This window comes from Convolutriloba macropyga, chromosome 8 (assembly GCF_964194025.1).
Source record: "Convolutriloba macropyga chromosome 8, txConMacr16.3, whole genome shotgun sequence".
Lineage (NCBI taxonomy): Eukaryota > Metazoa > Xenacoelomorpha > Acoela > Convolutidae > Convolutriloba > Convolutriloba macropyga.
The window spans coordinates 20,985,775-21,120,324 of record NC_134475.1 but is presented as its reverse complement, the minus strand read 5'-3'; the positions used below and the strand labels follow the sequence as shown (position 1 = coordinate 21,120,324).

Here is a 134,550-nt window from a genome sequence, read left to right as displayed (position 1 = left end):
AGACCAACAAATTAAGCGCACCCCACACTAAAGCTTACTGCTCACTCTAGTTAGATTATTTCGTTGTTTATCTTTGTGCAATTGCCAGTGGTCTTGTCTTAAAGTTCCGCAAAACCCAAGTTTTTAGTAAAGAAAATTTTTTCAAACGAGCAAATTTTAACTTAGGCAGCACTATACCACAATGCGTTATTCTTTCTGTCGACACGATCAGCAAATGATGCACCGCCATTTATAATAGAAGGCTTCAAAATCAAAAAGAAGAAGCAACTTGCTTTGGGCTACACTTTTCAGCGTTAAAATTATCGGGCAACATTTATCTCGTTTCCGGAAACGATGAAAATACGACGATGAAATAAATTTACTAGGATCAATTGTTACCAAGAAAGTTCCTTATAATTGTTTTCCTCCTAACGCAGAAGTACTATTTGCTTTGAAAACGGATACGAAGTTTTTATTTTCTTGGAAACGAATTGAAAATGAAAGCGTTTTTGCTGTAACAAATTTTCTGTTGTTGCTCATCTTTTTTTAATCGAAGATTATGAGTACAATGTTGCTTGTACTTCGTAAATGAGATATCTGTTCGTCCCATTATAAGAAAAAGCTGGAGTCAATACCAAACATTCCTCGACAATAATTCGATACCAGACAGTACGAGTCAACAAATACATTTATGAATGTAAGAGCACAATCGTAGAAAACTATCAATCGACCAGTATGAATGAGAACAAAAGCACCTGAAAGTATTCACGCAACTTCATTTAGCGGACCACAGACAAAAATAATACCCAGTCACAAGAAAAGGATAAAACGAATTTTACAGAAGAACTAAGAAATAGCACAAAAAATTTCGATTGCGCACACTATTCATAGTCTGTCTCATTTTTTGATAAAAGAAAGCATAAAAATGACAGTCGAAACCCGAATCAAAATCGAATGGTTATCTTGCAAGATTCTGTCTGATTCTTGCAAGAATATGCCAGACGACTCTTGCAAGATAACCATTTTTCTGCCCGAATTTTGCAAGATAACAATTGTTCTGCCAGAATCCTGCAAGGTAACCATTTTTCTGACAGAATCTTGCATTATAACCATTTTTCTGCACAAGACCCTGCAATACGAATTCAGAAGCTGAATAGAATGGCATGAAACTGTATAAGGTGAAAATAAAAATATTACATATATCTTTTAATCAGAAAGCGATCTAAACGTGTAGCTGTGTTAGATAAAGTCTAAGAAACAGAATTTTTAACAGTTATTTACTTTGTGGAGCTCAATTGACGATTTTACGTTGTGTTCTTCGGATAATTTATATTTCCAGATATATCTATTTTTTTCATTATATTTCTTAAGAAAACACGCAACTGAGTCTTAGGAATTTTCCGCTCAAAACTAAATGTGTTGCATGAGTGAGAACCAATCAGAGGAGAGCTCGACTGGAACGAACTAGTAACAATCTTGCAAGATAACCATCTTCCTGCGAGATTTTCCAAGATAACCGTCTGTTCTCGACTGGGGCAGTCTGTTGTATTTTGGCTTTAGGTGCTAATTTCCTAGTTTTCAGCAACTGAATTTTTATTCATACGCTATTATATTGAATGCGTGCTTGCGTACCCAGAAACTCGTGACAGGAAACTAAGATTTGCAAAACAGAATAATACAGTGCCAAATTCAAAATTTTGTTATTGAAAAGCAAACCTTTTCGAAGTAAAATATTAAGTTAGAGGACTGTAAGAAATAAACACAATCGCCTAGTTTGTTGATTAGCCCTGCATTATTTTAAGTATTAAATACGAGAAATCTTAGTTCTATTCTATATCAAGCTGACGAAATCATTTTAAGGTTACTTTCAGACAGTTAAATGTTTTAAATGTTAAATGTTTTAAATGTCATAAATGTTAAATACAATTATTAAAAAAGCGTGCTAAATTTTAATTTTCGAGAATTTGTTTTTACCTTAAATCATCCCGCAGTTTTTCTTTATTATATCCAAAAATTCATATTAAACCAGTGAATGCGTTATTTCGCCAAAATTTTAGACCAAGGAGGGATACGCAAAATGTTGAAAGAAAAGTAATTTTCAAGTCAGTTTTTTTGGCGATGGTTGATCACGTAAGGATTTCATTAATTATTATTTAGATCAACAGTGCCTCTACGGGTGAGGAGGTGGGTCAGCTGAAGAAGCAGTTCACGGGGATGGTGAAAGAGGTGTTCACAGATGCAGACAACTACAGTGTCTCCTTCCCTAAGGACTTGGATGTCAGGGCCAAGGCACTTCTCATGTGTGCCACCTTCCTCATTGTTAGTACCAAAACTACCACTACACTAATCAAATTGAATATTTTTTGGTAACCTTGAACTATTCAAGCTTATTTTGATGCTTTGGCCTGCATATTACAGTTTTTTTCAGTATTGTACACTAATATTAGCTGGTATAAAGCAACAAAAAATCCCATCTCGTCGACACGTACATATAATTACTTGCATGAATTTTTGCTTCTAGTTCGAAAAAAATATTACCGCACAAAACTGAAAAAAATACTGTTCTCATGGGCAACGCAATTGGGTGTTATCAAGTAGTTATTTAGGCATCATTGGGTGAGACAACGTAATAGAAATCTAACCATGGATATGCAGGGCAAAGCATAAAAATAAGTTGGAATAGTTCAAGGTTACAAAAAACTAATCATGCGTAAGATCATTATTAGCTCCTTATCAAAAAAGTAGAAGCAAAGGATTGACTATTTTCTGTCAGGTCCACCCCCCCCCCCCATTTTGGATTAAAAATCTTTGTTCGGGTATTATTTAACTCAATATTTGCGCTTCAGGACTTTTTGTTCTACGAGGACAACCAAGAGAAGGACAAGGCCGAATTGTAAACAAACCAACAAACAAACAATGAACCAATTCTCTGCTCCCAAAATGACCAAAAGACTCCCATAACATACCATTAGCTCTGTAAATGAGAATTTTTACCCCAGCAAGAATTGCCAGCTTTTATCTCTGGATCGATTGGCAATGAAATTGGCTTTCGGCTTGAAAAATAATTGCGGGCGATGCTACTTTTAGATTGAGTCTATTAATGTTTATTTTGAAGTTTGCCTGACAATTTTGGATTAATTTTAAATAACTGCTTGGCGAGTAATTTAATTTTTCTATCTTTTAAATTTTAAAATTAATAGTTGTGCCGACGTCAACTTGTATTGTCAATGCTTATCAGTTTTCATAATGGGGTCCGAGACTAGTTGCTTTTCTGACCCCTCAAAGGTGCGGTTTCTGAATCTTCTTCTATCAGACATCATTTCCAGTTTCGTTTCAAGCAATTACACTCAACTGTAGGTTTGAGCGTACACAATTCTATTTGCTCAGCTTTCTTAATTCTGTTTCAGTTTCCTTAAAAAATAAAACAGCCATATGAGTGACCTTCGTTTTCTAGTCCGAAATCTCACTTTTGAGGACATCCCGGTCTTCTTCAACCAGTACTAACAAGTGGAAGTAATAGTAAGCAGCGAAGATTCGATTCATGCGGCAAAATTCGGTCTCGACATTCATTGAGAACTCTCATTTTACTTCTAAAATTTTTCGAGTACGGTTTAAACGAAGGAAATTCATATATGAGGTCTTTCACATTATACCCCCCTGAAGTTATAGTCCCCATTGTGGTATGTTACAATGATTGGGGCAATACGTAATATGACCACTAAGCTGTTGGGGGTGGGGGCTATAATGGAAAAGGCCCCTTTTTTCCATTCATTCTCGCGCAATGAGAGGGTTGCATTCATGACACAAGTTGGTGGCGTTTTCCGTTATAGGGGAGCAAGCAACAATAATTCCTTACACTAGCCGAAAATTAAAGACTATCCCAAGTTGTTTTTCTGATTCCCACAATGAAATTGACCAGTATGCTCAGATTGTTTCTTACATTACCTCAACGAAGTTAAGTTTTACCCTGCCCAGAAACCGATTATGAGTTTAATTTCCTTGTAAATTAAAAAATTAGCTTGAACTCAAAACAAGAACTAAACGGCAGCAAAAGAATCTTATTTCAATTCGGCGATCTGCTTTGCATTAAAATTTTGTATTTTTTTTCAGAAGTCAAATTTTTGAAGAAAGGATTTCAGAATTTGCTATTATTGCTAAGCTACCGCTACGTATCTAAAAGTAAAATATTGGACAAATTTTGGGTAGAGCTTATTTTTGGCGAACGTAACCAACTCTAAAATACTCTTTTCTGATTTGATCTCCGTTATGTGGCAATCGATTGAGAATTGAAAATTTTGTAAATGAAAGACGCAAAGTTTTTAAATGTGACAAAAGCTGTCATCGGGAGTTCTGATCTGTTTTGCCACTCATTCTACGAAAGGGGAGGATCTATAATGTGCGCTCTCATTCACAAACTCGTTAAACGAGAAATCGTTGCATTAAAAGTTTGACTGAGTGTTAAGTAGGTACAAAAATGCTGTGTCATCGGGAGTTCTGATCTCAGTTTTGCCACTATTTCTACGAAAGGGGAGGATCGATAATGTGCGCTCTCATTCACAAACTCGTTAAACGAGAAATCGTTGCATTAAAAGTTTGACTGAGTGTTAAGTAGGTACAAAAATGCTGCCGATTTTTAAGATGCCAAAGTTGGTGCAGATAGCAAAAAATCCGTATTAGTTTTTGCAAATTAGTCACAAAACGAAGACAAAAAAAGGCCAAAACAAAATTTAGCATTTTACGTTAGCGATCAAAATCTGTACTAGTTGAAACTGTATATAACTTAAATTCTATGTTGGAAAACACGAATGATTTATCATTATTGCGACCTAGGCATGCGGTAATGAGAAGGACACAAAGTTTGCGAATTCAACCAAATTTTGTGCCAAATGTCATTTTCCAGTTAAGAAATGAAGCATATTGGCCTCTGCAGCATTGAAAAAACAAAACCCATCATTATAGCGCCTAAGGGACAAATTGATAGAAAAACACTGAGAAATCTATCAATGCTCAAAAAATCACCCTTAAACGTTTTGAGGAGTAGAGAGCTTTAAAACTAAGAAAGTTCGCTAGCGATTGTTAAAATCAATTTTATCGACATAAAAATCAAAAGCTGCCCGTACTATATTCAAAATAATAAAACTAACTAACATACGTGGGCTTTTAAAAACATCTTATATCTGTGATGAAGCAAATAGAAAGGCAAAAAATGAATTCTAATTTTCATCCAACAAAAACTTGACCCAAAGGTTTTGAAATATTAAAAACTAAGTCTGGAACCTAATAAATTCTCCTATTTTTCAACATTATTATCCCTTTTGTTATATTTAAATAACCCTTCAATCCTTTTTTTCTCCCCAAATAATCAGAATATGAGAAGAGGCTTTGAGAATCAAGATAGAGCACCAATGCAGTTCAGAGTAAAATTAACCGTAGCAAAGTACTGAACGATACAGTCCAGTATTATATGATCAAAAACGGAGCCATTTTGTCAGTAGGAACCGAAAAAAGGTTAAATGATAAAAGCAATTGCAAAGAATTATTTTTGTAACAGATCGAGAAGCGTTTCCAAAGACATTCAAATATTTGTCGTTTATATTATGTTAGAATTTCGATCAAACTATAGTCTTAAACTTAGTGAGAATTAGAAAGAAAGTTTGACTTACCAGATTAGAAAGACAAGCAATTTGATTTTGATCAAAGAAATTATATAAATGAATCGTCAAGAAATGGTGCTGAGAATCAATATTCGGTTCAAATTGGTGAATCTAGATAACTATTATTAGAGTTAGATTAAGTGATGTAAAATCTTCCCAGCATGTTTTAAATGATGATGATATCTCCGGAAGTGTGAATGAATTCTCAGAAAAGTGCAAATGCATTCCATTTATGGTTCCCTTTGCGACTGATTTGCAGAAGCAAACCATATTGGGTAACCTTTGCGACCCCCACTATAAATCACGGTGCTAAGATTAGTTTTGTATCTTGACTTTTTCACACTGATAATGGGTATATATACAGCTGATTTTTGAGTCTTTTTTCATCCCCAAATTCAAATCACCATCTTGATCTAATAATCAGATCTCTCCTGTAAATCTCTAAATTCTACTGTAAAATATCATTTTGTTATTCTCTCATTTTTGAGAAATTAATTCTTTTACTTAGTTAAAAACGCTTTTTATTCCGCTTGCGAAAGTCCATAACCCAACAGGTTATGGGCCCAGCAATTTTTTAAGTCATAAAAATAATTTCCAAAACAAAACTAATTTGTTGTTGACAGTCATAATCCTTTTCTGCTTAGTACCTTTTCTTTTCACAACTGTTTTGCCTGCTCAAACTTCAATGGATCAACAGACAGTGAAGCTGCTGACCTACACAGGAAAGGCACAGGACTTTCCAATCTGGAGCACAAGATTTGTGGCGATGATGCAGACGAAGGGACTCTACAAATCACTACTGGGGACAGAGGAGCAACCCAATGAGCCTGCGCCACTGGCCAATGGGGCAACCAATGATGAAAAGAAGAACCACAAGGTGCTGAAGGATGCATATGAGAAGGAAGTTGCAGACATCAAGGAGAAACGGAACAATGTGTGAGGCCATCTGGTACTGATTCTAGATGCAACAACCCTCATGCTGATGAGACATGACTGTGTGGGAGATGATGGCATTGGAGATGGAGCAAAGGCTTGGAAGCTTTTGCAAGAGAGATTTCAGAGCGTGGAGACGCCGACAGTGGTGACTTTAGTGGCACAGCTTGCTCGACTGCAGCTCGAGGATTCTGAGGATTTGGACAGCTTCTTCATCAGAGGACAGGAGTTGCTCAAAAGGCTACAAGAAGCAGTGGAAGCAGTCTCAGAGACCCTCTTCAACGCCTTGGTCCTCAATGGTCTGCCAATGAGGTATGAAAATTTTGTTATACAGGAAAACTTGAAGCCGGCAACGAACTTCACAGAGTTGAGGAAAAGGCTGCAGAACTTTCATGGGTGCACGGTGCAGAGACACAAGGGACAAAGTGGTTCAGTGGCACTGGCAGTGAAGCGTGACTTCAAGAAGGGACCCAAGAAAGGAAACTGCTTTGTGTGTGGGATCCCTGGACACTTTGCCAAGGACTGCAGGAGGAAGGAGACAGCACAATGCAGCAAGTGTGGTGAGAAGGGTCACCTAGACAGGGAATGCAAGAGACAAAGAGATGGAGGCAAACATGAGTCAGTGGCAATGGGTCCAACATTGGCTACACCAGACGAGGAATGCTGGGCAGCTCTTACCCAGTGGAAGACAGCAGGCATGCTAGTGGACAGTGGTTGTACAGATCACATAGTGACGAACATCGATGCGTTTCTGGACTTTGTGCCCATTCAATCAGTGGTCAGAAATCCCAACGGAGAGGCTTCCAGAGTGGTGGGCAGAGGCTGTGTGAGGATCAGCATACCCTCAAACAAAGGGGAATTCCAATGCGAACTCAAAAATGTTCTGTGTGTGCCGGACTATTCTTCAAACCTCCTATCAGTCTCAAGATGCACGGAGTGGGGACATAGCTTCACTTTCGAGAGAGGAAACAGCTGCATGAAACTCCAGAAGGGAACTCGGGTAAAACTAACACAAGAAAATAATTTGTTTTACTTAACCCTGCAGCGTTCTAGAATTCAAGATGAGTTCCAACAGCGTGAAACTTGACAGTGCAAGGAAGTGGCACAGACGATTGGGTCATTTGAATCAAGCAGATGTGGTCAGGAATGCACCAGAGACAGTGGGAGAACTCGATGATGTATGCAATGTGTGTGCATTGGCCAAGATCACAAAGACTCCAGTACCAAGAGTGGCAGAGACCCAAGCAGAAGAGAAGCTGGAGAGGGTGTTCACAGACGTGATGGGACCTTTCAGAGTAGAGTCACTGTCAGGGTTCCGGTTCTGCATTGTGTTTGCAGACCAGTACACGAAGTTTGTGTTTGTGGACTTGCTTAAGGCAAAGAGTGAAGCACTGGCCAGCCTGAAGAAATTTGTTCTCAGTGTGGGGACGCCCAAGAAGCTGAGGCAAGACAATGCGAAGGAGTTTCTCTCAGAGCAGTTCGAGACGTACTGCTTAGATGCAGGCATTCTACAGGAAAAGACCATACCAGAAACGCCACAACAGAATGGGTTAGCTGAGAGGTGCAACAGGACACTGCTGGAGATGGCAAGATGTTTGCTCATTGACTCAGGACTTCCCAAGATGATGTGGGGAGCAGCAATTCTTCACGCAGCAAGGATCAGAAACTTGGTTGTGAGACGAGGAGAAGAAAAATGCGCAGCAGAGCTGATGAGAGGTATAAAACCTAAGCTTTCAATTAGTAAATTATCTATTTTTGGTTGCACAGTCTTCATGAGGAAGAGGGACAGAGAAGTCAGCAAACTTGAACCCAAGGCACTGGAAGGAAAGTTTGTGGGTTACACTGAAGGAGAAAACGGATACCTGGTGTACATACCCAACACACGCAAGGTGATGGCAGTTCGAGATGTGATCATCAAGGAGTCTGAAGTGGGCTCAATCCCTGACAACAAAGAAACGGCGGACATACTAGATGATGGGTCGGAACTGGGAATCTGGCACCCAGATGATGGTCATCAAGACGATGACAACAGAGAACGACAGGACACATCTACTGCAATGAAGGAGGAGTGGCATGACGCAGGGAGCGTGAACACACAAGAAACAACACTGAGACAAGAGGCCTCGGATGTTGGAGAAACAGCACTAGATGAAGGATCTAATGCAACAAGAGGGAGTCACAGAGACTCAGAGTCACTAGAAGACAGTGACACAGAAGACTTCTCACAGTTAGAGACAGTTGGCTTCAATGAAGATGCACTGGAACACGCGGACAGAGCAGAGCCCAGACGAGGGACACGAGCAAGGAATGTTCCGCAATTTTTTGGAGAAGTCAGGACCCATCTTGCTGTGACTGAGGGCGACTATGTGGAACCCAAAACAGTCTACGAAGCCAAGCAAGGTGACGATTGGGACCAGTGGCACCGGGCAATGAAAGACGAGGTCAAGGCACTCCAAAACAACGAGACTTGGAACCTAGTGAGACCACCCACAGACAGGGACGTCATACCGGGCAAATGGGTTTACAAAGTGAAATTGGGACCCAGTGGTCAAGTGGACAAATACAAAGCGCGCTATGTGGCGAAAGGCTTCAAGCAAGTGGAAGGACTGGACTACTTTGAGACTTTTGCGCCTACCTGTAAGCCAGAGACATTCAGGATTCTACTTCAACTATCAGCGAAGCAGGGCCATGTGATGCACCAATTTGATGTCAAGACTGCTTTCCTGCACTCACCAATCGAGGAAGAAGTGTATCTGGAACAGCCACAGGAGTTTGTAAAACGCGGATCAGATGTGGAGAAGTTAGTATGTCGACTAAATACATCAATTTATGGTTTGAAACAGGCTGCTAACAACTGGTACAAAGAGCTGGCAAACTTCTACTGAGACAGGGGTTCACCAGAAGCAGGAACGATCACTGCTTGTTCGCAAGATCAGAAGCAGAGGATCACACCTTCATCTTGGTCTGGGTTGACGACATCATAGTAGCATCAAGAAGTATGACAGTGGTATCTGATGTCAAGAAGGCACTAGAAGCAACCTTTCACATGGAAGACAGAGGGAGACTACACTGGTTTCTGGGTCTAAGAATCAGACGAGAAGAGGGCAAAGTCACTGTCGACCAAGAACGCTACATAGAAACAATGCTTGAGCGGTTTCAAATGGATCAATGCAAACCCTCAAGAACTCCAGCTGATTTGAGCTTGAAACTTCAGACAGCACAGAACGGAGACGAAGAAGTGGACCAGAGGATCTACAGAAGCTTGGTTGGATCACTTCTGTATCTGGCCAAACAGACGAGGCCAGACATCATGTTCACAGTCAACATTCTGTCCAGACACATGAATGCACCTACCAATCAACACTGGATGTGCGGAAAACGACTTCTGCGATATCTTCAAGGTTCAAAAGGTTTAAAACTTACTTACACAAAAGAGGCTAGTTATGATTTAGTGGGGGAAAGTGATGCAGACTGGTCTGGAGACGTGAACGACAGAAAATCAACAACGGGCTATTACTTCAAGCTCAGCGGACGTGGCGCAGCGCTCAGCTGGGGTGTCAAGAAGCAGGCCACAGTTGCTCTTTCTTCATCAGAAGCAGAATATCAGGGCATGGCAGCAGCAGTTCAGGAAGCACTCTGCCTGAAACAACTTCTAGAGGATTTTGGCATCCAACAGAAACGTCCAACAGCAATTGGAGAAGACAACCAAAGTTGTATCAGGCTCTGCCAAAACCCTGTCATGAACAAAAGGAGCAAGCACATCAAAACAAAGATTCGCTTCATCCGCGACAAGACGGAGGATGGGACTATTTAATTTCATTACGTCCCTACAGACAAAATGGCAGCGGACATCTTCACAAAGTCCTTACCCGTTTCGAAAGTTGAAACATTCAGAGCAGTTTTGATGGGAACAGACTCTACGCAATCAGCTCAAGTCTGAGTGGGAGTGTTAGAATATCGATCAAACTATAGTCTTAAACTTAGTGAGAATTAGAAAGAAAGTTTGACTTACCAGATTAGAAAAACAAGCAATTTGATTTTGATCAAAGAAATTATATAAATGAATCGTCAAGAAATGGTGCTGAGAATCAATATTCGGTTCAAATTGGTGAATCTAGATAACTATTATTAGAGTTAGATTAAGTGATGTAAAATCTTCCCAGCATGTATTAAATGATGATGATATCTCCGGAAGTGTGAATGAATTCTCAGAAAAGTGCAAATGCATTCCATTTATGGTTCCCTTTGCGACTGATTTGCAGAAGCAAACCATATTGGGTAACCTTTGCGACCCCCACTATAAATCACGGTGCTAAGATTAGTTTTGTATCTTGACTTTTTCACACTGATAATGGGTATATATACAGCTGATTTTTGAGTCTTTTTTCATCCCCAAATTCAAATCACCATCTTGATCTAATAATCAGATCTCTCCTGTAAATCTCTAAATTCTACTGTAAAATATCATTTTGTTATTCTCTCATTTTTGAGAAATTAATTCTTTTACTTAGTTAAAAACGCTTTTTATTCCGCTTGCGAAAGTCCATAACCCAACATATTATTTAAGCTATACCATAGGTATAAGAGCTAAATTGAGCGCACTGGGTCTTGAGATCTTATTGGTCATCTTATTGGTCTTGAGATCATAAGGAAATGGTCCAATTAACGAAAACGTTAGGAAATCAAAATTGAAAACCTCTCGTAAGGATTTCAATTTTTTTCAGCATTTAAAATGAAATAAGACCGCAAAATTGTTTCAACTGACAGAGTGTGAGTTTCCATAAATATGGATCAAATTTAATTATCTAGAATTAATATCTAAAAGAGTGATATAAAACTAATTCAAAACTTTTCAAAAATGATCAGGTTAAACCTCACAAATTTTGGTACAAGTATATGTCAGACATTCTCAATAGCGCAACGCAAGTACGAAAGACATTGAAACACTAGTTTTGAAATTTTTAGTGTTTTACAGAGGCAGAATAATATAGACTACCTAATGACAAAATAAAGAACTTTTTGGTAAAATAGCTCCTAATTTTTCAATGAAAAAATTGAATTATGAGATTTTTCATTTAAGTGGTAAAGTTTAGCTTCATTTGACCTGTAATAGCTACACATATCATCGAATGAAGACAACTTTCCAAAGCCTGATGAGTTGGCTGAAAAACTGAGAAATTAGACTGAAAACAGATTCGCGTTCTCAAACAGGCAAAGTTTTATTCTATATCAATTCTTTTAGATAGTTTCAGCTCTAAGAACCTTTAAAATAGTTTCCTTCAATTGTATCACGATGTTATTGACCCCTTCAGTTTCACAAATAAACAAGATTCAGTCAAAACTGCGCATTTGGAATTGGTTCATGATATAAAAGTAAACTATCAAAAAATTGAGTGCTAAAAGATTTATCTAAAAGATTTCAAAATGAGTTATTTTTAAGCAAATTTATGGGTTGTGATACAATGTGATACAAAGAAAGAGCACCTATATGTACATTTAATAAATAGGTTCATATACGGAGGAATAAAGGTTTCAATTTTTTTGTCTTTTAAATCACGACACAACGGTATGTTGATATTAATTTTGTTCTTTTGGTGATATCCTTGCTAATAAAAATTTTCCGTCTATCTCCGTTTTAATTGAGATATTGTAACAAGAGTAACGATTGAGATGAAACAATACAGTTTGTCACATAACTACGAAAAAGGCGGAACGTATTGGTGTTTTGCTATTTTCAATCCTAATTCTTTTTATATAGGAAGATGCGCCAGACGATAAATCAGTCAAGCAGAAAATCACATAAAAAAGGACAACAGGACTAATAAATTGCTACAACCATCGTTTGAGAGCAATTATTAACTAGGGAAAGTATTGGTTTGAACAACAGCGACGATGAGCGTATACAACCGACAATATCTTGTCACTGTTATCCACACCTGCTTGAAAAGGGGCATTGTGGACAAGTGCGACGGCTATATCCACTTTTGAATCAAATCTTTCTTGTTTTGCTTACTGTCACCGTTGTCTACACACGTTTACAACTTTACCTATAAAATTTGGCAGCGCATAACACAGATTTTCGAGTACTAAAATGTAATATTTGCAACTAAACGCAAAGAAAATCTTAATAATGAAGCTCGACTGCTTTTAATTACTCATACTATCAATTTCAAATCTTGGAAAAAACAAAAGGTCAAACGTAAATTCCAAATTGATAAACTAGATTTGCGGTGAGCACGCTGACAGGTGATAAATTGGCAATTTCTCAGTAGCAGGAGGACGGAGGGAGAACGGGGAGGGCTGAAAAGACTCGCCATGCGCAGAACCTCTAATGAAATTTAGTACCGATTCACTGAACTTCATACAAAAATATGAAAATTGTCTTTTCAGTATTGAACGGAAAAGACTTTGTAAATTGTAATTTTTTGAACTAACACGAACTGGTTAGAGGTTAAACGACAGACTAGCTTTAATACAATGCAGGGCGTTCGATTTCTTTTCCATTCTCTGGCTGCTTATTTTAAGAATTTAACTTACACTTTATAAATAAGGGAACATTAAATTGTTTTGTTTTTAGGGAGCATGTCCATGTTAACAATTACATTCAGTTTTCAACTTCATGCGCGATGAAAATCAAGGTCAGACAATTAAAAATCTGTTCACACCTGAACTTTGTCAGCAAGTTTTTGTTATCGCATGCATGTAATTTTGCTCAATGTTTTGTTTAAAATTAGAAACTTGTCACGCGTAGGACTTGAAAAATTTGAGTGTTCAATACGCTAAAATTTAATTGCATTCAAATTACCGCATGATTATTTGAAAATTAGCGCGAAATATTTGCCCGCTAATGGAAAAGATACCACCAATTCCTGTCTAATGGATCTTTCACTTTTAACATTTTAATCTGATAATTCTACTATTCATAAAACTGCGCCCAAAATTTAAGGGGGTTCGAAGAATAAAAGGATATGATATTACCAACAAAAACAGTTCATGGGAAATCTACCAGGTATCTAATAAAGGGCTGGGCATACAAAAATTTTATCGGGAACAAATTCACTAAGAGGCACTGGGATTTTATACAAATTTCAACAAAATTACATATATTACACGACTGATTATGCCTCTTATTACACAAAATACAATGATATAATTCATAAACACAAGTTTGAACACTTAATGAGTATTATTGAATCAATTCTACGTAAAACATAGAGTTAAGCTCCTCAATAACCATTCAACTAAATCACATGGATAACCTTGAGAATTCCTTTTCCACAAAGCTCAATAACGGCAGCAAAAGCTGCAAATCAAGAGAATTTTGTAGATGGATTTTATTTAATAAGTGGAGTCAGGGAAAGCATTTCAAGACACTTTTAGCAAAAAATAAAAATCTTTAAAAGACGGCTACAGGAATTCATTATTGTTTAGAGTAGCCATTGTAAATGTTATTTAGTTGCTGAGTAATGACTGCTGGTGGACGTTGTATTAGAAGCAGCAGGGTTTGTTTTGGTGGTGGTTGTGAGAAGTTTAGCCATAGTTTGCTCATTCTGAATTACAGCTGCCTTCTTAGCCCGGATGAGGTCAGTAGTCTCGCCCACCTTCTGGTCCAGAAACTCCAGCCCTTCCACCAGGGGAGCTAGTTCACGCTCTGTTCTCCTGAAGCAAGCCCGATTGTTCCAATGCATTGCAAAAGAGCGTTTTACGCAAAAATACAAAACAGATTTATCAGACAGCAGGTAGATAACTAAAAAGTAACCGCCATTGAGCCTCTACTAATATTGGGATGAAAACAAATAGTCAAGAAGTCTCAATTGGGTGAGAGTTTTACATTACACAATTATCCTGAGAACCATTTCCAAAAGGAAGGCAATTGAACTTAATAAACATAACCGACTAACGTCGGGCGAATTGCCCTCAAACGACCAGCTAGCGGTTGGCGTTGGTAGAAGCCAGCTGGGGTTAGGGATGCCAGCACTAGAGGGGGGGGGGGTGGGGGTGACCGGCCGGAGTGTGTGTGTGTGTGTGGGGGGGGGGGGTGGTCGAGCGATGACGCGGTAGGGTTGCGAAGGCTAGATGAGGGGGGGGGGGGTTCAAATCGACAGGTGGTGGAGGGTGTTGAGGGATAGGGTAATGGGGGGGGGGGCTGAGGGCGGGGGTGACTGAGAGGGTCATACTCCTAGGATTAAGAACCGCCCTTCATACCACGAAATTGTCTCCTCAAAACAGTTTTGGTGAATCGCGTCCGTAGAGTAGAGTAAAGCTTAGGGCTCTAAGAGAACTTCATGCCCTCCGAGCGCTAGCTGTTTTATCCCGTTTTTTGAGGACGAAAAGTCAAATGGGTCACACGAAAAATCGGTCAAATGAAAAATCTCATAAAAAGACCACAGGACTAATATAATTGCTACAAACTTCGTTTGAGAGCATTTAAAAATACCATTGACCAGATCCTCTACTCAACTCTGATAACCTGAAGCTCTATGACTTGATGACTGGGCTTTATTAGATTATCTGCCTTCCTATCATCTTGCCTGAGAAAGCATTCACTCAATTTCTCGAACCAATTCTAAACCCCACTCAGTTGAAACAGTCAGGTACGTCAGAAATCAAGCGTCATGACAATGACTTGTGTATAACGAAAATCGAGATGTAAAGTATGATTACATAAGCATAGTAGGAAGAATTCCGGAACTACATCGACACCAGGAAAGCGAGACAAACAAAAACGATCTCAAACCATTACTGCAGCTAAAAATTTTGAAACTATATAACAACTGAGAAAATTTTACTAAATTATTTATTTAAAATACGTATAACCGCAAAGGTTTCTGTAATGAAATATAGTAACAAATAATGCGGAGACAACAAATCAAACAAAACAGAACCACACAACCTCAAAATACGCAAAACGAAAAATCTACAAAACACCATTCAAACAACCTTAACAATATTACTGCAATCAATTAAAACATTTTAGGCAAAAAATTTAGTTAACACAAAAAACTGCTAAAAAACCTCGTGTGAAGAGAAATTTCAACCACTTAATGAAACTTATTCACACCTAAATTTTTATCAATCAGCGCTATGAGCGCAATAACCACTCTTCTTCGCTGTTTGGCATTCAAATGGCGACAAATGGGGGTATCTGCGGAATTTTCTTTTTTAACATACAACGAAATTATCGATTAGTTAAGACACTCCAAAATTGTAGACATGGAAAAAATTGTAGTTCAGTTTTGGACTATTTAAATTTGATTTTAGTTGGCAAAAAATTAAAATAGGTGTGTCCAATTAAATTTAAAAAATTGGAGCTTGCTTCAAACAAATAAAAATTTTGACATCTAAAAAGGAAAATAACAATTTGACATCAGTCAGTTCAAGTAATAGCTATATAAACAAAACGACTAACGTTAGTAGAATTGCTCTCAAATGACTGTCCAAGAATTCCATTCACGCCATGAACTTAAGCTTCCTCGGCAGTTTTGGAGAATCCCACACTTAGAGAGCAATGAGGCTCTTAGAGAACTGCTCTCTAGTTTTACCAGTTTATCCCGTTTCTCAAGACGAAAAGTCACGAAAATTCAGACGAAAAAAACGGCAAGACGAAAAATCAGCAGCATAAAAAATACCAGGAATAATATAATTGATACAAAGTCCGTTTAAGAGCACCAAAAATCTTAGAGAAAACTAGACTCCAATATTTGCACAGCAAGCTAGATTTTCTTTTTAAAGATCGGTTGAACTGAAACTGGTAATAATTTGGCACCAATGAACACAATATTCATCTCTAAAACGAGACCTCTCTATCATGACGTCAGCTTTGCATTCTACTACTAACTGTTTCTCCCTGAGAAGCATCTGGTTGTTCTTCCCAATCTCGGCTGTCCAGAAGTGTAACTCCTTGTGCATAGTGTCCACATCCTCCTGCACATAGTTCATGATCTGTTTCAGAGGGGCCGCACTCTTCACAAGGGTCTGCAACTTCTCCTGCAGGGCTTTCGTCCGCTTCGCTATAGCCTCCTGCTCACGTGAGATCACCGTCTTGTCCTTAAATGTACATCTCAACAGCTGAACATTTGAACTAATATGGTTGGCCATAACTATAATAGTAGAAGTGACGTATAATGTATACAAAACTCCAAGAAGGAGTATCCAAAATCCTATTTGTTTTCATCATAAATTGAGCAAAAGTGTCTTTCTTTTTGACGATCACACACGTCATACTATTAATTGGATTTTTTGAAAATTAAACAGTTTTTTTAATCAAGTTCACTGTGACAAATACAAGTTAAAATTTTGTTAGAGTAATAACTCTAAAGAACTTTCTTAGAGAACAGCTAAATAGTTGGAGCACAGTTAGAGCCATTCATGAATTTCAGAGTGTTTTGATTTCCGTGACAAAATAACTTCAATGTTTGTGAAAATTTAAAACTAATTCAAATTACAAAGTACAACTAGGTCAACTGGAAAGAGCACTAACAACTGTGACTTGAGTCTTGGCAGATGTGGCTGCAGAGTCGTCTTTGTTCTTGGTCTCTAGAATCTTTTGGACCAGACCTCCGTGCTCCTCCCCTCCCCCACTGCCAACATCCCCCATTGCACCAGGAACATCTCCACTGTACCCATTCCCCATAGCACCCTTCAACACCATTCATCAATTAAACAGGAAAAAAACAGATTACAGGGCTTAGCTTAATAAAATTTTTGAATATTCACTTTTCGTATGAAACGAAACTTCTGCAAGCTCGTGAAAACGAACAAAGCAATAATTTTTTGCCACTGACAAGAGCATCCCTAGGCATTGCGTCTATATGTGCCACTATTACAATAAAATATCAAAAATAATGACGTTCTTGTTAGATGTTCATGGGAGACTCAAAGTCAAAGTCAAAGAGCTTTTAATTGGCAATAGCCTGTTTTTAATCTGAAATCAGACTCAGGCTGCTAGATTTCCCAACTTGTGACTGAGTGATACAGAAAACCAGAAATTTACATTATATTAGATTTAACAACGACAGACGGATTTTATCATTCTAAATGTTCTACTTCAGTTTCCTAATCAGCTAGCTAACTTGAACCCATCCTAAATCACGGAATACTGCAAAAGATTATCTATCTCCTGTGCAAAAGTAATAAGCTGATAAATGGGGCGGAGGCAGATGGATTCACGTAAGGGTTCTATGACTAAGAGATTAAAGAATTTAGATGTCTTACATGCATAGTGTCTTGAGTGACAATGACAACATCATCATCGTCATCTTCATCATCTGAGCTTTCCACTCCCGCAGCAGCTTTCTTTGTGGGCTTGTCGTATATTATCTGTGTCGCCGAGTCCCCACCTTGGCTGCTGCAAACGATCAAATTAACATCAATCCCATACTTCCGACGGAACTTGAGAATAAATTCGATAGAATTTTAGCATCAAGTTTTATATCAAATGCCAGCATTTGAAACTCACAAAACGTTGCACAGTGAGCAATTCATCTTCACATAACATTTTTTATAGATTAAAAAGTTCAAAAAAACTTCAACATTTATAGTGAACTGCGATTCCCGAATATTTAGTGCAGTTTAAAACAAAGCAGAAAACTCAAAAACAAAGCAAACAGTATGAAAACTTGAAAAACTTCAAAAAAAGTCTACAAAAAAAGTGTACTTCAAAGGGCCTCTATCAGAACGATTGTTTATTTGAAAAGAATTGAAACCATTGCATTAAAAATATATGAATTATCATATCGCTTTTACCTTATGAATGCTTTTTCAGTAGTAGAATTCGCTGGGTTCCTCTTGCGAGGTGCGGCAGGTCTTGAGCTCATAGGTCTCGGCATGCCACCCTGTACCAATTGGGAGGAGGAGCCCTGACCAGAGGCTGTGGCTGCACCCCCTCCTCCGCCAGAGGAAGCTTTCTCTTCTTTGGGAGCTGGAGGAGGGACGCGTGAGGCTTCGTTAGTAGGGGACTCCTGTTGTTCATTTTCTTCTTGTAATGGGGAGCCAGTGCTCGGTTGCATCTGCAATAAAATTAAGACTGCAAAAGCTGTCGACATCAAAAGTTTGATCAATCGCTTTCCAATGTTACTCTCTGTTAAGATCTTGGTCCTTTCCCATCATAGGTTCCTTCCACAAAATCATACTCCCCACATTATAGTACATTACGTGCATTATTTTTACATAGTAACATGCTATATAACAACACATAATTTGTAACTGGGGGTCATAAAAAACACTGGGGGCTGAAACAGAATAGATCCGAACAACTTTAACAGTAAAACTGCCATATTATCAAACCACAAGTGTTCACAGCCTCACCTGTTGTTCAGAGCTGTTATCTTCTGCACCATCTGAGTCCCCATGCACTTGTCTCCTCCTGTGTCCTTTGGCAGAAGAGGGTCGCTTGAACGTCTGTGAGGGAGCTTGTTGCTGCTGGTCCAATATATCCTGCAACAGAATATGAATATAGTTATTTAATGCACAGCACGGGCAATGTGTGTTCAACGTAGTCCAACCCATTCCGTACACTCAAAAACGTGCAAGTATCATTACCTAAAAGTTCAGGTAAGTTTTCCTGAGCTGTGCAGGTAATTTGGCATTTCTGCACGCTACCTGCATTTTACCTGCACATACCTGAAATTTCGAGCAATTTTACCTGAGAATTGCAAGTATTCTGTCTGCACAATTTAAATATAAACTCTAACTCCAAAATCATCGGGCTATGCAAAATGATTTTTGGAAAAAAAACAATATTTTCGTGAAAGTACCTACTGAAAAGACTAAATTGTAGCAGAATTAAAGGCTCAAAAAAGTTTAATTTCTCTGCAAAACAGGTTCTTTACAAAATGGCAAAAAAAACATTCAAGGAAAAAACAAAAAAACTATCACGATTGTTCCCTAAATAGCCGGAGGAATTCCGGAAGCGACTCGAAGCGTCAAAACTTTGCTAACAAAACCGTAATTGCAGCGGAAGCCACTACCTTTTGTATTAACCCATTAACTCACTATCTCTCCAGGTCTGCTCTAAAAATTGGTGAAACTTAAACCACTGTCAACAAGAGAAACAAAATGCAGCAAAATTTTATATTATTGAAAACGTTTCGTAACGTTAAAAAATCCAGAATAATTAAGGTGGTCAAAAACGTGATAGTCTGAAAAAGCTGGCAAGGTTATCAACAGACCTCAAATAATTCATGATTCTAATCTGAAAAAGATCGCGAAAGCAAACGGCAGATAATAATCTTAGAAACTAAGTTAAATCTTTTCAAAAAAGACAGCTCAAATTTAAGTATCAGAAAACACCTATAATTACATTTCTAATCACTGCGATCAAAAACAACACACACATACTGTACCTTTTTGTAAATAAGCTAGACAACATGATTTCATACTAAATCAAAAATAAAATTGATCATAGAAAAGACATCAGCAGCAGAAGAATATTCAAAGGCAAAAATTGTTTAAATTAATACCAAGGCCGAAAAGCTGCAATAAATAGTCAGAAGTGGAAATTTTGGAAGAAGCTTGTTATCAAACTCTCAGTACTGAATTTGTTGAATGAAATCAATTGCACACCAAAGAAAGGACGAAAATCTAAGAAAAAGCTGAAATCGTTCATTTTTTACAACTGAAAAAATCAATATACCGAAAATAAATTTAGGTGCCAGAACAAAGCTAGAATGATACTAACTAGAATATGGGCACAATGTAAGGAACACCGTAACAAAAAGACTTTCTTGATTTTTGAATGTTAAAAATCAATTTAAAAAATTCAAGAAAAACGAAAACATTTCATTGTTCAGCATTCAAGACAGAGAAAAGATAACTAGTCATCCGATACAGAGATCTATCCTCCAGAAGAGACCAAAAAATATGAAAAAGCAGAATTTATAAATAAGAAACATTGAAACATTTTGCAAAAAAATGGTCAAAGAACTTTTAAGTAAAGACTGCATTTATGAAAAAGTTTTCACTGTTTTCTCAAAACTTAACGCCAAAAAATGATTGAATTTTTATTGAAACGAAATTAAAGTCCCTCATGTTGCACAAAAAAACTTTAGCAATAACAACCAAAATACAAACGAAAAACTGACGAAAATCGGAAAAAACTACCAAAATCGGATTATCATATGTACAATTTTAAGGAACAGAATTACATCGAGGAAGAAAGAGGCGCTGAGTGTAGGAATTATCAAAGAGAAATTGCCATATTAACTGATTTTTGACAAAAAGACGGTTAAAAGATCCAAAAAAGAAGAAATTAAAAAAAGCCAAAATTTAACTAAAAAATCAAGAATTATATGCCAATTTTCAACTTGAAACGCATTTTCAGGCTCTGCAAAACACTGTGGCATCAATTTCCGAGGTTGACACTTCAATATAGTATCAAATAAAATTTATTTCTACAAGGAACCAAATTAAAAGCAAAAAATTGGGCCATTTGACAAAAAAACGGCTAAAAACGGTCATCTATATGTGCAATTCAGTCAAGAACTACTTTTCAAAGTCAAAAAGTCATTCACTAAACGCAGCGCATGATCAAAAAATTTCTCTCGCTTAGCGAAAATCTGTTCACCAAGACAGCTTTTCTCACTTTCGCTTTTAGGTCAAAATGCCGCGTGATCAAATCTACTTCCTGTAAAAAAAAAATCCGAGAAAACCAATACTCCTCTTCGAGTCGTAAAAAAACCGAGAGAAAACCAATACTCCTCTTCGAGTCGTAAAAAAAACCGAGAGAAAACCAATACTCCTCTTCGAGTCGTAAAAAAACCGAGAGAAAACCGATACTCCTCTTCGAGTTGTAAAAAAACCGAGAGAAAACCAATACTCCTCTTCGAGTCGTAAAAAGACACACACGTTTACAATAATTGCTATGAACTGCGTTCAAGAGCGATTAAAAACTGAAAGACTAAAATTGACGTGTAATTCGAAAGTCTTTCTGGATAGAGCCCATTCTACGCATTAAAAATTATTTAAGGAAAAGATTAATAGAATGATAATTTAGAGGTTGCAAAATTTTCTCTCAATTAAAAAAATCGTTCCAAAAGATAGTAATTATTTACAAATGATTTGAATACAATACATGTATCAGCCATACGTTGGAAATTTGTTTTTCAAGTTCTGGAAATTTTTGTTTCCTTTTCTGAAAAGGAAAGCGTTTTACAAGCAGACAAAGTGACCCACTGATGTATTTCCTGAAAATTCTCAGCACTTCAATTTAATTCCAAAAATTAATGCTGAAAATCCGTCTTGTTTGCTTTAAATTGTTAACAAGTGTATTTTTTGCATCGTGTTCTCAGAAACCAGTTCAACTGTTTTTCTAGACTTTCAAGTAAATTTTCGCTTATTTATGACAAACGTATAGCTAAAGAGTTTGAATGATACATTAAAGACATTATAAAAGCACAAGACCTGATCGTAGTTGTATTCTACTGGAAATTGCTCTGATAGATTTTACGCTTACTGCCATTATTTTAAGGATATTCTTTTTTCTTTGTGAAACTAGTTTTACGCCTACACAATTCATAACTGTAGACACCTTAAGATTGAAACCACTAATATAAAAAAACACTCCCTTAGAAATAAATTCACTCAGCTGATAGTACTTACAGCAAGCGAGGTAATTGGTAACTTAAATATTCAACGATTCTGTTTTCATCAAAATAATATTTTAATCTCAATGCCACTTATGATAACTCTCTTCTTAGTTTGCTTATTTTTTTTTCTATCTTTATATAGGCGGCTATGTAGGTGCTAGTGCCAAGTGCTTTAATGTATGAAGACAGAGTTATCGTTGCAATTTCCTTTCTAACAAAGGCTTTTAATTGCAAGTTTCGCTAAGTGTTATTCGGAGCGCGGGTTCGGTAAAAACGCTCATTTTCTGCTACAAGTTTTTTATTCCAGTATTCTGGTAAGCAACTGAACTGTAATGAGCAGATTCGTCTGTGTGATTTTCAAGATAAAAAATGCGTGCTGTATAAACGTACAAAAGTATTTTTCAACCAATCAAAATTCAGCATCGTCATATTACGGCTCTTTAGAAAAAGCGGAGGCGATGGGTTTCGATCCTTTAATCTTATGATTATAAACAGGGTTGCCTAGTGTGCTGCGCCAAGTGGATCTTAATTAGTGGTGTTGTCAAATTCAGGGGATTTACTAGCCTAATTAAGTATAAATGGAAAGCAACATCAATAGTGGTTTGTCCTAAGTTTTTATTGAGTATTCTAGATCAAAATGCTGAAAGTTTACTTTCTGTTTGCTCTTATTTGGCCTCTTGTTTTCTCATCTGATGTATGCGAAGAAATTGAGCTGGGGAACGCGACTGCTGTATGTTGTGAAAAGAATACATTCCGCGTTTGCCAAGTTGACGTGAGTTTCATCCCATCTCTGTCGCCATATGATAACTTTCTTCTTAGTTTACTTATAATTTTTCTAGCTTTTTAGAGGCGGCTACGTAGGTGCTAGTGCCAAGTGCTATATTGTATGAAGACAGAGTTATCGTTGCAATTTCCTTTCTAATAAAGGCTTTTAATTGCAAGTTTCGCTAAGTGCTATTCGGAGCGCGGGTTCGGTAAAAACGCTCATTTTCTGCTACAAGTTTTTTATTCAAGTATTCTGGTAAGCAACTGAACGGTAGTGAGCAGAATCGTCTGCGTGAATTTCAAGATATTAAATACGTCTGTATAAATTTACAAAATTCTTTTTCAACCAATCAAAATTCAGCATCGTCATACCACTTTGTTGTATTTTTGCATGATCAATTCTGCCACTGTCTGTGTAATTTATTTTGATATGGGCTAAATGGACGATGCTGCAGCAGAATTTGTTCAGATCGGAGCTGACATTATTGACATTAAAACGAAATGAAACTGGGCGGCCGAGTATTGTGCTTTGAAGCACACCCTGTTTAACTGTTATCCAATCAGAAAAAGTAAGGTTAACTTTAAAGGGCCACCGTAGACGTTCTTAAATTGTTCTAGAAAATGAAATAAAATATTTCTGAAGCAGATAATATGCGGTCCTACGGTTAATTGAGCAAATAATTCTGCTGCTAGGACGGAACAAAGTGTGATTAAATGCGGAAAACACACCAACCATTCTTCCTTAGTTACAACACCAGCAAAATAGCAGCAGAATGGTTGAATTATTGTTCCACTATCATCTTCAAAAAATAACCGAGCAAAAATAACCTTCTGACCAAGAACACAATTTGATCACGAAAAGTGACAAAAGACACCATAAGTATCAGCTACAAATCATTTTTAATGTTTCTTCCTTGCAAAATTATTTTTAACTTAAAGCAAAAAGTGCGTCAGAACGCTCATACTTTTGAAACCATAGACAGTAAAAATTGAATTAATCTTCTTAATAAAAGACAATTAAAAAATTAAGCACATTAGGCAAAATTTCGGTAACAAAAGTCACACAACGATCAAATTTTGAAAAAAAAACAGGTAATCTTTGTCTTATAAACATTTCACTGATTCAGACTGCAACTCACCGGCAATGGCGCTTCTCAGTTCCAAACTTTTAACAACAGACAAATAGTACAAGTTTCCGTTACTGCAAGAATGAATGAATAACAATTATATCTGAGCCAACCCAGTGAAACGAAACTTGAAACAGCTTGCCATGTCATGCAAGATCTTGTTAACTCGTGCAAAAACTTGAAACATCTTGCCAAGATCTTGATAGACAAACATTTCTTGGAACACCTTGATAAGATCTTGACAAGATCTTATCAAGACATGTCAAGAACTTTTTTTGGCGTAACTTGATAAGATCTTGATAATTCTTGACATACAGAAAATTTTGTTTCCGAGCAACCCGGAATGAGGTGGCGGAAAAATGAACAGGGAATACAGAGAAAAATCAGTTTTTCTGCATAAACTTGTTTTTGGGGTAATTTGGATCATTCAGAAAAAAGTTTGTTCCGTTGTGCGTTGAATAAGGATCCCACGTCATGTGAAGAGCACTTATAAAACATTCATTACCCTCATTTGCTTGTTTTGAAGTTTGGCAAGCAAAAAATTCACGAAAATTGTTGAAATCTGCAGTCAGTTTGATTCTAATTTCTGTCAAAATTTCATCATAATCTAGAAATAGTGTGAATGTTGCCGCTGGTGATAAGTTTTAGTGTTATCCCCTTAAATATAACATTGAAATTGCTTGGCTTAAAACTAGTTTTAGCAGAAAGAATGCTTGGAGCGTAATATAGGAAACTGTGACCACAGAACAATGATTCCCTCTGTTTTTTCACATTACGAAAGATTTTTCTTATTTAAGCTAGACTTTTTCTCCTCGGATTCTCGAATCCGCTTCTGTTGGTCATATATCAATAAAAGTACAAATCAAACCCCCGACCCCGAAAGATGTTTTTAAATCACTTCAAATCAGTTCTTTATGGATTGCGGCACAAAACATCATAAAATTATGAAAGGAGATAGTCTTTAAACAAGAGAGGGTAAAATGGATCAAAGACGCTTTTCGGTATAAAATCAACTAATACATGTTTTGGGATATACAATTAGCAAATAAACCACAGGACACAAACATTTCAAGGATAAAACACAAAATTAAATTATCAAGTAGAACTGTAGAATTGTTATTTAATATCAGGCGATTACTTTAATTATTCCTTAGAAAAACATTTTGAAGTCGTTTGTCTCCTGCTCTCCCTAATTGCAGTTGTCTGACCTATGGCCTTGCTAAATTTGATATTTGATTTGAATGAAAGGAGTAAATAGCGATCAGAATATAGTCATTGCTCTTTTCCTCAATATTATGTTTTTAAATTGCACTCTTCAAGATTTTTCTTATTTAAGCAAGCCTTTTTGTCCTTCGATTCTCGAATCCGTTTCTGTTGGCCATATATCAATAAAACCCACAAAGATTGTTTTTTAAATCACTTCAAAACATTTTTAATGGATTGCGGCACAAAGCACAAAAAATTATGAAGGGTGATACTCTTTAAACAAGTGAGGGTAAAATGGATCAAAGACGCTTTTCGGTGTAAAATCAACTAATACATGTTTTCGGATTTACAATTAGCAAAAAAACAACCACAGGGCACATCCATTTCAATGACAAAACGCGAAATTAAATTAGCAAGTAGAGCTGAAGAATTGTTACTTTAATATCAGGCAATTACTTTTTTTAATTCTTAGAAAAATATTTTGAAGTCGTTTGTCCTCTGCTCTCGCTTATTGCAGTTATATGGCATACAGTCCTGCTGAAGTTTGATTGCACGACAGTCGTAATTACCGATCAGAATGTAGTGATTGCTCTTTTCCTTAACATTATGTTCTTAAAATGCTCTCTTCAAGAATTTTCTTATTTAAGCTATCTTTTTGTCCTAGAATTCTTGAATCCTTTTCTGTTGGTCCAGTATCAAAAAATATCGTTGAAACAAAAGACCGAAGCTTTTAATTCACTTCAACCCATTTTTACTTTGATTACGGCACAAACATTGAAAAAATTGCTTAAAAATTCTATCGGAGTGTAAAAATTCCAAAAAAATTTGAATTTTCAAGAGAAAATAGTTTTTTTGAAAAATTTCAAGCTGGATTCTATTTTTGAGACATCTAGAGAAAAAAAAAGCTTATATCTGACTATTAATTGGTATAATCCGCGTTGAAAATGTATACCAGGACGGCTGTTTTGTTATAAAAGGATTGTATCTTTTTTGTGATATCGTAGTTTGGAGAGTTAGGTGTACTTTTTCTTCCAAATTCTAGCCTCTTTTTTGATTTTCTCTCTAAGTGGTCTTTTTGCGGCCCTCTGACGTTCGGGACCAGTTAATTATAACTATTAGACGTCTTTGTTTCCAAAAAGAACCAGATTTTTGGTATACTTGGGTCTTGTAGCAGATAACATTTCTTTGGGTCTCAAAAAAAATCTGTAAAAAGCCTTCAATTTTTCGAGGTGTTGTAGATGTACGATTTTTTCATTTTTTCCGTTATTTTTATACTTTCCTGCTTTGTACTATTGGTACCATTATCAAATTGTTTAAGAACTCTATCAGAATGTGGAAATTCAAAAAATTTGTTATTTTCAAGAGAAAATCATTTTTTGAAAAATTTCGTGCTCGATTCTAATTTTTTTAAAGACATATAGAGAATAATAAGCTGATATCTGACTGTTAAACGGTATTACCGGCGTTATTAATGTATACCAGGACGACCATTTTTGTTATAAAAAAGATGTTTTTATGTGACTTTAGTGGGGGCCTTCCCGATGGCGGTCCTGTATAAGGTGTGTACTATGTACATACCGAGCTAGCACCCACTTAAAAATTTAACTATACTGGAAAAAGTAGGCTCAATTGTTGGTTGATAAACTAACGGGAGCTGAATTTTCCGACAATTCTTGATAAATCGTGCTTAATCACATGAATTCGTGCTAATTCTTGTTTGAAGGTGCTTTTTAATTTTTACGACTTGGTATATCTTGCCATGTCATGGTTAGTCTTTCTTGGAAATCTTGCCAAGATCTTGTTTTTTGATAACCATGCAAATATCATACAAGTTCGTACATATCTTGATGTTTTCTTGCCTTGTAACATGGCAAGATCTTGGCAAGATTTTCCATGTTTTATCATGTTTCTCATCATGGCTATCAAGTTTCGTTTCACTGGGAAATAATTTAACATAAATTATTGACACGGCCATGCCTCGGCGGTTTGTGGGACTCTATATCAAACTATCAAAACCCACCAGGGCATTAAATTATCCCATTAAATTAGATAAAAATGCTTGTATTAAAAACTTATAATTTGCAATCGGACTAATGAACACAAAGATCAAATGGAATTGATTGGGTATTTTAGCAAATTGAACACTTAAGCAGCAGGAAGCGGCCATGGAAACAAGACCAGCCGGACTCAGATAAATTGCAAAAAAAACCTGTACTTGAGAACAAATCATAGGAAATGAGGTCAGGTAGGAATTAAACTCAGGCGCGCATAAGCCAAAGCAAGTGCAGTTTCACTTTGAGCTCCTTTTAATTGAGCTGGAAATAGAGAGTGCTTTTAGACTGATAATAATTTGCATGGCCTAATAATGGGAGGAACTACCCATTACAATTTAAATAAACCTTTATAATGGGGTATAACAATCACTGACGGAGGGCTATATTATTCTTATTATTCTACCCGAGGCGAGGGGAGGGGGAGACTTGGAACCGTTACTTTTAGTTATAAATTATTCGCTTGATATACTGTCAAAATACTGTTGATAAAAGTAGTAACGTAACAGACAACACAAAATAGGTCACTTACTTCTGAAGCGTGTTCATTAGTCATTTCTGCATCTGGTGGCTGAAAAGGAAAAGAACAAGCGTTAGTTAGTGAGAAAACATTTAAGAAGTGCAACTTGGAGTTAAAACAGAAACTACATCTAAATGGTACACAGGGATGGCTAGATATACAACAAAGTTGTGACAAAAAGTAACTCATTTGAAGCCGTGAAGTGAGACAATTGGTGGTAATGGGTGAAGGTATGCCAACAGTCGCCAAAAGCAGTTACGATTTCAAATTTTACGATTTCAAATTCAATTGATTACATTTAATTTCACTGAAGTTGAATTTTCGAAACTACATTACTTACAAGCAAGCATTTATTTAATGATGATAAATGTTTTGGTTGATTTTGAGAACTTTTGCGATGTGCATTTTGGCTGTGCACGTTGCAAAAATTCTCGAAATTAACTAGCTAATTTATAATTACGAAAAGTTTTTTTGTACTTCATTTGAATGAACAAATTGACAAGTGAAATGCTCAGAAACAGTGAATAAAAACAATAGCGCATCTTACAGCTCTGTCGCCACCAGTCTCCTTCTCGCTCTTATGGTCTTTGTTGGAAGATCGTGACTTGTGTCGGGATGATCTCTCCCTTTCCTTATCTGCCCTGTCACGTGACTCCTTTCTCCCCTCTCCTCCGTCCGCTGACTGGTCTCTGTTCTTAACTTCACTCTTCTGGTTGCCTCTGTCGTCTGCAGGTGAAATGTGGCCATTCGTAGCACTCTTCTCCTGAAAAAATTCAGTTGATAAAAATTGTCAACAGACGGCCAAAAAGTTAAGTGGAAAACTTTTTAAAACGCTAAAAAAATTAAAACAGCCCCCAGATAACATTAAAAATGGCAAATTTGATTAAGTAGCGTTTAAAAAATGGTATAAAACAATAATTCCAGGATCGGCTCTATGAGCAGGTCTAAAAAATGTAGAAAACTGCAACAGCTGTTGTATATATCTTTACGTTCAGTTAATAACTTCAACAAAAAAACTGCAGCAATACAAAATTTAAACTGTCCAGTAAACATAGACTAAAATTCTGAGCATACATTTCTGGCTGTCGAAATGAAACGACAAATTCAGCCCGCAAAAAAACGAACCAATTTTTTCATATTCGACTATTCACCTTTTTCTTCTGGAAAAATTTTGGTATAGCAAACATTGGCCAATCATAATTAACTACTGTGATTTCTTTAATATTACATTTTGAAAAATCATATGGCTAGAATTTTGACCTTTGAAATCTACTATGGAATAGCACTGCGCAAGCCTTTTTCCCAGGAAAAGTAAATATTCGAAAGTATAAAAAGTGTACACGACATCACGCTATAACAATTAACACTGCTAATAGCCAAATACAGTAGTTTAGTACAGGTCTATAACAGTTAACAATGTTAATGAATAGCCTAATACACTAGTTTTAATACACGTCTAAAACAGTTAACAATGTTAATGAATAGCCTAATACACCATTTTTAATACACGTCTAAAACAGTTAACAATATTAAAGAACAGCCTAATACACTAGTTTTAATACGCGTCTATAACAGTTAATAATGTTAATGAACAGCCTAATACACTAGTTTTAATACACGTCTAAAACAGTTAACAATGTTAATGAATAGCCTAATACACCAGTTTTAATACACGTCTAAAACAGTTAACAATGTTAATGAACAGCCTAATACACTAGTTTTAATACACGTCTATAACAGTTAACAATGTTAAAGAATAGCGTAACACACTAGTTTTAATACACGTCTAAAACAGATAACAATGTTAATGAATAGCCTAATACACTAGTTTTAAAAAACGTCTATAACAGTTAACACTGTTAATGAAGAGCCTAATACAATAGTTTTAATACACGTCTAAAACAGTTAACACTGTTAATGAATAGCCTAATACATTAGTTTTAATACACGTATAAAAAAGTTAACAATGTTAATGAATAGCGTAATACACTAGTTTTAATACACGTCTAAAACAGTTAACAATGTTAATGAATAGCCTAATACACCAGTTTTAATACACGTCTAAAACAAATAACAACGTTAATGAACAGCCTAATACACTAGTTTTAATACACGTCTATAACAGTTTACAATGTTAATGATCAGCCTAATACACTAGTTTTAATACACGTCTAAAACAGTTAACAATGTTAATGAATAGCCTAATACATTAGTTTTAATACACGTCTACAACAGTTAACAATGTTAATGCACAGCCTAAAACACTAGTTTTAATACACGTCTAAAACAGTTAACAATGTTAATGAATAGCCTAATACACCAGTTTTAATACACGTCTAAAACAGTTAACAATGTTAAAGAATAGCCTAATACACTAGTTTTAATACACGTCTAAAACAGTTAACAATGTTAATGAATAGCCTAAAACACCAGTTTTAACACACGTCTAAAACAGTTAACAATGTTAATGAACAGCCTAAAACACTAGTTTTAATACACGTCTACAACAGTTAACAATGTTAATGAATAGCCTAATACACCATTTTTAATACACGTCTAAAACAGTTAACAATATTAAAGAACAGCCTAATACACTAGTTTTAATACGCGTCTATAACAGTTAATAATGTTAATGAACAGCCTAATACACTAGTTTTAATACACGTCTAAAACAGTTATCAATGTTAATGAATAGCCTAATACACCAGTTTTAATACACGTCTAAAACAGTTAACAATGTTAATGAACAGCCTAATACACTAGTTTTAATACACGTCTATAACAGTTAACAATGTTAAAGAATAGCGTAACACACTAGTTTTAATACACGTCTAAAACAGATAACAATGTTAATGAATAGCCTAATACACTAGTTTTAAAAAACGTCTATAACAGTTAACACTGTTAATGAAGAGCCTAATACAATAGTTTTAATACACGTCTAAAACAGTTAACACTGTTAATGAATAGCCTAATACATTAGTTTTAATACACGTATAAAAAAGTTAACAATGTTAATGAATAGCGTAATACACTAGTTTTAATACACGTCTAAAACAGTTAACAATGTTAATGAATAGCCTAATACACCAGTTTTAATACACGTCTAAAACAAATAACAACGTTAATGAACAGCCTAATACACTAGTTTTAATACACGTCTATAACAGTTTACAATGTTAATGATCAGCCTAATACACTAGTTTTAATACACGTCTAAAACAGTTAACAATGTTAATGAATAGCCTAATACATTAGTTTTAATACACGTCTACAACAGTTAACAATGTTAATGCACAGCCTAAAACACTAGTTTTAATACACGTCTAAAACAGTTAACAATGTTAATGAATAGCCTAATACACCAGTTTTAATACACGTCTAAAACAGTTAACAATGTTAAAGAATAGCCTAATACACTAGTTTTAATACACGTCTAAAACAGTTAACAATGTTAATGAATAGCCTAAAACACCAGTTTTAACACACGTCTAAAACAGTTAACAATGTTAATGAACAGCCTAAAACACTAGTTTTAATACACGTCTACAACAGTTAACAATGTTAATGAACAGCCTAATACACTAGTTTTGATACACGTCTAAAACAGTTAACAATAATAATGAATAGCCTAATACACCAGTTTTAATACACGTCTAAAACAGTTAACAATGTTAATGAATAGCCTAATACACTAGTTTTAATACACGTCTAAAAGAGTTAACAATGTTAATGAACAGCCTAATACACTAGTTTTAATACACGTCTAAAACAGTTAACAATGTTAATGAATAGCCTAATACACCAGTTTTAATACACGTCTAAAACAGTTAACAATGTTAATGAATAGCCTGATACACTAGTTTTAATACACGTCTAAAAGAGTTAACAATGTTAATGAATAGCCTAATACACCAGTTTTAATACACGTCTAAAACAGTTAACAATGTTAATGAATAGCCTGATACACTAGTTTTAATACACGTCTAAAAGAGTTAACAATGTTAATGAATAGCCTAATACACCAGTTTTAATACACGTCTAAAACAGTTAACAAAGTTAACGAACAACCTAATACACTAGTTTTAATACACGTCTACAACAGTTAACAAAGTTAATGAACAGCCTGATACACCAGTTTTAATACACGTCTATAACAGTTAACAATGTTAATGAATAGCCTAATACACCAGTTTTAATACACGTCTAAAACAGTTAACAAGGTTAATGAACAGCCTAATACACTAGTTTTAATACACGTCTAAAACAGTTAACAATGTTAATGAATAGCCTAATACACCAGTTTTAATACGCGTCTAAAACAGTTAACAATGTTAATGAATAGCCTAATACACTAGTTTTAATACACGTCTAAAAGAGTTAACAATGTTAATGAATAGCCTAATACACCAGTTTTAATACACGTCTAAAACAGTTGACAAAGTTAACGAACAGCCTAATACACTAGTTTTAATACACGTCTATAACAATTAACAAAGTTAATGAACAGCCTAATACACCAGTTTTAATACACGTCTATAACAGTTAACAATGTTAATGAATAGCCTAATACACCAGTTTTAATACACGTCTAAAACAGTTAACAATTTTAATGAACAGCCTAATACACTAGTTTTAATACACGTCTAAAACAGTTAACAATGTTTAAGAATAGCCTAATACACTAGTTTTAATACACGTCTAAAACAGTTAACAATGTTAATGAATAGCCTAATACACCAGTTTTAATACACGTCTATAACAGTTAACAATGTTAATGAATAGCCTAATACACCAGTTTTAATACACGTCTAAAACAGTTAACAATGTTAATGAACAGCCTAATACACTAGTTTTAATACACGTCTAAAACAGTTAACAATGTTAATGAATAGCCTAATACACCAGTTTTAATACACGTCTAAAACAGTTAACAATGTTAATGAATAGCCTAATACACTAGTTTTCATACACGTCTAAAAGAGTTAACAATGTTAATGAATAGCCTAATACACCAGTTTTAATACACGTCTAAAACAGTTAACAAAGTTAACGAACAGCCTAATACACTAGTTTTAATACACGTCTATAACAGTTAACAAAGTTAATGAACAGCCTAATACACCAGTTTTAATACACGTCTATAACAGTTAACAATGTTAATGAATAGCCTAATACACCAGTTTTAATACACGTCTCTAAAACAGTTAACAATTTTAATGAACAGCCTAATACACTAGTTTTAATACGTCTATAACAGTTAACAATGTTAAAGAATAGCGTAATACACTAGTTTTAATACACGTCTAAAACAGATAACACTGTTAATGAATAGCCTAATACACCAGTTTTAATACACGTCTAAAAAAGTTAACAATGTTAATGAAAAGCCTAAAACACTAGTTTTAATACACGTCTAAAACAGTTAACAAAGTTAATGAACAGCCTGATACACCAGTTTTAATACACGTCTAAAACAGTTAACAATGTTAATGAATAGCCTAATACACTAGTTTTAATACACGTCTAAAAGAGTTAACAATGTTAATGAATAGCCTAATACACCAGTTTTAATACACGTCTAAAACAGTTGACAAAGTTAACGAACAGCCTAATACACTAGTTTTAATACACGTCTATAACAATTAACAAAGTTAATGAACGGCCTAATACACCAGTTTTAATACACGTCTATAACAGTTAACAATGTTAATGAATAGCCTAATACACCAGTTTTAATACACGTCTAAAACAGTTAACAATTTTAATGAACAGCCTAATACACTAGTTTTAATACACGTCTAAAACAGTTAACAATGTTTAAGAATAGCCTAATACACTAGTTTTAATACACGTCTAAAACAGTTAACAATGTTAATGAATAGCCTAATACACCAGTTTTAATACACCTCTATAACAGTTAACAGTGTTAATGAATAGCCTAATACACCAGTTTTAATACACGTCTAAAACAGTTAACAATGTTAATGAACAGCCTAATACACTAGTTTTAATACACGTCTAAAACAGTTAACAATGTTAATGAATAGCCTAATACACCAGTTTTAATACACGTCTAAAACAGTTAACAAAGTTAATGAATAGCCTAATACACTAGTTTTAATACACGTCTAAAAGAGTTAACAATGTTAATGAATAGCCTAATACACCAGTTTTAATACACGTCTAAAACAGTTAACAAAGTTAACGAACAGCCTAATACACTAGTTTTAATACACGTCTATAACAGTTAACAAAGTTAATGAACAGCCTAATACACCAGTTTTAATACACGTCTATAACAGTTAACAATGTTAATGAATAGCCTAATACACCAGTTTTAATACACGTCTAAAACAGTTAACTATTTTAATGAACAGCCTAATACACTAGTTTTAATACGTCTATAACAGTTAACAATGTTAAAGAATAGCGTAATACACTAGTTTTAATACACGTCTAAAACAGATAACACTGTTAATGAATAGCCTAGTACAGTAGTTTTAATACACGTCTAAAAAAGTTAACAATGTTAATGAAAAGCCTAAAACACTAGTTTTAATACACGTCTATAACAGTTAACACTGTTAATGAATAGCCTAATACACTAGTTTTAATACACGTCTAAAACAGTTAGTTAACACTGTTAATGAATAGCCTAATACACTAGTTTTAATACACGTCTATAACAGTTAACACTGTTAATGAATAGCCTAATACACTAGTTTTAATACACGTCTAAAACAGTTCACAATGTTAATGAATAGCGTAATACACTAGTTTTAATACACGTCTAAAACAGTTAACAATGTTAATGAATAGCCTAATACACCAGTTTTAATACACGTCTAAAACAGTTAACAATGTTAACGAATAGCCTAATACACTAGTTTTAATACACGTCTAAAACAGTTAACAACGTTAATGAATAGCCTAAATTACCAAATTTAACACACGTCTAAAACAGTTAACAATGTTAATGAACAGCCTAATACACTAGTTTTAATACACGTCTATAACAGTTAACAATGTTAATGAACAACCTAATACACTAGTTTTAACACACGTCTAAAACAGTTAACAATGTTAATGAATAGCCTAATACACCAGTTTTAATACACGTCTAAAACAGTTAACAATTTTAATGAACAGCCTAATACACTAGTTTTAATACGTCTATAACAGTTAACAATGTTAAAGAATAGCGTAATACACTAGTTTTAATACACGTCTAAAACAGATAACACTGTTAATGAATAGCCTAGTACAGTAGTTTTAATACACGTCTAAAAAAGTTAACAATGTTAATGAAAAGCCTAAAACACCAGTTTTAATACACGTCTAAAACAGTTAACAATGTTAATGAACAGCCTAATACACTACTTTTAATACACGTCAATAACAGTTAACAATGTTAATGAACAGCCTAATACACCAGTTTTAATACACGTCTAAAACAGTTAACAATGTTAATGAACAGCCTAATACACTAGTTTTAATATACGTCTACAACAGTTAACACTGTTAATGAAAAGCCTAATACACTAGTTTTAATACACGTCTATAACAGTTAACACTGTTAATGAATAGCCTAATACACTAGTTTTAATACACGTCTAAAACAGTTCACAATGTTAATGAATAGCGTAATACACTAGTTTTAATACACGTCTAAAACAGTTAACAATGTTAATGAATAGCCTAATACACCAGTTTTAATACACGTCTAAAACAGTTAACAATGTTAACGAATAGCCTAATACACTAGTTTTAATACACGTCTAAAACAGTTAACAACGTTAATGAATAGCCTAAATTACCAGTTTTAACACACGTCTAAAACAGTTAACAATGTTAATGAACAGCCTAATACACTAGTTTTAATACACGTCTATAACAGTTAACAATGTTAATGAACAACCTAATACACTAGTTTTAATACACGTCTAAAACAGTTAACAATGTTAATGAATAGCCTAATACACCAGTTTTAATACACGTCTAAAACAGTTAACAATGTTAATGAACAACCTAATACACTAGTTTTAATACACGTCTAAAACAGTTAACAATGTTAATGAATAGCCTAATACACCAGTTTTAATACACGTCTAAAACAGTTAACAATGTTAATGATTAGCCTAATACACTAGTTTTAATACACGTCTAAAACAGTTAACAATGTTAATGAATAGCCTAATACACCAGTTTTAATACACGTCTAAAACAGTTAACAATGTTAATGAACAGCCTAATACACTACTTTTAATACACGTCAATAACAGTTAACAATGTTAATGAACAGCCTAATACACCAGTTTTAATACACGTCTAAAACAGTTAACAATGTTAATGAACAGCCTAATACACTAGTTTTAATACACGTCTAAAACAGTTAACAATGTTAATGAACAACCTAATACACTAGTTTTAATACACGTCTAAAACAGTTAACAAAGTTAACGAACAGCCTAATACACTAGTTTTAATACACTTCTATAACAGTTAACAAAGTTAAGGAACAGCCTGATACACCAGTTTTAATACACGTCTATAACAGTTAACAATGTTAATGAATAGCCTAATACACCAGTTTTAATACACGTCTAAAACAGTTAACAATTTTAATGAACAGCCTAATACACTAGTTTTAATACACGTCTATAACATTTATCAATGTTAAAGAATAGCGTAATACACTAGTTTTAATACACGTCTAAAACAGATAACACTGTTAATGAATAGCCTAATACACTAGTTTTATTACACGTCTAAAACAGTTAACAATGTTAATGAAAAGCCTAAAACACTAGTTTTAATACACGTCTATAACAGTTAACACTGTTAATGAATAGCCTAAAACATTAGTTTTAATACACGTCTAAAACAGTTCACAATGTTAATGAATAGCGTAACAGACTAGTTTTAATATACGTCTATAACAGTTAACACTGTTAATGAATAGCCTAATACACTAGTTTTAATACACGTCTATAACAGTTAACAATGTTAATGAACAGCCTAAAACACTAGTTTTAATACACGTCTAAAACAGTCAACAATGTTAATGAATAGCCTAATACACCAGTTTTAATACACGTCTAAAACAGTTAACAATGTTAATGAATAGCCTAATACACTAGTTTTAATACACGTCTAAAACAGTTAACAATGTTAATGAATAGCCTAAAACACCAGTTTTAACACACGTCTAAAACAGTTAACAATGTTAATGAACAGCCTAATACACTAGTTTTAATACACGTCTATAACAGTTAACAATGTTAATGAACAGCCTAATACACTAGTTTTAATACACGTCTAAAACAGTTAACAATGTTAATGAATAGCCTAATACACCAGTTTTAATACACGTCTAAAACAGTTAACAAAGTTAATGAATAGCCTAATACACTAGTTTTAATACACGTCTAAAACAGTTAACAATGTTAATGAATAGCCTAATACACCAATTTTAATACACGTCTAAAACAGTTAACAATGTTAATGAACAGCCTAATACACTACTTTTAATACACGTCAATAACAGTTAACAATGTTAATGAACAGCCTAATACACCAGTTTTAATACACGTCTAAAACAGTTAACAATGTTTATGAACAGCCTAATACACTAGTTTTAATACACGTCTAAAACAGTTAACAAAGTTAACGAACAGCCTAATACACTAGTTTTAATACACGTCTATAACAGTTAACAAAGTTAATGAACAGCCTAATACACCAGTTTTAATACACGTCTATAACAGTTAACACTGTTAATGAATAGCCTAATACACTAGTTTTAATACACGTCTAAAACAGTTAACAAAGTTAACGAACAGCCTAATACACTAGTTTTAATACACGTCTATAACAGTTAACAAAGTTAATGAACAGCCTAATACACCAGTTTTAATACACGTCTAAAACAGTTAACAATGTTAATGAAAAGCCTAAAACACTAGTTTTAATACACGTCTATAACAGTTAACACTGTTAATGGATAGCCTAATACATTAGTTTTAATACACGTCTAAAACAGTTCACAATGTTAATGAATAGCGTAATACACTAGTTTTAATATACGTCTATAACAGTTAGCACTGTTAATGAATAGCCTAATACACTAGTTTTAATACACGTCTATAACAGTTAACAATGTTAATGAACAGCCTAAAACACTAGTTTTAATACACGTCTAAAACAGTTAACAATGTTAATGAATAGCCTAAAACACCAGTTTTAATACACGTCTAAAACAGTTAACAACGTTAATGAATAGCCTAATACACTAGTTTTAATACACGTCTAAAACAGTTAACAATGTTAATGAATAGCCTAAAACACCAGTTTTAACACACGTCTAAAACAGTTAACAATGTTAATGAACAGCCTAATACACTAGTTTTAATACACGTCTATAACAGTTAACAATGTTAAGTAACAGCCTAATACACTAGTTTTAATACACGTCTAAAACAGTTAACAATTTTAATGAATAGCCTAATACACCAGTTTTAATACTCGTCTAAAACAGTTAACAATGTTAATGAATAGCCTAATACACCAGTTTTAATACACGTCTAAAACAGTTAACAATGTTAATGAATAGCCTAATACACCAGTTTTAATACACGTCTAAAACAGTTAACAATGTTAATGAACAGCCTAATACACTAGTTTTAATACACGTCTATAACAGTTAACACTGTTAATGAATAGCCTAATACATTAGTTTTAATACACGTCTAAAACAGTTCACAATGTTAATGAATAGCGTAATACACTAGTTTTAATATACGTCTATAACAGTTAACACTGTTAATGAATAGCCTAATACACTAGTTTTAATACACGTCTATAACAGTTAACAATGTTAATGAACAGCCTAAAACACTAGTTTTAATACACGTCTAAAACAGTTAACAATGTTAATGAATAGCCTAATACACCAGTTTTAATACACGTCTAAAACAGTTAACAACGTTAATGAATAGCCTAATACACTAGTTTTAATACACGTCTAAAACAGTTAACAATGTTAATGAATAGCCTAACACACCAGTTTCAACACACGTCTAAAACAGTTAACAATGTTAATGAACAGCCTAATACACTAGTTTTAATACACGTCTATAACAGTTAACAATGTTAAGTAACAGCCTAATACACTAGTTTTAATACACGTCTAAAACAGTTACCAATTTTAATGAATAGCCTAATACACCAGTTTTAATACTCGTCTAAAACAGTTAACAATGTTAATGAATAGCCTAATACACTAGTTTTAATACACGTCTAAAACAGTTAACAATGTTAATGAATAGCCTAATACACCAGTTTTAATACACGTCTAAAACAGTTAACAATGTTAATGAACAGCCTAATACACTAGTTTTAATACACGTCTAAAACAATTAACAATGTTAATGAACAGCCTAATACACTAGTTTTAATACACGTCTAAAACAGTTAACAATGTTAATGAACAGCCTAATACACTACTTTTAATACACGTCAATAACAGTTAACAATGTTAATGAACAGCCTAATACACTAGTTTTAATACACGTCAATAACAGTTAACAATGTTAATGAACAGCCTAATACACCAGTTTTAATACACGTCTAAAACAGTTAACAATGTTAATGAACAGCCTAATACACTAGTTTTAATACACGTCTAAAACAGTTAACAATGTTAATGAATAGCCTAAAACACCAGTTTTAACACACGTCTAAAACAGTTAACAATGTTAATGAACAGCCTAATACACTAGTTTTAATACACGTCTATAACAGTTAACAATGTTAAGTAACAGCCTAATACACTAGTTTTAATACACGTCTAAAACAGTTAACAATTTTAATGAATAGCCTAATACACCAGTTTTAATACTCGTCTAAAACAGTTAACAATGTTAATGAATAGATTAATACACTAGTTTTAATACACGTCTAAAACAGTTAACAATGTTAATGAATAGCCTAATACACCAGTTTTAATACAAGTCTAAAACAGTTAACAATGTTAATGAACAGCCTAATACACTAGTTTTAATACACGTCTATAACAGTTAACACTGTTAATGAATAGCCTAATACATTAGTTTTAATACACGTCTAAAACAGTTCACAATGTTAATGAATAGCGTAATACACTAGTTTTAATATACGTCTATAACAGTTAACACTGTTAATGAATAGCCTAATACACTAGTTTTAATACACGTCTATAACAGTTAACAATGTTAATGAACAGCCTAAAACACTAGTTTTAATACACGTCTAAAACAGTTAACAATGTTAATGAATAGCCTAATACACCAATTTTAATACACGTCTAAAACAGTTAACAACGTTAATGAATAGCCTAATACACTAGTTTTAATACACGTCTAAAACAGTTAACAATGTTAATGAATAGCCTAAAACACCAGTTTTAACACACGTCTAAAACAGTTAACAATGTTAATGAACAGCCTAATACACTAGTTTTAATACACGTCTATAACAGTTAACAATGTTAAGTAACAGCCTAATACACTAGTTTTAATACACGTCTAAAACAGTTAACAATTTTAATGAATAGCCTAATACACCAGTTTTAATACTCGTCTAAAACAGTTAACAATGTTAATGAATAGCCTAATACACTAGTTTTAATACACGTCTAAAACAGTTAACAATGTTAATGAATAGCCTAATACACCAGTTTTAATACAAGTCTAAAACAGTTAACAATGTTAATGAACAGCCTAATACACTAGTTTTAATACACGTCTATAACAGTTAACACTGTTAATGAATAGCCTAATACATTAGTTTTAATACACGTCTAAAACAGTTCACAATGTTAATGAATAGCGTAATACACTAGTTTTAATATACGTCTATAACAGTTAACACTGTTAATGAATAGCCTAATACACTAGTTTTAATACACGTCTATAACAGTTAACAATGTTAATGAACAGCCTAAAACACTAGTTTTAATACACGTCTAAAACAGTTAACAATGTTAATGAATAGCCTAATACACCAATTTTAATACACGTCTAAAACAGTTAACAACGTTAATGAATAGCCTAATACACTAGTTTTAATACACGTCTAAAACAGTTAACAATGTTAATGAATAGCCTAAAACACCAGTTTTAACACACGTCTAAAACAGTTAACAATGTTAATGAACAGCCTAATACACTAGTTTTAATACACGTCTATAACAGTTAACAATGTTAAGTAACAGCCTAATACACTAGTTTTAATACACGTCTAAAACAGTTAACAATTTTAATGAATAGCCTAATACACCAGTTTTAATACTCGTCTAAAACAGTTAACAATGTTAATGAATAGCCTAATACACTAGTTTTAATACACGTCTAAAACAGTTAACAATGTTAATGAATAGCCTAATACACCAGTTTTAATACACGTCTAAAACAGTTAACAATGTTAATGAACAGCCTAATACACTAGTTTTAATACACGTCTAAAACAATTAACAATGTTAATGAACAGCCTAATACACTAGTTTTAATACACGTCTAAAACAGTTAACAATGTTAATGAACAGCCTAATACACTACTTTTAATACACGTCAATAACAGTTAACAATGTTAATGAACAGCCTAATACACCAGTTTTAATACACGTCTAAAACAGTTAACAATGTTAATGAACAGCCTAATACACTAGTTTTAATACACGTTTAAAACAGTTAACAAAGTTAACGAACAGCCTAATACGCTAGTTTTAATCCACATCTATAACAGTTAACAATGTTAATGAATAGCCTAATACACCAGTTTTAATACACGTCTAAAACAGTTAACAATTTTGATGAACAGCCTAATACACTAGTTTTAATACACGTCTATAACAGTTAACAATGTTAAAGAATAGCGTAATACACTAGTTTTAATACACGTCTAAAACAGATAACAATGTTAATGAATAGCCTAATACACTAGTTTTAATATACGGCTAAAACAGTTAACAATGTTAATGAATAGCCTAAAACACTAGAGTTTTAATACACGTCTATAACAGTTAACACTGTTAATGAATAGCCTAAAACACTAGTTTTAACACACGTCTAAAACAGTTCACAATGTTAATGAATAGCGTAATACACTAGTTTTAATATACGTCTATAACAGTTAACACTGTTAATGAATAGCCTAATACACTAGTTTTAATACACGTCTATAACAGGTAACAATGTTAATGAACAGCCTAACACACTAGTTTTAATACACGTCTAAAAGAGCTAACAATGTTAATGAAAAGCCTAACACACCAGTTTTAATACACGTCTAAAACAGTTAACAATGTTAAAGAACAGCCTAATACACGAGTTTTAATACACGTCTATAACAGTTAACAATGTTAATGAATAGCCTAATACACCAGTTTTAATACACGTCTAAAACAGTTAACAATTTTGATGAACAGCCTAATACACTAGTTTTAATACACGTCTATAACAGTTAACAATGTTAAAGAATAGCGTAATACACTAGTTTTAATACACGTCTAAAACAGATAACAATGTTAATGAATAGCCTAATACACTAGTTTTAATATACGGCTAAAACAGTTAACAATGTTAATGAAAAGCCTAAAACACTAGTTTTAATACACGTCTATAACAGTTAACACTGTTAATGAATAGCCTAAAACACTAGTTTTAACACACGTCTAAAACAGTTCACAATGTTAATGAATAGCGTAATACACTAGTTTTAATATACGTCTATAACAGTTAACACTGTTAATGAATAGCCTAATACACTAGTTTTAATACACGTCTATAACAGGTAACAATGTTAATGAACAGCCTAACACACTAGTTTTAATACACGTCTAAAAGAGCTAACAATGTTAATGAAAAGCCTAACACACCAGTTTTAATACACGTCTAAAACAGTTAACAATGTTAATGAACAGCCTAATACACGAGTTTTAATACACGTCTATAACAATTAACAATGTTAAAGAATAGCGTAATACACTAGTTTTAATACACGTCTAAAACAGATAACAATGTTAATGAATAGCCTATTACACTAGTTTTAATATACGTCTATAACAGTTAACACTGTTAAGGAATAGCCTAATACACTAGTTTTAATACACGTCTAAAACAGTTAACAATGTTGATGAAAAGCCTAATACACTAGTTTTAAACACGTCTATAACAGTTAACACTGTTAATGAATAGCCTAATACACTAGTTTTAATACACGTCTAAAACAGCTAACAATGTTAATGAATAGCGTAATACACTAGTTTTAATACACGTCTAAAACAATTAACAATGTTAATGAACAGCCTAATACACTAGTTTTAATACACGTTTATAACAGTTAACAATGTTAATGAACAGCCTAATACACCAGTTTTAATACATGTCTAAAACAGTTAACAATGTTAATGAATAGCCTAATACACCAGTTTTAATACACGTCTAAAACAGTTAACAATGTTAATGAATAGCCTAATACACTAGTTTTAATACACGTCTAAAACAGTTAACAATGTTAATGAATAGCCTAATACACCAGTTTTAATACACGTCTAAAACAGTTAAAAATGTTAATGAACAGCCTAATACACTAGTTTTAATACACGTCTAAAACAGTTAACAATGTTAATGAACAGCCTAATACACCAGTTTTAATACACGTCTAAAACAATTGACAATGTTAATGAACAGCCTAATACACTAGTTTTAATACACGTCTAAAACAGATAACAATGTTAATGAATAGCCTATTACACTAGTTTTAATATACGTCTATAACAGTCAACACTGTTAAGGAATAGCCTAATACACTAGTTTTAATACACGTCTAAAACAGTTAACAATGTTGATGAAAAGCCTAATACACTAGTTTTAATACACGTCTATAACAGTTAACACTGTTAATGAATAGCCTAATACACTAGTTTTAATACACGTCTAAAACAGCTAACAATGTTAATGAATAGCGTAATACACTAGTTTTAATACACGTCTAAAACAATTAACAATGTTAATGAACAGCCTAATACACTAGTTTTAATACACGTTTATAACAGTTAACAATGTTAATGAACAGCCTAATACACCAGTTTTAATACATGTCTAAAACAGTTAAAAATGTTAATGAATAGCCTAATACACCAGTTTTAATACACGTCTAAAACAGTTAACAATGTTAATGAATAGCCTAATACACTAGTTTTAATACACGTCTAAAACAGTTAACAATGTTAATGAATAGCCTAATACACCAGTTTTAATACACGTCTAAAACAGTTAAAAATGTTAATGAACAGCCTAATACACTAGTTTTAATACACGTCTAAAACAGTTAACAATGTTAATGAACAGCCTAATACACCAGTTTTAATACACGTCTAAAACAATTGACAATGTTAATGAACAGCCTAATACACTAGTTTTAATACACGTCTAAAACAGTTAACAATGTTAACGAACAGCCTAATACACTAGTATTAATACACGTCTATAACAGTTAACAATGTTAATGAACAGCCTAATACACTAGTTTTAATACACGTCTAAAACAGTTAACAATGTTAATGAATAGCCTAATACACCAGTTTTAATACACGTCTAAAACAGTTAACAATGTTAATGAACAGCCTGATACACTAGTTTTGATACACGTCTATAACAGTTAACAATGTTAAAGAATAGCGTAATACACTAGTTTTAATACACGTCTAAAACAGATAACAATGTTAATGAATAGCCTAATACACTAGTTTTAATATACGTCTAAAACAGTTAACACTGTTAATGAATAGCCTAATACACTAGTTTTAATACACGTCTAAAACAGTTAACACTGTTAATGAATAGCCTAATACACTAGTTTTAATACACGTCTAAAACAGTTAACAATGTTAATGAATAGACTAATAAACCACTTTTAATACACGTCTAAAACAGTTAACAATGTTAATGAACAGCCTAATACACTAGTAGTTTCAATACACGTCTAAAACAGTTAACAATGTTAACGAACAGCCTAATACACTAGTTTTAATACACGTCTATAACAGTTAACAATGTAAATGAACAGCCTAATACACTAGTTTTAATACACGTCTAAAACAGTTAACAATGTTAATGAATAGCCTAATACACCAGTTTTAATACACGTCTAAAACAGTTAACAATGATAATGAACAGCCAAATACACTAGTTTTAAAACACGTCTATAACAGTTAACAATGTTAAAGAATAGCGTAATACACTAGTTTTAATACACGTCTAAAACACATAACAATGTTAATGAATAGCCTAATACACTAGTTTTAATATACGTCTATAACAGTTAACACTGTTAATGAATAGCCTAATACACTAGTTTTAAAACACGTCTAACACAGTTAACAATGTTAATGAATAGCCTAATACACTAGTTATAATACACGTCTAAAACAGTTAACTCTGTTAATGAATAGCCTAAGACACTAGTTTTAAAACACGTATAAAACAGTTAATAATGTTAATGAATAGCGTAATACACTAGTTTTACACGTCTAAAACAGTTAAAAATGTTAATGAATAGCGTAATACACTAGTTTTAAAACACGTCTAAAACAGTTAACAATGTTAATGAATAGCCTAATACACCAGTTTTAATACACGTCTAAAAGAGTTAACAATGTTAAGGAACAGCCTAACACACTAGTTTTAATAAACGTCTATAACAGTTAACAATGTTAATGAACAACCTAATACACTAGTTTTAATACACGTCTAAAACAGTTAACAATGTTAACGAACAGCCTAATACACTAGTTTTAATACACGTCTATAACAGTTAACAATGTAAATGAACAGCCTAATACACTAGTTTTAATACACGTCTAAAACAGTTAACAATGTTAATGAATAGCCTAATACAACAGTTTTAATACACGTCTAAAACAGTTAACAATGATAATGAACAGCGAAATACACTAGTTTTAATACACGTCTATAACAGTTAACAATGGTAAAGAATAGCCTAATACACCAGTTTTAATACACGTCTAAAAGAGTTAACAATGTTAAGGAACAGCCTAACACACTAGTTTTAATAAACGTCTATAACAGTTAACAATGTTAATGAACAACCTAATGCACTAGTTTTAATACACGTCTAAAACAGTTAACAATGTTAACGAACAGCCTAATACACTAGTTTTAATACACGTCTATAACAGTTAACAATGTAAATGAACAGCCTAATACACTAGTTTTAATACACGTCTAAAACAGTTAACAATGTTAATGAATAGCCTAATACACCAGTTTTAATACACGTCTAAAACAGTTAACAATGATAATGAACAGCCAAATACACTAGTTTTAATACACGTCTATAACAGTTAACAATGGTAAAGAATAGCGTAATACACTAGTTTTAACACACGTCTAAAACTGTTAACAATGTTAATGAATAGCCTAATACACTAGTTTTAATACACGTTTAAAACCGTTAACAATGTTAATGAATAGCCTAATACACCAGTTTTAATACACGTCTAAAACAGTTAACAATGTTAAGGAACAGCCTAACACACTAGTTTTAATAAACGTCTATAACAGTTAACAATGTTAATGAACAGCCTAATACACTAGTTTTAATACACGTCTAAAACAGTTAACAATGTTAACGAACAGCCTAATACACTAGTTTTAATACACGTCTATAACAGTTAACAATGTAAATGAACAGCCTAATACACTAGTTTTAATACACGTCTAAAACAGTTAACAATGTTAATGAATAGCCTAATACACCAGTTTTAAAACACGTCTAAAACAGTTAACAATGATAATGAACAGCCAAATACACTAGTTTTAATACACGTCTATAACAGTTAACAATGTTAAAGAATAGCCTAATACACTAGTTTTAATATACGTCTATAACAGTTAACAATGTTAATGAATAGCCTAATACACCAAATTTAATACACGTCTAAAACAGTTAACAATGTTAAGGAACAGCCTAACACACTAGTTTTAATAAACGTCTATAACAGTTAACAATGTTAATGAACAGCCTAATACACTAGTTTTAATACACGTCTAAAACAGTTAACAATGTTAACGAACAGCCTAATACACTAGTTTTAATACACGTCTAAAACAGTTAACAATGTTAACGAACAGCCTAATACACTAGTTTTAATACACGTCTATAACAGTTAACAATGTAAATGAACAGCCTAATACACTAGTTTTAATACACGTCTAAAACAGTTAACAATGTTAATGAATAGCCTAATACACCAGTTTTAAAACACGTCTAAAACAGTTAACAATGATAATGAACAGCCAAATACACTAGTTTTAATACACGTCTATAACAGTTAACAATGTTAAAGAATAGCCTAATACACTAGTTTTAATATACGTCTATAACAGTTAACAATGTTAATGAATAGCCTAATACACCAAATTTAATACACGTCTAAAACAGTTAACAATGTTAAGGAACAGCCTAACACACTAGTTTTAATAAACGTCTATAACAGTTAACAATGTTAATGAACAGCCTAATACACTAGTTTTAATACACGTCTAAAACAGTTAACAATGTTAACGAACAGCCTAATACACTAGTTTTAATACACGTCTATAACAGTTAACAATGTAAATGAACAGCCTAATACACTAGTTTTAATACACGTCTAAAACAGTTAACAATGTTAATGAATAGCCTAATACACCAGTTTTAATACACGTCTAAAACAGTTAACAATGATAATGAACAGCCAAATACACTAGTTTTAATACACGTCTAAAACAGTTAACAATGTTAATGAACAGCCTAATACACTAGTTTTAATACACGTCTAAAACAGTTAACAATGTTAACGAACAGCCTAATACACTAGTTTTAATACACGTCTATAACAGTTAACAATGTAAATGAACAGCCTAATACACTAGTTTTAATACACGTCTAAAACAGTTAACAATGTTAATGAATAGACTAATACACCAGTTTTAATACACGTCTAAAACAGTTAACAATGTTAAGGAACAGCCTAACACACTAGTTTTAATAAACGTCTATAACAGTTAAAAATGTTAATGAACAGCCTAATACACTAGTTTTAATACACGTCTAAAACAGTTAACAATGTTAACGAACAGCCTAATACACTAGTTTTAATACACGTCTATAACAGTTAACAACGTAAATGAACAGCCTAATACACTAGTTTTAATACACGTCTAAAACAGTTAACAATGTTAATGAATAGCCTAATACACCAGTTTTAATACACGTCTAAAACAGTTAACAATGATAATGAACAGCCAAATACACTAGTTTTAATACACGTCTAAAACAGTTAACAATGTTAATGAACAGCCTAATACACTAGTTTTAATACACGTCTAAAACAGTTAACAATGTTAACGAACAGCCTAATACACTAGTTTTAATACACGTCTATAACAGTTAACAATGTAAATGAACAGCCTAATACACTAGTTTTAATACACGTCTAAAACAGTTAACAATGTTAATGAATAGCCTAATACACCAGTTTTAATACACGTCTAAAACAGTTAACAATGTTAATGAATAGCCTAATACACCAGTTTTAATACACGTCTAAAACAGTAAACAATGTTAAGGAACAGCCTAACACACTAGTTTTAATAAACGACTATAACAGTTAACAATGTTAATGAACAGCCTAATACACTAGTTTTAATACACGTCTAAAACAGCTAACAATGTTAACGAACAGCCTAATACACTAGTTTTAATACACGTCTATAACAGTTAACAATGTAAATGAACAGCCTAATACACTAGTTTTAATACACGTCTAAAACAGTTAACAATGTTAATGAATAGCCTAATACACCAGTTTTAATACACGTCTAAAACAGTTAACAATGTTAAGGAACAGCCTAACACACTAGTTTTAATAAACGTCTATAACAGTTAACAATGTTAATGAACAGCCTAATACACTAGTTTTAATACACGTCTAAAACAGCTAACAATGTTAACGAACAGCCTAATACACTAGTTTTAATACACGTCTATAACAGTTAACAATGTAAATGAACAGCCTAATACACTAGTTTTAATACACGTCTAAAACAGTTAACAATGTTAATGAATAGCCTAATACACCAGTTTTAATACACGTCTAAAACAGTTAACAATGATAATGAACAGCCAAATACACTAGTTTTAATACACGTCTATAACAGTTAACAATGGTAAAGAATAGCATAATACACTAGTTTTAACACAGGTCTAAAACTGTTAACAATGTTAATGAATAGCCTAATACACTAGTTTTAATACACGTCTAAAACAGTTAACAATGTTAACGAACAGCTTAATACACTAGTTTTAATACACGTCTATAACAGTTAACGATGTAAATGAACAGCCTAATACACTAGTTTTAATACACGTCTAAAACAGTTAACAATGTTAATGAATAGCCAAATACACCAGTTTTAATACACGTCTAAAACAGTTAACAATGATAATGAACAGCCAAATACACTAGTTTTAATACACGTCTAAAACAGTTAACAATGTTAATGAACAGCCTAATACACTAGTTTTAATACACGTCTAAAACAGTTAACAATGTTAACGAACAGCCTAATACACTAGTTTTAATACACGTCTATAACAGTTAACAATGTAAATGAACAGCCTAATACACTAGTTTTAATACACGTCTAAAACAGTTAACAATGTTAATGAATAGCCTAATACACCAGTTTTAATACACGTCTAAAACAGTTAACAATGGTAAAGAATAGCGTAATACACTAGTTTTAACACAGGTCTAAAACTGTTAACAATGTTAATGAATAGCCTAATACACTAGTTTTAATACACGTCTAAAACAGTTAACAATGTTAACGAACAGCTTAATACACTAGTTTTAATACACGTCTATAACAGTTAACGATGTAAATGAACAGCCTAATACACTAGTTTTAATACACGTCTAAAACAGTTAACAATGTTAATGAATAGCCAAATACACCAGTTTTAATACACGTCTAAAACAGTTAACAATGATAATGAACAGCCAAATACACTAGTTTTAATACACGTCTAAAACAGTTAACAATGTTAATGAACAGCCTAATACACTAGTTTTAATACACGTCTAAAACAGTTAACAATGTTAACGAACAGCCTAATACACTAGTTTTAATACACGTCTATAACAGTTAACAATGTAAATGAACAGCCTAATACACTAGTTTTAATACACGTCTAAAACAGTTAACAATGTTAATGAATAGCCTAATACACCAGTTTTAATACACGTCTAAAACAGTTAACAATGTTAATGAATAGCCTAATACACCAGTTTTAATACACGTCTAAAACAGTTAACAATGGTAAAGAATAGCGTAATACACTAGTTTTAACACAGGTCTAAAACTGTTAACAATGTTAATGAATAGCCTAATACACTAGTTTTAATACACGTCTAAAACAGTTAACAATGTTAACGAACAGCTTAATACACTAGTTTTAATACACGTCTATAACAGTTAACGATGTAAATGAACAGCCTAATACACTAGTTTTAATACACGTCTAAAACAGTTAACAATGTTAATGAATAGCCAAATACACCAGTTTTAATACACGTCTAAAACAGTTAACAATGATAATGAACAGCCAAATACACTAGTTTTAATACACGTCTAAAACAGTTAACAATGTTAATGAACAGCCTAATACACTAGTTTTAATACACGTCTAAAACAGTTAACAATGTTAACGAACAGCCTAATACACTAGTTTTAATACACGTCTATAACAGTTAACAATGTAAATGAACAGCCTAATACACTAGTTTTAATACACGTCTAAAACAGTTAACAATGTTAATGAATAGCCTAATACACCAGTTTTAATACACGTCTAAAACAGTTAACAATGTTAATGAATAGCCTAATACACCAGTTTTAATACACGTCTAAAACAGTTAACAATGGGAAAGAATAGCGTAATACACTAGTTTTAACACAGGTCTAAAACTGTTAACAATGTTAATGAATAGCCTAATACACTAGTTTTAATACACGTCTAAAACAGTTAACAATGTTAACGAACAGCTTAATACACTAGTTTCAATAAACGACTATAACAGTTAACAATGTTAATGAACAGCCTAATACACTAGTTTTAATACACGTCTAAAACAGCTAACAATGTTAACGAACAGCCTAATACACTAGTTTTAATACACGTCTATAACAGTTAACAATGTAAATGAACAGCCTAATACACTAGTTTTAATACACGTCTAAAACAGTTAACAATGTTAATGAATAGCCCAATACACCAGTTTTAATACACGTCTAAAACAGTTAACAATGTTAAGGAACAGCCTAACACACTAGTTTTAATAAACGTCTATAACAGCTAACAATGTTAATGAACAGCCTAATACACTAGTTTTAATACACGTCTAAAACAGTTAACAATGTTAACGAACAGCCTAATACACTAGTTTTAATACACGTCTATAACAGTTAACAATGTAAATGAACAGCCTAATACACTAGTTTTAATACACGTCTAAAACAGTTAACAATGTTAATGAATAGCCTAATACACCAGTTTTAATACACGTCTAAAACAGTTAAAAATGATAATGAACAGCCAAATACACTAGTTTTAATACACGTCTATAACAGTTAACAATGGTAAAGAATAGCGTAATACACTAGTTTTAACACACGTCTAAAACTGTTAACAATGTTAATGAATAGCCTAATACACTAGTTTTAATACACGTCTAAAACAGTTAACAATGTTAATGAATAGCCTAATACACCAGTTTTAATACACGTCTAAAACAGTTAACAATGTTAAGGAACAGCCTAACACACTAATTTTAATAAACGTCTATAACAGTTAACAATGTTAATGAACAGCCTAATACACTAGTTTTAATACACGTCTAAAACAGTTAACAATGTTAACGAACAGCCTAATACACTAGTTTTAATACACGTCTATAACAGTTAACAATGTAAATGAACAGCCTAATACACTAGTTTTAATACACGTCTAAAACAGTTAACAATGTTAATGAATAGCCTAATACACCAGTTTGAATACACGTCTAAAACAGTTAACAATGATAATGAACAGCCAAATACACCAGTTTTAATACACGTCTAAAACAGTTAACAATGTTAATGAATAGCCTAATACACCAGTTTTAATACACGTCTATAAGAGTTAACAATGTTAATGAATAGCCTAATACAACAGTTTTTATACACGTCTAAAACAGTTAACAATGTTAATGAATAGCCTAATACACTAGTTTTAACACACGTCTAAAACTGTTAACAATGTTAATGAATAGCCTAATACACTAGTTTTAATACACGTCTAAAACAGTTAACAATGTTAATGAATAGCCTAATACACCAGTTTTAATACACGTCTAAAACAGTTAACAATGTTAAGGAACAGCCTAACACACTAATTTTAATAAACGTCTATAACAGTTAACAATGTTAATGAACAGCCTAATACACTAGTTTTAATACACGTCTAAAACAGTTAACAATGTTAACGAACAGCCTAATACACTAGTTTTAATACACGTCTATAACAGTTAACAATGTAAATGAACAGCCTAATACACTAGTTTTAATACACGTCTAAAACAGTTAACAATGTTAATGAATAGCCTAATACACCAGTTTGAATACACGTCTAAAACAGTTAACAATGATAATGAACAGCCAAATACACCAGTTTTAATACACGTCTAAAACAGTTAACAATGTTAATGAATAGCCTAATACACCAGTTTTAATACACGTCTATAAGAGTTAACAATGTTAATGAATAGCCTAATACAACAGTTTTTATACACGTCTAAAACAGTTAACAATGTTAATGAATAGCCTAATACACTAGTTTTAACACACGTCTAAAACTGTTAACAATGTTAATGAATAGCCTAATACACTAGTTTTAATACACGTCTAAAACAGTTAAAAATGTTAATTAATAGCCTAATACACCAGTTTTAATACACGTCTAAAACAGTTAACAATGTTAATGAATAGCCTAATACACCAGTTTTAATACACGTCTAAAACAGTTAACAATGATAATGAACAGCCAAATACACCAGTTTTAATACACGTCTAAAACAGTTAACAATGTTAATGAATAGCCTAATACACCAGTTTTAATACACGTCTATAAGAGTTAACAATGTTAATGAATAGCCTAATACAACAGTTTTTATACACGTCTAAAACAGTTAACAATGTTAATGAATAGCCTAATACACTAGTTTTAACACACGTCTAAAACTGTTAACAATGTTAATGAATAGCCTAATACACTAGTTTTAATACACGTCTAAAACAGTTAAAAATGTTAATGAATAGCCTAATACACCAGTTTTAATACACGTCTAAAACAGTTAACAATGTTAATGAATAGCCTAATACACCAGTTTTAACACACGTCTAAAACAGTTAACAATGTTAATGAACAGCCTAATACACTAGTTTTAATACACGTCTATAACAGTTAACAATGTTAACGAACAGCCTAATACACTAGTTTTAATACACGTCTATAACAGTTAACAATGTAAATGAACAGCCTAATACACTAGTTTTAATACACGTCTAAAACAGTTAACAATGTTAATGAATAGCCTATTACACCAGTTTTAATACACGTCTAAAACAGTTAACAATGTTAAGGAACAGCCTATCACACTAGTTTTAATAAACGTCTATAACAGTTAACAATGTTAATGAACAGCCTAATACACTAGTTTTAATACACGTCTAAAACAGTTAACAATGTTAACGAACAGCCTAATACACTAGTTTTAATACACGTCTATAACAGTTAACAATGTAAAGGAACAGCCTAATACACTAGTTTTAATACACGTCTAAAACAGTTAACAATGTTAATGAACAGCCTAATACACTAGTTTTAATACACGTCTAAAACAGTTAACAATGTTAACGAACAGCCTAATACACTAGTTTTAATACACGTCTAAAACAGTTAACAATGTTAATGAATAGCCTAATACACCAGTTTTAATACACGTCTATAAGAGTCAACAATGTTAATGAATAGCCTAATACAACAGTTTTTATACACGTCTAAAACAGTTAACAATGTTAATGAATAGCCTAATACACTAGTTTTAACACACGTCTAAAACTGTTAACAATGTTAATGAATAGCCTAATACACTAGTTTTAATACACGTCTAAAACAGTTAAAAATGTTAATGAATAGCCTAATACACCAGTTTTAATACACGTCTAAAACAGTTAACAATGTTAATGAATAGCCTAATACACCAGTTTTAACACACGTCTAAAACAGTTAACAATGTTAATGAACAGCCTAATACACTAGTTTTAATACACGTCTATAACAGTTAACAATGTTAACGAACAGCCTAATACACTAGTTTTAATACACGTCTATAACAGTTAACAATGTAAATGAACAGCCTAATACACTAGTTTTAATACACGTCTAAAACAGTTAACAATGTTAATGAATAGCCTATTACACCAGTTTTAATACACGTCTAAAACAGTTAACAATGTTAAGGAACAGCCTAACACACTAGTTTTAATAAACGTCTATAACAGTTAACAATGTTAATGAACAGCCTAATACACTAGTTTTAATACACGTCTAAAACAGTTAACAATGTTAACGAACAGCCTAATACACTAGTTTTAATACACGTCTATAACAGTTAACAATGTAAAGGAACAGCCTAATACACTAGTTTTAATACACGTCTAAAACAGTTAACAATGTTAATGAATAGCCTAATACACCAGTTTTAATACACGTCTAAAACAGTTAACAATGATAATGAACAGCCAAATACACTAGTTTTAATACACGTCTATAACAGTTAACAATGGTAAAGAATAGCGTAATAAAGTAGTTTTAACACACGTCTAAAACTGTTAACAATGTTAATGAATAGCCTAATACACTAGTTTTAATACACGTCTAAAACAGTTAACAATGTTAATGAATAGCCTAATACACCAGTTTTAATACACGTCTAAAACAGTTAACAATGTTAAGGAACAGCCTAACACACTAGTTTTAATAAACGTCTATAACAGTTAACAATGTTAATGAACAGCCTAATACACTAGTTTTAATACACGTCTAAAACAGTTAACAATGTTAACGAACAGCCTAATACACTAGTTTTAATACACGTCTATAACAGTTAACAATGTAAATGAACAGCCTAATACACTAGTTTTAATACACGTCTAAAACAGTTAACAATGTTAATGAATAGCCTAATACACCAGTTTTAATACACGTCTAAAACAGTTAACAATGATAATGAACAGCCAAATACACCAGTTTTAATACACGTCTAAAACAGTTAACAATGTTAATGAATAGCCTAATACACCAGTTTTAATACACGTCTATAAGAGTTAACAATGTTAATGAATAGCCTAATACAACAGTTTTTATACACGTCTAAAACAGTTAACAATGTTAATGAATAGCCTAATACACTAGTTTTAACACACGTCTAAAACTGTTAACAATGTTAATGAATAGCCTAATACACTAGTTTTAATACACGTCTAAAACAGTTAAAAATGTTAATGAATAGCCTAATACACCAGATTTAATACACGTCTAAAACAGTTAACAATGATAACGAACAGCCTAATACACTAGTTTTAATACACGTCTATAACAGTTAACAATGTAAATGAACAGCCTAATACACTAGTTTTAATACACGTCTAAAACAGTTAACAATGTTAATGAATAGCCTAATACAACAGTTTTAATACACGTCTAAAACAGTTAACAATGATAATGAACAGCCAAATACACTAGTTTTAATACACGTCTAAAACAGTTAACAATGTTAATGAATAGCCTAATACACCAGTTTTAATACACGTCTATAAGAGTTAACAATGTTAATGAATAGCCTAATACAACAGTTTTTATACACGTCTAAAACAGTTAACAATGTTAATGAATAGCCTAATACACTAGTTTTAACACACGTCTAAAACTGTCAACAATGTTAATGAATAGCCTAATACACTAGTTTTAATACACGTCTAAAACAGTTAACAATGTTAATGAATAGCCTAATACACCAGTTTTAATACACGTCTAAAACAGTTAACAATGTTAAGGAACAGCCTAACACACTAGTTTTAATAAACGTCTATAACAGTTAACAATGTTAATGAACAGCCTAATACACTAGTTTTAATACAAGTCTAAAACAGTTAACAATGTTAACGAACAGCCTAATACACTAGTTTTAATACACGTCTATAACAGTTAACAATGTAAATGAACAGCCTAATACACTAGTTTTAATAAACGTCTATAACAGTTAACAATGTTAATGAACAGCCTAATACACTAGTTTTAATACAAGTCTAAAACAGTTAACAATGTTAACGAACAGCCTAATACACTAGTTTTAATACACGTCTATAACAGTTAACAATGATAATGAACAGCCAAATACACTAGTTTTAATACACGTCTATAACAGTTAACAATGGCAAAGAATAGCGTAATACACTAGTTTTAACACACGTCTAAAACTGTTAACAATGTTAATGAATAGCCTAATACACTAGTTTTAATACACGTCTAAAACAGTTAACAATGTTAATGAATAGCCTAATACACCAGTTTTAATACACGTCTAAAACAGTCAACAATGTTAAGGAACAGCCCAACACACTAGTTTTAATACACGTCTATAACAGTTAACAATGTTAATGAATAGCCTAATACACTAGTTTTAATATACGTCTATAACAGTTAACACTGTTAATGAATAGCCTAATACACTAGTTTTAATACACGTCTAACACAGTTAACAATGTTAATGAACAGCCTAATACACTAGTTTAATACACGTCTAAAACAGTTAACACTGTTAATGAATAGACTAATACACTAGTTTTAAAACACGTATAAAACAGTTAATAATGTTAATGAATAGCGTAATACACTAGTTTTAATACACGTCTAAAACATTTAACAATGTTAATGAATAGCCTAATACACCTGTTTTAATACACGTCTATAAGAGTTAACAATGTTAATGAATAGCCTAATACACCAGTTTTTATACATGTCTAAAACAGTTAACAATGTTAATGAATAGCCTAATACACTAGTTTTAATACACGTCTAAAACAGTTAACAATGTTAATGAATAGCCTAATACACCTGTTTTAATACACGTCTATAAGAGTTAACAATGTTAATGAATAGCCTAATACACCAGTTTTTATACATGTCTAAAACAGTTAACAATGTTAATGAATAGCCTAATACACTAGTTTTAATACACGTCTATAACAGCTAACAATGTTAAAGAATAGCGTAATACACTAGTTTTAATACACGTCTAAAACAGTTAAAAATGTTAATGAATAGCCTAATACACCAGTTTTAATACACGTCTAAAACAGTTAACAATGATAATGAACAGCCAAATACACTAGTTTAAATACACGTCTATAACAGTTAACAATGTTAAAGAATAGCGTAATACACTAGTTTTAATACACGTCTAAAACACATAACAATGTTAACGAATAGCCTAATACACTAGTTTTAATATACGTCTATAACAGTTAACACTGTTAATGCATAGCCTAATACACTAGTTTTAATACACGTCTAACACAGTTAACAATGTTAATGAATAGCCTAATACACTAGTTTTAATACACGTCTAAAACAGTTAACACTGTTAATGAATAGACTAATACACTAGTTTTAAAACACGTATAAAACAGTTAATAATGTTAATGAATAGCGTAATACACCAGTTTTAGTACACGTCTAACACAGTTAACAATGTTAATGAAGCGCCTAATACCTGTTTTAAAACACGTCTATAAGAGTTAACAATGTTAATGAATAGCCTAATACACCAGTTTTTATAAACGTCTAAAACAGTTAACAATGTTAATGAATAGCCTAATACACTAGTTTTAATACACGTCTAAAACAGTTAACAATGTTAATGAACAGCCTAACACACTAGTTTTAATACACGTCTATAACAGTTAACAAGGATAATGAACAGCCAAATACACTAGTTTAAATACACGTCTATAACAGTTAACAATGTTAAAGAATAGCGTAATACACTAGTTTTAATACACGTCTAAAACACATAACAATGTTAATGAATAGCCTAATACACTAGTTTTAATACACGTCTATAACAGTTAACAATGTTAATGAATAGCCTAATACACTAGTTTTAATACACGTCTAAAAAAGTTAACACTGTTAATGAAAAGACTAATACACTAGTTTTAAAACACGTATAAAACAGTTAATAATGTTAATGAATAGCCTAATACACTAGTTTTAATACACGTCTAAAAAGTTAACACTGCTAATGAAAAGACTAATACACTAGTTTTAAAACACGTATAAAACAGTTAATAATGTTAATGAATAGCGTAATACACTAGTTTTAATACACGTCTAAAACAGTTAACAATGTTAATGAATAGCCTAATGCACCTGTTTTAAAACACGTCTATAAGAGTTAACAATGTTACTAATGTTAACAATGTTACAATGTTAACTAATACACTAGTTTTAAAACACGTATAAAACAGTTAATAATGTTAATGAATAGCGTAATACACTAGTTTTAATACACGTCTAAAACAGTTAACAATGTTAATGAATAGCCTAATGCACCTGTTTTAAAACAGGTCTATAAGAGTTAACAATGTTAATGAATAGCCTAATACACCAGTTTTTATACACGTCTAAAACAGTTAACAATGTTAATGAATAGCCTAATACACTAGTTTTAAAACACGTCTAAAACACTTATCAATGTTAATGAATAACCTAATACACTAGTTTTAATACACGTCTGAAACAGTTAACAATGTTAATGAATAGCCTAATACACCAGTTTTAATACACGTCTAAAACAGTTAACAATGTTAATGAACAGCCTAACACACTAGTTTTAATACACGTCTATAACAGTTAACAATGATAAAGAATAGCGTAATACACTAGTTTTAATACACGTCTAAAACAGATAACAATGTTAATGAATAGCCTAATACACTAGTTTCAATATACGTCTATAACAGTTAACACTGTTAATGAATAGCCTAATACACTAGTTTCAATACAGGTCTAAAACAGTTAACAATGTGAATGAATCGACTAATACACTAGTTTTAATACACGTCAAAAACAGTTAACAATGTTAATGAATAGCCTAATACACCAGTTTTAATACACGTCTAAAACAGTTAACAATGTTAATGAACAGCCTAATACACTAGATTTAATACACATCTAAAACAGTTAACAATGTTAATGAAGAGCCTAATACACCAGTTTTAATACACGTCTAAAACAGTTAACAATGTTAATGAATAGCCTAATACACCAGTTTTAATACACGTCTAAAACAGTTAACAATGTTAACGAACAGCCTAACACACTAGTTTTAATACACGTCTATAACAGTTAACAATGATAAAGAATAGCGTAATACACTAGTTTTAATACACGTCTAAAACAGATAACAATGTTAATGAATAGCCTAATACACTAGTTTCAATATACGTCTATAACAGTTAACACTGTTAATGAATAGCCTAATACACTAGTTTCAATACAGGTCTAAAACAGTTAACAATGTGAATGAATCGACTAATACACTAGTTTTAATACACGTCAAAAACAGTTAACAATGTTAATGAATAGCCTAATACACCAGTTTTAATACACGTCTAAAACAGTTAACAATGTTAATGAACAGCCTAATACACTAGTTTTAATACACGTCTATAACAGTTACCAATGTTAAAGAATAGCGTAATACACTAGTTTTAATACACGTATACACGTCTAAAACAGATAACAAGGTTAATGAATAGCCTAGTACACTAGTTTTAATATACGTCTATAACAGTTAACACTGTTAATGAACAGCCTAACACACTAGTTTTAACCCACGTCTATAACAGTTAACAATGTTAATGAACAGCCTAATACACTAGTTTTAACACACGTCTATAACAGTTAACAATGTTAAAGATTAGCGTAAAACACTAGTTTTAATACACGTCTAAAACAGATAACAATGTTAATCAATAGCCTAATACACTAGTTTCAATATACGTCTATAACAGTTAACACTGTTAATGAATAGCCTAATACACTAGTTTCAATACAGGTCTAAAACAGTTAACACTGTTAATGAATCGACTAATACACTAGTTTTAATACACGTCAAAAACAGTTAACAATGTTAATCAATAGCCTAATACACCAGTTTTAATACACGTCTAAAACAGTTAACAATGTTAATGAACAGCCCAATACACTAGATTTAATACACGTCTAAAACAGTTAACAATTTAAATGAATAGCCTAATACACCAGTTTTAATAAACGTCTAAAACAGTTAACAATGTTAATGAACAGCCTAATACACTAGCTTTAATACACGTCTATAACAGTTAACAATGTTAAAGAATAGCGTAATACACTAGTTTTAATACATGTCTAAAACAGATAACAATGTTAATGAATAGCCTAATACACTAGTTTCAATATACGTCTATAACAGTTAACACTGTTAATGAATAGCCTAATACACTTGTTTTAATACACGTCTATAAGAGTTAACAATGTTAATGAATAGCCTAATACACCAGTTTTTATACACGTCTAAAACAGTTAACAATGTTAATGAAAAGCCTAATACACTAGTTTTAATACACGTCTAAAACAGTTAACAATGTTAATGAATAGCCTAATACACTAGTTTTAATACACGTCTAAAACAGTTAACAATGTTAATGAATAGCCTAATACACCAGTTTTAATACACGTCTAAAACAGTTAACAATGTTAATGAACAGCCTAACAAACTAGTGTTAATACACGTCTACAACAGTTAACAATGTTAATGAACAGCCTAAGACACTAGTTTTAATACACGTCTATAACAGTTAACAATGTTAATGAATAGTCTAATACACTAGTTTTAATACACGTCTAAAACAGTTAACAATGTTAATGAATAGCCTAATACACTAGTTTCAATACACGTCTACAACAGTTAACACTGTTAAAGAATAGCCTAATACACTAGTTTTAATACACGTCTATAACAGTTAACAATGATAAAGAATAGCGTAATACACTAGTTTTAATACATGTCTAAAACAGATAACAATGTTAATGAATAGCCTAATACACTAGTTTCAATATACGTCTATAACAGTTAACACTGTTAATGAATAGCCTAATACACTTGTTTTAATACACGTCTATAAGAGTTAACAATGTTAATGAATAGCCTAATACACCAGTTTTTATACACGTCTAAAACAGTTAACAATGTTAATGAATAGCCTAATACACTAGTTTTAATACACGTCTAAAACAGTTAACAATGTTAATGAATAGCCTAATACACTAGTTTTAATACACGTCTAAAACAGTTAACAATGTTAATGAATAGCCTAATACACCAGTTTTAATACACGTCTAAAACAGTTAACAATGTTAATGAATAGCCTAATACACTAGTTTCAGTATACGTCTATAACAGTTAACACTGTTAATGAATAGCCTAATACACTAGTTTTAATACACGTCTAAAACAGTTAACAATGTTAATGAATCGACTAATACACTAGTTTTAATACACGTCAAAAACAGTTAACAATGTTAATGAATAGCCTAATACACCAGTTTTAATACACGTCTAAAACAGTTAACAATGTTAATGAATAGCCTAATACACTAGATTTAATACACGTCTAAAACAGTTAACAATGTTAATGAATAGCCTAATACACCAGTTTTAATACACGTCTAAAACAGTTAAAAATGTTAATGAACAGTCTAATACACTAGTTTAAATACACGTCTATAACAGTTAACAATGTTAAAGAATAGCGTAATAGACTAGTTTTAATACACGTATACACGTCTAAAACAGATAACAATGTTAATGAATAGCCTAATACACTAGTTTTAATATACGTCTATAACAGTTAACACTGTTAATGAACAGCCTAACACACTAGTTTTAATACACGTCTATAACAGTTAACAATGTTAATGAACAGCCTAATACACTAGTTTTAATACACGTCTATAACAGTTAACAATGTTAAAGATTAGCGTAATACGCTAGTTTTATTACACGTCTAAAACAGATAACAATGTTAATGAATAGCCTAAAACACTAGTTTCAATATACGTCTATAACAGTTAACACTGTTAATGAATAGCCTAATACACTAGTTTCAATACAGGTCTAAAACAGTTAACACTGTTAATGAATCGACTAATACACTAGTTTTAATACACGTCAAAAACAGTTAACAAAGTTAATGAATAGCCTAATACACCAGTTTTAATACACGTCTAAAACAGTTAACAATGTTAATGAACAGCCTAATACACTAGATTTAATACACGTCTAAAACAGTTAACAATGTTAATGAATAGCCTAATACACCAGTTTTAATACAAGTCTAAAACAGTTAACAATGTTAATGAACAGCCTAATACACTAGTTTTAATACATGTCTATAACAGTTAACAATGTTGAAGAATAGCGTAATACACTAGTTTTAATACACGTCTAAAACAGATAACAATGTTAATGAATAGCCTAAAACACTAGTTTCAATATACGTCTATAATAGTTAACACTGTTAATGAATAGCCTAATACACTAGTTTCAATACAGGTCTAAAACAGTTAACAATGTTAATGAATCGACTAAAACACTAGTTTTAATACACGTCAAGGAACAGTTAACAATGTTAATAAATAGCCTAAAACACCAGTTTTAAGACACGTCTAAAACAGTTAGCAATGTTAATGAACAGCCTAATACACTAGATTTAATACACGTCTAAAACAGTTAACAAGGTTAATGAATAGCCTAAAACACCAGTTTTAATACACGTCTAAAACAGTTAACAATGTTAATGAACAGTCCAATACACTAGTTTTAACACACGTCTATAACAGTTAACAATGTTAAAGAATAGCGTAATACACTAGTTTTAATACACGTATACACGTCTAAAACAGATAACAATGTTAATGAATAGCCTAATACACTAGTTTCAATATACGTCTATAACAGTTAACACTGTTAATGAATAGCCTAATACACTAGTTTTAATACACGTCTAAAACAGTTAACAATGTTAATGAATAGCCTAATACACCAGTTTTAATACACGTCTAAAACAGTTAACAATGTTAATGAACAGCCTAACAAACTAGTTTTAATACACGTCTACAACAGTTAACAATGTTAATGAACAGCCTAAGACACTAGTTTTAATACACGTCTACAACAGTTAACAATGTTAAAGAATAGCGTAATGCACTAGTTTTAATACACGTCTAAACCAGATAACAATGTTAATGAATAGCCTAATACACTAGTTTCAATATACGTCTATAACAGATAACACTGTTAATGAATAGCCTAATACACTAGTTTTAATACACGTCTAAAACAGTTAACAATGTTAATGAATCGACTAATACACTAGTTTTAATACACGTCAAAAACAGTTAACAATGTTAATGAATAGCCTAATACACCAGTTTTAATACACGTCTAAAACAGTTAACAATGTTAATGAACAGCCTAATACACTAGATTTAATACACGTCTAAAACAGTTAACAATGTTAATGAATAGCCTAATACACCAGTTTTAATACACGTCTAAAACAGTTAACAATGTTAATGAACAGTCTAATACACTAGTTTAAATACACGTCTATAACAGTTAACAATGTTAAAGAATAGCGTAATACACTAGTTTTAATACACGTATACACGTCTAAAACAGATAACAATGTTAATGAATAGCCTAATACACTAGTTTTAATATACGTCTATAACAGTTAACACTTAATGAACAGCCTAACACACTAGTTTTAATACACGTCTATAACAATTAACAATGTTAATGAACAGCCTAATACACTAGTTTTAATACACGTCTATAACAGTTAACAATGTTAAAGATTAGCGTAATACACTAGTTTTAATACACGTCTAAAACAGATAACAATGTTAATGAATAGCCTAAAACACTAGTTTCAATATACGTCTATAACAGTTAACACTGTTAATGAATAGCCTAATACACTACTTTCAATACAGGTCTAAAACAGTTAACACTGTTAATGAATCGACTAATACACTAGTTTTAATACACGTCAAAAACAGTTAACAATGTTAATGAATAGCCTAATACACCAGTTTTAATACACGTCTAAAACAGTTAACAATGTTAATGAACAGCCTAATACACTAGATTTAATACACGTCTAAAACAGTTAACAATGTTAATGAATAGCCTAATACACCAGTTTTAATACACGTCTAAAACAGTTAACAATGTTAATGAACAGCCTAATACACTAGCTTTAATACATGTCTATAACAGTTAACAATGTTAAAGAATAGCGTAATACACTAGTTTTAATACACGTTTAAAACAGATAACAATGTTAATGAATAGCCTAAAACACTAGTTTCAATATACGTCTATAATAGTTAACACTGTTAATGAATAGCCTAATACACTAGTTTCAATACAGGTCTAAAACAGTTAACAATGTTAATGAATCGACTAAAACACTAGTTTTAATACACGTCAAGAACAGTTAACAATGTTAATAAATAGCCTAATACACCTGTTTTAGTACACGTCTATAAGAGTTAACAATGTTAATGAATAGCCTAATACACCAGTTTTTATACACGTCTAAAACAGTTAACAATGTTAATGAATAGCCTAATACACTAGTTTTAATACACGTCTATAACAGTTAACAATGTTAATGAATAGCCTAATACACTAGATTTAATACACGTCTAAAACAGTTAACAAGGTTAATGAATAGCCTAAAACACTAGTTTTAATACATGTCTATAACAGTTAACAATGTTAAAGAATAGCGTAATACACTAGTTTTAATACACGTCTAAAACAGATAACAATGTTAATGAATAGCCTAAAACACTAGTTTCAATATATGTCTATAATAGTTAACACTGTTAATGAATAGCCTAATACACTAGTTTCAATACAGGTCTAAAACAGTTAACAATGTTAATGAATCGACTAAAACACTAGTTTTAATACACGTCAAGAACAGTTAACAATGTTAATAAATAGCCTAATACACCTGTTTTAGTACACGTCTATAAGAGTTAACAATGTTAATGAATAGCCTAATACACCAGTTTTTATACACGTCTAAAACAGTTAACAATGTTAATGATCAGCCTAATACACTAGTTTTAATACACGTCTAAAACAGTTAACAATGTTAATGAATAGCCTAATACATTAGTTTTAATACACGTCTATATCAGTTAACAATGTTAATGCACAGCCTAATACACTAGTTTTAATACATGTCTATAACAGTTAACAATGTTAATGAATAGCGTAATGCACTAGTTTTAATACACGTCTAAAACAGATAACAATGTTAATGAATAGCCTAAAACACTAGTTTCAATATACGTCTATAACAGTTAACACTGTTAATGAATAGCCTAATACACTACTTTCAATACAGGTCTAAAACAGTTAACAATGTTAATGAATCGACTAAAACACTAGTTTTAATACACGTCAAGAACAGTTAACAATGTTAATAAATAGCCTAATACACCTGTTTTAGTACACGTCTATAAGAGTTAACAATGTTAATGAATAGCCTAATACACCAGTTTTTATACACGTCTAAAACAGTTAACAATGTTAATGAATAGCCTAATACACTAGTTTTAATACACGTCTATAACAGTTAACAATGTTAATGAATAGCCTAATACACTAGATTTAATACACGTCTAAAACAGTTAACAAGGTTAATGAATAGCCTAAAACACTAGTTTTAATACATGTCTATAACAGTTAACAATGTTAAAGAATAGCGTAATACACTAGTTTTAATACACGTCTAAAACAGATAACAATGTTAATGAATAGCCTAAAACACTAGTTTCAATATATGTCTATAATAGTTAACACTGTTAATGAATAGCCTAATACACTAGTTTCAATACAGGTCTAAAACAGTTAACAATGTTAATGAATCGACTAAAACACTAGTTTTAATACACGTCAAGAACAGTTAACAATGTTAATAAATAGCTTAATACACCTGTTTTAGTACACGTCTATAAGAGTTAACAATGTTAATGAATAGCCTAATACACCAGTTTTTATACACGTCTAAAACAGTTAACAATGTTAATGAATAGCCTAATACACTAGTTTTAATACACGTCTAAAACAGTTAACAATGTTAATGAATAGCCTAATACACCAGTTTTAATACACGTCTAAAACAGTTAACAATGTTAATGAACAGCCTAATACACTAGTTTTAATACATGTCTATAACAGTTAACAATGTTAAAGAATAGCGTAATGCACTAGTTTTAATACACGTCTAAAACAGATAACAATGTTAATGAATAGCCTAAAACACTAGTTTCAATATACGTCTATAATAGTTAACACTGTTAATGAATAGCCTAATACACTAGTTTCAATACAGGTCTAAAACAGTTAACAATGTTAATGAATCGACTAAAACACTAGTTTTAATACACGTCAAGAACAGTTAACAATGTTAATAAATAGCCTAATACACCTGTTTTAGTACACGTCTATAAGAGTTAACAATGTTAATGAATAGCCTAATACACCAGTTTTTATACACGTCTAAAACAGTTAACAATGTTAATGAATAGCCTAATACACTAGTTTTAATAAACGTCTAAAACAGTTAACAATGTTAATGAATAGCCTAATACACTAGATTTAATACACGTCTAAAACAGTTAACAAGGTTAATGAATAGCCTAAAACACCAGTTTTAATACACGTCTAAAACAGTTAAAAATGTTAATGAACAGTCCAATACACTAGTTTTAACACACGTCTATAACAGTTAACAATGTTAAAGAATAGCGTAAAACACTAGTTTTGATACACGTATACACGTCTAAAACAGATAACAATGTTAATGAATAGCCTAATACACTAGTTTCAATATACGTCTATAACAGTTAACACTGTTAATGAATAGCCTAATACACTAGTTTTAATACACGTCTAAAACAGTTAACAATGTTAATGAATAGCCTAATACACTAGTTTCAATACACGTCTACAACAGTTAACACTGTTAATGAATAGCCTAATACAATAGTTTTAATACACGTCTAAAACAGTTAACAATGTTAATGAATAGCGTAAAACAGTAGTTTTAATACACGTCTAAAAAGGTTAACAATGTTAATGAACAGTCTCATACACTAGTTTTAATACACGTCTAAAACAGTTAACAATGTTAATGAATAGCCTAATACACCTGTTTTAGTACACGTCTATAAGAGTTAACAATGTTAATGAATAGCCTAATACACCAGTTTTTATACACGTCTAAAACAGTTAACAATGTTAATGAATAGCCTAATACACTAGTTTTAATACACGTCTAAAAAAGTTAACAATGTTAATGAATAGCCTAATACACTAGTTTTAATACACGTCTAAAATAGTTAACAATGTTAATGAATAGCCTAATAGACCAGTTTTAATACACGTCTAAAACAGTTGACAATGTTAATGATTAGCCTAACACACTAGTTTTAATACACGTCTATAAAAGTTAACAATGTTAATGAACAGCCTAATACACTAGTTTTAATACAAGTCTAAAACAGTAAACAATGTTAATGAATAGCCTAATACACCAGTTTTAATACACGTCTATAACAGTTAACAATGTTAAAGAATAGCGTAATACACTAGTTTTAATACAAGTCTAAAACAGTTAACAATGTTAATGAACAGCCTAATACACCAGTTTGAATACACGTCTAAAACAGTTAACAATGTTAATGAACAGCCTAATACACTAGATTTAATACACGTCTAAAACAGTTAACAAGGTTAATGAATAGCCTAAAACACCAGTTTTAATACACGTCTAAAACAGTTAACAATGTTAATGAACAGTCCAATACACTAGTTTTAACACACGTCTATAACAGTTAACAATGTTAAAGAATAGCGTAATACACTAGTTTTAATACACGTATACACGTCTAAAACAGATAACAATGTTAATGAATAGCCTAATACACTAGTTTTAATATACGTCTATAACAGTTAACACTGTTAATGAATAGCCTAATACACTAGTTTTAAGACACGTCTAAAACAGTTAACAAAGTTAATGAATAGCCTAATACACTAGTTTCAATACACGTCTACAACAGTTAACACTGTTAATGAATAGCCTAATACAATAGTTTTAAAACACGTCTAAAACAGTTAACAATGTTAATGAATAGCGTAATACAGTAGTTTTAATACACGTCTAAAAAGGTTAACAATGTTAATGAACAGCCTCATACACTAGTTTTAATACACGTCTAAAACAGTTAACAATGTTAATGAATAGCCTAATACACTAGTTCTAATACACGTCTAAAACAGTAAACAATGTTAATGAATAGCCTAATACACTAGTTTTAATACACGTCTAAAACAGTTAACAATGTTAATGAATAGCCTAACACACTAGTTTTAATACACGTCTATAAAAGTTAACAATGTTAATGAACAGCCTAATACACTAGTTTTAATACAAGTCTAAAACAGTAAACAATGTTAATGAATAGCCTAATACACCAGTTTTAATACACGTCTATAACAGTTAACAATGTTAAAGAATAGCGTAATACACTAGTTTTAATACAAGTCTAAAACAGTTAACAATGTTAATGAACAGCCTAATACACCAGTTTGAATACACGTCTAAAACAGTTAACAATGTTAATGAACAGCCTAATACACTAGATTTAATACACGTCTAAAACAGTTAACAAGGTTAATGAATAGCCTAAAACACCAGTTTTAATACACGTCTAAAACAGTTAACAATGTTAATGAACAGTCCAATACACTAGTTTTAACACACGTCTATAACAGTTAACAATGTTAAAGAATAGCGTAATACACTAGTTTTAATACACGTATACACGTCTAAAACAGATAACAATGTTAATGAATAGCCTAATACACTAGTTTTAATATACGTCTATAACAGTTAACACTGTTAATGAATAGCCTAATACACTAGTTTTAAGACACGTCTAAAACAGTTAACAAAGTTAATGAATAGCCTAATACACTAGTTTCAATACACGTCTACAACAGTTAACACTGTTAATGAATAGCCTAATACAATAGTTTTAAAACACGTCTAAAACAGTTAACAATGTTAATGAATAGCGTAATACAGTAGTTTTAATACACGTCTAAAAAGGTTAACAATGTTAATGAACAGCCTCATACACTAGTTTTAATACACGTCTAAAACAGTTAACAATGTTAATGAATAGCCTAATACACTAGTTCTAATACACGTCTAAAACAGTAAACAATGTTAATGAATAGCCTAATACACTAGTTTTAATACACGTCTAAAACAGTTAACAATGTTAATGAATAGCCTAATACACCAGTTTTAATACACGTCTAAAACAGTTAACAATGTTAATGAACAGCCTAACACACTAGTTTTAATACACGTCTATAACAGTTAACAATGTTAATGAACAGCCTAATACACTAGTTTTAATACAAGTCTAAAACAGTTAACAATGTTAATGAATAGCCTAATACACCAGTTTTAATACACGTCTATAACAGTTAACAATGTTAAAGAATAGCGTAATACACTAGTTTTAATACAAGTCTAAAACAGTTAACAATGTTAATGAACAGCCTAATACACTAGTTTTAATACACGTCTATAACAGTTAACAATGTTAAAGAATAGCGTAATACACTAGTTTTAATACACGTCTAAAACAGATAACAATGTTAATGAATAGTTTAACACACTAGTTTCAAGGTACGTCTATAACAGTTAACACTGTTAAGGAATAGCCTAATACACTAGTTTCAATACAGGTCTAAAACAGTTAACAATGTTAATGAATCGACTAATACACTAGTTTTAATACACGTCAAAAACAGTTAACAATGTTAATGAATAGCCTAATACACCAGTTTTAATACACGTCTAAAACAGTTAACAAAGTTAATGAACAGCCTAATACACTAGATTTAATACACGTCTAAAACAGTTAACAATGTTAATGAATAGCCTAATACACCAATTTTAATACACGTCTAAAACAGTTAACAATGTTAATGAACAGTATAATACACTAGTTTTAATACACGTCTATAACAGTTAACAATGTTAAAGAATAGCGTAATACACTAGTTTTAATACACGTATACACGTCTAAATCAGATAACAATGTTAATGAATAGCCTAATACACTAGTTTTAATATACATCTATAACAGTTAACACTGTTAATGAATAGCCTAATACACTAGTTTTAATACACGTCTAAAACAGTTAACAATGTTAATGAATAGCCTAATACACTAGTTTCAATACACGTCTACAAGAGTTAACACTGTTAATGAATAGCCTAATACACTAGTTTTAATACACGTCTAAAACAGTTAACAATGTTAATGAATAGCGTAATACAGTAGTTTTAATACACGTCTAAAACAGTTAACAATGTTAATGAACAGCCTAATACACTAGTTTTAATACAAGTCTAAAACAGTTAACAATGTTAATGAATAGCCTAATACACCTGTTTTAGTACACGTCTATAAGAGTTAACAATGTTAATGAATAGCCTAATACACCAGTTTTTATACACGTCTAAAACAGTTAACAATGTTAATGAATAGCCTAATACACTAGTTTTAATACACGTCTAAAACCGTAAACAATGTTAATGAATAGCCTAATACACTAGTTTTAATACACGTCTAAAACAGTTAACAATGTTAATGAACAGCCTAACACACTAGTTTTAATACACGTCTATAACAGTTAACAATGTTAATGAATAGCCTAATACACCAGTTTTAATACACGTCTATAACAGTTAACAATGTTAAAGAATAGCGTAATACACTAGTTTTAATACACGTCTAAAACAGATAACAATGTTAATGAATAGCCTAACACACTAGTTTCAATGTACGTCTATAACAGTTAACACTGTTAATGAATAGCCTAATACACTAGTTTCAATACAGGTCTAAAACAGTTAACAATGTTAATGAATCGACTAATACACTAGTTTTAATACACGTCAAAAACAGTTAACAATGTTAATGAATAGCCTAATACACCAGTTTTAATACACGTCTAAAACAGTTAACAAAGTTAATGAACAGCCTAATACACTAGATTTAATACACGTCTAAAACAGTTAACAATGTTAATGAATAGCCTAATACACCAGTTTTAATACACGTCTAAAACAGTTAACAATGTCAATGAACAGTATGATACACTAGTTTTAATACACGTCTATAACAGTTAACAATGTTAAAGAATAGCGTAATACACTAGTTTTAATACAAGTATACACGTCTAAAACAGATAACAATGTTAATGAATAGCCTAATACACTAGTTTTAATATGCGTCTATAACAGTTAACACTGTTAATGAATAGCCTAATACACTAGTTTTAATACACGTCTAAAACAGTTAACAATGTTAAAGAATAGCCTAATACACTAGTTTCAATACACGTCTACAACAGTTAACACTGTTAATGAATAGCCTAATACACTAGTTTTAATACACGTCTAAAACAGTTAACAATGTTAATGAATAGCGTAATACAGTAGTTTTAATACACGTCTAAAACAGTTAACAATGTTAATGAACAGCCTCATACACTAGTTTTAATACACGTCTAAAACAATTAACAATGTTAATGAATAGCCAAATACACCTGTTTTAGTACACGTCTATAAGAGTTAACAATGTTAATGAATAGCCTAAAACACCAGTTTTTATACACGTCTAAAACAGTTAACAATGTTAATGAATAGCCTAATACACTAGTTTTAATACACGTCTAAAACAGTTAACAATGTTTATGAATAGCCTAATACACTAGTTTTAATACACGTCTAAAACAGTTAACAATGTTAATGAATAGCCTAATACACCAGTTTTAATACACGTCTAAAACAGTTAACAATGTTAATGAACAGCCTAACACACTAGTTTTAATACACGTCTATAACAGTTAACAATGTTAATGAACAGCCTAATACACTAGTTTTAATACAAGTCTAAAACAGTTAACAATGTTAATGAATAGCCTAATACACCAGTTTTAATACACGTCTAAAACAGTTAACAATGTTAATGAACAGCCTAATACACTAGTTTTAATACACGTCTATAACAGTTAACAATGTTAAAGAATAGCGTAATACACTAGTTTTAATACACGTCTAAAACAGATAACAATGTTAATGAATAGCCTAATACACTAGTTTCAATATACGTCTATAACAGTTAACACTGTTAATGAATAGCATAATACACTAGTTTCAATACAGGTCTAAAACAGTTAACAATGTTAATGAATCGACTAATACACTAGTTTTAATACACGTCAAAAACAGTTAACAGTGTTAATGAATAGCCTAATACACCAGTTTTAATACACGTCTAAAACAGTTAACAAAGTTAATGAACAGCCTAATACACTAGATTTAATACACGTCTAAAACAGTTAACAATGTTAAAGAATAGCGTAATACACTAGTTTTAATACACGTATACACGTCTAAAACAGATAACAATGTTAATGAATAGCCTAATACACTAGTTTTAATACACGTCTGTAACAGCTAACACTGTTAATGAACAGCCTAATACACTAGTTTTAATACACGTCTAAAACAGTTAACAATGTTAATGAATAGCCTAATACACTAGTTTCAAAACACGTCTACAACAGTTAACACTTTTAATGAATAGCCTAATACACTAGTTTTAATACAGGTCTAAAACAGTTAACAATGTTAATGAATAGCCTAATACACTAGTTTCAAAACACGTCTACAACAGTTAACACTTTTAATGAATAGCCTAATACACTAGCTTTAATACACGTCTAAAACAGTTAACAATGTTAATGAATAGCGTAATACAGTAGTTTTAAAACACGTCTAAAACAGTTAACAATGTTAATGAAAAGCCTCATACATTAGTTTTATTACACGTCTAAAACAGTTAACAATGTTAATGAACAGCCTCATACACTAGTTTTAATATACGTCTATAACAGTTAACACTGTTAATGAATAGCCTAATACACCAGTTTTAATACACGTCTATAACAGTTAACAATGTTAATGAATAGCCTAATACACTAGTTTTAATACACGTCTAAAACAGTTAACAATGTTAATGAATAGCCTAATACACTAGTTTTATTTCGAACAAAGTTGATGGATTGAAACAAAAAATAGTTTTCACAAGTCTTCAAATCAACCGTTATTTCACAAGGAAAAACATCATTTCAGAGACTAAATTTGACAGAAAGAAATAAAAGCAGTAAAGAAAGAGTTCCTAAGCAGCAGACATGTTAATTCTTTATAAAACGATTATTTTACAGAGAACTTTAAGTGATCAACAAAATGTTTACTGGCACCGACGAAAACAATTGGGCCTTCTTCACAGCTTTTCAAAAAAATATGGCTGGGCATCTTTGAAAAACAATGAAGATCACTTCCTTAAAAATTTTGCCTTCTGTTTTTTCAAAAAAAAATGTGTTTGCCAAGAGGCATTTACCTCACATGAAAATTTGAAAACAGCTGAAAACATAAACCATCCAAAAATCACCAAAAAACAAGCTCCTCTAAACAAACTTGTCAAAATTAATTGTAACGCAGGTCAATCTTAACAACAACGCAGGACAATCTTAACAACAACGTATCCAAAAATTATTGCCTGGCCCTCGTGAGAGTTGACTAAACTATTTTACTCTCAACAGAAACCACTATCACTTTAATGAAAGTATAAAGTAGCCTCTGTTAACCCCAATGACCAACGTTGGGTTTGAATCTGTTAGGAAACAAAATAGGCAAACTAAGAACAAAGTGTTCCAATTCCCTTTGCAGTTTCATTAGCCTGAATAAAACGGCTAATTTACCTTTCAAATAGGAGAACAATAAGCTTAAAATTAATACCAGTTAGCTGTATAGTCTAAGGAATTTTGATAACTTACTGCACTAAATCTTTGAACATTAAGTCCCGAGCTTTATTGATTTATCCCGCTTCTTTTGATTTCGCCTTTTGACCTTGAATCTGCTCGCGTACATTTGCTCGGTGAATTCCAAATTCAATTGAGAGATGGAAATTCAATGGAAATAGTGAGTGAGAAAAGTCAAAATCAAATGTGAAAGTTGTTACTTAAGCGAAAAAAGCAAAATGAAAAAAAAAACATTAATTTGGCTGACGGCGGCTACTATTAAACCTCTTTATTGTCCAGTGATGACAAAACATAAGAACATTATCTTGTCGGTGTTTAAGAAGCAACGAGGTCAAATATCGCTCAACCAAAGCTCGCATAAAAATTAAAAAAACGGTCGAAATGTCAGAAAGCAAAGCTACATATAGACCAATACAAAACACTGGTTCAGTGAATCGAATACTTAGAATGCAGCAAAGTTCTTAAGAGAAATGCTCAGCAAAATAATGACCCCGTGCATTCAGATTATCCCGTTCCTAATAGTCGAGACAAAATTGATCTGAGAGCAATTGAAAAGTCGATAAAATAGTCAATACAAATTTGATCTGAGAGCAATTGAAAACATCACTAGGACTGAAGACAGCAAACCTGGTAGTGAAAAAATTTTTTAAACTCTGTCATTTTTTAAGAAGAAAATCAATGTCGTTAAGGTGCAACAACTTTGTAATAATCTAGTTTGGGATACCTCTCATCAATTTTAAGTAAAATATATAGTCTCAATATAGATTTGAAAGTGAGCAGTTCAGTTTATTGAGAGGGCAAAGTCATACATCAAAAATTTTTGCAGGCGATTGACATAAAGTCTTATACCAAAAGAGTAAAAAATGACTTCATTCACAAAAATTCAGCCGCTGAGTGGTAAAGCTGACTGAAAGGTTGCTATCTGACCTTTTGGCAAATGATAAAAAAAATGTTATAACAAACATCGAAATTGCAAAAATGGCGTATTAAAAAACAGCCGCGAAAGCCCTGAGTTAGAATCCTGTCTTTTGAAAAAATTAAAGTCGTGGCTACCAGTTTTTCTATTTTCTAGCGCAAAAGTTATCGACAATCAACATATTATAAGTCTGGTTAACAACAAAGTCTATTTTTTTGATCACAAAACTACTCTTTAGCTCGGAAACTAGCGGTGAAAGAATCCTCACAAAACAATTACAAGTTCTTTTATATCTATCAAAACTACGCATTTTTAGGAAGCATATACAAACAACGAGGAAAAACAATTAGATGTAAATATGGAAAGACCCGTTAAAATCCAGAAAAACAATCCTGTTATTTGATTAAAACAACGTCCTGGCTGTCAGAGTTTCTACAGCTAAAGCTTTTGATTGTCAATAAAGCATACAACCCTTTAATAACTAAGTATAATTTTTGGAGAGAAAAACTCCCATTTAGCCAAATAAATATTGGTGTGAGAGTAAACGAAAACCAATGATAATTAAGCTACTATGTGACTATTAGAACTGTAAGTTCTTAGGAAGCATACACAAAGATTGAGGAAAACCTATTAGAGATACACATGAGAGGAAAAACATCGTAACATTGACAAGAATCGAAAGGCTTTTGAAAACAAGTATCAGGCTCCTTTAACCAAAAAAACTACAAATCTTTACAAACTCTAACTAAAAAACCTTTGAGGAAACGAAGCATCGAACAAAAAAGAGAATTAGAATTTTTTATAACACTTAGAACAAAAATATCAACAAATGATGGTAAAACTAAGTGAGCCAAAAACTTTTTGAGAACAAAAAATATCCATATTGAGAACAGAAAGAATTTTCACTAATGAGACCGCGTGAAGACAACAAAACAACAAAAATTACGAATAAACCTCCATTTATGTCAAAATAATATGCCTCATCTGAAAAATAATATGCTTAATCGGAAAACGCGTGAGACATAATATTAATGAGACTAGCGGACTAGACAACAAAAAGAAACGGGCAGGACACAAATATTACCAATAAAAATTTAGTGTGAAACTTATAGGAACCCGTATGTATAAACTGAGTGTGCCTCAAAAGAAACCCAATAAAACCTGACATTAATGATACTAGCCGTCTGGAGAACAGATTGAACAACAAATTCTGGCGGAATTACAAAATCCACTAAACTTTTTCAAAACATATAGAATCAAAGTCTCAAACCCAGTGTTTATATAGTAAAACCGTAAAATAATTTTAATAAAGGTCCATTAGAAATTTGACGAGAACTGTCATTGATGAGGACAACATTTGCAAAAAATCCGAAGAACAAACAGTGAAAACAAAAGTCAAGTTGTTTCACCTGAAAGAAAAAACTGTTGTTTCTGAAGAATCCAAAAATTGTTCAGACTCCAACTCTCTTGCAACTTTAAATTAATTTTGCAAACTTTTAGAGCCTTGAAGACTACTAGGTTTTTCGCTCCCTTAAATAATCGAGTGGTAAAAATCACTACTCAAATCTGACTTCATTGATAACAAAAGGATGAAAAATGAACTTTATTCCCTAGTGGTCGACGAATAAAAAACTTGCAAGAAACTTGCAAGGCAATCTTGCAAGTGAATACATACCGGTAAAAATTCTTGCAAGAATTCTTTTCGACCCATTCCCGCCCATAACAAATCAAAATAGCTAATAGTCTATACTTTCCATTTTAATGAACAATTGCCAAAACCTGTTTTTTTACCATTACTGCAATCCTGAACAATCAACGAATCAAGCTATTTAAATAATTAGTTAAACTGTTAATTAAACAGCAATCTATCAATTAAGTTTCGCAAAATAACTTACAGATAAGCAAAAATTGTTAATAACTGCTATAACACAAAATATAAAGGCAACGTACGTTTGCTTCACCATCCTGCTTGGACCGATGTTTCCTCCGGGACTCTTTCTCTGACGGTTTTTCTGACTCGTTATTTCTCCTACTTTTTTCCTAAACAAATTAGGCATATCTCACTCTACGTTTAAATTTTGCCCTCCGCCAACAACACCTATTTTAACAATATAACGACTAACATCAAGCGAACTGCCCTCAAGCTACTGGTGAGCGGTTGACTTCGTCAGAAGCTGGGGCTTAGAGATGCTAGCTTAATTAAATTAATTAAGAGGTGTGGGGAGGGGGGATTGAGGTGGAGGGGTGAATAGGGGGTCTTAAGGAGTTCGAGAGTGCGAGGTTAAGCGCGGAATTAAGAGGTGAAGAAGGTTGACGGACGAGCACGGTTGGGGGGGGGGGGGGGGTGCTAGCAAAGCTCTTAGAGCTCAGCGACTTAATGCCCTCCGGGCGTCATCTGTTTATTCCGTTTTTGAGGACGAAAAAACAAAAGGGTAAACGAAAAGTCGGTAGTACGAAAATTGCATATAAAGACCAGCAGCACTAATAAATTTCGTTTAAGCACTGAAAATCAGTTCGGATCACATCCTGTATACTCAAAGATGTCTTTTCGTCACTATTCTGAGGGTAAAAATTCCCGTCACATAATCTGGAAGCCTACAGCGTTATTCGGGCATAAAAATTATTGGACGAATAGGCAGGCTCTTTTAAACACGTGAATAAGAAAAAAAATTCACACAGTATTAATTTTAACAAAGAGCAGCCGTTCAAGTTTAAAAAACTAAATGGAATAAAAATGGCTCTTCGCCACCTTTCAGATAAATTATGTCAAGGTATTATTGAAGGCAACTAGCCTGTTTTAGTAAAGAAAGTGGGACATAACGTCGTTGAGCAGTTCTATTAAACTCTATGAGTCTCTAAATAAATGGTTCAACGCAACGTTTGAGGATGCAAAACCGTTTGGTGAAAAAAATATTTCCCTAGATTTGACACCAAAATGTTTGTGACAGATTTTGCAACGAAAAAATAATGCCATCAGGCGAAAAATTGAATGGACTCAAATAATTTGTAACCATTAATAATTCAATTTGCAACATGAGATAATGCAAATTAAAGTAGCAGAATTCCACAATATGGTATTTCAGCATTTTTCAAAAATGTGGATGAGCTTTTTAATCTTGTTTGATGAGGAAGTTCACCTCAATTGAAATTACCATGCAACCCTGCTGAAAATGGCCTTTCTACCTTTGCAAATATGCAATCTTTTCATTAGTTCAGCTGGTTAGACGCCTGTTCTCAATTATTTATGCGTTTGACCTAATAGTGGTCTCTTCTTTGTATATGTTACTGAAATACGCTAAACAAAAAATGTCTTTTTGATGTTTGTTTTGTGTTCAATAATGCTCGAAAAACGATTTCTGATGTTGTTTCTGTATTTATTATTTAAAAATTTATTTGGACTAATAATTAGTAAACTTGGACTAAACTTAGTAAATGAATTAGGAATTTGATTCGAAACTGAAATACGATATGACTAGAGCTCAATTCAGCTTCAAAAGTTTTTCGATGTCGTTTCACAAAAATTGATCTCATCGGTAAAGTACTATGAAAAAATATTAATCAGCAGAGACACAATACATGTGTTAGCGTGAAGACTGCAGGACTTATAAGGTTCAGATTTCTTGTTCGGCGTGAAAAGTGTGCTCGGACAAATGCGTGAAGAAGTAGTTAAATTTTGTCGGAATTTACAAACAAAGGTTATTTATGCATTAAATATTTTTTTCATAAAAACGGGGATAAATATAAACATAGCCGGCAGATCGCCGGAAAATAGCCGCGATAGAGGCTTGTGGCCTTCCATGAATTGAAACAAATAAAGAAACAAGATAAGCAGATTGACCAAAAGTCCTTTAGTAGATCTCTAGGTTTTTGGGGTTAGATACGCACTGTCATTTTCATGATACACATACGGTCTATAAGGAAAAAGCCCTAAAAGAGCTTTATCAAAATTGATTTTCGAAATCAAAAACTCAAGACTAATACTCAAAAATTAGGGCATATAAGTTTGGCACTACTTAGATGCACACTATTGATCTTTAACTAGTAAATGTTCATAAAATTAAGTTCCATAAGTGAGTTCAGAAGTCAATTTTTTGATTGAGGTAAGTCACGCAATTGACCTAAAAGCGGAAATGACGTCACTTACACAAATTTTAACTGCAAAACAGTAGAAGTTACTGAAGTCATTGAAAAAGTCAATTCCAAGAAGTCAGGTCGTACGAATAATCGATGGAGCGACGAATTAAAAAAAAAACATAGCCGAAATATATATATATATATATATATATACGTATATGTATATATAGATATATATATATATATATATATATATATATATATATATATATATATATATATATATATATATATATATATATATATATAGAGAGAGAGAGAGAAGGAGCGAGAGAGAGAGAGAGAGAGAGAGAGAGAGAGAGAGAGAGTTTCTTGTTGAGCCCCTCCTTGAGGGCGAGGATTGCAGCCGTCTCTTCTGTTGTAGGAGAAGTTCTGGCTTGGAATCGTTAGCAACATCAGTTGAAGGTTAAGGTTAGTCTTGCAGTTTACCGGAGTTAGTGATGAAGGTCACGAGTTGCTGACAGTCCTGATACGACAGGAACTCCAGTAACAGTGGTTGCGAGGTCCGCGCATGATCGTGGTTCTTGCAAACGAAGAAAAGTGGTAGGCATTTTCATCTGAAATTTTACATTCGCAATTGGGAGAAGCTGCTTAATTTCTATTTCATCTCCTTGTATTCCAAGGAGTTTCCAAACAAAGTCCAGCAATCTTGTTCGCTTTGTATGGATTTCTGCGGAGCAGTGGGCTTGTTGTTCCTTTTTTTGCCATGTTTTTTTGCCCCCATACCCGGAAAGCAAACAGCGCTTGCGGCTTGATTACTGTTTTGTATAACAAGGCTTTGGGTTTGTATTGGTAGTCCCCATCTCCGAGAACATTTGCTTCTGAAGTGGTTCCAGTTCCCCATTGCTTTAGTGATGACTGACCGGGCATGCTCTTTGTATTCAAGTCTGTCGTCTATAGTCAGACCAAGCCGTTTGGTCTGTTGTGTAACTGAACAGCTGTCACCTTTTGCAGTTGGTACAACCATGGCTGTTGGTGAGCAGTTCAATAGCATCATCTCAGTCGTTGAACCGTTCACGGCCATTCTCAATTTGGAACACCAATGTCACGACAGGCATTGTTGAGCTGCGCGTTCAGTTGTCTCTGCTTCTATTAGTACCGAACTGTCATCCGCAAATTTGAAGTGAGATTTCCAGTCTTTCAAGAAGTCGTCAATTGAAAGGATGAATAGTACAGTTGAGAGTACGCTGCCTTGTCGTAATCCCGTTCAGATCTTGAATTCAGAAGTGTCATGTTTATCAATCGGTATGTAAGCAATTCTGTTTTTTAGAAAAGTGTGCGAGATGGCAGTTAGTTTTCCAAACACTCCCTCCTCTTTCAATTTGTAGATCATTCTATTTATCCAAACGCTATCGAACGCTTTCTCCATGTCGATGTTTAGCAGGGCTGCGGGTTTCCGTTTCCGAATTGTTTTTTTCTATCAAATGATTGAGACGGTAAAGTGACCTTATTGTACTTTTCTTGAGTCGGAAGCCTTCTTAGGTAGTGCTTATGCAATTGTTTGCTTCTAGCCACTTCCTCAACCATTGTTCAACTATCCTCTCAAAGAATTTACCAATACGACTGCTGATAGACGTGGTATGAAGCTGGAGCAGAGTAGATAAGATTTTTTGTTCGGTTTTCTGATGAACGATATCGTTGCTTTCATCCAGGGCCAATTAGATTTCTGCCAACATTCGTTAAAAAGTCGCAGAAGTAAGCTCTTGAAATTGGGGCCGATATGCTTGCACATTCTTGGATGGAATTCGTCATTGTCCATTGAGAAGCATTTAGTGCCAATACGAAGAGCTGTATCAATTTCGTTTTCTGTGATATCATCATCAAGTAAGGCGTGTTGTGAGCATTCTGGAAGTTTTTGCATGTCATGATAAACCATATTGAAGTCGTCAAAAATTTGGATCTGGAGAGGCCTCGTCTCAAAGAACGTCCTTCTGAACTCCATAGCTATGTCTTCAGTTGCAGTGAGTATTTCTTCGTTCTGGTTGTTAACTGGTCCAACCCCCAATCGTTGATTACCAAAGATTTTCTTGAAGGAAACCCAGTAACATTTACCTTTCTGGTGACATAGATCCCCTAGCTGTTCGCTCATCCAGTCTGCTCCACTGTCTCATAACAGATTCTTGAAAGTTTCTTTCGGTTTTTCCAGAGCGATACCATTCCGAGGAGAGGAGTTGTATTTAAATACTTTACGTAGGTTCCGTAATTGCTTGCTGGCTTCTGTGAGGAGCTTTCCAGAACGGTTTATTGTGTGTGCAAACTTTCTTTGTCAGTATGTGTTCTCTTGTTGCAGTCTGAATAGCCTCCTTGATGGTGTCACAGGCATGAGGAACATCGCCCTTCAACTGAAATGTTTCTGTCAAAGCCTCAAGTGCCTGCGACGATTTTTCCCAGTCGCCTTTTTCAAACCATGGCTTTGTAATTGTTTGGATTCACTTGACGTTTCTGTGTAGTTTAACAATAACTGGGACATGTCCCCTTAATGGAGCAACAGTGAATAGTTCCATTTCGTCATCGGTGGTCAAGTATATGTTAATGGAGTTGCTGATTCTGCCTTATAGAAAGCATAGGTTGATCACACTGTTCCCATTTTTCGAGAGAAAGGTGGGCTGTCCGTCGTTGAGTAGTGTAACTAGATGGTTGAGGTTATCATATAAAATTTGCCCGTGTGAATTGTACTTCGAGTCTCCCCAGGACCAATGTCGAACATTGCAATCCCCTAGGAAGATAACGCCTTCAAGTTTGTTTTTGTTTGCATAGTCGAAATCTTTCTTAATTTGTTCAATCCAAATCGACATGTGGTCGAATGTAGGCAGTCAACACTAGTAGCTTGGTTTTATCAAAGAGAATAGTTATCCAGAGAGAATCAAAGTGTTTGCTTTCTAACTCCGTTATGCGGGCACTGATTTTTCAATGAGCATCGCAACTCCAAGGTCGTGACAAGAAACTTCCGTGAAGTAATTTTCAAAGTGGTTGTTGTCTAAGGTTTTTCTGGTCTCGTTCAATGCAACTATTTTTGAATTGTTTTCATAGAAGTATCTTTCAAGGGCAGTTTTTGCATGATTACTGATTCCACACGTATTTATCTGTATGATTGAGGAGTCACCCATGATTTTTTAGGGTTTTATATGCTTTTCTCTGCAGTTCTTTTTGAGGATCTACACCTCGAGATCGATACATAGTCATTGACTGTTTGCTGAAAATCGGGCAGTCTTCCGAGTTTGAAGGATGCTCTTCGTGACAGTTTGAGCATTTGGGTGTTTTTGATTTATTCGGGCAGTCTTTAATTTCGTGTTCTTCACAGCAGTATCCACAGGATTGCTTGGATTTGCAATTCACTTTGACATGCCCAAACCTTTGGCATTTGAAGCTTCGTATAATTTTGCTGCCTTGTTGTTCGAATCGTATGGGTCGATAGAGTCAAGGAAGACACCTACAGTCAGTGCCTTCTCCGTTTGAGCACTAGTAGAGAAAATTAACTTGAAAGTGGGGAGGGCACTGCCCCCTTTTTCGCGAATCTGATAGCTTTTATTCCTGCGTAGTTTGATGACAGCAATTGTTCAATTTCTGTTTCTTTGTTATCATTTGGTGTCCCGTGTATCAGTACCGCTTTTTTGGGTGCTTCGATTGAACTAACCCTTCGGGCCCGGATAGCTTGTCCTAAGCACTCTGGTTTCTAGTTCTGATAGACCTCTTCGGATTCCTCGGCTGTTAGAAAGTCTAAGTGGATGTTTCCTCTTGCAGTATTGAATGCGTTTTCTTAGTGGAAAATTTTTGCAAATTCTTTTTTGATCCTGATGCTATTCCCATAAATTGCAGTGCGTGTTACAATTACTATTTTATCTGGATCGCGAAGCAGTTTCGTGACTTTACTGGTGATCGGCTCCTTTTCTGCTACCAATGGTATGAAACCCAGTGTTTTTGCGTATGTTTTCCGATATTTGGGAACGTCCTGCTTTAATTCAGTGATGTGTTCCTGCATCTTGAGTAATTTTTCCGGTAAATCGGTCAGGAGTTGCGTCGCAATTTTGCTGATCATTGAGTCGACGTGTTGAAGTATCTTGTCTTGACCCCGTTGTTGCTGTTTCATATCGCATGAGTCGCAGAACCAGTGCACTGTTCTGTATTTTGCTAAGACTTTGATTTTTACAGTGTCTATCTCTGCGCAATCACTGTGCCACCAGAGGTTGCATCCACTGCATCCGATGACGTTTGAGTTTTTTGGGCCGAACTTTTGCAGACATTTGGGACGTTTGTCAGCCTTCTCTGACTGAGATCCCAGTCGCGTTCTTTCCATCGAAACAACAATAGGCAAAAGGAGAGATAAGCAGCTCGGTTGGCTAGTAGAAATCGTAGATAGATAGACCTGGACAACAACTTCCAGTTCTACCACTACTACCTCTACTACTACAAGCACTCACTTATTCGAATTCGTTTTCAATGTGTCTTTTTTAGTTTCTCTCTGTTTTTGGCACTGCTTTTGTGACTATTTCTGTTTTCTCATCTGACACAGAATCGCAGACAGATCAGAGTTGTTGTTTATGACAATTTCTAACGAGTGAAGCCCGAAGAAATCTGGTTGATTTAAGTGCTGATAAGTGGCAACTAATTCACGGTTTTGTTGTTTCTTTTCAGAGATAAGATCTGTTGTAACTTCCACCACCGGAATACTCAGCTGTTTGAGCTCGAATAATATGTTTGCTGCTCCTTGTCTGTTACAGTAGACAATTCCAGTTATTTTTTGTAGAGCGCGTATTTCAGTTAGAAGTTCAACGGGACTCAGGGGTGTTCTGGGGATCGTGCAGATGTTTTCTGATTGTGTTAATCACGTCGTGCCAGATAATGGCCCTGTCTTGTGCGCCAAATTTATCTTGCAGGATACGTTGAACTGTTTTAGCTTGATTTTTGGCCTGAGGGTGTAAATTTACGCCAGTATCGGTAATGACGTGTTTTTCAGTCTATCTGACAGTTGAACTATTTCATCGTCACTTCTCGATTGTAGGGCGTGATGAAGAGAGCTGGCTGCAATAATGAATATCATGAAGTCATACAAAATCTCGTTTCTAAAATCCCTCCACGAGATTTCCACTACTCATCCATTTATTAAATTTATCACAACAAATAGTTCCATAAGTGATTTCAGAAGTCATTTTGTTGAGTGAGGTAATTCACGCAATCTACCTAAAAGCAGAAATGAGGTAACGCAGACAAATTTTAACTGCAAAGCACTAGAAGTCACTGAAGTCATTGAAAAAATCAGGGTAAAACAAAACAAAAATCCTTTAGACGAAGTAACAAAGGAGCGTAATAATAGCCGCCTGGAATTGCTGACGCGGCTAATAGTAAAAACGACCAAAAAATGGCTTCTAAAAGCAAACTTTCACACAACTATTGGATTGCTTTCTGAGAATTTACTTCACATCATCGGTGGTTCGAAGACTTTTACAAAAGGACGTTAGTATTCATTAAAATAATTTAAAAGATCGAGGATAAACACATATGATTAATGATGATTGATAGATACAAGGAGGCTCGGTAATGTGCGTTCGCACCTTAGGTTCCGACCCCGCTCATCTACATTTTTCACTTTATTGTCTATCGAATGAGGAAAGATAAAAAAAATTAACATATCAACATATCGTTCAACAAACTGCTAAAAGAGAAAAACAATCTACTCTAGAGGGCCTATCAGACCTGTGGCTACCATAAAACGACTAACAGAAAAGAAGGCAATAAAAATCAAATAGTTACAAATATTAATTACGACCAAAACTCCTTGTTCATTTTCTGAAAACCAGTAATAACCAAATCAAAATGGCATCAGATAAAATTTATACTCAGAAGATTAACCTGCACTTTTTGGAACAAAATACGGGACTTTTCCTCAAGCGGACTCGGCAACAAGTCGTTTAGAATTGAGCAAAAAGGGCAAAGTTTATTAATTAGAACAATGCTCTTTTAAAAAAAGAATTAAATTCGAACTGATTAGAAACAATACGCATCAAATGAAATCATCGAGAGAGTCTTTTCTATCTCAATAGAGAGCAACTGAGGCGTTTGATTATCCAGGTTCTGTCATACGACTGCAAAAAAAAAACGACAAGTACAGGCAAAAACTAAAAACTTGCACGAAAAATTGTGCACGAAAACGATGTCCCCCCAATAAATTAAATTTTAAGCTAATCACTAAAAACAATAAAATTCTTCGTTTTGATTTTCTGATGGTAACAAAATTTGTAAATAAAATGACGCCCATTACTGTGATACTGTGAAAAGAGAACAAAAACCTACAAAAAAGGGCAAATAAGCAAAAATCACGAAAATTGGTTTTATGAAAATTGGTTGTTCCAAGAAGAAAGACCATTTGAGGAAAATAAAACCTTTTTCTTTTTTTTTAATAAATCTTTTTATTAAATTGAATAAAATCTTTTTTTTAATAAAATTAAATATTTTTAAAATTAATAGCCAACAAAAGCTTTCGACTAAGAGAGTAGACAGTTTGTCTTGCAACTACTCGGAAAATTAATTGCGATAGTTATTAATGAGACTAAATCATAAGACGAGAGTTTTGAAGTCATCAAATTTATAAGATAAAAGACGCGAGAAAAAAATATCTTCATTTGCGTCTCCTTTGACTATCATAAAGTCTTTTTGTAAAACGATTATCACAAAATGACAACAAAAACAACCACAAAAACTGAAAAGTATCTAAACTTCACAAAATTTGTCTAACGTTTTAAAATAACAAATTGTCTAAGCCCTGAAGACATCATTTAAAACGTTTAAACAACAGAAAAAATATTGTTTGATTCAACAAAACATTAAAAAAGCTCTAAATAATGAAGCTAATTTACGAAAATGATACAACATTGAATAATACGAAAAAAACGCAAACCAGAACAAAAAGGGATAAGTTGAAAAATGCTATAACTCTTTTTTTTAGAAATTTAAATCGAAAGTCGAAACAATCATTAGCTACTTACCGCTATCAGTTATTAAGTTCATTTGTTTATCTATAGTTGGCCACTGAGATCTTTAATTACACAATATTTGGCATATGACAACAAAAATTAACAACAAATAAAGGAAAAAATAAAAACTCTACCAATTTCTGAAAGAGAACGGTATCGCAGCCGTTTAAACCATATGTTATGAAAACAAAAAGTATGTTGAGTTTCAAATGTTGTAAAGCTTTTTACAGTTAGATTGTTAAATAATAATACAATTTACAAAAGAAACAAAAACAACAGCAAAAATGGGCAATCATGCACAAAAATCAGAAAATTTTGTATGAAAACTCGTAGTACCAAAAGCAAGAAAAACTTCTGTTAAAACAATCGACCAAAAAATTAGTTTGTATTCTACACGGAGGAAAAATTGACCTGTACTTACAGAGAATAAATAAAATGTTGACTAAAATGATAAAAAAAATTGACAAGTTCAAAAAATCACAGAAATTTCCTTAACACAAATACATTCAATAACATAAGAGACATTAGGTAACAACCGAATAAATAGAAAAGGTTCTCTTGAACCGCTTGAGGAAGAAATTTAGATCTTTGAGTTGTTAAACTTAAAAATCAGACTGCCAAAAGAATAACAATTGAAGGCAAAAGACAAGAATTCAGTTAAATTTTACTAAAACTCTTCCTCAAAGCCATAAAAACACTTTGATTCTCTGAAAACAAACTGTATCTACATTCGGCCTCAAATTGGAGCTGTCATTAACGGAGTTGTGAATAAAAAATATTGTCAGTAATTAACATTAAAAAAACAAAAGCAAAATATTTTGAAAACAGGCAGCATCAAAATAAAAACCAAAAAGTCTCTGAGTCTATGAATCCATGATATTGCCAAACCTCTCCCTGATTTTGTCGCGCGCTCAGCACACCGACCAAGTGTTCCAAGTATTTGCGAAGGAGACCAATTGTTGCGTGGAATTCTTCAAATATTAAAAAAAAAGAGCGATGCATTTTGTATAATTATCGAGTTAAATCTGCAAAAAAGTTTTAATTCCAGAACTTTCATACGGCGCCTAATTGCAACTAGCACTCTTTTTGAGATTAGGGATTCTGTTTTAAGGTTTCTAGGTTACCAAGTCTGGCAAACTTTAACAAAGTGGACCAAAAAAGCATATTTTGTGCATTTTTGATGAAAAAAGTTTGAATTTTGAAAATTTTATCAAAAATTTTAGCCAAAAAAACTTCAATCAAACAATTCAGCAACGCTTTTCTATCTCTAACGGTAACAGCAACACTCTGCTGTTAAAAATTTTAACTTATTTTGAACTATATTAGCGAAATTATGCCAAATTTTACCAAAAATTACTGAAAGTGTGAACAAAAGCAGTCGAATGTTCACAAAATTTTACACCTCGATAAGTCCCTGTAAAAAACGAAAATCGAAAAATTCTTTTTAATTCCGTATTCTACGCTGGACGGGCTTTTCAATGATACCACTCACAATTCTCTACGATGAATATATCGATCGGCCAAAATTGACTGAACAAAAAAATAACCCAGTTGAGTATATAGTTCCTCCTACCCACTAAAGTGGGGGTCGGAACAATAAATTAATTCTAGGGTGCTATGATAACCCCAATAACTATTAGCCCACTCACATAACATTTACTTATAGAATGGACAATCATTGAATGGGAATTACTTATTTGGTTACTTTCACGTAGAATGAGAATCTACAAATCTGGTTGTGCAACAGGAGCGCTTCGATAATGAGATGAGACTAGTTAAAGATGAGAAAAGGACATGAACAAACCTTTGAGGCGGCGTTTGGCCTCATTGGAGGTTTCTGTATACATGTAGGTAAAATTAGCTAATAACAAACAAAGAGATACTTAAAAATGTTAGGATAAAAAAATTACTTGCCTCTGGTTTTTTATCATCTATTTCATTCTGACTGTGAGGTTTGCCTGATTGCTTTCTCGTTTCGGCTGGCTTTCCACCATTCAATACAGTCTCAACTGCACTGCTTGAGTCAATTTTGTCCTAAAACAAAATACGCATGAGGGAAATGGAAGCATTTGTCGACTATAAAAAACGCAAACTTTAAAATATCAATTTTTGTCATTCTAAGTACATTGCCCGGCCTATTTTAAATCTATCAAAACGGCAGACTCTGGTTTTAAATTAAAATCGACAAATAAATGCTAACAGATGATGAATCTAAGAGCAATTTCCGTATGACTTGAAAAAATAACAGGTGCGAAAATAACAACAGTAGCAATTCGCAAACATTTTATGGTTCAGCCAATTTCATGCTCGAAGCTGTATCATTTTGTAATCATAATTATTTGCAAAGAGAACTAAAACATTAACAGTTAACACTAGAACTTAGTTAAATGGATTGCTATAATTTGTGAGTGATCACATCCCCACGCAATCTTTCAGCAGCCCTGGATTTTTTTTGGACTTTTTTTTACCCAAAATAGAATTGTTCTGGTAAAAGGAAAGAGAGCTCGTTCTCCGACAGAGCCAGCATTGGGGCCACTGCAGAGTCAGTCATGTGTAGACAATACTTGTCGTTTCTAGAAAAAAAACTAAACTTTGCAAGGATTTCTTTAGGCTAAAGTTTGGCCAGTATTTCAGCTATCATATTTTCGATTTCAGCTCAAATCAGATCCGAAAAGGTCTCAAACAAACAAATTCATTCAACAATGATATTCAGAATCCACTTTGTTGCTACTATAGCTATCAAACAATTCTGCAATTAGCATATAACAATAACAAAGAGTTTAGGATAGCATCCGAAGAAAAGTCAATTTCCAGATCCGTTTTAGTCAAAGTTTAGATTCTTAATGTTTCTGCGGACATTGTATATACATCATAATCTCCAAGTACTTGATGTACAATGTGGACAGATTTTGATTCCACATTTAAAAAGGTTAGCCAGGTATGCTGCCCTAAAGCACAAATCGCTTTCCTTTCGCTGTATCGGAAGTTTTCTGGCATTAGGAGCCGTTTGGCCTTAATTTTATGGTACAAATTTGCATTCATCCGTAGGTGATCCTCACAATCAATCTTAATACATGTATTCTTACTTACCATATGTGAAAAACGCTTACCTTAAACTTAATTGCCGGTTTTTGAATCATATAGACGAGAAAACGCAAACAATTTCACACAAAAGGAAACTCACAACAAAGGAAGTACTGACAGAAAGTTTTCATTAGATTTCACGCTCTCAACGTAAGTACATTTAGAAGATTTAAAGTATTTACATTCCACGCTCTTTATAATTAGAATCCGCCTTTAGAGTAGCCGAAATTCACGCTAAGGGTAATTAAAATCCATTTTTATATTTACAGCTTTTATGAGGGAAATATCTGAAAATAATCTAATCTAATTCTAACTTTAGTTCAATTTACAAAACTTTAGATCAATAAGGCTATTAGATTCAATTTTGTCCACTTAATTTATTCAGCTTACAATTTTCATGCGACGCTTACTTTGTGAAATTTAGTTACACATAATTATTAAAAGCACTTACAAAATTACGTTTTGAATTTTCCATCTAAAATGGTGAGTAGATTTCACGTGAGCTCTACTTACGAAAGATAGCAAGTGGATTTCACAAACTCGTAAGCGTTGTCCACAACCCCCCGTAGGCCAGTAAGATTTGCTTAGGGTGAAACAACTCGTAATGCGTCGAGAAAAATATGTTATCAAATTGAGTCGTCGCCGATCAAGTGTATCTTTCACCTATGTGTATGTCTTCTAAACTTCATTATGACGACCTTTGATGTCTAGAAAAAAATTGGTAAAATATTATTATTAAAGGTATATGCACCACCTTTGGCTTCAAATGAACATGCATTTCGCGATACACTGTCAAAGGCAGAAATTCAGTTATTTGTAGGCCGTCTTTATAGCAATAGTCTCCTGTAAGCAAAATTGAAGAAGAATCTATCTTTTGATTCGCTTGTATCTTTTTGAGATTAGTCCCGCCCGTTGTTTATAAAACTGTTGCGTGGGAAAGAATGGGGTTGACGTTTTCGAATGAAACTCAATGACATATGCGAAAGATGTTTTGCTCAATCATAAAGAGCGCTTATAGCGCTTTGTCGCGTCTTTTATCGACATGAGCAGACCATTTCAAAAGCGATGAGACGACAAGGCCGAGTATTTTATGCAACCGTTTGCATCGAGAGGTGTTACGGCAAGTTTCAAGGTCATGGTTCATTTATCCTCACAAATTTACATTTCGACATCATGCTTTCCATTCGGCCTAGCTTCCACTAGCATTCATGGAAGGGTGAAATTGTTTATACAAATAGATGTGTACTCATCTGTGTAGCCTCAGCATTCGCTCATTTTACCTGGCAAATCTTTTACAAAGATATTGAAGAGCAGTGCAAAATTACAGCCGCGCAGGACTATGCTGAGGACTTTTAGTTCTCTAGAGTCCTCTTTTCCGATCATAACTTTTTGAGTTTTTTCCAGATAATTTTACACGTTATTCACGAGTGCTCTAATGATGCCTATAACTCAGTTTCTCAAAGAGATTTTTATGACTGACTGTCAATTGTCTTTTCGAATCACAGATATAAAGTCACCAGGGTGCGAAATTCTCAAAAATTTATACTAGATAAAAGATCATTTTCGTCATTGTTGGTTTATTCAGGGTGAAACCATGTTGTTCTTTCTAATTATTAGATACAACAGTAATATCTCGAATTATCAGATATAACATGGTACAACCTAAAGTCTCCGATTTCTTTGATGGGCAGTTCAGTAGTGCTAATAGTCTCTAGCTTGCAAGTGATTGCTTGCGGGTAACAATAGGCTTATGTCATTTGCCTGTCGCACATAAGAGCATGGAAAAAATTGTTATACATTTTGGGTCTTTTTCCCATTATAGCCCCCCCCCCCAGCTTAGTTGTTGTTGTTTTTGTTGGGAATTTACGACTGCTTGTCGAGGGGTCATTCTGACCCTTGAGTCTTGCTTTTAGAGAATTGTTCATGAATTTCTGCATCGGTGACAATCGCAACACAGTTGCCACGTGCAGATATTTTGAGTGTTGAACGATTTATTAACAAACTTCCACATCAAGTTTAGTATTCGGTTTTTCATTCCTCGCGGTTCCATAAAAATTATTTCAAAGTCGATTCGGTTTGCTAGTCCGCAATTTTTGAAAACGAATTCGTTTCGCGCCTTTTCGAGCCTTACTTTTCTGAGCGTGTACAATTCTGTGGATCTTCCTCGAACTTTGTTTATTTCAGGTATTTCAATATCGTCTCTTCCTTGTTGAGTAAGCTTTGAGAGAGTGAGGACATCGTTCATCTGCATGTACATTGGTAATGGCAAGATGTTCAAAAGCCTCAGTTGATTATCATAGGCCTCGGTTCGTCCTGTTATCCACCTATCTGCTTTCCGCTGGAGTTTTTCAAGATTGATTAAATCAAATTTTGAGGCCGTGGTACAGTTGATTCCGTATAACCGGACTGGCAGAACCAGCGATTTGTATAATCCCAGTTTTATGAAGGATTTTACGGCATAGGCGACATTCCTCCTTATCAAGTAAAAGACTTTGTTTGCTTTATTTAGTCTAGCATTTATATGAGCCGACCATGTCAGTTTCATACTGACGTTTATACCAATGTCCTTGACTGCTTGCAGAGAGTCCAAATTTTGATTTAAGAGTTCAAAACCCTTTTCTGGGATTCTTATAGTTAGTATTGCACACTTGTCGACTGCAAGTTCCATTTTGTTTGTCGCTACCCAGTTTTGTACTGCATTTATGTCCGCATGGAATTCGGTGTCACTGTATCCTATTGAGAGGATCTTCAGGTCATCGGCAAACAGGTATGGGTCAATAAATCTTAGGACATCTGGGAGGTCGTTGATGAATATACAGAACAGAAGAGGTCCAAAAAGAGATCCTTGGGGGACGCCACTTGTGATTTCAAGAATCCTGGAGCTTGTGTTATCAGCTCTGACAAATTGTCTTCTATTGTGGAGATAGTCAACCAAAACATTGAGGAAGCATCCGCCTACACCAATTTGACCTACTTTGATGAGTAATTCTTTATGCGGTACTTTGTCGAAAGCTTTGGAGAAGTCAGAGTAGAAGGTAAACATGTTGCCATTTGTGTTCCTGTCCATTGCCTCCTATATCTTTTGCAGGAAGGAAAGCATATTTGTAGTTAAAGATCTACCTCGAACAAAACCATGCAGATGCTTGCTCAAGTGTTTTTCAAAGTGTTCATATAGTGGCTCGTACACGCATTTTTCGAAAATTTTACTGTCGATATTCAGTAAAGAAACCGGACGATAATCGTGACCAGACTCCTGTCACCCTTCTTATAAGTAGAGGTGACTGATGCGATTTTCCATCTGTCGGGAATTTTTCTCAAGCGCATTATGTTCTTAAAGACTAGGTATTGGTTTCGTCTGTTTTTTGGTAGAAGATAGGGCGGTACCCCTTAGGGCCTCTAGTCTTAGTGATGTCGAGCTCCAATTGTATTGGATTAGTTTTTTGCTTTGATATACCGAAGTTGAGTTCATAGAATTGAGGTCTTCTATGCTAAAGGAATGCTTAGGAGTGTAGGCAGACTTTGTCTTCAATGTTGGATGCTGATCTTCCACCATTGATTAGAACTTTTTGGAGGTTTGGTGACTTATTAGGACTTTTGAGATGTTTGAAGATCACACTGGGGTCTCTGGTGCTCATTATTTTCTCTTGATAAATACACCGATCTATTTCTGCGGCCTCTTTCACAACGTTTTGAAATCTCCTTACGATGTTTTTCCGATATGACGTTGGTTTGTTCCCTACGAGTTTACACTGAGTGTTCAACTTTTTCATCAAATTGGACGTACTTGGTGTTATCCAAGGTGGTAGAGATTGCCTATGCCTGGTTCTTTTGGGAATCGTTGCTTGTGCTACCTTGTCGAAAAAGTCGTACATCTCTTCGCACATGTTGTTTATGTTTGTTTATCACACTGATTTGAAGTCAGCAATTTTGATCATTTCTCTTACTTCCGAGTATTCAGCTTTCCAAAACTTCGAAAAGTTGGTTTCATTTCTGTATGAGGGCAATCAACTAGAAGACTGATTGGCATGTGATCTGAGCAGTTAAATGTTTTTGTGAATTCTTCGTCAAGAGCGGAGTGCATGTAACAATTTCGATAGAAGGCAACGTCCAGTATGTTTTTTTCGCGGGTGTTAAAACCAACACTTTGAAGAAAAAAGTTGTTTTCAAAGAGTTCTAGTACTTCCTGTTCGTCAATGTCCTCATTTGAGAAGTTGTGCCAGTTTGTGTTCGGAAAGTTTAGATCTCCACAGATTATTGCTGTGCTGTTTTGGTAGGGCTGACAGACGTGTTCCAAAGTCCTCTTGTGTGTATCTGTACCCACTTCCTTTCGAGGGGTTGTAGAACACAGAAATAAAAAAGCTGAGTTTGTTAATTTCTAGTCTGCAGGTGAGTGAACAGTCGGGTGGGTCAGTATTAAGTTGTTCAGATGCTAGGCTGTTTCTGATGGCAATCATTGCCCCTCCCTGAGTGTTGTTTTCCGCATCTTGTTTTCTGTCTGATCTATATATGATGTAGTTGTCTAAGAGTAGTTCAGATGATGAAATGTTGTCCTTTAACCATGTTTCGCAAGCACAAATAATGTTATAGTCATTGAGCATTACTGCATTAGCAAATTTCGATCGTCTTTGCAGGCTTGCTAGGCTTCTTGTATTAATTAGAATATTGATGAAACCTAGTCACCATCCTTCATGGTTATCTCCTAAATCTACTTTCTTGCCATCAATGAACAACTCGAGGTTTCGAATTTTCAGTATACCTATTTCAGATGACCTATAGCCCCCCCCCCCCCAATCATGGTAATTATAACAAAATGGGGGCTATAATTTCATGGGGGTCTATAGTGGGAAAGACCCCTTATTTTTTCGGAACTGTTTCTTTTTCCCCTGACCACAATGATCCAGCTCCCTAGCCTGAGAGGACAAATTGTTTGATAATGATCCAAGTGATTGCGGAACCGTTCGTTTTTTAATTTACCATATTAATTTTCTTTTTAACGAACAAATTAATGTGCGCTTTTGTATTCACTTGTGGTTTGCATATCCTACCAAGAGGTGGTTTTATTCGTTATGATGGTTTTAGCCGTACCTTTTAACATTATACGGCTGCAAAAACTCTCTTCCACCATTGATGGCCAAACTCCACGAAAGGGAAGGAAACAGTTCCCATGCACCGATGAATTAGTTATCGGAACTCAGAGTTGCTTCAAAAAGACCACAAAATTTTAAACTACAGTTTAAAGAAACCCTGTTGAAATCATATGACCATGATGAACTTAAATCACTTTATTGCAAATTAAAGAACCAGGCAGAGTTTATTGGGAAAATTTTAACATGCGACTAAGCCCGGCTACATAACTGCCAGATGAGTAAATTTTTGTAACCAAAACAACTCACCAATAAAGCTTGGCCGAGAATTTGCAGCATTTCATTTGTTTTTTCTGGTTCGTGGCCAGCTATTATTTTAGATGGACGCGCTGATATTGTCTTTCCAGTGCATATCCCTAAACAAATACTAATGCTGTGGAGATGGATCCTACGTCGCAATATATATTGAACCAATTAAATTATAAGAAATAACATACGGAGGACATCGATGACTTTCTGCAGAAAAGACAGCTTTACTTCTTTTGCCTGAAAACAAATTGTTGAACAAATAAGAAATCTGAGACAAGAAAAGTGACAAAAACTCCTTCAAACAGAAACCGTAGATCCATTTTGTCTCGGCAACAAAAAAGAAAAAAACAAAACCGCAAAAATAACGAAAAGTTGGATCTTTTCCGTTTTGCCCACCAGCTTTGTGGACGCTTATTATTTCCAACCCACAGACACGTGCCATACTTTTACATGATGATTTACTATGTAATGGTACGTGCCCTGTAACTGAGGTGCGCATAACATACTGGGAGGGGGCGGGCACAAACGGAAAAGATCCGAAAAATTAAATTGATATATACAATCGTTGTAGGTCATAACTTGCAAAAGGTAAAACACAAAGAATCGTAAAAATCTAAAAAGCAAAAAAGCTGGCCTATAAATATCGAACAGAACAAATAATTTGCAGCAGTTTGACATCCAACCAAAAAACAATTTTCACTGAAGTTATTTCCTAATAAGTTTTAGGATCTTTTCCGTTTGTGCCCCTCAATTACAGAGCACGTGCCATTACATTGTAAATAAAAATATTGCACGCAGGCCTGAGATGTGCGAATAATATGCGCCCAAAGCTGGGGGCACAAACGGATAAGATCCAAATTTTCTAGTAGTCTTTATGTGAGATATAACTTACTGTGTCCTTTCCAGGTTGTGCACTTTCCTCGCTGTTGAAAAGTCCTTTGAAGAAACCACTGACATTATTAACCTAGGCAGGAACAAAAATTATTTCATCAACTCTGATAATAAGAGCTACAATGACAAAACTAACCTCCATCATAATATCGTATAGATAACGATATGGTGGTTTCGATAAAAGCTTCTCCGATAGCGGAGGTCTTTTAATACTCTGGCCCAGTGTCTTTTTGGTCTTTTCTATATTTAATTCAGGCATATTTGTATTCTTATAAAAAGAGGAAACCGATCTGATAACAAAAAAAGATAGGTTTGTGAATATTTAAAACATGCACGTAAAAATCTTATTGAGCAAATAAAACGAAAAATTCATAACAAAAATAGTGAGAAAATTGAATTATTCGTCACATCTCATGGATTTATACATGGATGAAAAGCGTTCAAAATCCACACGATAGCAACGCATTGGACACATCGTATGACGAATTCGCCAAGGCTATTCAAGAATCGGCAACCGTTATGCATGAAAGAAAATCACCGAAATGGTTCAAAAGAGAACTGTACATATTGCATAAGCAGCTGAAAGCTGGATACAGACAGAGACATAAAGCAGATTCTGATTACTTTAAAATGAAAAGAGCCTTTAAGAAACTTTGCAGAAAAAACAAAATGATGCATGAAACAGATCGCGAAAGTTTCATAATCAGAAAAGCGGAATCGGAAAGGCGAGAATTTTGGAAAATTCTGAAATCAAAGAAAGTTTTAACAAAAGTATCTGGAATTACAATTCCAGTTTGGGAATCATATTTCGAAGGTCTATTTAAAGCTGAGGGCGAAATATCGGATAAACTTCTAGACGAGCAAACCTTAGGAAACCACGATTATTGTTTTTCAAACTGGAAATATACCGGAATTTGAAAGATCCAATAACACTGGAAGAAATTACCGATGAAGCTTCAAAGTTAAAAGCTGGTAAGGCAGCGGGACCAGATGGAATAACCAACACTAGTATTAAATTAGGTTTTCATCCAATGCAAAGATACGTATTCCATTTATTTAACCTCTGCTTTGCGGAGCATAATGTACCCCGAATTTGGAAGTTATCATATATTAAACCACTGTACAAAGGCAAAGGGAGCAAAGCAGAACCAAGTTCCTACAGAGGCATTAGCCTATTATGTTCCATGTACAAAGCGTTCACGGGTATCATTTACCAGCGTTTGAGCTCATGGGTCGAGAAAAATCAAATTTTACCACCAAGCCTATATGGTTTTAGACGCAAACTGTCAACAATCGACGCAGTTTCGCACTTAAAAGGAGCAATCAAGCATAACATCAGCTGCAGTGGCAAATACTATGCCTGCTTCATTGACTACGAAAAAGCTTTCGACTTCGTGATTAGGGACCTGCTGCTTACAAAACTGATCAAAATGGGGCTCCATGGGAACATTCTACACACAATACAATCAGTGCTAAAATGCAACTTTCAGCAGATCCTTGATGGAGAATTCCTGTCAAACGAGATTGAACAGAAAATAGGAGTAGCACAAGGAGACAAACTCTCACCACTCTTGTTTAGTTTATTCATAGCTGATATATTTTGAGTTGAAATGCAAGGGTCTAGATGTTATATTTTACGCTGATGACTTAGTACTTGGGAGCCATAGCCAAGGCCAACTACAAAAAAGTTTGAATAATCTGAACACTTATTGTAGCAGGAATTATTTGAAAATTAATAAGAACAAGACAAAATGCACGAAATTTAGAAGAGGTGGCCGTTTAGCTGTCGATGACAAATTCTATATATCGAAAAAAGAAGTAATTTTTTTGAGCACGTTATCTCCCAGTCACCATCTAAGCCATCTAATGAACAAAGCCTATCAATCAGTAGCTTCAATAAACCAGAAACTAAATCTGCAGAAAGTCAACTTCAACTCAGCACAACAACTCTTTAATTCAATTGTTTTTCCAGCCTCAACTTACGGATTAGCGACGTACATCGATGAACTTTTTGAAATAGATATAAAACAACATTCCTGGAAATCAGAAGCCGTTTTTTGGAAAAGTTGGTGCGGAGTAAGCAAGTACACCTCAACCACAACGCTTTTAAACAAATTGATGTTTCATGATATACACGGACTGAAGGACTGCCCGCCAAAACACAGGAGAAGAATTGCAATGTTCTATGCCAATGGACTGCACAATAATTTTTGTTGTATGGAAGGTTGTTATCAATGGGAGGAAAACTCATGTGTGTGCAGGTTTTGCGAAAGAACTCTTTTATCAACAGACTATATTCTTTATTGTAGTCATTTTTTAAATTTGACACCTTTACAGAAGTTCTATAAACTCTTAAACAGTTAAGTTTAATGCTCATTTCTGAATCTGTAAATAATTTGGACAATTTGTCAGTGTGATCTGATGTTTAATTCAATCTTCTTCTTCTTCGAAAGACTGCCCGCCAAAACACAGGAGAGTAATTGCCAAGTTCTATCCCAATGGACTGCACAATAATTTTTGTTGTACGGAAGGTTGTTACCAATGGGAGAAAAACCTATGTGGGTGCAGATTTGTGAAAGAACTCTTTTATCAACCGACCATATTCTTTATTGTAGTCACGTTTTAAACTTGACACCTCTACAAAAGTTCTATAAACTCTTAAACAATGAAATTTAATGTTTATTTTCTGAATCTCTAAATAGTTTGGCCAATTTGTCAGTGTGATCTGATGCTTAATTCAATCTTCTTCTGACAAAATGTCGACAATTATTTAGACGAGCAAACCCCAGGAAACCACGATAATCGTTTCTCAAATTGGGAATGTACCGTAATGTTGGATTGATCCAATACCACTGGGAGAAGGATATACTGAGGAAGCATTAAAGTGAAAAACTGGTAAAGCAGCGGGACCAGACGCAATAAGGAACACTTGTAATGAATTAGGTTTTCAGCAACTACGAAGATACGTATTCCATTTATTTAACTTCTACTTTGCGGAGGATAATGTACCCCGAATTTGGAGGCTATCATTACCTAAACCACTTTAAAAATGCAAAGCGAGCAAAACAGAACCAAGTTCCTGCAGAGGCAATAGCCTATTATAATGCATGTACAAATTAATCACGGGTCTCATTAAGCAGCGTTTGCAAACGGGTCGGGTGAAAAGCGATTTTACCACCAAGCCAGTAAGGTTTCAGACGTAAACTCAACAAATGGCGCAGTTTCGCACTTGAAAACAGGAGTCAAGCATAACAGCTGCAATGACAAATGATATGCTTGCTTCATTTACTGCGATAAAACATCCAATTCCGTTGCTGCTCAAAAAATTGATAAAACTGAGGCGCCACGGGAACATGCTGCACAATATAATCAATGCTAATATGCAACTTCCAGCAGATCTCTTATGGAGAATTCCTGTCAATTGAGATTGCACTGAAAAAAGGATCAGCTCAAGTAGGCAAATTCACTTTATTCAAACACAACTTTAGGCAAACTTTAGTCAAACTCAAATTTTATTCACAGCTGACATATTTTGAGTTGTAGTGCCGGGGCTAGACGTTTTATTTTACGCTGATGACTCAGTACTTGGGAACCATAGCCAATGCCAACCACAAAAAAATTTGAAAAATCTGAACATGTACTGTAGCAGGAACTAATTGAAAATCAATTTAAACATGACAAAATGCATAAATTTCAGAAGAGTTGGCCATTTAGGTGTCGGAAAAAAACTATATATATATATATATATATATATATATATATATATCTAAAAAAGTTGAATTTGCTAACCCCTTCTGTTATCTAGGAGTCAATTTTCCAGGCACGTTATCCCCCCACAACATCTAATGCAGCAACATTAAAAACTAAACAAAAAAACAATAAAGAATATGGTCGATTGATAAAAGTTCTTTCGCAAAATCTGCACACCCATAGGATTTCTTCCCATTGGTAACAACCTTCAGTACAACAAAAAAAATATTTTTCAGTCCATTGGCATAGAACTTGAAAATTATTTTCCTATGTGTTGGCGGGCATTATTTTAATCCGTGTATATCTTGAAACATCAATTTATTTTGTAGCGTTTTGGTTGAGGTGTAATTGCTCACTCCGCAGCAACTTCTCCAAAATACGGATTCTTTTTTTTCAATAATGCCGTTTTTAATCGATTTTCAAAAGTTCATCGACGTACGTCTCTAGTCCGTATGCTGAGGCTGGAAAAACAATTGAATTGAAAAGTTTTTGAGCTGAGTTGAAGTTGCCGTTTTTGCACATTTAGTTTTTGATTTATTGACGCTATTGTCTGATAAGCTTTGTTCATTAGGTGCTCATGATGTTGACTGGGGGATAACGTGCTTGAAAAAAATATAACAAGATGCTATAAGGTGTTAGCAATTTGAACTTCTTTTTTTAAATATATAAAGTTTTCTCCGACACCTAAACGGCCACCTCTTCTGAATTTTAGACATTTTTTCTTGTTCACATTGATTTTCAAATAGTTCCTGCTACAGTACATTTTCAGATTTTTCCAACTTTGTTGTAGTTGGCATTGGCTATAGTTCCCATGTACTAATTCATCAGCTTAAAATATAAAATTTAGCCTCCTGCGTTTCAATTCAAAGTATAAATCAGCTATAAATAAACTAAATAAAAGTTGTGAGAGTTTGGGCGACTCCCTTGGGCGACTCCTTTTTGCTGTTCAATTAAGTTTGACAGGAATTCTTCTCCAACAAGGAGCTCCTGGAAACAGTTTTTTAGCCCTGACTGTATTGCGTGTAGCATGTTCCCTTGGAACCCCCAGTTTCATCAGCTTTTTAAGTAGCAGGTTCCTATTTGCGAATTCGAATGGTTTTTCGTAGTCAATGAAGCAGGCGTTGTATTGGCCACTGCATATGATGTTATGCTTGATTGCTTTTTTCAAGTGCGAAACTGCGTCATTTGTTCAGTTTACGTCTGAAACCTTACTGGCTTGGTGGTAAAATCTCATTTCAACTTACCCGTTTGCAAACGCTGGTTAATAATACTCGTGCTTAATTTGTACATGCATCATAATAGGATATTGTCTCTGTAGGAACCTTGTTCTGTTTTGCTCGCTTTGCCTTTTTGAAGTGTTTTAATAAATGATAGCCTCCAAATTTGGGGTAAATTATCCTCTGCAAAGTAAAAGTTAAATAAATGGAATACGTATCTTGGCATTTGCTTAAAACCTATTTCAATACAAGTGTTCCTTATTCCGTCTGGTCCCGCTGCTTTACCAGTTTTTCACTTTAAAGCTTCCTCAGTATATCCTTCTCCCAGTGGTATTGGATCAATCAATCATTACGGTACATTCCCAATTTATGAAACGATAATCGTGGTTTCCTGGGGTTTGCTCTTCTAAATAATTGTCGACATTTTGTCAGAAGAAGGAGATTGAATTAAGCATCAGATCACACTGACAAATTGTCCAAATTTTTTACATATTCAGAAAATAAACATTAAATTTATTTGTTTAAAATTTTATAGAACGTTTGTAAAGGTGTCAAGTTTAAAAAGTGACTACAATAAAGAATATGGTTGGTTGATAAAAGAGACCTTTCACAAAATCTGCACACAAATAGGTTTTTCTCCCATTGGTAACAACCTTCCATACAACAAAAATTATTGTGCAGTCCATTGGGATAGAACTTGGCAATTACTCTCCTTTGTTTTTGGCGGGCAGTCTTTTAATCCATTTAAAAATCCATATATTTGAAATCATATTGGCTGTGTGGTAAAATTAGATCTCGCTCGACCCATCTTCGCAAGCGCTGATAAATGATACCCGTGAATAACTTGTACATGCAACATAAAAATCTAATGCCTCTGTAGGATTTGGGTTCTGTTTTGCTCCCTTTGCCTTTGTAAAGTGGTTTACTAAATGATAACTTTCAAATTCGGGGTAAATTATGCTGCGCAAAGCAGAGGCTAAACAAATTGAATACGTTTGTTTGCATTTGATGAAAACCTCATTTAATACAAGTGTTCGTTTTTCCGTCTGGTTCCGCTGCTTAAACAATTTTCAAATTCTAAACTGTTTGAAGTAAAATTCCTCAGTATTTTTTTCCAGGATTATTGAAGCAATGGTACATTTCCAGTTCGATAAACAAGAATCGTGATTTCCAAAGAGTTGCTCGTCTAAAAATTTAGCTTTAAAGAGATATTTCGCTCTGAGCTTTAAGTTGACCTTGGAAAAATGACTTCCATGTTGTTTTTTTAATACTTTTTTAAAAATTTTTCTGACTTCAGAATTTTCCAAAAATGAGTCTTTTCCCAGCCCACCTTTCTGATTAGGAAACTTTCCCTAACTATATCGTGCATCATTTTGTGTTCTCTGCAAAGTATCCTAACGGCACTTTCATATAACATTAATCTGCTTCATGTCTCTGTCTGTATTGAGCTTTCATCTGCTCATGTAGTTATTACTTTTTTCTTTTGAGCACTTCGGTGATGTTTTTTCAGGCAGAATGTCTGCCGATTCAAACATAGCCTTGGAGAATTCGTCATACGATGTTTTCATTGTGTTGCTATCGTGTGAATTTTGATCGGTTCTCATTCTTTTCTCAAATGTTCAACATCAATTTTAAGCACTTTCTTTTTTTGCTTTCTGATATATTTTGACTGCCGTTTAGGTCGAAGCAGCAGGAAACCTGTTTGTGTTTTGTTAAGAGTGAATTGGCGATCTTTATCTAGTTAAAGTGTTCTAGGAGTTCTTTGCTAGAGAAAAATAAGTTGATAACAATTTTACCATGCTGTAATTTGTACGTCACTTCTTTCTTGTGGTTAACACAATTAAGATTCCGTTTAATTCAAAAAACAGTAGAGCGAAATGGCTCTTTCCGTTGAGTCGAGTCTGCAATTGAATTCGTCGCCCAGGATTATACGTGGTTTGCCTTGGCAGCATTGGAGAGCTCTGGTAAGTGCTTGATATATTGTTCCTAAGTTGGTTTTTGGTGAGAAATATGGTACAATTACAGTTAGGCTGAGTGCTTTGATGTACAGCGCTAATAATTTATCGTTCTGATGACAAACATTGTATATATTTCTCAATTGATTGCTCAGTGCAATTGCTAAGCCGCTTTGTGACCGCTCCCTCCCCTTTTTTTTGCCTTTGTGCGATAACATGTCAACAAGGTATTTTGGACTGAATATACAATTACTGTTTCTGTTAATAGTTTGATATCATATAGGGTTGCGTCACTAGTGCATGCAGATATTATTCCATTAGCAGCTTCCACGTTCCATAAACAAATGGGTTGTCTTAATCCTCTGTTTTCAATGATTTGATTGCTTTTAATTTTGAACATGGTAGAAGGATTCAACAGTCCTTTCTGTTTTAATTCTGGCATTTTTTTCTTTAAATTTTCTCGCTAAATCGGGTTGTATAAAATCGTACCTGAAATGTTCGTTTTCAAGGAACAGGCGATCCCGTTCTTCATGTTCATTCACGTACTTTAGAATATCTCATCACTATTTCTGTCTCGCATTTTAATCAAAGCAACTGTTTGCCTGCTGTATTTTGTTTGCCAATTCTTTGACAATAAAACTTAATGTTTGTTTTCAGGGATTCTGCAATTTTGGAAACAAAACTATTGTCAGATGCTTCATTGTTCTTGCCGTTTGGCTTTGTTCCGTGGAGAACCAGGTTGTTCGAGCGGTTTATGTCCAAAATGTTCTTGGTTCACGCCGCTGATAACTTTGGCGAAGCTCTGTTTTGATGGGACTCCATTAGAGCTGGAGTGGTTTGTTTCTTTTATCTTATCTAGTAGCTGAGTTACTTTTTCTAATGTTTCCGAGGCCTGCTCATAACTTTCTATTTACTTCTTCAGCTTCTTTATTTCTTTGGCTGCACAGAAACGAAACGTGAAATCTAACAACTCTATTTGTGCTTTAATTGCAAGAGTGTACACCAGAATATCAGTCCACTTCCCGCAGTCATTTTGACATTCTACAGTTACTTGATAATCTTTTACCGCGGGCGTTTGTACCTTTGGAACAGATAATTTCGATTTACACATGACTCTATGAAAGGATTGTTAAATTTCCAGCTAAGCAGATCCACTAATTGATTCCTAGGAGACGTGGTTTTGTCAAATTTTAGCGGTGTAGGATAATATTTAAAAACCTCCAATATCTGATTAAACGTAGAAAACTAACGAAATGGTAATGCCAAATTTTCGAAACGTGTGCTTTTTTGAAATAGATGAAAGAAGTTGTTAATTTCGTCAAGGCTGTGTTTTCTGTTTAATCAGGTAACATATTTGAAAAGGGAAAGTTATAATTAAAATAAGCTTACCGAAAATGGAAATAATTGAGATTTTTCAATTTTTTGGGGAACCGCCTGTTCTGTGTGTTTTCTCAAATTTGTTACAAACTTGTTTTAAAATCAATAGTGAAACCCGGGTCGAATGTCCTCCCTGAAATCCTCCCATTTTGTTGTAAATGTGAAGGGGGGGCAATTTGCCTATGGGGGGTAAATTGATGAAATAGTGTGGGGTTAAAATGATGTAAGAGTTGGGCTGCAATGGGATGACTTTTGAGGAATTACCCCCACTGACTAAACTTGCAATGTAAGAGTGGGCTGCAATGGTGTGCAATGGGAGGATTTTTAAGGAATTACCGTCCCTGACTAAAATTGCCAGGTAAGAGTGGGCTGCATTGGGTTGCAATGGGAGGACTTTTGAGGAATTACCTCCCATGATTAAAGTTGCCAGGTTAGAGTGGGCTGCAATGGGCTGTAATGTGAGGACATTTGCGGAAGTTAGACCCTCACTAAAATTGCCATGTAAGAGTGGGCTGCAATGGCTGCAATGGGAAAACTTTTGATGAATTACTACCCTCCTGACTAAAAATGCCATATAAGAGTGGGCTGTAATTGGTTGCAATGGGAGGACTTTTAAGGAATTACCCTCTCTGGCTAAAACTGCCAAAAGTGGTAAGTGTGGGCGGCGTTGGGTTGCAATGGGAGGACTTTTGAGGAGTTATCTCCCCTGAATAAATTGGTCATGTAAGAGTGGGCTGCAATGGGTTGCAATGGGAGGACTTTTAAGGAGCTACCCTCCCTGGCTAAAATTGCCAGGTAAGAAGGGGCTGCAATGGGCTGCAATGGGAGGTCTTTTGAAGAGTTACCTCCCCTGACTAAAATTGCCATGTAAGAGTGGGCTGCATGAGGCTGCAAGGGGAGGAATTTTGGGGAATTAAACCCCTCACTAAAATTGACTTGTAGAAGTGGGCTGCAATGGCCGCAATGGGGGGACTTTTTAGGGATTACCCCCTTCTCACTAAAAATAGCATGTAAGAGTGGGCTCCAATGGGTTGCATTGGGAGGTTTTTTAAGGAATTTCCCTCCCTGACTAGAATTGCCAGGTAAGAGGGGGCTGCAATGGGCTGCAATGGGAGTTCTTTTGAAGATTTACCTCCCCTCACTAAAATTGCCATGTAAGAGTGGGCCGCAATGGGTTGCAATGGCAGGACTTTTGAGAAGTTATCTCCCCTGAATAAATTGGTCATGTAGGAGTGGGCTGCAATGGCCGCAATGGGAAGACTTTTTAGGAATTACCCCCCTCTTGACAAAAAATAGCATGTAAGAGTGGGCTGCAATGGGTTGCATTGGGAGGTTTTTTATGGAATTACCCTCCCTGACTAGAATTGCCAGGTAATAGGGGGCTGCAATGGGCTGCAATGGGTGGTTTTTTGAAGAACTATCCCCCAGACTAAAATTGCCATGTAGGAATGGGCTGCAAGAGGCTGCAATGGGAGGAATTTTGGGGAATTAAACCCCTCACTAAAACTGACATGTAGGAGTGGGCTGCAATGGCTGCAATGGGAGGACTTTTTAGGAAAAACCCCCCTCCTGACTAAAAATAGCATGTAAGAGTGGGCTGCAATGGGTTGCATTGGGAGGTTTTTTAAGGAATTACCCTCCCTGACTAGAATTGCCAGGTAAGAGGGGGCTGCAATGGGCTGCAATGGGAGTTCTTTTGAAGATTTACCTCCCCTCACTAAAATTGCCATGTAAGAGTGGGCCGCAATGGGTTGCAATGGCAGGACTTTTGAGAAGTTATCTCCCCTGAATAAATTGGTCATGTAGGAGTGGGCTGCAATGGCTGCAATGGGAGGACTTTTTAGGAAATACCCCCCTCCCTCCTGACTAAAAATAGCATGTAAGAGTGGGCTGCAATGGGTTGCATTGGGAGGTTTTTTAAGGAATTACCCTCCCTGACTAGAATTGCCAGGTAAGAGGGGGCTGAAATGGGCTGCAGCGGGTGGTTTTTTGAAGAATTATCCCCCTGACTAAAATTTCCATGTAAAAGTGGGCTGCAAGAGGCTGCAATGGGAGGAATTTTGGGGAACTAAACCCCTCACTAAAACTGACATGTAGGAGTGGGCTGCAATGGCTGCAATGGGAGGACTTTTTAGGAAATACCCCCCTCCTGACTAAAAATAGCATGTAAAAGTGGGCTGCAATGGGTTGCATTGGTAGGTTTTGTAAGGAATTACCCTCCCTGACTAGAATTGCCAGGTAAAAAGGGGCTGCATTGGGCTGCAATGGGAGCACTGTTGAAGAAATAACCCCCCTGACGAAAGTTGCCAGGTAAAAGTGGGCTGCAAGAGGCTGCAATGGGACGATTTTGCGGAAATTATTCCCTCACTAAAATTGCCATGAAGGAGTGGGCTGCAATGTCTGCAATGAGAGGACTTTTTAGGAATTACCCACCTCCTGACTAAAAATAGCATGTAGGAGTGGGCTGCATTGGACTGCAATGGGCGGACTTTTGAGGAATTACCCTCCCTGACTGAAAATGCCTGGTAAGAAGGGGCACCATTTGGGCTTCAATGGGAGGATTTTTGAAGAATTAACCCCCCTGACTAAAATCGCCAAGTGAGAAGGGACTGTAATGGGCTGTAATGAAAGGAATTTTGAGGAATTAACCCCCTGACTTAAATTGCCAGGTAAAAGTGGGCTGCAAGAGGCTGCAATGGGAAGATTTTTGCGGAATTTAGCCCCTCACTAAAATTGCCACGTAAGAGTGGGCTGCAATGGGTTGCAATGGGAGGACCTTTAAGGAACTACTCTCCCTGACTAAAATTGCAAGGTAAGAAGGGGGCACCATTGGGCTGCAATGGGAGGACTTTTGAAGAATTAACCCCCCTGACTAAAGTTGCCGGGTGAGAGTGGGCTGCAATAGGCTGTAATGGGAGGATTTTTGAGGAATTAAACCTCTGACTAAAATTGCCAGATAAACGTGGGCTGCAAGAAGCTGCAATGGGACGATTTTGCAGAATTTATTCCCTCACTAAAATTGTCATGTAGGAGGGGGCTGCAATGGCTGCAATGGGAGGACTTTTTAGGAATTACCCCCCTCCTGACTAAAAATAGCATATAAGAGTGGGCTGAAATGGGTTGCAGTGGGAGGACTTTCAAGGATTTACCCTCCCTGACTAGGAAGGGGCACCATCGGGCTGCAATGGGAGGACTTTGGAAGAATTATACCCCCTGACTAAAATCGCCAGGTGAGAGTGGACTGCAATGGGCTGTAATGAAAGGACTTTTGAAGAATTAAACCCCTGAATATAATTGCCAGGTGAGAATGGGCTGCAATGGGCAGTAATGCGAGGAATTTTGAGGAACTAACCCCCTGATTTAAATTGCCAGGTAATAGTGGGCTGCAAGAGGCTGCAATGGGAGGATTGTTGCGGAATTTAGCCCCTCACTAAAATTGCCATGTAAGAGTGGGCTGCAATGGGTTGCAATGTGAGGACTTTTAAAGAACTACTCTCCCTGACTAAAATTGCAAGGTAAGAAGGGGCTGCATTGGGCTGCAATGGTAGGACTGTTGAGGAGTTACCTCCCCTGACTAAAATTGTCATGTAAGAGTGGGCTGCAATGGGTGGCAATGGGAGGACTTTTAAGGAATTATCCTCACTGACTGAAATTGCCTGGTAAGAAGGGGGGCACCATTGGGCTGCAATGGGAGGACTTTGGAAGAATTAACCCCCTGACTAAAATTGCCAGGTGAGAATGGGTTGCAATGGGCTGTAATGGGAGGAATTTTTAGGAATTATCCCCCTGAATAAAATTTCCAGGTGAGAGAGGGATGCAATAGGCTGTAATGGGAGGATTTTTGAGGAATTAAACCCCTGACTAAAATTGCCATGTAAAAGTGGGCTGCAATGGGTTGCAATTGGAGGACCTTTAAGGAACTACTCTCCCTGACTAAAATTGCAAGGTAAGAAGGGGGGCACCATTGGGCTGCAATGGGAGGACTTTTGAAGAATTAACCCCCCTGACTAAAATTGCCAGGTGAGAGTGGGCTGCAATAGGCTGTAATTGGATGATTTTTGAGGAATTAAACCCCTGACTAAAATTGTCAGGTAAAAGTGGGCTGCAAGAAGCTGCAATGGGACGATTTTGCAGAATTTATTCCCTCACTAAAATTGCCATGTAGGAGGGGGCTGCAATGGCTGCAACGGGAGGACTTTTTAGGAATTACCCCCCTCCTGACTAAAAATAGCATGTAAGAGTGGGCTGCAATGGGTTGCAGTGGGAGGACTTTTAAGGAATTACCCTCCCTGACTAAAATTGCCTGGTAAGAAGGGGCACCATTGGGCTGCAGTGGGTGGACTTTGGAAGAATTAAACCCCCTGACTAAAATCGCCAGGTGAGAATCGTCTGCAATGGGCAGTAATGCGAGGAATTTTGAGGAATTAACCCCCTGATTTAAATTGCCAGGTAATAGTGGGCTGCAGGAGGCTGCAATGGGAGGATTGTTGCGGAATTTAGCCCCTCACTAAAATTGCCATGTAAGAGTGGGCTGCAATGGGTTGCAATGTGAGGACTTTTAAAGAACTACTCTCCCTGACTAAAATTGCAAGGTAAGAAGGGGCTGCATTGGGCTGCAATGGGAGGATTGTTGAGGAGTTACCTCCCCTGACTAAAATTGTCATGTAAGAGTGGGCTGCAATGGGTGGCAATGGGAGGACTTTTAAGGAATTATCCTCACTGACTGAAATTGCCTGGTAAGAAGGGGGGCACCATTGGGCTGCAATGGGAGGACTTTGGAAGAATTAACCCCCTGATTAGAACTGCCAGGTGAGAATGGTTTGCAATGGGCTGTAATGGGAGGAATTTTTAGGAATTATCCCACTGAATAAAATTTCCAGGTGAGAGAGGGATGCAATAGGCTGTAATGGGAGGATTTTTGAGGAATTAAACCCCTGACTAAAATTGCCATGTAAAAGTGGGCTGCAATGGGTTGCAATGGGAGGACCTTTAAGGAACTACTCTCCCTTACTAAAATTGCAAGGTAAGAAGGGGGCACCATTGGGCTGCAATGGGAGGACTTTTGAAGAATTAACCCCCCTGACTAAAATTGCCAGGTGAGAGTGGGCTGCAATAGGCTGTAATTGGATGATTTTTGAGGAATTAAACCCCTGACTAAAATTGTCAGGTAAAAGTGGGCTGCAAGAAGCTGCAATGGGACGATTTTGCAGAATTTATTCCCTCACTAAAATTGCTATGTAGGAGGGGGCTGCAATAGCTGCAATGGGGGGACTTTTTAGGAATTACCCCCCTCCTGACTAAAAATAGCATGTAAGAGTGGGCTGCAATGGGTTGCAGTGGGAGGACTTTTAAGGAATTACCCTCCCTGACTAAAATTGCCTGGTAAGAAGGGGCACCATTGGGCTGCAATGGGAGGACTTTGGAAGAATTAACCCCCTGATTAGAACTGCCAGGTGAGAATGGTTTGCAATGGGCTGTAATGGGAGGAATTTTTAGGAATTATCCCACTGAATAAAATTTCCAGGTGAGAGAGGGATGCAATAGGCTGTAATGGGAGGATTTTTGAGGAATTAAACCCCTGACTAAAATTGCCATGTAAAAGTGGGCTGCAATGGGTTGCAATGGGAGGACCTTTAAGGAACTACTCTCCCTTACTAAAATTGCAAGGTAAGAAGGGGGCACCATTGGGCTGCAATGGGAGGACTTTTGAAGAATTAACCCCCCTGACTAAAATTGCCAGGTGAGAGTGGGCTGCAATAGGCTGTAATTGGATGATTTTTGAGGAATTAAACCCCTGACTAAAATTGTCAGGTAAAAGTGGGCTGCAAGAAGCTGCAATGGGACGATTTTGCAGAATTTATTCCCTCACTAAAATTGCTATGTAGGAGGGGGCTGCAATAGCTGCAATGGGGGGACTTTTTAGGAATTACCCCCCTCCTGACTAAAAATAGCATGTAAGAGTGGGCTGAAATGGGTTGCAGTGGGAGGACTTTCAAGGATTTACCCTCCCTGACTAGGAAGGGGCACCATCGGGCTGCAATGGGAGGACTTTGGAAGAATTATACCCCCTGACTAAAATCGCCAGGTGAGAGTGGACTGAAATGGGCTGTAATGAAAGGACTTTTGAAGAATTAAACCCCTGAATATAATTGCCAGGTGAGAATGGGCTGCAATGGGCAGTAATGCGAGGAATTTTGAGGAACTAACCCCCTGATTTAAATTGCCAGGTAATAGTGGGCTGCAAGAGGCTGCAATGGGAGGATTGTTGCGGAATTTAGCCCCTCACTAAAATTGCCATGTAAGAGTGGGCTGCAATGGGTTGCAATGTGAGGACTTTTAAAGAACTACTCTCCCTGACTAAAATTGCAAGGTAAGAAGGGGCTGCATTGGGCTGCAATGGTAGGACTGTTGAGGAGTTACCTCCCCTGACTAAAATTGTCATGTAAGAGTGGGCTGCAATGGGTGGCAATGGGAGGACTTTTAAGGAATTATCCTCACTGACTGAAATTGCCTGGTAAGAAGGGGGGCACCATTGGGCTGCAATGGGAGGACTTTGGAAGAATTAACCCCCTGACTAAAATTGCCAGGTGAGAATGGGTTGCAATGGGCTGTAATGGGAGGAATTTTTAGGAATTATCCCCCTGAATAAAATTTCCAGGTGAGAGAGGGATGCAATAGGCTGTAATGGGAGGATTTTTGAGGAATTAAACCCCTGACTAAAATTGCCATGTAAAAGTGGGCTGCAATGGGTTGCAATTGGAGGACCTTTAAGGAACTACTCTCCCTGACTAAAATTGCAAGGTAAGAAGGGGGGCACCATTGGGCTGCAATGGGAGGACTTTTGAAGAATTAACCCCCCTGACTAAAATTGCCAGGTGAGAGTGGGCTGCAATAGGCTGTAATTGGATGATTTTTGAGGAATTAAACCCCTGACTAAAATTGTCAGGTAAAAGTGGGCTGCAAGAAGCTGCAATGGGACGATTTTGCAGAATTTATTCCCTCACTAAAATTGCCATGTAGGAGGGGGCTGCAATGGCTGCAACGGGAGGACTTTTTAGGAATTACCCCCCTCCTGACTAAAAATAGCATGTAAGAGTGGGCTGCAATGGGTTGCAGTGGGAGGACTTTTAAGGAATTACCCTCCCTGACTAAAATTGCCTGGTAAGAAGGGGCACCATTGGGCTGCAGTGGGTGGACTTTGGAAGAATTAAACCCCCTGACTAAAATCGCCAGGTGAGAATCGTCTGCAATGGGCAGTAATGCGAGGAATTTTGAGGAATTAACCCCCTGATTTAAATTGCCAGGTAATAGTGGGCTGCAGGAGGCTGCAATGGGAGGATTGTTGCGGAATTTAGCCCCTCACTAAAATTGCCATGTAAGAGTGGGCTGCAATGGGTTGCAATGTGAGGACTTTTAAAGAACTACTCTCCCTGACTAAAATTGCAAGGTAAGAAGGGGCTGCATTGGGCTGCAATGGGAGGATTGTTGAGGAGTTACCTCCCCTGACTAAAATTGTCATGTAAGAGTGGGCTGCAATGGGTGGCAATGGGAGGACTTTTAAGGAATTATCCTCACTGACTGAAATTGCCTGGTAAGAAGGGGGGCACCATTGGGCTGCAATGGGAGGACTTTGGAAGAATTAACCCCCTGATTAGAACTGCCAGGTGAGAATGGTTTGCAATGGGCTGTAATGGGAGGAATTTTTAGGAATTATCCCACTGAATAAAATTTCCAGGTGAGAGAGGGATGCAATAGGCTGTAATGGGAGGATTTTTGAGGAATTAAACCCCTGACTAAAATTGCCATGTAAAAGTGGGCTGCAATGGGTTGCAATGGGAGGACCTTTAAGGAACTACTCTCCCTTACTAAAATTGCAAGGTAAGAAGGGGGCACCATTGGGCTGCAATGGGAGGACTTTTGAAGAATTAACCCCCCTGACTAAAATTGCCAGGTGAGAGTGGGCTGCAATAGGCTGTAATTGGATGATTTTTGAGGAATTAAACCCCTGACTAAAATTGTCAGGTAAAAGTGGGCTGCAAGAAGCTGCAATGGGACGATTTTGCAGAATTTATTCCCTCACTAAAATTGCTATGTAGGAGGGGGCTGCAATAGCTGCAATGGGGGGACTTTTTAGGAATTACCCCCCTCCTGACTAAAAATAGCATGTAAGAGTGGGCTGCAATGGGTTGCAGTGGGAGGACTTTTAAGGAATTACCCTCCCTGACTAAAATTGCCTGGTAAGAAGGGGCACCATTGGGCTGCAGTGGGTGGACTTTGGAAGAATTAAACCCCCTGACTAAAATCGCCAGGTGAGAATCGTCTGCAATGGGCAGTAATGCGAGGAATTTTGAGGAATTAACCCCCTGACTTAAATTGCCAGGTAATAGTGGGCTGCAAGAGGCTGCAGTGGGAGGATTTTTGCGGAATTTAGCCCCTCACTAAAATTGTCATGTAAGAGTGGGCTGCAATGGGTGGCAATGGGAGGACTTCTAAGGAATTATCCTCATTGACTAAAATTGCCTGATAAGAAGGGGCACCATTGGGCTGCAATGGGAGGACTTTTGAAGAATTAACCCCTTCTGACTAAAATTGCCAGGTGAGAATGGGCTGCAATTGGCAGTAATGCGAGGAATTTTGAGGAATTAACCCCCTGACTTAAATTGCCAGGTAATAGTGGGCTGCAAGAGGCTGCAGTGGGAGGATTTTTGCGGAATTTATTCCCTCACTAAAATTGCCATGTAGGAGGGGGCTGCAATGGCTTCAATGGGAGGACTTTTTAGGAATTACCCCCCTCCTGACTAAAAATAGCATGTAAGAGTGGGCTGCAATGGGTTGCAGTGGGGGGACTTTTAAGGAATTACCCTCCCTGACTAAAATTGCCTGGTAAGAAGGGGCACCATTGGGCTCCAATGGGAGGACTTTGGAAGAATTAAACCCCCTGACTAAAATCGCCAGGTGAGAATGGGCTGCAATTGGCAGTAATGCGAGGAATTTTGAGGAATTAACCCCCTGACTTAAATTGCCAGGTAATAGTGGGCTGCAAGAGGCTGCAGTGGGAGGATTTTTGCGGAATTTAGCCCCTCACTAAAATTGTGATGTAAGAGTGGGCTGCAATGTATGGCAATGGGAGGACTTTTAAGGAATTATCCTCATTGACTAAAATTGCCTGATAAGAAGGGGCATCATTGGGCTGCAATGGGAGGACTTCTGAAGAATTAACCCTCCCCCCTGACTAAAATTGCCAGGTGAGAGTGGGTTGCAATGGGCTGTAATGGGAGGAATTTTTAGGAATTGAACCCCTGAATAAAATTTCCAGGTGAGAGTGGGATGCAATAGGCTGTAATGGGAGGATTTTTGAGGGATTGACCCCTGACTAAAATTGCCAGGTATGAGAGGGCTGCAAGAGGGTGCAATGGGAGGATTTTTGCGGAATTTAACCCCTCACCAAAATTGCCATGTAATAGTGAGCTGCATTGGTTTGCAATGGGAGGACTTTTAGGGAACTACCCTCCCTGACTAAAACTGCCAGGTAAGAAGGAGCTGCAATGGGAGGACTTTTGAAGAACTAAACCCCAGACTAAAATTACCAGGTATGAGTGGGCTGAGAGATACTGCAATGGGAGGATCTTTGCGGAATTTAGCCCCTCACTAAAATTGCCATGTAAGATTGGGCCGCATTGGGTTGCAATGGGAGGACTTTTGAGGAGTTATCTCCCCTGAATAAATTGGTCATGTAAGAGTGGGCTGCAATGAGTTGCAATGGGAGGACTTTTAAGGAACAACCCTCCCTGACTTAAATTGCCAGATAAGAAGGGGCTGCAATGGGCTGCAATGGGAGGACTATTGAGGAGTTACCTCCCCTGACTAAAATGGTCATGTAAGAGTGGGCTGCAATGGGTTGCAATGGGAGAACTTTTAAGGAAATACCTTCCCTGACTAAAATTGCCTGGAAAGAACGGGCACCATTGGGCTGCAATGGGAGGACTTTTGAAGAATTAACCCCCTGACTAAAATTGCCCGGTAAGAAGGGGCTGCAATGGGCTGCATCGGGAGGTCTTTTGAAGAGTTACCTCCCCTCACTAAAATTGCCATGTAAGAGGGGGCCGCAATGGGTTGCAATGGGAGGACTTTTGAGGAGCTATCTCTCCTGAATAAATTGGTCATGTAAGAGTGGGCTGCAATGGGTTGCAATGGGAGGACTTTTGAAGAATTAACCCCCCTGACTAAAATTGCCGGGTAAGAGTGGGCTGCAAGAGGCTGCAATGGGAGGATTTTTGCGGAATTTAGCCGTTCACTAAAATCGCCATGTAAGAGTGGGCTGCAATGGGTTGCAATGGGAGGACTTTTAAGGAACTACCCTCCCTGACTAAAATTGCCAGGTAAGAAGGGTCTGCAATGGGCTTCAATGGGAGGTCTTTTGAAGAGTTACCTCGCCTCACTAAAATTGCCATGTAAGAGTGGGCCGCAATGGGTTGCAATGGGAGGCTTTTCGAAGAATTAACCCCCTTGACTAAAATTGCCAGGTAAGAGTGGGCTGCAGGAGGCTGCAATGGGAGGATTTTTGCGGAATTTCGCCGATCACTAAAAATGCCATGTAAGAGTGGGCTGCAATGGGTTGCAATGGGAGGACTTTTCGAAGAATTAACCCCCTTGACTAAAATTGCCAGGTAAGAGTGGGCTGCAAGAGGCTGCAATGGGAGGATTTTTGCGGAATTTCGCCGATCACTAAAAATGCCATGTAAGAGTGGGCTGCAATGGGTTGCAATGGGAGGACTTTTAAGGAACTACCCTCCCTGACTAAAATTGCCATGTAAGAGGGGGCCGCAATGGGTTGCAATGGGAGGACTTTTGAGGAGTTATCTCCCCTGAATAAATTGGTCATGTAAGAGTGGGCTGCAATGGGTTGCAATGGGAGGACTTTTAAGGAACTACCCTCCCTGACTAAAATTGCCAAGTAAGAAGGGGCTGCAATGGGCTGCATTGGGAGGTCTTTTGAAGAGTTACCTCCCCTGACTAAAATTGCCAGGTAAGAGTGGGCTGCAAGAGGCTTCAATGGGAGGATTTTTTGCGGAATTTAGCCGCTCAATGAAATTGCCATGTAAGAGTGGGCTGCAATGGGTTGCAATGGGAGGACTTTTAAGGCACTACCCTCCCTAACTAAAATTGCCAGGAATAAGGGGCTGATAAGAAGGGGCATCATAGAGCTGCAACGGGAGGACTTTTGAAGAATTAACCCCCTGACTAAAATTTCCAGGTGAGAGTGGGTTGCATTGGGCTGCAATGGTATTATTTTTGAGGAATTAAACCCCTGACTAAAACTGCCATGTAAGAGTGGGCTTCAATGGGTTGCATTGGGAGAACTTTTAAAGAATTACCCTCCCTGACTAAAATTGCCAGGTAAGAAGGGGCTGCAATGGGATGCAATGGGAGGACTTTTGAGGAGTTACCTCCCCTGACTAAAATTGTCATGTAAGAGTTGAGTGCATTGGGCTGCAATGGGAGGATTTCGAAGAAATACATCCCTTGACTAAAATTGCCGGGTGAGAATAGGCTGCAATGGGCTGTAATAGGAGGACTTTTGAGGAATCAACCCCCTGACTAAAATTTTCAGGTGAGAGTTGTCTGCAATGGGCTGTAATGAGAGGCTTTTTGAGGAATTAACACCCCGACTAAAATTGCCAGGTATGATTGGGCTGCAGGAGGCTCCAATGGGGGGATTTTTGCGGAATTAAGCCCCTCACTAAAATTGCCATGTAAGAGTGGGCTGCAATGGGTTGCAATGTGAGGACTTTTAAGGAACTACCCACCCTGACTAAAATTGCCAGGTAAGAAGGGGCTGTAATTTGAGGACTTTTGAGGAGTTACCTCCCCTGACTTAAATTGTCATGTAAGAGTGGGCTGCAATGGGAGGACTTTTGAAGAATTACCTCCCCTGACTAAAATTGCCGGGTGAAACTAGGCTGCAATGGGCTGTAATGGGAGGAATTTTGAGGAATTAACACCCAGACTAAAATTGCCAGGTAAAAGGGGGCTGCAAGAGGCTGCAATGGGAGGAAAAATGTAAAATGCTTTAAGAGTGAGTGGGTAATTTGTTCAGAGGGGGTAAAATGATGTAAGAGTTGAGCTGCCAAGGGGGGTAAAATGGTGTAAGAGTTGGGGCTAATTTTTTCAGATGGGGAAAGATGATGTAAGAGTTGAGCTGCCATAGGGGATGAAATGGTGTAAGTGTGAGGAGGTACTGGTTAAGAGGGGGTAATATGAGCTAAGAGCTGGGCTGCCAAGGGGGTTAAAATGGTGTAAGAGTTTGGGGGTAATTTGTTCTGAGGGGTAAAATGATGTAACTGTGAGGGGGTAATTTGTTGAGAGGGGGCAATTCTAACAAGTATCATTCAAATATATAGAGCGTCAAGAGTTGGACAAGCATCGATGGTCTTGCGGATAAGGAGAACCAGCTGAGGGTAAAGAGGTTGTGGGTTAAAGACTGGCAGTCTTCAAGTATGGGGGCTAAAGCAATGTAAGATCCATGGGGTGAAAGTATGTGAGAGTTGAGCTGCCAAGGGTGGTAAAATGGTGTAAGAGTGGGGCTGCAATGAGAGCGTTTTTAGGAATATTCTGCTCAAAACTCTTACGTCTTTTTGGGCTGCATTAGGCTTCCAACGGGGGTAAAATGCTGTAAGATTGAGGGGTAAAAGACAAATTAATCCCTCACTCTTACGTCTTTTGTTCTGTCAAGGGGGGTAAAATGATGTAAGTGTGCGGAGGTAAATTCTCCATTACCCCCGAACTCTTACATCATTTTACCCTTCTTGACAGACCAAAAATATGTAAGAGTGGGGGATTAATTTGTCTTTTACGCCCTCAATCTTACAGCATTTTACCCCCGTTGGAAGCCTAATGCAGCCCAAAAAGACGTAGCAGTTTTGAGCTGCATTTTCCTAATAAATCCCCCCATTGCAGCTCAACTCTTACATCATTTTGGGCGGAAAAATTTGACACGGGATTCTTTGAAAATTTATTTCATTAACGTGTTCATTTGTTGTTCCAGGATCATTTGTTGCTCTGCTCTGGACCACAATTCTCGCATGTAGACTCCCCTGAAACACGCATTCTGAAGCTATATTATTCAATCGTCCAATTGAAATTAATTTTGCACGTGTATCTTTGTCTGCATATCTTCGGTTCTTGCCGCATGTCTTTTGGGGTCTTTCCCATTATAGCCCCCATGAAATTATAGCCCCCATTATGGTATAATTACAATGATTGGGGGGGGGGGGGGGCTATAGGTTATCTGACCACTAAGCTGGGGGGCTACAGTGGGAAAGACCCGTCTTTTGTATCTGCTCAGTTGTTTCATTATAGAAACGTAAATTCAAATTCACTCATTCAAATTCATTCATTCAAATTTCATTAAAGGGTTGCCTGATGGCCTGGATGATATAGGTAGCACAAGGAACCTGTTGCTCTCAAAACTCATTACGACGGACGTATTTTTTCTGTTTGTGTCCCCCCAGCTGAAAGGGTTCATTTAATTTGCACACCCAGAGACACCTCTTATATTTTCACATGATGATTGACTATGTAAAGACACAAGCTCTTTAACTGGGGGTTCACAGTGTTTTGGGGGTAGGGCGTACAAACAAAAAAGATCCGACAGGACAATATATGGGCAAAATGCAGCGACGCCAAAGTCGGTACTAAGTTGCAACTTGCAGCAAAATTTAAATGGGGAAATCACTTTGGGAAGAAGATAAACAAAAAACAAGTGTTGCTCAACGTAATAAGCTAGCACCCCTTCTTTTTGGTCTTTTCACTGCTGATTTGTGTTGATTTAGAATGCGAAGATCTGGATGCAACATCCTAAGCTGACGACCTGTTACCGAGTAGAAAAGTCACTTATTAATCGCAAAGTTTGAACGTACCCTAATCTTGCTGAACTAGAATCACATGAAAAATAATATCTCTCAAACAAAGGCTATCAAATTCAGGGGAGAAGGCCATCAAGAAAAACACGACAAACTTTCCATAACTCATTGCAATTGAATGCACCACAATTTTCAGTTTTCTAGTAGTTGTCTTTTGAAATCTTATCACCAAGACAAGATTTAAGCCATTAACTTGCAATTAGTAGGAATAAATATACATAAAATCATAGTATGCATCAAAGTAAATATACATTAGCATTATACAATAACTTTTTTTTGCAAAATTTGTGTTCGTAAAACGTGGGTTGAAATAATGTCCACCCAAACAGATATTCAATTTTAATGTACCATGGAACTGTTCTGCCCCACTATTTCGGATGCATGGAGATTCTGCTGCCAGACTTTGTGAAAAAATTTACAGATAGCATACATTGTTCTTCATTTTTAAAAAGTCATCGCTTCAAATTTTTTATCCACTTGTTGATTGAATAAAGAAGTTTTGTTTAGTTGTTAGGATCTATTCATTTTTGCCCCCATCAAGGTTTTTTACGACCCCCGTTACAATTTACCCGTTTTTTTGTAGCACGTTACTACGCTACTACGTAAAAGGATGAAATTAGCACGTCTACTTCGGGGGCGTAAAACACATAAGCGCATTAAGCTGGGGGCAGAAAAGATACAGTAATTATTTGTAAATATTTGGCTCGTCTCCGTTTGTGACCCTCCGTTTGTGGGTGCATATTTAAACGGAACAGCCCCTCATATGTGTTTTTTACGCCCCCAGTTAATTTATATGCTTGTTGTTCCGACCCCACTTGTGGGGGGAGGAAATATATACTCAAATGGGTTTTTTTTTGTTCAGTCAATTTTGGCCGATCGATATATTCAACGTAGAGAAATGTGAGTGGTATCATTAAAAAGCTCGTCCAGCGTAGAATTCGAAATTAAAAAAAATTTTAATTTTGTATTTTTCGAGTAGTTATTGAGGTTAAAGATTTGTGTGAACACGTGATATTTGCATGATTTTGTTCACTTTTAGCGTAATTTTTGTTCAAATCAAGGCTTTTCTATAAATATTTTATTTCAAAATTACATTTCACCTTGCAGAATGAAATATTTTTGTGTTACCAGAAGACCGATAAAAAGGCTAGCTATGGTCTCGTGAGAAAATTTAGTATAAAAAACTCGAATTCAATTTGAGTGCTATTTTTTTTAGAAAACTTTTCCTATTTTTTTTTTGCTTTTTTGGCCACTTAGAGACTCGTTATTCTCATATTGAGGCTCCTTTAATGACAAATCTCATTTACAGTTACATGATGCCCAATGAACAAAAAATTCAACTTCAAGGAAACGCTCACGTTTTTTTGTCTTCGACTCAGAGGTTTCAAAATTTTTAATGAAATTGTGATTTCCTTTTGGCAATGTAACTAAATTTTGGGAGCCCTATGGCATAAACTCGCTAACTAAAAGTGCAATCGGTTTTCTAATGTGTATTAGGTAAACCTTTATAAAGCTGTAACTGGACAGCAAATGGCTGTCAAGACTTAAAAAGAACTTCTGAAAATTATTTTTGAACAATAAACAATATTAAACGTATTTTCATGAAAAGTATGTCAGTTTCAGTAATGACAGGAAACAGGACCCCAATCATTCTTACTGCAATCAAAACTAAACTGGTAAGCGGTTTTATTTGCTAACTTTGGTTTTATGACTTCGATAACACGAATTTTCGTAATTTCAAAAAAAAACTTCGCATTTTTTCAAAAAATTTTGGTTCCTTTTGGAATCTTATCTCATTATGTTCGCGTTGGCAGTCCCCACTGGTTTAAAAAAGACTTTAAATGGATCATAGATAAATTTATCAGAGAAAAAAATATGGTTTAAAAGACTTCGACACTTTCTTCTCAAACTTCGGCATAAAGTTTTTTTTGGGTTTTTGCCTGTTTTTAACGTCGTTTTTATAATCATAGGACTTGTTGTGATAAGTTATTGATAACATATTGATGATAAACATCCTGTTTTGTCCATCGAGGCATAAAGTAGTGTATTTTTTCCCTTAAAGGCTCTTGATTTTAATGGCTGTTGAGACTAATAAATTATTTTTTAATATATTTTTGGACATTAATAATCTTAAACTTATTTTCACGAATCTTAAGTCAGCATCAGTAATTTCATGACCTCTTTTTTTCTATTGCAACTAAAATGAATCATGCTACTAGTTTTGGCTTCTAACTACTGATTTTATGACTTCGAGGACTCGAGTTTTCATAATTTTTTTTTTTAAATTTTTGTTTTTTTTTTGTAATTTTGGTTCCCTTTGAAGTCTCATCACTTTTACCGAATACTGATAGTTCCTAGTAACCTAAAGAAGGCGTTCATTGGATCCTGGATAAAGTTTGCAGAGAAAAGTTTATGGTTTACATGGCTTCGACACTATCTTGCACTTTTCAACTTAACTTTTTTGTTTTTGCCTGCTTTTGTTGTTGTTTTCATAATCATAAGACCTATTTTGACGTCTTATTGATAACCTAAGAATTGTAAACATTTTTATCTCTTTACTCAGGCATAATTTTGGTTTTTTTTTATTTCCGTTGAGAGCTCTTGAATTTAGTCGCTATTAAGGCTTAAAAAATAGAAAAAAGAACATTTTTGAACACCAACCATTATTAAAACATTTCTCATGAACTATTAAGTTAGTCTCAGTAATGACAGGACTAACGTCCTCTTTACGGCTTTGGAAAATACTCTGGAAAGCGTTTTTATCTGCTAAATTTTTGTTGTACGATTTCGATGCCACCCACGAGTTCTCATAATTTGAAAAAAATGTTTTGGATTATTTTTTGGAATTTTGCTTCCTTTTGAAATCTTAAATCATTATCCTAATTTTCATAGTTGGCTTATCAAAGGCGTCCAAAGAATTCTAGATAAAGAGTTCAGAGAAACTTGTTTGGTTTAAATGGCGTCGACACTTTCTCGGACTTATTTTGATGTCCTGTTATTGAATTATGATTGACAAACATCCTGTTTTTTTATTAAGGCATAATTTATCGTAATTTTAGTTTCCCGGTCAAGGCCATTGGATTTGACGGCGTTGATATAACGTGTTTTATCAAAAGTTTCGTGGTTTTATTATATTTGTTCATACATGTTGAATTTTTGAAGTCATTGTTAAAAACTTGAAAAATCCCATCGCTGCAAAAAATTTTTTTGAGATTACAAAATTCTTGTACTAAATTTTTTCTTTTCTTGGCTTCGACACTTTTTCTGTCTCAATTTTTTTTGAGTTTGCTGTTTTTGCTTTTTTTAAAAATTCTTCATGTAGTCGTAAAATGCTGACTGGTCGCATAGGCTTCTAATTGAGGATTCAATGAATGATTTTGCCAATGCACTCAGTGTATAGTGAATACTGGTAAAGTTTGCGATGTTGTTCGTTCTAAAAGATTGTTTTTTTTCAGTTTTTGTTGTTTTCGTCAACTTGTAATTTATTCTCATCCTTGAGAGGTTAAATCTAATTTTTTTAATTCAAAAATTATTTTTCCATTGATATCATGTCGTAACTGATGTTCTGTTTGTTAGACAATATGCGGTTTCATAAAATCTTTGTGAGTGGTCAATATTTCTGTTTCTTTTTCTCTTCATCTATCATATTCGCTGAAAAGTTTTTGTTTTTGCTTATTTTGTTGTTTATTTTCTCGTAGTCTTTCTAATGACATATTTTGTGAGCGCTGGATTGAGACATGGTAATAAGCAACGCCTTTAGTAGTTCGGTTTTGTAACGATTTTTTAAAATTCAAAGGTCTATTTTTATTTATCTCATCATTAGGTTGACAATTAAGTCAAAAATGTAGATGAGTTCGGGTCGGAACATCATGTGCGAACGCACATTAACCTGCATCCTTGTTACATAGCACGTTACTATGCCAAAAGATGAAAATAGCACGTGTGCTTGCCTGGGGGGCATAGGAGATATACGCACACTAATCTGGGTAGGGAAAGAATAGGTTCAGTTATCATATATGTATTTGGTTATTCCCCTCGTGCCCCCTTAGCTTAGGGGGTGCATTTTGAACGGGATGGATTCAAATATTTAAATAGATTTTAAGTGGGATTATCATCGGATGGGATAAATTTCTACATCGTACGACCTCTTTACGCAAACCACCTAACTGACAATTCCCATTCACAAAACGGAATATGGTATAGCGTTTCAATGTATAACCGGAGCCCAATTCCCCCCAATCTTTGAGGATTGGTTGGAGATAACACCCAAAACTCAACTTGACAGATCCATCGGATACTTGAAATAACAAATTTGTCATTAGAGAAGGGCCACGCCTCCTGCTTTACGACATTATACTTCAGAGGAACAGCTGATGCTTTGCACCTTTCTGACACTGAAATTGAGTATGTTCTAGTACGAGAACAATTTTCAATCATGAAAGAGGGGTCTGGCAACTCTCAGCAACTGGGGGTTACTCTTTGGTTGAATAGTCCACTCTGAAGTCCAGAACAACAAGAACATAGTAAAAGAATAGATACAAAATTAGCCTAAAGACCCTTGAATGTAGAACATAAATTATGCCAAAATAAAAGAAATTGGAAGTGACTTGACTGCCTGTCACAAGATTTTATCGGTAAAAGTGAATGCCAAATCTCACACCTGCTTCCGCACTTACTCATTCCCCAGGTTCAGGTGCGCGACCTTAGACCGCCCTGATCAGACCATTTCCCAGACTTTGCCCTCTTATCAGATCATCGTGCGACCCAAAGCCCTCTGATCAGACCGTAGTGCGACCCAAGAAATTGTGCGATCATAGTGCGACCCAAAAGACCTCTGATCAGACTATCGTGCAACCCAAAGATTTCGTGCAACTTTAGAGCGACCAACGCTCCCTCTGATCAGACCATTTCTTAATACATGATATAATCCGGTGTTATTTAATTAAATTATTCAATTCAAACCTATGTACGACTCAACTTAAAATTTAATAATTTAGTATATCTTTTTAAGGTTAGGACAAAACTAATTGATAAAAATATAAACAGAAAGTCATTTTGAAGTGCCTGCAACGTTTCTTTTGAGTAATCAAAAACAGTGATAAAAACTGCAGTCAAATAAATATTGTCAGCTAATGCTCTGTGGTCAGGTTTTGGGGCAACTCATGTCCAGACTTTGGTCTCTGATCAGACCGTAGTGCGACCATTGTCCAGACTTTTGTGCGACCTATGATCAGACTATAGTGCGACTTTGCCCTCTGACCAGTCTGTAGTGCTACCATTGTCCAGACATTCGTGCGACCTATGATCAGACTATAGTGCGACTTTGCCCTCTGATCAGACCGTAGCGCGACCATTGTCCAGACCATCGTGCGACTCAAGCGTTTCCCAGACCATGTATTTTGGGTCGCACCACGCCACCAGTGTGCGACCCAAATGATCTGATCAGAACAATATAGGGTCGCGCACCTAAACCTGGGTCTCTTGCCTTCTATCATCGACATAAATTACAAAATTTAACGAAGGAGGCTCAATTAGAGAAACACGCATAAGAGTTTCAGCAACGTCCACAATAGAAAACTTGAATCAAATCGCAGTATCAACCACTCAAACAAGGCTTCAACTAAAACCAACTAAGCAGACACATTGATAGCTAGGCACGCTTGCAACAAACACTTGTTATTAGTGTATTGTGCTGCCAAATTTACTCTTCTACATCTCTTAGTTTTTTAAGAGTATCATCACAATTTGCGAGTTTTGGACATCAAATTCAATTTTTTTTAATGCGGATAACGACAAAAACGATCATGCTAGGAACATAAAACTCAAAGCATATATGTTTTATGGCCACAACAAATGTGCTAAACCGGATTCCAGAAATTTGCGCAATCGTGGAACACATAATGTTCATTTCAGCGAGGAACGTTTCAAAAAGGTTTTTGAAGTCGGAAGAATCAAATACGACCAAAATTACGTCGTTTCTATTCACTAATTTGTATCCCAGACCAGATCCCATCATGCCATTCTACTGTTTTGCGAAACAATAAAAACGGTTGTTCTCCTTGAAAATCCCCTGATCACGCGCAGTAACATTGTTAACAAAGACAGCAATATATTTGAAAAATATTTTTGTGACCAAGATGGAAACTTTACGGAATGATCAATTATTCATCAACTGCACTGCAGCAATAGTGCATCTATTGACGGGGTACATTATCCGCGATCTATCGATATGATGACTCTCATCTTTTCAGGAGGCGGAAAACCAACAGAAATATAATCTAGTGACATACGTACATACGTGTATTATGCACCAGATTTGAACTTGTCTAAACTGAATCTATCGACACCGACGAAGATGTCATGACCGCTTGAACCCTACTCCTTATAATCTCTAAACAGAACCAATATGCATAGGTTTCAACATTTGTATTAAAATTAGTCTTTAAATATCAATTAGCCTGTTTTACAATGAAATAAATTCACAGGATATCATCGTTACCACAAGATTTTGATCTTGTTTAATGTCTGTTGTCACTATTTACTATTTCTGAAGCGTATTTTGTGTCAGATTTATATTTCAATGGAGACTTAAATCTTGATCTGGCCAGTTGCCTACTCTAAGTGAGAACAATCCGAACAGTTTTACACTATTCATCATATCCGCTCTCATTAAAAATTACCTCGAATTTAGAAAACGTTAAAATCTAATATATCAATCCGTGCGTAGCACAAGTGGTCCCAAGAAAATTTTTATTTTAGTTTTTTTTCTGAATGAAAAAGTAATTTGTTCATCCATCGTTACCATTAATTAACTAGAATAAATTTCTTCTCAACATTCTCAGTATGCTTTTTTATTTTAAGGAGTTACATTGGTAACTTCACGAACACACGAATGACAAAATTGTGATCAAGCTCCGAACTTGTCAATTTTTCAAATAAAACGGATTTGAAGAGAAACGAAAAAATTTTTAAAAATACCACAAAATAAATTAAGGGAACTTTAAAAAAATAAGGGTACTGTGAAGGGTAGGTAAAGTGCTTGAAAAATTAAGATAAGAATTCAAATAAAGAAAATTACTTCAGTGTAAATTGTTCATTGGCACTACTGGCGTTACATGCAGGTATCGTTCAGGTACCGCACAGGACCGAGGATGCGCATTTAGTTTATTTTTTTAACTCATTATGTGGGGGATTTTAGATGCAGGTTTTGAGCAAAAAGAGTGGGTTTTGCACCGCAAACACAAGAGCAAGTGACAAAGGCAGTCATGATCGACAAGCAAATGGAGAAAAAACAGTCAAGCCAAAAAGGCGAGAAAAGTGAAAAGAAAAAGTACAGCACCCAAATAATGAGCAAAATTGAACAAAACCATATTTTTTAGACCCAAAACCGGGTAGGAATCAAATTACTCCTACTTTCTTGCAACTATTGTGTGAGTTTTATAGAAAAAAAGAAAACTTTACTTGTTTTGATTTAAAAGGATTTCATTATTGTAGTAGCTCAATATTCAAGAACAACAAATACAAAACAGGAATAAATGAAAGTTGTCATCAATGATTTTAAACAAGTCTTGGCCTCTATTCTAGGCCTTCACAAATTAGCTATCAAGTGATAAAGTAGCCCTGAAAAAACGGATTGCACATTAAGTTCCATAAAATCGAAACAAACTATTACTGAGTGTCTGAATCTTAGAAGTTGAAATCAAAAATTATGAAGAAGTTATGGTCTTATAGGCAAATGAAAAATTATATTCCTGAGAATTAACAAATTTAATCCCTGATTGCAAACTTCAACAATCAATGTTGTTCGGATGATAACAGCAGTGGCTATCACAATTTTCGGGCTCATTTTCAATCCTCTATTATAATTTGGCAACCATTAAATGGAAAGTTTTGGCTTAATTTTCGTGAAAACAAAATCTTAATGCTTTAGTCATGTCCTTTGCTTACTTTATTTTCTGTAAAACTAAAATCACTTTCATCTCTGCCATTAAACGTTTGTCCTTCAAACATAAATTGGAGTTTTTCCACTGAATATAGAACAAAACAGAAAATGTCCTAAAGACACAAAAAAACTTAAATAAATTTACCGGATAGATTTGGAAAAATTATTCTAAAAGGAAAAAACAAAGTGATGTGGCGCACTGGTTTTTCTTGACATAGGTATTCCTATGTCTAAGGAGTCTCCCCAAATTTCCAATATATCTCAAGAATTGTTTTAGCTATAGGAACATTTAATGAAGCTGCCAATTCACCAAGAAAGCAATATTTGAGGCAAACAATTCAGAAGCAGATTGAAAGTCGAGCTATGTGAAACCATTCCAATAGCAGTGGATACTGGCGATGAGTTTAAGAGTTGATTGAAAGAGGAAATGATAAGATTACACAGTGTTAAAGAAAACTTGTTTTATAATTTTTCGAAATTCAGCAAAAAGCTCAAAAATTGGATCTTTTCCGTTGGTCTTCCACCCCGTACGTTATGCAACCCCCCCCCCCTCCGTTACAGAGCACGTGCCATTACAAATTAAAACCTTATGTAAATATATGGCACGTGCGTCTGCGGGTTGTAAATAATATGCACCCACTAAGCTGGGGGACACAAACGAAAAAGATCCCAAAATTTTATGCGCTGTAAGAAGCTTTATGCTTTTTTGATGAGTTATCAAACTCCAAAACGATAAAATTATTAATACACTTATTTCGCTTTTGGCAAAAAACATAATATAAGTAGTTCTCTAAACGTCATTTTTTGCATGAATTCAATCGGCTCACACGATCTTTCGCTTGATTGATATACAGTACAAAACGTTTGCTATACACAAAGAATTACTCGCCGGGCCAACCACCCAGAGCATTGTAGTACTGAACCATTGTAAATTCAGTGACTGTATATAGACTTTCTTATACTTGTACAGACTTTGCTCAAGTTCACATCATACTACATCATACCAAAGACATCACATCACACTGTTTTTACTTTGAAGTTACTCTGAACAGTCTGACTATTTGTTTTGGTTTTCTTCTGCGCATAATGACTCACTTTTTTGATATAGATAAGCTGTTTCAGTACTCGTTTCACAAGTTAATAGGGAAATATGCAGGTTCAAAACTGAAACACACTGGTTGGTCGGCACGGGTTATTTTTGCTCTCAAATTTGCACGAAATTCACAAGATATATCCTATGAGTCACAAACAAAGATACAATCTCCTGAGGAGCTGTACCTTTCATCGTGTCCTGTATAATGAAATATTGGTTAAGAAAGACAACAATTTTATTGCACACTGAACTTTTTGTGATCTATTTTTTTCATAATCCCTATTTTTATATTCAAAAGTGCAAAGTTAAAGCCCACGTTTTGCTCATATAGAATTGAACCATCGAAGAATTACAGCCTGAAGAAAATGGTCATTATCCATTTTTTTTCGGGGCCTGGAAGTAAACTTTCTTTAACAGTAATCAAATCACGTTTAATGGAGCACAGACAAAAAATTTCGCTTCAAATTGATTTTTAAGCTGGCTCTCAATTTTCTAATTTGTTGAGATAATTGGTTTTATTAAAATGCTTTATTTTCATATACATGTCAGGCCGCAAAAATAACGAAAAGTCTTCTTATCCTATAGTTACGCGAGAGCGTGCCTCTAGATTTTGTCATCATTCTTCATTTGGTTTCATTCTTTTATATTCAGTTCATTTATGTATGATAAATGAACCAAGGTTCAGAAATGCAAAGAATAAAATTTAGTTGAAACAATGTGTTCAACATTCCTTTTTTCCTTGAATCAAATCATCAAAGCATTCATTTTTTTCATGGAACCAAGTCATAGAAAAATATTTGCGTTTGGAAGCACACCAACCGCACAACAGACTAGTAACTCTACTGTTAGATTCAAGAAAATTCGTAATCCGTGTGATCTTATCCGAGACCATACACAAGTTTAGGCCGTAATTATTCATAAAAAATTATCAAGCACATAAAATTCAACATGAGCCTTTAGTATTAAAAAAATCTTCTGAAGTAAAGTTTATGATATTATATTAAGAACTCTTATGGTCGTTTGAGCATTAAAAGTTTATTAACAAACTTTCTTCTGAAGAGATTATCTGGTTTAGGTATTAAACTTGTTTTTCTGTACGTTTTTAGTTTCTATGCACTTATTGAACTCAGTTGCTCATTGAGTATTATCAATTTTAACAAACTTGAGTTATGACTTTCTCCGTTGAAAATATACAATAATCTACTTTCATGAAAAAAAACGAACACAACCATTTTATGATACCATTTTTTGAACCAATTGACTAATTAACTATATAACTAGGTTAGAAAAATTCATTAAAAACGGGGATGGTTGGGGTGATATTGGATAGATTAGATCACAGTTTAAAATCTAGAACTACGCGAAATACTTAATTTCAGTTTGATTGGATATCTGAAATATCCAGAAGACATGTCTGACGTAAGTTTTAAGAAACAGGACTTCAAAGACATCTACAATTACAAAGACAGCTCGTTGTACTACCAATTGGTAAGTTATAATATTACTTCTCTTGACTACCATGTCCGCATTGTTGAAATGCTAGAATGCCAGAAGTTTAGCAGTCATAAAACGTACAACCCCAAAATTACCATTAGTACATCAAAATGGGGTGCTATAATGAGGAAAGTGCATTCCAATCAGTGAATGTGAACGAAAGGGTGGGGCTGATTTGGGAGGAACTCCTCACCGTGTCGAGGTTTGACGGTGAATTTTTGTAGGAAAAACGGCGAAAAAAAAATAATTTTCACCGCGTATTTCTTAAATCTTCGTGTAGTGAATCGCGTTGAATTATTTATTTCCACCTCGTTCTCTATATTATTAAAGAAAAGACGCTTCCATACACGGGTTCGAACCTCTTACCTACTGCATGTGTTCAACTTCTTATTCGCCAACTGTCACGTATATCTAATAATTCTCGTGAATTTAAGTAAACGTTCAAAAACAAATGCGGCAAATTTTTGTACGAAATGCGGTGAATTTCGTGGTGAGTTTTTGTAAGAAATGCGGTAAATTTTTTTTTTCACCGCGTTCACGCATTTCTCACATTAAGTTGCCACAAAATTCGATGCAGCGAATTTTTGTAAGGAATGCGGTGAATTTTTCGGTAAATTTTTGTAAGAAATGCGGTGAAATATCTTTTTCCACTGCATTCACTGAATCACCGCATTCACCACATTTATTACAAAAATTCACCCAAAAACCTCGACCCGGGTCACATTTCAGCCCAACCCTTACGCCCTTTGACACCAATTTTATCCTTGTCAATCCTTTTACTATTTTACCACTTGCATCAAAATGGGACAAATTCCGGAAGGACATTCGACCAGAGACCCGAAACGGTGAACTTGTTGTTGGACAAGCTGTAAAAATGAATTAAATAGCGCTGCAGTTTCCTTAACTGAATGCAGGGGCTAAAGGTATGTAGCTAAGAAAACCGACGTGTACCGCAGTGTCTTCACAAATAATTGTTCCGCTGCAGCATAGAAAATCTCTCGACCGTATCGGAACAGAAGAATCTGCCACCTGGGAGCAATTGTAGGCCAAGAAGTATTTTTTTTCTAATTTCAATGCAATTCAACTGACAGGCCTGAAAGTTACTGTTACCTCTGCTCTACAACTTAGTCTAGCATTCCAATAAATGGAGTCACCAATCCACAAACTGAGATTTTCTGCCTCTGTTTAACGAAAAGTGTCCCGGATCGAGGTGTCATTGCGAGTCTTACTTTTAAAAAAGTAAGACTCGCAATGAAGGAGCTTAAAAAATGAGATTAACGGTTTTTAGGCGGTAATGCGATAAATTCCATACAGAAATTCATCACCAATTGCACCAATTAATTTCACCGCAGAAAAATTTGGAAAAAAATAATGTAGGAATAACGTTTTCCTCGAGAGTGATGAAGGAAAATGCACCACTAAAAATGCACCACTTTTCGCCATTATTCTTGATTGATGCAATTTTTTTTTAAAAACTCTGAGAGTTGAATTGAATGTGTAGAGAAATAATTCACCATTTTGACAGCAGGACTCACAAAGTTTTAAAAACAGTTGAGGTTGACCAAAACCAGCTTGGATGCTGTTAAAAATAAAAAATGTAAAACAACGTTAAAAAGGTGCAAAAAATCTCAGTTAGTCGGGCTATTAAAATTAAAGTGTTATCACATCACATCTGAATTAGATGGAAAGTGAGCGGAATAAAATAAATGGTCAATGAGTTGAAAATCTGTGTTCTGTAAGATTCTGAGGTTGATAGTGAAGAGGAAAAGTTTTTTCAACGCGAAGGGCCTGAGTTTTTTTAGAGGTTAATACATTGAAAGCGTAGAATTTTTGCGTTAAATTTGACCGAAATTTTTGCGAATTTTTATGACTGAATTCTGCAGATAACGGTACCATTAGAATGCGGTAAAAAATTGAAAATCTTACAAATACTCATTGCTAAATTTTGGCGCAAATCTTACAAAAATTCACCGCATGCACCGCTAAAAATCTGTTCCCCATTTTCAGCCGAAGTCTTACCTTACTTTTTGTCGGAACCTCAACCCGGGTTGCAGACGGATTTCTTCCGTGGTTAGTTGTTTTTCCTAAGATTTATATCTTTAGGGCGTACATAATTTGGGTGGAGATGACAGGTTTGAAGCACCAAGTTTCTACCTTGAGAGTGTGTTGAGTGAACAACTGTTGAAAGTGTGGCAGAGAGAGATGAACAAACCACTTCACATGGTTGACGTTCTCTCTGGCTATGGAGCCGACACTCTATTGTACACACGTGCTTTTAACAAACAGGTTTTTAAATCATTGTTCCATTTTTTTAAAAGAAATGGGGTAATATATATGCGATGCTTCATTGTTCCAACATTTTTTTAAAATGGGGGAATATATATGCAACGCTGTTTTTTTCTTCAGTCAAACTTTCACTTTTTGTGTAAGCATCGTAGAGAAAAAGAAAGACACCATTTTGAAGCATTTAGGATCTAGCTTAAAACTCGTAAAAAGGAACTCTGAAATTTCCAGGGAAAGAAGAAAAACTGAAAAGGAAAAACATCGCTCAGGGGGATTGACAGATTCGCAGTGAAATTAAAGATCTCCATTTATTGGTTGACCGAAAAGTTGCGCTAAATATTTTAAGGTTAAATAGAGATTTCGCAGGAATTCCTAACAGTTTCAAGCCTAGCCTAAAAACTAACAATTTAATTTATATGGCCGAAAATTTTCGACAAAAAAAAGTTCTTTTATTTTCTCAAAATTTTGTACAAAGAAAAAATTGATGCAGTCTTAATAGTTAAAAACTATTTAATGAACCAGTTTTCTTCTGCATCAAAAAGATTTTTTTGGGAAATGGAAGAATTTAGGCAATTTAGAGTTCTCAAATAAGCAATAATCATTTTTGTTTTCTTCATTCGCAAAAATTCTCATCGTTTCATTCGAACTAACTATTTTGTTTCTCAAAACATTGTAGACGTCACAAAATGGTTTCATTAAATGCACATCAATTCAACCATATTCTTTACTGAAAGAAGCGTAGTAAATTTTTTCTTGTTTTTTTTATTATTTTCATTATAATGTAAGGGCAGATGGTTTGAACTTATCTCCTCGTCAGGAAATGAAGATCAATTTGAATTTATGGACTACCAGCCTGAAAAATTCATTACAATAGTTCATAAATTTTGTTGAAAAAGAGGTATTTAGTACTCACTTCTCTGTATATTGAAATTGCTCTTCGAGCTGATTTTTTCCAGTTTTTGCGCATCTTTTAAGTAAAAAAGCCCAATCGTTTTTGGTTGCTATGATGCTCTTATGATAAACAAAAAATACTACGAGAGAAGAAGAAGAAGTTTTCGTGTGTTTTTCCGTTCATTTAAAAATTAATAAATTTTCCTGGTTCCTTAAAATACTCTTACTTTAAAAAGCGAAAAAAAAAATTGAACAATTTACTGATAAAAAATGATTTTGCAACGCTACTAAAATAAGAAGAAATCCTTCAGTTAGAAAGCGTTGTTTAAAACTGCGGTTTTTCAAATATTCAAAACTAAAGTGAGTTTATTAAATTTAACGTGTAACACTTCTGCGTAATTTCTTTAAAGAAACGAATAAGCAAATTATGCACATGAAAACCCAAACATGACAAAATATTTCAAAAATTTTCATAAAATTATTTGAGATTTTAATTTCAAAAAGTTCAATCCGTAATTTTCCAGAAAAACAATCAGAAAATGAAAATGAACTATGACGGATAATGAGTAACAATCAGAGGACAAAAAAGAAATCTTTATATATGTTTTGTTGTGGCGATGAGTGCATCTCTGTGTTTGTGAGTCTTGTGGGAGTATGTGTACGGGTGTGCGTATTTGGCGTATTTGTAAGGTATTTGTAGTTTATGCGTGAGAGAGAGAGAGAGGAATAGAGAGAAAGAGCTAGAAAGAAAATTAGTGTTAGAAGAATAGTACCTTTAATAAAAACAAATAGAGGGAGAGTGCTAAAACTGTCAGAAATTATCAAAAGTTTGGAAAATTACATAATATTTGCTGCAAAATGCGGTTTCAAGTTTGTCCAATACTGTGACTTCGAATCCTTTTGTTTTTAATTACGTTGACTACACGTCTACGAGATTGTGAAAAATTCTTTGTGCCATTATGATCATGGAACACTAAAGACGAAAAGTAATTCGAAGTCTTAAAAAATTCGGTTCATATTTTAGTGTATTTTACAATGAAGGTGACAAATTTCTCATAAGATTTACCTAGTTAATTAAAAAAAACAATCAAGACAAAAATGAATGATGACGAATTCGAATAAAAAGGAGGAGCCAAAACAATTTTAAAAAATATTTTTTTGTAGCGAGGTCTGTACTTAACGCTTATGCTTTTGTGTATTTATTGTGCTGTATGTGTGTAGGAGAGCAAGAAAGAGAGTTTTAGTGTGAGCAAAGAAAATCATTTAAACGTTGGACACAAATTGAGGCAGAGTGCATAAATTGTCAGTAAACAAAAAAATTTGAAAAATTACTTTATATTTGCTTAAATTGCGGGATTAAATATGACCGATAACAAATTTGTGGTTGAAAGTCTGCTGATAACAGGTTTTGAAAATTAACTGTCCCAGCATGAAATTTCAAAAATAATAAAATACCTCGAAAAACTTCGAAAATTTCATTTCAGTGTTTAGTGTGAATTCTTTGGTTACTAATGTTGTGGCCTCAGGAAGGCCAAGAGTTTACAGAAGAAACAATCGAGACATAAATGAAAGTTGAGAACTTTGAGTAGAGATCAGATGCCGAAATTTCATAGTTTTTTCGGTGTCGGGGTTGTGACAAAATTAGAACAAAAATAGAGAAATTTCCTTTTATTTGCAATAATTTGCTTTAAAATTGACTCAAAAACAAAACTGTATGTTTTGAAGTCTCCTCGATGACACATCGGCGAGATTATGCTGATGAAATTGAAAAAAAAACTCACTACAAACTTCAAATAGTTACATTTCAATGTTTCATTTCCAAATTACAGTAGCCTATACAATTGCCTTAAAAAATCCTAAATGAACAGTTACGAGCTTTCAGAAACGACCAAATGACAAAAACAAAATAATTGAGCTTTGTTTTTGTTTGTCGGTGTTGGGTTGTGTAATAGGTGGACTGTGTGTGTGTGTGTGTGTGTGTGTGTGTGTGTGTGTGTGTGTGTGTGTGTGTGTGTGTGTGTGTTTGTATGGTTTTTCTGTGTCCATGTGTTTCAAAGGATACTAAACTAATTTTTATAGAGTTTGTCAAAGAGTTTTTGTTTACGTCTGCCGGAACGAAACTTTTGTTTCAAATAGAGCAAGTGATTTTATCCCATGCATAAGAGTTGCTTTTGGATACTCTCAACGGTTTTTCTGACACAGTTTATAGATTCTTTTTGTAATCTTGAGAGGTATTTTGGAACATTCTGTGCTACGCACAGACTCGCACGAGCCGTCTTGTTATAATAATACTCAATTCTAAGTGAAATCACACCAGGTATCAAGTTAACTCTAAAAAATTTCAGTTAGGTTTAAGTATGTAGTCAACTATTAAATGAAGACGATAAGCAGGTGGAACTCAATCAGGAGTGTCAAAATGCAGTAGTTTAGCAAACTGAATGTTACAGATGTGCGTGAAAACAATGTCCAAAATTCAATCGTCCGAAAACATTTTTGACGTACAGCTTAATTAACCCTTATAGAAATCCTACAAAACCCTATGCGCATCAAGACAGGTCAGTCACCATTTTTGAGAAAAATCGCCTTCCGGTATCTTAATGGTGAAACAATCAAAGCTTTTGGAAAAAGCATTAGTTACAAAAAATTTAATGCGAAATTTCCAGTTGAACGTTAGAAGAAGCTTCAAAACTGGGTGAACGCTAAAACTCCCACAATAGGACACTAAATTATGGTAACAGCATACTCGATCAAAAGTTGTAATGGAAAAGTGCTTGACCCAAATAGCAAAAATAATGATTTAAACTTGAATTGAAACTTGAATTACAAGATGACTCATCTCAATCCATGAAAAACCATTCTCCCTACCCGGGTCGAGGTGTCAACGCTACAAATCGCTAAAAATTGTAAGATTTGCGGTGAATGCGGTGAAGAGATGTAAGAATTGCGATTTTGAGCGTTGAATGCGGTGAATGCGGTGAAAAAAAGTCGCCGCTAAGAATCGCAAATCTTACAACAATTCACCGCTATTTTTTATCAGATATCGTCACCACAGAAAATATCGCAAAAAAAGATGTAAGAATAGCGGTGAAAGCGGTGAATG

General features: G+C 34.7%; 3 protein-coding genes across 6 annotated transcripts in view; 2 read left to right on the top strand and 1 right to left on the bottom strand.

Annotated features, from left to right (window-relative positions):
* The window catches only part of LOC142344982 (phospholipid scramblase 2-like), an 18,072-nt gene extending 14,908 nt beyond the window's left edge, over positions 1-3,164 (top strand). Inside the window, exons 7-8 of the mRNA XM_075397066.1 lie at positions 2,137-2,298; positions 2,826-3,164. Coding sequence (XP_075253181.1) covers positions 2,137-2,298; positions 2,826-2,876 — 213 coding nt within the window. The 3' untranslated portion in view covers positions 2,877-3,164. The remainder of the gene's footprint in view (positions 1-2,136; positions 2,299-2,825) is intronic.
* A 10,210-nt stretch (positions 3,165-13,374) lies between these two features.
* LOC142343999 (uncharacterized) lies at positions 13,375-95,825 on the bottom strand. 3 transcript variants are annotated; one of them, XM_075395434.1, is made up of 15 exons: positions 95,663-95,825; positions 95,528-95,599; positions 94,824-94,872; positions 94,636-94,742; positions 88,073-88,192; positions 87,963-87,995; positions 77,007-77,096; positions 28,367-28,582; positions 27,832-27,870; positions 18,873-19,001; positions 18,312-18,574; positions 17,781-17,913; positions 17,047-17,205; positions 16,405-16,613; positions 13,376-14,225 (listed from the first exon to the last, which is right to left on the bottom strand). In XM_075395434.1, the coding sequence occupies exons 1-15, from the start codon at positions 95,783-95,785 to the stop codon at positions 14,015-14,017; spliced, it is 1,953 nt and encodes a 650-aa protein (XP_075251549.1). In that variant the 5' UTR covers positions 95,786-95,825; the 3' UTR covers positions 13,376-14,014. The 3 variants fall into 3 exon arrangements, with proteins under 3 accessions (XP_075251551.1, XP_075251549.1, XP_075251550.1); XM_075395436.1 differs by lacking the exon at positions 27,832-27,870 and having other exon boundaries at positions 13,375-14,225; XM_075395435.1 differs by lacking the exon at positions 87,963-87,995 and having other exon boundaries at positions 13,377-14,225.
* A 32,090-nt stretch (positions 95,826-127,915) lies between these two features.
* The window catches only part of LOC142343998 (uncharacterized), a 43,457-nt gene continuing 36,822 nt past the window's right edge, over positions 127,916-134,550 (top strand). The window contains exons 1-2 of one of the 2 annotated variants that reach the window (XM_075395431.1): positions 127,916-128,270; positions 130,380-130,562. In XM_075395431.1, coding sequence (XP_075251546.1) covers positions 128,193-128,270; positions 130,380-130,562 — 261 coding nt within the window. In that variant the 5' untranslated portion in view covers positions 127,916-128,192. Of the gene's footprint in view, positions 128,271-130,379; positions 130,563-134,550 lie in introns of those variants that run through there. The other variant, XM_075395433.1, reaches the window with a different exon arrangement.

Excerpts from the sequence above, each read along its gene's own strand:
- LOC142343999 (XM_075395434.1), bottom strand. The coding sequence starts at position 95,785 with ATGCCTGAATTAAATATAGAAAAGACCAAAAAGACACTGGGCCAGAGT. Across the intron at positions 17,914-18,311 it reads ACTGAAAAAGCATTCATAAG|CAGCCAAGGTGGGGACTCGG; the intron begins GTAAAAGCGATA and ends GATCGTTTGCAG. Across the intron at positions 17,206-17,780 it reads TCACTCAAGACACTATGCAT|GGTGCTATGGGGAATGGGTA; the intron begins GTAAGACATCTA and ends ATGGTGTTGAAG.